The sequence below is a fragment of the Bufo bufo genome, chromosome 6 (assembly GCF_905171765.1).
Source record: "Bufo bufo chromosome 6, aBufBuf1.1, whole genome shotgun sequence".
NCBI lineage: Eukaryota > Metazoa > Chordata > Amphibia > Anura > Bufonidae > Bufo > Bufo bufo.
The window spans coordinates 201,635,502-201,779,680 of record NC_053394.1 but is presented as its reverse complement, the minus strand read 5'-3'; the positions used below and the strand labels follow the sequence as shown (position 1 = coordinate 201,779,680).

Genomic DNA, 144,179 nt, shown 5'->3' with positions numbered 1-144,179 from the left:
CCCTAACCAGGTTGTATGCCCCTCTTAGGTCTAATTTGGAAAAGACTTTAGCCCCAACAACCTGGTTAAACAGGTCCGTGATCAGAGGAAGCGGATAAGGATCACGAATAGTGATACTGTTCAGCTCCCTGAAATCCAGACAAGGTCTTAAAGAACCATCTTTTTTCTTAACAAAGAAAAAACCAGCGGCAACAGGTGACTTCGAGGGTCGTATGTGTCCTTTTCTCAGACTCTCAGAGATATAAGCACGCATAGCGACCCTCTCAGGTTGGGAAATATTGTATAAACGAGATTTAGGCAGCTTGGCGCCTGGGATGAGATTAATAGGGCAATCATACTCCCTGTGCGGAGGTAAACCCTGAACTCCACTCTCAGAGAAGACATCCAAAAATTCAGAGAGGAAAGGTGGTACAGTCTTAGTAGAAACCTCAGAAACAGATGTTATGAGGCAATTCTCTCTGCAAAAGTTACTCCAACCATTTATTTGCCTCGCTTGCCAATCAATGGTGGGGTTATGTTTAGTGAGCCAGGGTAGCCCCAACACTAGAGGAGTAGGCAAACCGCTAAGGACGAAACATGACACATCCTCAACATGAGCATCACTCACAATTAAACGGATATTGTGAACTATGCCCTTTAATGATTTCTGAGAAAGTGGAGCTGAATCAATAGCAAAAACAGGAATATCTTTTCCCAAAGTGCATACCTGGAAACCATGAGTTATTGCAAATTGATTATCAATGAGGTTGACAGCTGCTCCACTATCCACAAAAATCTCACAAAAAAATGCTCTTGCTCTCTAGCGCCACCCTAGCAGGCAGGACAAAACGGGAACTACAAGCAAAAGGGAAACCTTCAATTTCCGCCTCAACCCTGCCAATAGTAACAGACGGAACATTTTTAAAAGATTTTTTCCTTTTTGTCTCTTTATTACTCCCAGAAAACTGCCTGAATCTCCTAAAAGGGACAAACATTTGCCAGATGATTTATACCTCCACAACAAAAACAAACCCTCCCCTGCGGGCTGAATCTTCTATTGTCAGAGGCAATCAACCCCAGCTGCATGGGCTCCTGCTCAGAAGGGGCTGACAGCGACTGAGACCCCTGTGCACAGAATGAGACCGCTGCACTGTCCCGGGACTGAGTATGACAGGAAGGAGAGATCTCTCCTCTCTCTCTAAGACGCCTGTCAATACGAACAGCCTGAGACATAGCAGAATCCAAGGAGGTAGGTCTTTCATGAAAGGCAAATGCATCTCTCAATCCCTCTGAAAGACCATAGCAAAATTGACTTTGGAGTGCAGCATCATTCCAACCCGTATCTGCTGCCCATCTCCGAAATTCTGAGCAGTATATCTCTGCGGATTGTTTACCCTGGCATAACAGACGTAGTCTAGACTCAGCCAGAGCAATACGATCCGGATCATCATATATCTGACCCAGGGCTAAAAAGAATTCATCCACTGAACGGAGGGGCCGTGCCCCCTCCGGCAGCGAAAAGGCCCAGGACTGAGCATTACCCCTGAGCAGCGATATAATGATCCCCACCCTCCGTTCTTCATCACCAGAAGAATGGGGAAGAAGGCGAAAATGGAGTTTGCAAGCCTCTCTAAGGCTACTTTCACACTTGCGGCAGAGAGATCCGGCAAGCAGTTCCGTTGCCGGAACTGCCTGCCAGATCAGGCAAAATGTATGCTAACTGATGGCATTAGTAAGACTGATCAGGATCCTGATCAGTCTTAAAAATGCCTGATCAGTCGAAAAAATGCATTGAAATGCCGGATCCGTCTTTCCGGTGTCATCCGGCAAAAACGGATCCGGCATTTATTTTTTCACCTTTTTTTCAGTCTGCGCATGCGCATACCGGAAGGACGGATCCGGCATTCCGGTATTTTGAATGCCGGATCCAGCACTAATACATTCCTATGGGAAAAAATGCCTGATCCGGCATTCAGGCAAGTCTTCAGTTTTTTTAGCCGGAGATAAAACCGTAGCATGCTACGGTTTTCTCTTTTGCCTGATCAGTCAAAACGACTGAACTGAAGACATCCTGATGCAAACTGAACGGATTACTCTCCATTCAGAATGCATGGGGACATACCTGATCAGTTCTTTTCCGGTATAGAGCCCCTGTGACGGAACTCTATGCCGGAAAAGAACAACGCAAGTGTGAAAGTAGCCTAAAACGCACAAAATTCTCACTACCCCCGGAGAACGTATCAGGGAGTGAAATTTTAGGCTCAGCACAAACTCCATGAACGCAAGCTGAACCAGTCACTTGAAACTGAGAAAAAGTCTTACGGAGATCAGCTACCTCCAAAGCAAGACCCTGAAAGCGTTCAGCCAAAAGTGAAACCGGATCCATGCTTGAGACGGTTTTGGCGGCTGATAATGTCACGGATGGTGTACAGGAAACAAGACAATACCATATAACAATGTCTCTCTGGATCCACAACTAAGGAACAAAGGGAGACCCCTGCAATAGACCTGCCGCTCTCCCTCACTGCTCAGCCTATGCGAACATCCCAAAGGTGGATGGGCGCATATCCACGTTCCTCGGCTATCTATTACCTGAAGACCCTACAATAGTGAGGGGACACGACCACCGGCTCCCTACACTGACACGGAGGGAGTCAGGGTCACCTGGATCCAGAAAAGAGAAAATCATAAATACATAAACAGCACTTAACTTGCAGACGACTGACGACTGAGGACTGGGAACTGGGAACTGGGAACTGGGAACTGCATGCACACACACTCCAGGAAGTTGTATCAGCCGCACACTACTGCATTATGGGGAGGAATTTAAAGGGAAGCAATCAGTCCGACTGCATGACAGCTGAGATAGACTAACGAGATGAGAAACTAAACCAAAACAAAGAAATTCAAGGAGGAGGATCTGAGAAGCTCCTGTGAGCGCTTCTCAGCTGTCTGGCTGTGACACAAGCTCGGTGGGCATTGTTTTTCACCCGATTCAATTTTCGCCTCACGTATAAGCCAGGTTCTAAAAATGTGAAGGCAGATGCTCTGTCCCGCTGCTTCCCTGAGGCTGCTTCCTTCCTGAGCTCTGAGCCAAAGACTATTCTTCCCACTAAATGTTTTCTGGCCGCCCTAGGGACTGCAGAGTTAATGGAGACCGAGGGGCGATGGTTTGTACCAGTTAACCTTCGGTTAAAGGTTATCCAACAACTTCATGACTCCAAGCCTGCAGGGCATCTGGGTGTTAAGAAAACACTTGCCCTTGTTAAATGTCACGTTTGGTGGCCCAGTATGTGGGTTGATGTTAAGGCCTACATCCAGGCATGTAGTGTGTGTGCTTTATGTAAACCGTCTCGGTCCGCCCCTTCTGGTACTTTGCTCCCATTGCCCATTCCTCAGACTCCATGGACTCACATCTCCATGGACTTCGTCACAGATTTGCCAAGGTCCTCTAGAAGTATGGTAATCTGGGTAGTGGTGGACCGTTTTAGTAAAATGGCCCATTTTATCCCACTTCCCGGATTGCCCTCGGCCAGAGAATTGGCAGATCTGTTTTTGAATCATGTGTTTCGATTAAACGGAGTGGCGGATGATATTGTTTCAGATAGAGGTGTTCAATTCATCTCTCGGTTCTGGCGTTCTTTCTGCTCCAGGTTGGGTATAAATTTGTCTTTCTCTTCCGGTTTTCACCCAGAGACCAACGGTCAGACGGAAAGGACTAACCAGACCCTTGAGCAATATCTCCGGTGCTTTGTGTCAGACTGCCAGGAGGAATGGGCCGCGCATCTACCCTTCGCGGAGGTGGCTTATAACAACTCTGAGCATGCTTCCACTAAGATGTCTCTATTCAGGTGCGTGGGGGGCAGGGATACAAGGCTCTCTTCTCTGGCCGGGCCCTCCACTGATTCACCGGTGGTGGATCAATGGTTCAAGGATAGATGTCCCATTTGGTCGTTGGTTCAGCGGAATCTCCGCAGTGCGGTGGCGCAACAGAAGAAATTTGCTGTTCGTCATCGCACTGTAGAGCAAAAGTTTAAGGTGGGAGATCAAGTGTGGGTCTCCACCCGGAATATTCCGCTGCGTCAGCCATCTTCCAAGTTGGGTCCTCGATTCATTCATCCATACCCAGTGATGCAGAAGATCAACCGAGTTACATACAAGGTTGCTCTTCCACCGTCGATTCGAGGAGTGAACACCTTTCATGTATCACTTCTCAAATCAACATCTGACTCCGCCCCCTTTATTCAGACTCCACCCCCGTTGGAGGTCCAAGGGGTGTCAGAGTTCGAGGTGAACAGGATTTTGGACTCTCGTTTTTTCCAGAGGTCTCTCTCATACTTGGTAGACTGGAAGGGTTTTGGTCCAGAGGAGAGATGTTGGGTACCTGCTCGTCGGGTGCATGCGGATGAGTTGGTGGCAGCCTTCCACCGGGATAATCCGGGGAAAGCTTGCTTGGAGTCTTCTGAGCCGCCTCCACGAGGGGGGATAATGTAAGATCCTCACCTGTCTCGCACTCCGGTGTGACCAAAAAGGGTCCTCGTGGAGCTGCGGGACAGGTTACGCGTGTCTCCATTGATACACCAGCTCCGACCCCTTTGCGAACCGACGCAAGGATGCGTTCGCATGTGCGCCGGAGGGGAAGACCGCATGGCTTTCGGGGACAGCTTGGCCGGGCTAGTGGCAGTACGCTGCAGCCGAGCTTGTCTCCGGTGCCTGTTGCGGATTCCATTCCGGTGTCCATGTCAACGCGCTCGCGCACTCTCGCAGAGCCTGTCGTGCATCCGCATTTACATTCAAAAACGGGTTCGCAATAGGATACGCGGTCGCATGTACGCGCTTCTTATGCGCTATCGCCGACCAGCGAAGGGAATAGTACCTGGCTGCAAGTTCAAAGCAGATTAGGGGGCCGGCATTGGTCTAATTGACTAATGACCGACCAAAGCCTTGTACACAGGTGTAGGGCAGGATCATGACCTATCGGGAGTGGACACTTGGCGCCCTGGGATTTGTTAGCAGGCACATAAAAGATGGCCTCCCAGGTCGGTCAGTGCCCACTGTTATCCTTCCTTATCCAGTTGCAGGTCAGTACTGCTAGCTACTGACTGAAGTTTGCTGGGACTCCATCCATTCCAGTGGGACCCAGGACCCGGGACTTTTCGTGACGCATCCATTTACCTGGCAAGATGCACAGAGACTTATGTACGGATTGGGACTACTCCTGGCTTTCCTTTGTTTTTTGTTTGCCTGATGTTTGCCCAGTGAAGTTTACCTGAACTTTGTTTATTTTGTTAATAAACCCCTTTGAGTCACCCTCACTGGTCTGTTTCGTTGGTTCCACTGCTTTTGGGAAGTGGGAACTACTTTAAAAATAACAAAACAAAAAAATAACTAATATTCTAATTCGCGAAGTGCTGATATCCGAGATTAAGATTCTCTAATTTAATATTCGCGTTCAACACTACTTACGGATAGGAAACATTGTCTTGAACCTTTTGGTTAAAATTGGACCCTTCTCAGGCTTCTTTCATTCCGTTTTCATCATGGAGAGAAGGTTATCATCTGCTTTGAAGGCCCTAGGACCCCTAGAAAAAGAAGTTGAGGCTTCCCCCCTGTCCTGATCCTGGTCCACTTCAGCAAACGCTGAGTTTTTTCCAGCAGAAAAAAGTAAGAAAATGCGTCTTCTTCTTCTGATAAAGAGGATGTAGATTCCTCTCTGATGGCGTCAGGATTAGAGATGTCGCAAACATAAAATTTTCCATCCGCGAACGCCGAACGCGAATTTCCGCAAATGTTTGCGAACGGGCAAACCGGGCGAACCGCCATAGACTTCAATAGGCAGGCGAATTTTAAAACCCACAGGGACTCTTTCTGGCCACAATAGTGATGGAAAAGTTGTTTAAAGGGGACTAACACCTGGACTGTGGCATGCCGGAGGGGGATCCATGGCAAAACTCCCATGGAAAATTACGTAGTTGACGCAGAGTCGTGTTTAAATCCATAAAGGGCATAAATCACCTAACATTCCTAAATTGTTTGGAATGACGTGCTTTAAAACATCAGGTATGATGTTGTATCGATCAGGTAGTGTAAGGGTTACGCCCACTTCACAGTGACAGACCAAACTCTGACAAACCAAACTCCTCGTTTAACGCACCGCAAACAACTGCAAACAGTCCATTTGCACAACCGCAAACTCCCCATTTGCACAAGGTTGGATACCAAGCTAGCCATGTCCCGTTCCTTGTCCTCACTGACGTCATTGAAGGTCTCTTCCTCCACCCAGCCATGTATTACACCAAGGGTCCCCGAAAGGTGACAACAAGCCCCCTGGGACGCCTGCTGTGGTTGGTCTTCCACCTCCTCAAAGCCACCTTCCTCCTCTGACTCCTCTTCTTCAGACTCTTCTCTCTGCGTTGCCGCAGGTCCAGCAATCGACGATGACAAGGCTGCTTCTGGTGGTGATGGTGACCACAACTCTTCCTCTTCATTCTCATCTACGGCCTGATCCAGCACTCTTCGCAGGGCACGCTCCAGAAAAAAAGCATATGGGATGAGGTCGATTATGTTGCCTTGGGTTTGACTGACCAGGTTTGTCACCTCCGCAAAAGGACGCATGAGCCTACAGCCATTGTGCATGAGCGTTCAGTAACGCGGCCAAAAAATACCCAGCTCCGCAGAGGCTGTCCTCTTTTTTTTAAATTAAAAAAATCTGTTCTTACCAGTTTAATCTCTGTTTTGTCCCCTATCAGGGGCCGGTGTATGGAATAGATTTTAGGAACTGGGAGATGGAAAAAGATGGTTGGTCGGTCCTCTTACTTCCAATTTGGGGCACTGCGCGTGCGCATTGCAATGTACTGTGCCACCCTATATGAGTGGTGTGTTAAGTAGTACTATTCCTATCAGGTTAATCCCTGTTACGTGCTCTATCAGGGGCCGGTGTATGGAATAGATTTTAGGAATCGGGAGATGGAAAAAGATGGTTGATTGGTCCTCTTACTTCCAATTTGGGGCACTGCGCGTGCGCCGTGCAATGTTCTGTGCTACCCTATATGAGTGGTATGTTAAGTACTACTATTCCTATCAGTTTAATCCCTGTTACGTCCCCTATCAGGGGCCGGTTTATGGAATAGATTTTAGGAACCGGGAGATGGAAAAAGATGGTTGATCGGTCCTCTTACTTCCAATTTGGGGCACTGCACGTGCGCCGTGCAATGTACTGTGCCACCCTATATGAGTGGTGTGTTAAGTAGTACTATTCTTATCAGTTTAATCCCTGTTACGTCCCCTATCAGGAGACGTGTATCAAATAGATTTTAAACAACCACAAAGAGTTGTCAATAGTTGACACACTCATGACATAAATTTTATTCCTCTATGCGTCAATCTTGGTGTAGTGATGACTGTGCTCGTGCGCACGTTTGGGAGATTGCAGGCGATGGCGGTTTTTCAAGGCCTATGGTCGTGCTGAGGTAGTTCAGTGACAGTTAAGTGACCCAGAAAACAATGATTCTGCAGTGTGGGCCCATTGTTGGCCTAGTAGGCTTTTTAATGATCACCTTAGATGATCACAAAGAAAATTTATGTTTTTTCTATGCAAAATTATCCAGCCGATCGCTTTTGGTCTGTTCACAATGAAGCAACGACCTTATCATCTGGGGTGTGCCAACATTGCCAACACACTCATAGAGGTGATCGCTTCATTGTGATACGCAAGCCCCTTCACCACAACAAGGTAACGATCACGAAAGGGAATTGACACATGTATGTGCCTTTTTTTTGTTTTGTTTTTGCAGCCACAGTGCAGCACCAGAGGCCAGAAAAATTAGGCATGTACACATGCCTGAAAAATTTGGTATTGTTGCAGCCGCTGCTGGAAAATTTATGTTTCCCAGGCAGAAAGTGCCCTAAAACATTGCGTCTTGAACCCTAGTTGGTGGCGGAGATGTCACGCAAGTCATCCGGCATGCAGAGATTAAATACAGCAGCGTGTGGACCATTTTTAGCCCAAGGCATCTCATCAGGCCTTTTTTAGTCAAATGCATCCCCCACTGTCAGTCCCTTCGGGATCCATGCCTCATTCATCTTAATAAAGGTGAGGTAATCTAGACTTTTTTGACCTAGGCGACTTCTCTTCTAGTGACAATACCTCCTGCTGCGCTGAAGGTCCTTTCTGACAGGACACTTGAAGCGGGGCAGGCCAGAAGTTCTATAGCAAATTGAGATAGCTCAGGCCACAGGTCAAGCCTGCACACCCAGTAGTCAAGGAGTTCATCACTCCTCAGAGTGTCGATATCTGCAGTTAAGGCGAGGTAGTCTGCTATCTGTCGGTCGAGTCTTTCTCTGAGGGTGGACCCCGAAGGGCTGTGGCAATGCGTAGGACTTAAAAAGGTCTGCATGTCCTCCATCAACACATCTGTAAAGCGTCCTGTCCTTGCCGGCGTGGTCGTGGTAGGAGGAGGATTACTTCCACCTCTTCCCCTGTTAGATTCCCGTTGTGCTGTGACATTACCCTTATACGCTGTGTAAAGCATACTTTTTAACTTGTTTTGGAACTGCTGCATCCTTTCCCACTTCCGGTAATTCGGTAACATTTCAGCCACTTTCTGCTTATACCGGGGTTCTAGTGGCGTGGCCACCCAGTACAGGTCGTTCTCCTTCAGCCTTTTTATACGAGGGTCCCTCAACAGGCATTACAGCATGAAAGACCCCATTTGCACAAGGTTGGATGCCGAGCTACTCATGTCCCAATCCTCGTCCTCACTGATCTCATTGAAGGTCTGTTCTTCCCCCCAGCTACGTACAACACCACGGGTACCAGATTGGTGACAACAAGCACCCTGGGATGCCTGCTGTGGTTGGTCTTCCTCCTCCTCAAAGCCACATTCCTCCTCTGACTCCTCTTCCTCAGACTCCTCTTCCATCGTTGCCGCAGGTCCAGCAAGCGATGCTGATAAGGCTGTTTCTGGTGGTGATTGTGACCACAACTCTTCCTCTTCCTCTTCACGCTCATCTGCGGCCTGATCCAGCACTCTTCGCAGGGCACGCTCTGAAATGGCCACACACCTTCCTGGCCTGCTTGAGGATGTCCTGTAAGCCTGGGTACTTATGCACAAAGCGTTGTACGATCAGATTCAACACATGTGCCATGCACGGCACATGTGTCAACTTGCCCAAATTCAATGCCGCCAACAAATTGCTTCCATTGTCACACACCACTTTGCCGATCTCCAGTTGGTGCGGGGTCAGCCACTGATCCACCTGTGCGTTCAGGGCGGACAGGAGTGCCGGTCCGGTGTGACTCTCTGCTTTCAGGCAAGTCAACCCCAAGACGGCGTGACACTGTCGTATCCGGGATGTGGAATAGCCCTTGGGGAGCTGGGGGGGTGCAGTTGATGTGGAGCAAGATGCAGCAGCAGAAGAGGACTCAGCCGAGGAGGTTAGCAAAGAGGATGGAGTAGGAGGAGTAGAGGAGGTGGCAGCAGGCCTGCCTACAAGTCGTGGCGGTGTCACCAACTCCTCTGCAGAGCCACGCATTCCATGCTTGGCAGCCTTTAGCAGGTTTACCCAATGCGCAGTGTACGTGATATACTTGCCCTGATCGTGCTTTGCAGACCAGGTATCAGTGGTCAGATGGACCCTTGCTCCAACACTGTGTGCCAGACATGCCATGACTTCCTTTTGCACAATAGAGTACAGGTTATGGGATTGCCTTTTGTGAAAATAAATTTCGGCCGGGTACCTTCCACTGCGGTGTCCCAATAGCTAGAAATTTTTTGAAGGCCTCAGACTCCACCAGCTTGTATGGTAAAAGCTGGCAGGCTAATTGTTCAGACAAGCCAGCTGTCAGACGCCGGGCAAGGGGGTGACTCTGTGACATTGGCTTTTTGCGCTCAAAGATTTCCTTGACAGACACCTGACTGTGGGCAGATGAGCAGGAACTGCTGAGGGTGAGAGGCAGAGTGGCGGGTGGTTGAGAGGGGGCAAGGAGGACAGCAGTGGTTGACGTGGCTGAAGATGCTGGACCAGGAGGATGATGGTGGCTTTGAGTTTGTGTGCTGCTTGTACTCATCATGTGTTGATCCCATAGGCGTTTGTGATGTGAGATCACGTGCCTTCGCAAAGCAGTTGTATCTAGGTGGATGTTGGACTTCCCACGACTCAGTTTCTTTTGGCACAGGTTGCAAATGGCATCGCTGTTATCAGAGGCAGACACACAAAAAAAATGCCACACTGCTGAGCTTTGCAATGATGGCATTCTGGTGGTGGCAACAGCATGCGTTGATTGGCGTGCTGTCTGGCTGAACCCGGGTGCCGATACATGCTGTCTGACTGTGCCACTAGCTCCTTGCGACGACCTCCCCCTGCTTCCAACTCGTCTCCTCCTCCTCTCTGTCTCCCCTTCTGAACTTTCCCCCTGTTCTTCTTCTCTTCGAGCAGGCACCCATGTGACATCCACGGACACATCGTCATCATCAACCGCTTCACTTATATCTGACAACTCAGCAAAGGAAGCAGCAGCGGGTACAACATCATCATCATCATCACACCGTACGTCCATGTGTGTAATGCTGGCTAACTGAGACATATCCCTGTTATCTACATCCTTTGGCAATAATGGTTGTGCATCACTCATTTCTTCCAACTGATGTGTAAATAACTTCTCTGACAGATCAAGTGAAGCGGCTGTGGTGCTAGTGTTGGTGGTGGCGGCAGGCGGGTGAGTGGTAACTTAAGAGGTGCCCGAAGCTGAGCTGGAGGAGGATGGTGTGTCAAGGTTCCAAGCGGAAGCTGTAGAAGATTGGGTGTCCTGTGTAAGCCAGTCAACTATGTCATCAGAACTTTTCGAGTTCAGGGTACGTGGCCTCTGAACACTGGGCATTATTCTAGGGCCAAAAGAAATCACAGCACTACGAACACAGCAGCCCCTGCCGGGTTGCCTGCCTCTGCCTGTCATTTTTTTTAGATTAGTGGTACGATGCGTGCATGGTACTGTGCCACCAGATATGAGTGGTGGGCAGTGGGCACAGTACAGTCTGTGGGCCTGACACACACTGGCAGGCAACTGCAATTATATTACAGAGAAAAAATTGTATTACTTTTTATCTGCAAGGTACTGTGCCACCAGATATGAGTGGTGGGAAGTAGGCACAGTACAGTCTGTGGGCCTGACACACACTGGCAGGCAACTGCAATTATATTACAGAGAAAAAAATGTTATTACTTTTTTATCTGCAAGGTAATGTGCCACCAAATATGAGTGGTGGGAACAGTAGGCACAGTTCAGTCTGTGGGCCTGACACTCACTGGCAGGCAACTGCAATTATATTACAGAGAAAAAATTGTATTACTTTTTTATCTGCAAGGTACTGTGCCACCAGATATGAGTGGTGGGCAGTGGGCACAGTACAGTCTGTGGGCCTGACACACACTGGCAGGAAACTGCAATTATATTACAGAGAAAAATTGGTATTACTTTTTTATCTGCAAGGTACTGTGCCACCAGATATCAGTGGTGGGCAGTGGGCACAGTACAGTCTGTGGGCCTGACACACACTGGCAGGCAACTGCAATTATATTACAGAGAAGAAATTGTATTTACGTTTTTATCTGCAAGGTACTGTGCCACCAGATATGAGTGGTAGGCAGTTGGCACAGTACAGTCTGTGGGCCTGACACACAATGGCAGGCAACTGCAATTATATTACAGAGAAAAAAATATATAACTTTTTTATCTGCAAGGTACTGTGCCACCAGATATGAGTGGTGGGCACTGGCAGTGGGCACAGTACAGTCTGTGGGCCTGACAATCACTGGCAGGCAACTGCAATTATATTACAGAGAAAAAAATTGTATTACTTTTTTATCTGCAAGGTACTGTGCCACCAGATATGAGTGGTGGGCAGTGGGCACAGTACAGTCTGTGGGCCTAACACACTGGCAGGAAACTGCAATTATATTACAGAGAAAAATTGGTATTACTTTTTTATCTGCAAGGTACTGTACCACCAGATATCAGTGGTGGGCAGTGGGCACAGTACAGTCTGTGGGCCTGAGACACACTGGCAGGCAACTGCAATTATATTACATAGAAAAAATTGTATAACTTTTTTATCTGCAAGGTACTGTGCCACCAGATATGAATGGTGGGCAGTGGGCACAGTACAGTCTGTGGGCCTGACACACCCTGGCAGGCAGCTGCAATTATATTACAGAGAAAAATTGGTATTACTTTTTTATCTGCAAGGTCCTGTGCCACCAGATATCAGTGGTGGGCAGTGGGCACAGTACAGTCTGTGGGCCTGACACACACTGGCAGGCAACTGCAATTATATTACAGAGAAAAAAAATATTAGTTTTTTATCTGCAAGGTACTGTGCCACCAGATATGAGTGGTGGGCAGTGGGCACAGTGCAGTCTGTGGGCCTGAAACACACTGGCAGGCAACTGCAATTACATTACAGAGAAAAAAATTATTACTTTTTTATCTGCAAGGTACTGTGCCACCAGATATCAGTGGTGGGCAGTGGGCACAGTACAGTCTGTGGGCCTGAGACACACTGGCAGGCAACTGCAATTATATTACAGAGAAAAAAATGTTATTACTTTTTTATCTGCAAGGTACTGTGCCAGCAGATATGAGTGGTGGGCAGTGGGCACAGTACAGTCTGTGGGCCTGACACACACTGGCAGGCAACTGCAATTATATTACAGAGAAGAAATTGTATTTACGTTTTTATCTGCAAGGTACTGTGCCACCAGATATGAGTGGTAGGGAGTGGGCACAATATTGTCTGTGGGCCTGACACACAATGGCAGGCAACTGCAATTATATTAACAGAGAAAAAAATATATAACTTTTTTATCTGCAAGGTACTGTGCCACCAGATATGAGTGGTGGGCAGTGGGCACAGTACAGTCTGTGGGCCTAACACACTGGCAGGAAACTGCAATTATATTACAGAGAAAAATTGGTATTACTTTTTTATCTGCAAGGTACTGTGCCACCAGATATCAGTGGTGGGCAGTGGGCACAGTACAGTCTGTGGGCCTGAGACACACTGGCAGGCAACTGCAATTATATTACATAGAAAAAATTGTATAACTTTTTTATCTGCAAGGTACTGTGCCACCAGATATGAATGGTGGGCAGTGGGCACAGTACAGTCTGTGGGCCTGACACACCCTGGCAGGCAGCTGCAATTATATTACAGAGAAAAAAATTGTATTACTTTTTTATCTGCAAGGTACTGTGCCACCAGATATGAGTGGTGGGCAGTGGGCACAGTACAGTCTGTGGGCCTGACAATCACTGGCAGGCAACTGCAATTATATTACAGAGAAAAAAATTGTATTACTTTTTTATCTGCAAGATACTGTGCCACCAGATATGAGTGGTGGGCAGTGGGCAAAGTACAGTCTGTGGGCCTGAGACACACTGGCAGGCAACTGCAATTATATTACATAAAAAAAATTGTATAACTTTTTTATCTGCAAGGTACTATGCCACCAGATATGAGTGGTGGCAGTGGGCACAGTACAGTCTATGGGCCTGACACACCCTGGCAGGCAACTGCAATTATATTACAGAGAAAAAATGGTATTACTTTTTTTATCTGCAAGGTACTGTGCCACCAGATATGAGTGGTGGGCAGTGGGCACAGTACAGTCTGTGGGCCTGACACACACTGGCAGGCAACTGCAATTATATTACAGAGAAAAATTGGTATTACTTTTTTATCTGCAAGGTCCTGTGCCACCAGATATCAGTGGTGGGTAGTGGGCACAGTACAGTCTGTGGGCCTGACACACACTGGCAGGCAACTGCAATTATATTCCATAGAAAAACTGGTATTACTTTTCTATCTGCAAGGTACTGTGCCACCAGATATGAGTGGTAGGCAGTGGGCACAGTACAGTCTGTGGGCCTGACACACAATGGCAGGCAACTGCAATTATATTACAGAGAAAAAAAAATATTACTTTTTTATCTGCAAGGTACTGTGCCACCAGATATGAGTGGTGGGCACTGGCAGTGGGCACAGTACAGTCTGTGGGCCTGACAATCACTGGCAGGCAACTGCAATTATATTACAGAGAAAAAAAATGTATTACTTTTTTATCTGCAAGGTACTGTGCCACCAGATATGAGTGGTGGGCAGTGGGCACAGTACAGTCTGTGGGCCTGACACACCCTGGCAGGCAACTGCAATTATATTACAGAGAAAAAATGGTATTACTTTTTTTATCTGCAAGGTACTGTGCCACCAGATATGAGTGGTGGGCAGTGGGCACAGTACAGTCTGTGGGCCTGACACACACTGGCAGGCAACTGCAATTATATTACAGAGAAAAATTGGTATTACTTTTTTATCTGCAAGGTCCTGTGCCACCAGATATCAGTGGTGGGCAGTGGGCACAGTAAAGTCTGTGGGCCTGACACACACTGGCAGGCAACTGCAATTATATTCCATAGAAAAACTGGTATTACTTTTTTATCTGCAAGGTACTGTGCCACCAGATATGAGTGGTAGGCAGTGGGCACAGTACAGTCTGTGGGCCTGACACACAATGGCAGGCAACTGCAATTATATTACAGAGAAAAAAAATATTACTTTTTTATCTGCAAGGTACTGTGCCACCAGATATGAGTGGTGGGCAGTGGGCCCAGTGCAGTCTGTGGGCCTGACACACACTGGCAGGCAACTGCAATTATATTACAGAGAAAAAAATTATAACTTTTTTATCTGCAAGGTACTGTGCCACCAGATATGAGTGGTGGGCAGTGGGCACAGTACAGTCTGTGGGCCTGAGACACACTGGCAGGCAACTGCAATTATATTACATAGAAAAAAATTGTATAACTTTTTTATCTGCAAGGTACTGTGCCACCAGATATGACTGGTGGGCAGTGGGCACAGTACAGTCTGTGGGCCTGACACACCCTGGCAGGCAACTGCAATTATATTACAGAGAAAAAAATGTTATTACTTTTTTATCTGCAAGGTACTGTGCCACCAGATATAAGTGGTGGGCAGTGGGCACAGTACAGTCTGTGGGCCTGACACACACTGGCAGGCAACTGCAATTATATTACAGAGAAACATTTTTATTACTTTTTTATCTGTAAGGTACTGTGCCTCCAGATATGAGTGGTGGGCAGTGGGCACAGTACAGTCTGTGGGCCTGACACACACTGGCAGGCAACTGCAATTATATTACAGAGAAAAAAATTGTATTACTTTTTTATCTGCAAGGTACTGTGCCACCAGATATGAGTGGTGGGCAGTGGGCACAGTACAGTCTGTGGGCCTGACACACACTGGCAGGCAACTGCAATTATATTACAGAGAAAAAAATTGTATTACTTTTTTATCTGCAAGGTACTGTGCCACCAGATATGAGTGGTAGGCAGTGTGCACAGTACAGTCTGTGGGCCTGACACACACTGGCAGGCAACTGCAATTATATTACAGAGAAAAAATGGTATTACTTTTTTATCTGCAAGGTACTGTGCCACCAGATATGAGTGGTGGGCAGTGGACACAGTACAGTCTGTGAGCCTGACACACACTGGCAGGCAACTGCAATTATAATACAGAGAAAAAATTGTATTACTTTTTTATCTGCAAGGTACTGTGCCATCAGATATGAGTGGTGGGCAGTGGGCACAGTACAGTCTGTGGGCCTGACACACACTGGCAGGCAACTGCAATTATATTACAGAGAAAAAATTGTATTACTTTTTTATTTGCAATGTACTGTGCCACCCGTTATGAGTGGTGGGCAGTGGGCACTGTACAGTCTGTGGGCCTGACACACACTGGCAGGCAACTGCAATTATATTACAGTCACATAGTGTTGATTTAGCAGCAGCATGAGGAGACAAGAGTGGCAAGGTGGCATACTAGGGTGGTGGCAGCAGCAGCATGAGGAGGCCAAAAAGTGGCAAGGTGACATACTGTGGAGATGGCAGCAGCAGCATGAGGAGGCCAATGACTGTCCCAGTGACATAGTGTGGATTTAGCAGCAGCATGAGGAGGCCAACGACTGTCCCAGTGACATAGTGTTGATTTAGCAGCAGCATGAGGAGGCCACAGAGTGGCCCAGTGACATAGTGTTGAGTTAGCAGCAGCATGAGGAGACCACAGAGTGGCAAGGCGACATAGTGTGGAGGTGGCAGCAGCATGAGGAGGCCACAGAGTGGCAAGTTGACATTGTGTGGAGGTGGCAGCAGCAGAATGAAGAGACTTGAGTGGAGAGGTGGCAGAAGCATCAGGAGTCCACAGAGTGGCCCGGTTACAGAGTGGGGAGGTGGGTGGCAATACCAGTACTCTCTGACGATGGTGAGTGTAAAAAGAAGCACTTAGCATCAGATGGTTGGCATCAGGCGGGTGGCAGCCTCAGAATAGTAGCTGAGGCAGGTAGCCAGAAGAAACCGATCTTTTTTGTCAAGGTTTGGGTGAGGCAGAATGGATAATCTAATCTGATGCATCAGACATTGGTGGGTGGAAATCCTGGCTGATCCACGCCTGATTCATCTTGACAAAGGTCAGTCTCTCCACATTTTGGGTGGACAGTCGAGTTCTCCTTGGGGTAACTATGGCCCCCACCGCACTAAACACCCACTCGGATGCCACACTACTGGCCAGGCAGGACAGCTTTTCCAGGGCAAACTCGGCCAGTTGCGGCAACAAATCAAGTTTGGCTGCCCTTTAGTCCAGCGGATCTTCAATGTGAGGTGGCAGGGTGCTGTTCAAGTATGCCACCACCTGCTGTTTCAGGTTCTGCTCCACGCCTAGGTGAGTAGTTTCTTCACTAGGCGGGTTAATAAATCTGCTCATCATTGACTCTAGACTCAAGCTGCTGATGATGGAGCTGGTGCTGCTGCTATCCTCCCCCACTCTGCCACAGCAGCCATGGCAGTGGAACGAGAGTGCAGAGGGCCCGGGTCAGACCTGCGAGAGGATGGACGATGGTGCAGATAGGCAGCGGCCAACTGATTTCATAGGATTTCTCTAAAGTAGTTCAGTTTATCCTCCCTCTCAGCCCGATAGCGAGGGCCCAACAACATAGAAGGCAAAAAAAACTGTGAGGTAGAAGCCAATTTTCCCCACTTAAGGGGAAAAAAATTCCTTCCTGACTCAATCAGGCAATCAAAATAACTCCCTGGATCAACGACTCATCTCTAGTAGCTATAGCCTGTAATATTATTACACTCCAGAAATACATCCAGGCCCGTTTTGAACTCTTTTAGTGAACTCACCATCACCACCTCCTCAGGCAGAGAGTTCCAAAGTGTCACTGCTCTTACCGTAAAGAATCCTCTTCTATATTTGTGTACAAACCTTCTTTCCTCCAGACGCAGAGGATGTCCCATCGACACAATCACAGTCCTGGGGATGAATAGATGATGGGAGAGATCTCTGCACTGACCCCTGATATATTTATACATAGTTATAACCCCAATTTTGATCATCTTTCAGGGTACTGTAGACCAGCCATTCCAGTTATTTCTTTAGTTGCCCTCCACTGACCCCTCTCCAGCTCTGTGTCTTGTTCACAGGAGCCCAGAACTGTACACAGTACTCCATGTGTGGTCTGACTAATGCATGGGAGAGTGGTCTGACTAATGCATGGGAGAGAGTGGTAGGACTATGTTCTCATCACTGGCATCTATGCCCCTTTTGATGCAACTCATTATTTTATTAGTCTTGGAAGCAGCTGCCTGACACTGGTTTCTACAGCTAAGGGCTCATTCAGACGGCCGTATGCTCTCCACAAAAATGCGGATCCGTTTTTTTTCAGATTAGAGACTGTCCCATTCACTTCTATGGGGCCCTTTTCTTCCATTGCACGGCTCAGCAAAAAAATTAGACATGTCCTATACTTGTCAGTAAAAATCTGGACATGACCCTTTTGAAGTCTATGGATCAGCAAAAAAACGGAATGCAATCCGTTTTTTGCAGACATGCTGAACTTTCCGCAAAAAAACTGATCCGCATTTTTGCGGACAGCATACGGCCGTCTGAATGAGCCCTTCATTTTCTGTTCACCAAAATTACTAGGCCCTTTTCCATTTCAGGGTTACCCAGTGTTTTATGCACGCATTATTCCTTCCCATGTGCATAACCTTACATGTGTCAGTGTTAAAACTCATCTTCTACTTCTCTTCCCAAGCCTCCAATCTATCCAGATCCATCTGTAGCAGTATACTGTCCTCTTCCGTGTCAATTACTTTACACAGTTTAGTGTCATCTGCAAAAATTTATATTTTACTATGCAAGCCTTCTATAAGATCATTAATAAATATATTGGAGAGAATAGGGCCCAATACTGACCCGTGAGGTACTCCACTAGTGACAGTGACCCAATCTGAGTTTGTACCGTTAAAAACCACCCTCTGTTTTCTATCACTGAACCAGTCACTTACCCACATTCAGACATTTTCTCCCAGTTCAAGCATTCTCATTTTATATATTAATCTTTTATGATGTACAGTGTCAAATGCTTTGGAGAAGTCCAGATATACGACATCCATTGATTCGCTGCTGTCAAGTCTAGAACTTACCTCCTCATAGAAACTGATTAAATTAGTTTGACATGACCGATCCCTCATGAAGCCATGCTGATATGGTGTTATTTGATTATTTTCATTGAGGTACTCCAAGATAGCATCTCTTAGAAAACCTTCAAACTGTTTATCCACAACAGATGTTAAACTTACCGGCCTATAGTTTCCAGGCTCTGTTTTTAGACCTTTTCTGAATATTGACACCACATTTGCTATGCGTTCAGTGGCGTAACTACCGGGGAAGCAGGGGAAGCAGCTGCTTCGGGACCGGGCTGCCAAGGGGGCCCGGCAGCATGTGTGACAGTTTATTTTCAAGTTAGTTAAATATCGACTCTTTAATGTTCAGGGCCCCTTCACAGCAGCAGCGGCTGGCCAGGCCCCCTCGCTAATGTGATCTAATCTTACTGTCTCCTAAAGTCTCCTGATGTGTTTGGGATTCGAACCCACAACCTCCAATGTATCAGTGGCAAAGCATTTACCCTCACAGCCATAAAGGCTGCAATGCAACTGATTGAAAAAAAATACGAGACTTCTACTGTTATAGCTGGCTAAGTGTACATCTATACACATGACAACTGCCCCAACACACCCAGCACTGCTATATCTCTATATGACAGCTGTCCCAGCACACTCAGCTCTGCTATATCTCTATATAAAAGCAGCTGTCATGTGTATAGATGTACACTTAGCCAGCTATAACAGTAGAAGTCTCATATTTTTTCAGTCAGCAGCAAGGCAGCTCTTATGGTCTTGTGGTCTTTTGGTTATGGTCTTTGCCTCTGATACAGAAGGTCGTGGGTTCGAATCCCAGCAGAAACTTTTCTGAAATACAAGCACTGACTCCATATATGGACATACAGGGCGGGACACAGGAAGAGGCTGCATCGCATCGCTGACATGGAGGTAAGTAGAAGTGTTTATTATTTTTTTTAATACCCGACTGTTACTGCCATGGGGGGAGCGGGAGGCACTTGATACTGTCACATGGGGGAGGGGGGTTGGCACCTGATACTGGCACCTGATGGGGGGGAGAGAGGCACCTGATACTGGCACATGGGGGGGGAGAGGGGTTGGCACCTGATACTGGCACCTGGGGGGGAGGGGGGGGTGGCACCTGATACTGGCACATGGGGGGGGGGAGAGGCACCTTATACTGGCACATGGGGGGGAGAGGGGTTGGCTCCTGATACTGGCACCTGGGGGGAGGGGGGGGTTGGCACCTGATACTGGCACATGGGGGGGAGAGAGACACCTGATGCTGGCACATGGGGGGGAGGGAGAGAGGCACTTGATACTAGCACTTTTTTTGTGGGGGGGGAGATGGCACTATGATACTGGGACATGGGGGGGAGGAGAGAGGCACTTGATAATGACACCTGGGGGGAGGGGGGTTGGCACCTGATACTGGCACATGGGGGGGGGAGAGGCACCTGATACTGGCACCTGGGGGGGGAAGAGAGGCACTTGATACTGACACCTGGGGGGGAGGGGGGGTTGGCACCTGATACTGGCACATGGGGGGAGATGGCACTATGATACTGGGACATGGGGGGGAGGAGAGAGGCACTTGATACTGGCATGTGGGGGGGGGGTTGGCACTTGATACTGGCACATGGGTGGGTTTGGCACTATGATACTGGCACATGGGGGGGAGAGGCACTTGATACTGCCTCTTTTTTTGCGGGGAGATGGCACTATGATACTGAGACATGGGGGGGAAAGAGAGAGGAACTTGATACTGGCACATGGGGGGGGTTTGGCACTATGATACTGGCACATGGGGGGGGGAAGGAGAGAGGCACTTGATACTGGCACATTGGGGGGGAGAAGGCACTATGATACTGGGACATGTGGGGGGGGAGGAGAGAGGCACTTGATACTGGCACATGATGGGGGGCATCTATGGGGACACTTACTGGCACATTATTGGGGGGCATTATGGGGGACACTAGGCCGGCAGCCTATCAGAGGCCGGACACTGAGGGGCATCTACTGGGGCACTTTATATGGGGAATTTTATACTGGTACATTATGGGGGGCACTAGCAGGAAGGGGGGAGAGGAGCACTATGGGGGAATTTACTGGGGGCACTATATAGGGGTATTTTATACTGGGACATTATAGGGGCACTATGGGGACATTAGCTCAACTGGGGGCATTACAAGGGGGTATTTTTGCACTGTCACATTATAAGGAGAATTATTACTACTGGGGGGGCATTATAGTGGGCTTTATTACTCCCCCATGGTATGACCCCCTAGTAGCAGCACCAGCCTCTCCCTGCTCTGCTATCCCTCTGCCCCTTCTCCAAATCCTTATTATGAAATCTTTCTTATTAGGATAAAGCACAACATCAGCTCCGCCGAGCCCCCGGCCAAGTGTTGAAGTGGTGTCCGAGATCCCCAAGGGTTAAGTAACTGTAAGTTTTCATATGAAATATGTTTATGTTATACACATATAGCATCCACACAATATACAGTATACCTCTACACTGTGCCACACAATATACACTATACCGCTACACTGTGCCAAAGGAGTGGGTTTACACAGGAGGAGGGAGGTGCGAAGCACGCTGGAGGGGCCCTTACAAATATTTGCTGTGGGGCCCAGTCACTTCTAGTTACGCCTCTGTATGCGTTAATCCTGTGGAACACTCCCTGTCAGTATAGAGTCCTTAAATATCAGAAATAAGGGTCTGGCTGGGTAGCAAGCAGTCTAGTTGAGTATCTTTATCTATTTTTTGGATCGAGTCAGAGATGAGGCCCTCTGGGTACCCCTTATCTAAAAATGTTGATTTTTACACAGCCAGATAAGCAGCTTTTACCCTCACCTACTGTCTCCTTCCCCTTTCCCTTGTAGATTGTAAGACTTATTGTAAAAATAGTAAAGTCCTATAAATATCAAAAGTAGATATTATATCTCACATTTACTGGATCTAAAGCAAATTTAGATCCCCAAAGCATTGGCTGCAACTGTAATCACCATATTCTTTCTGTACATCAAAAATAGGGAATGAGCTTAGGTAACAGGAGAACAGATCCAAAAACACAATTCATGTCTAAGGCCCCTTTTACACGGGCGAGATTTCCGCACGGGTGCAATGCGTGAGGTGAACCCATTGCACCCACACTGAATCCCGACCCATTCATTTCTATGGGGCTGTGCACATGAACGGTGATTTTCACGCATCACTTGTGCGTTGCGTGAAAATCGCAGCATACTCTACTTTGTGCGTTTTTCACACAACGCAGGCCTCATAGCAAGCATCTGCAAGCAAGTGCGGATGCGGTGCGATTTTCACGCAGGGTTGCTAGGAGACGATCGGGATGGGGACCCGATCATTATTATTTTCCATTATAACATGGTTATAAGGGAAAATAATAGCATTCTTAATACAGAATGCTTAGTAAAATAGGGCTGGAGGGGTTGAAAAAAAAAATAATAATAATTTAACTCGCCTTAATCCACTTGTTCGCGCAGCCCGGCTTCTCTTCTATCTTCATCTTTGCTGTGCAGTAGGAAATGGACCTGTGGTGATGTCACTGCGCTCATAACATGGTCCATCACAAGATCCATCACCATGGTGACCTAAATCCAAACCCGAACTTCTGTGAAGAAGTTTGGGTACCAAACATGCCGATTTTTCTCACGCGCGTGCAAAACGCATTAAAATGTTTTGCACTCGTGCGGAAAAATCGCGCATTTTCCCGTGACGCACCCGCATCTTATCCGGCCCAAAACCATGACGCCCATGTGAAAGAGGCCTAAGAGTACTTTCACATTAGCTCAATACTGGAAAAAAACTGATCAGTTTTATCCTAATGCATTCTGAATGGAGAGCATTCCGTTCAGTATGCATCAGGATGCACCAGTTCAGTCCCTCTTACTTTTTTAAAATCCTGAACACGGATCCGGCATTAATTTCCATTTAAATGCATTAATGCTGGATCCGGCCCCAAGTGTTCTGGCAAAACAGATCCGGTTTTTCGGTCTGCGCATGCGCAGACCTTTTAAAATGAGAAAAAAATAAATACTGGATCCGTTTTTCCGAATGACAAACGGAAAGACGGATCTGGTATTGCAATCGTTTGTGAGACGGATCCGCATCCGGATCCGACTCACAAATGCATCCGTTTGCATCTGGATTGCCGGATCCAGCAGGTAGTTCTGGCGACGGAACTGCCTGCCGGAATCCTCTGCCGCACGTGTGAACGTACCTTAATATGTTACCGATGGAATGCGCAGCAATGCCACCAGTTCACTATCCTCCTTTGCAAATTAAAACAATCCATCGGACTATGGGACACATCATATCAAAATTACCAAGATTTGTGCAGCTGAAATAAATTGTTCTATTAGCAGATAACCTACCCATAGTGAAATAGAGCTTTGTTGATTTACATCCAACTATTTTAATAGAGGAAGGATGTAATAACATGCCAGAGGTGATAAATCACTCTGAGCTTCTCCCCACCCCCAGCCCTGCACTTCCAGGCATCCCCACACTGAGAGCAGCTCATTCTCAGATTTAATCTTGTACAGCAAACATCTCCCTACTACAAAAGAAGCAACAAGAGCATGGATATGAGGAACCTCGCTTTCCTTACCCTACTGCTGGGGCTTTTCTGTTTCTCTGAAGGTAGGTACTGTGATGGACCCTTCAACACCCTTCCTGATAGAGGATATCTTTTGGACTTTTGAGAAATGGTTTCCAATTCTATAGTTAGTTTTACATAAAAGACACATATTTGCTCATGGATTACTATATGATCCTAGTTGATATCTGCAATGCTTTGATAGTGTAAAATAGGACATGTTGCTGTTTGTGGTTACTGGCTGGCTGGCAGCATCTGGCATAGTTTGCTAATATGTGGCTTTTATCCAGGTGTGCCAACATTACATTGTATTGATATCTGAGTGTGTAGTAATGTCTGCATTACAGATGTTTGTTTTGTTGTTTTTTCTTCACATTTCATATTGTTAGATATATATGCTAGTAGCTTCTTTTGTTCTCAGTCTTGTAGTTTTTTTTTTTTTGAAGTTTCTTGTAAGCGTACTTGGCAAACTGCTAAAATCTTACATCTACATGTTCTAATCTTCTGACTACTGATCTGAACACATCAGTTAGGTAAAAAACTGCAATGTCTTACTAGAGGGGGCATCATTAAATAGATCAAAAAAAGTTGTATGTTTACTATGTATGCCACACAGGGGGGACCTAGCTGGGGACCTAATTGATGTGCATGCCTTCATAGCAAGCATTGCCCACCTTGTAGTTGAGTTCAGGCTATTGGTGACTGATTTCAATGTTTTCTCTCTAATTTTCTCAAAATAAGCCTTGATTGATTGGGGGGGGGGGGAGGCAAACCTAAAGCAGGGCATACATAGTCAATAGTTGTGGGCCGACTATTCTCTTTCCCAACTCCCTTTTTGCTTTCCCATACAAATAAAAATTTTGGCTTGGCTAAACTATGGGGAGAGCAGTGAAAGCCACTGCCAGACACTTTTGGCAGCAGGTTATCTTCTAGGAGAATAAAAAGATTGGACAAAAATATCCATTTCACCATATCCTTGTCTCCCCCAACATCATCTGTTGAGTGAGAGTTGGGAGCTCCCCCCACACACATTAGAGTGTGGGTTGAACCCGCCATTCTCGGAGGGTTCGACTAGAATAAGATTAATGTATGTATCCAGCCTAAGGTATTCACTTTCTTGTCAATGGTTCAGAGTTCTTAATTTCAGAGGTGCAGAAATATTTTGTCATATCTTGTTTTTAATTAGTCATTAAATAATTACAGAGTGCTGATAGTTTTAGACAAGTATATAATAACCCAAATCTGATTGCAGCAGTGTTATTGATAGGTGTTTTAAATATTTATAACCTTTGAACTGGATTATTTTCAAACACCAATGCTAAAACTGACTGTGTATTTTTTTTTTTTTTAAATATTGGTCTGTACTAATATGGAGTAATAAGACATATAATTATTGGTGCTATAACTTTTATCAACATTAACTTGGTCACACAATAATATAGGAACTATCATGAGGGGAATTTTTGAAGTCAGTTTTGCTTGAGTCTGCATTGCTATAATTTGCAGCAAAATCTCATTGATACATTATTTAATACATTTGTTGCTTCTTTAGGTGTAACACTTTTGTCTAGGAATGCTCCTCCTTTACACCACTCCCATACTGGATTAAGATGGTGCCATTTTTGCAAATTTTCAAAAAGTCAGTTGATAAACCAAACATACTTAACATAACTAATCACGCCCAGTTTTCCATCAACTTTTCAAAAATTGCAACAGTGGTGTAAAATCACAAAATTACACAAATTTTTACTCATAAGTGGCATGTGGTAGAATGTTCAACTTTGTTACACTAGAATTCTCTAACAAAGGGAATGATACATTATTTTTTATCTTATGTCTAACAATGACTTAAGTGTTTGACCTGTAATTGATAACATCTACTTCCAGTATGTCTGTGTTCTATTTTAAATTGCTAATACATCAGATATTTTCTGTGGTATGACAGAACCATGTAGACATAACATTAAACATATGCAATAACACTATGTATTGTAGATAGATCTAGTCTGATGGATAACTGGTTGCATCTTAAATGTTTTAATATAAGTGTACAGATATCCTAGGGACTCCTGATCTGCACCACGGGATAGCTATAATTTTCATGATCACATTGACATTTGTATCTTCAATCCTGCATTTAACTTCTCTATTAATCATGTACATTCAGGTGGGCAGTTCCCCCTTGTCTGTGAGACTCTTTTCATGTAAAAACACACAAGAGTTTGTTTGGGGTTTAGAAACAGTCCATCTAATTATTTTCCATGAAAAAGAAAACCAAAAACATTATTAGCATAGAAAGATAAAAGAAGCCCCAGTCCAAGAGGGTGTGTGACTGTCCATAGATTCTTTCCTCTGATGACCTGGAATAGATTACCCACCCTGTATCTGGTGGATGTGCTATCAGTGCAGAACATCTGGAAAGTATAAATGTATCTAAGCTAGCTAAACTTGTCAATAGGGCCATCCCCTAAAAGGTTACATTTTCCAGTGGCATTGTAACCTCCGGGATCTGGTAAACAAAATATATACATTCAGTCATAAATGTATCATGTTATGGCATGATATATATTCAGATACCATGAGTTTCAATTAGGTGTGCGCATAGGAACATCAGAGCATTGTTAAGATTTATATAACATCTATACTGTTACTTTGCTAGCAATTTGTTGGACCAGGGTGAGTAAATTGGTAAAACTGATTAATACGTTATAATGTTACAATTGTATTTTGACTAACAAATTATTCAAAAGAATTTAGTTTAAATGTAGTTTCCAAAAGATACTGGCTCTAGACTAATTCAAATAACGTCTGCTATGAATTATATTTTATTGTATCATATAGGCCATTGTCATTGAGTCCTCTGCTCAAATGTGGTCATTATGCTGCTTGAACACTGCAGGACTTCAATAGGACTTTGTTTCCGTCCTGTATAAGGGAAACCAGACGGATCTGTTATGCGTGCCCATAGACTTCTATTATGACGGATCAAAACGGAATGCCTCATAAAGGCTTCCGTTTTGATTTCCGTCTTATGGATTCCGTTATTTTCCGTTATAGCCATGTTATAACATAAACCAATAAAGGAATGCATAACAGTGATGTGAACCCAGCCTTATTGGTGTGCAGGATTTTATGGGTGGATGTATTTTCTATAATGAGTGCTGCTGGCCACCCCTGTTCCTTATCTCCCCCATGTTACTGCTATCTATACATATACATATTATAATCACAGACACTTACTGCAGTCAGACACATTCAATTGTATCCCTCTGTATATGTATGTGGGATTAGATAAACCCAGACACAGATCAGGAACATTCCCCAAACGTGTACTTGGTCCATATCCCGTTATCATTTACATCTGTTGTCCTTCCAGTATTTAATGTTTATAGAGACACAGCAGCTGTGAAATGTAGATGTGTATCAAGAAAACTATGACATACACTGTAGCAAATACATAAATTGCATACTGATTTCTTCTAGATTTTCTTCTGTCTTCTTGGATTGCACATTCACTAGACTCAACAATTTCTAATTGCATGTAAATAACTTGATATTTTATATGATAGCACTGTACATGGAATATTTAATTATTCAGAAGGGATCTAGATAATCATACAATTGCAGTCATGTGAAGAGGAGAGGTTTTGCAGTTCAAGTGTATATAAAATCTATTTTCTATTTTTGTAGAATAGGTGTGTGTGGCACACTAGTATTCTCTGTTTAGATAAACAGGAATTTTAACATTATTTTTATGATTGTTTTGGTTGATGACATTTTATCAACAATAGGTAACGTGCTAGAATATATCCATGCAAGAACCTATTCTTAAAATAGTATTAAATGGTAAACAGTCTTTCTGTAACAGTAATACTGTTATAAGCCCTAATATGTTGTATAAGATTACAGAATGATTTTTATTATCTGATTAGTAGCACTGTAGTAAGTGACCCCTCCCTTTGTGAAGATGCAAGCTATTGCAGTTACCCACTTTTATGGGACCTAAGCTGGCCAAACATTTGAGATAATGATTGGCCATGTTGCGGCCGATCAGTCGTCCATGGAATCATTCGTATGAACGCTCCCACCACCTAAACTGCCCGACCAGGGGGTCAGTTTGTTTTATAAAAACAGACTTCCTGGTGCTTAAGCACAATGGTAAGTTATCGGCTGAATTCAGCCTATCATGCCATCAACATGCAGTTTCAGCTGATAAACCACCAACGTTTTCCAGCACAGCTATCGCAAATGCTTGTTCACGATAGTTTTTGAAGCAACAGTCGGCTGAAATAGCAGAAATCTACCATTCCGGCCGACTTTAATCTTATGTGTATGGCCACTTTTATTTACTATTGTATTTATAATCTTTGCATGGCTAAGAAAAAACAGCAAAGGGAAAGTGGAGTGGAATGCAAAGATAATTGACCAGAGGAGATAAAAGGAACTAAGAAGAGGCAACTTTGTAGTGCAAACACCAAAGTACCTGTCCTTCAGTTTATTATTTCTAAAATTAATATTCACTTCCTTCAATGTTACTCTAGTTTAGTAAAAGGCATTGCTGCTACTAGGGTCAAATGTTTTAGAACTTCTGACTAGTGTTGAGTAAATCGAAGTGAAACATTGATTCGCCATGAAGCTCCTGGCGCTTTTTGGTAATGAACCAATTTTTCCTGAAATGGCGGTTAAAAAAATACATACTCACCTCATCCATTTGCTGGAGAGGCTGTCGCAGCCACGTGTGACATCACCACATTAGTGTGCTGGAAGGGCACGGTGAGGTCATCAGTGAACATGTCTCCACGCCCGGCCAGCATGATGATGTGGTGACATCATCACGTAACCGCACTGGAGATTTTGCATGGTTTCTTCAATCAAGATTGACTCTCTGTGAGCAAATAGAGTATGTATTTTTTTACCCTGTATTATTTTTTACTCCTGATTAACCCCTGAAAGGCCTCAATATTACTGTCAGATGCCGCAATTAGTGGTGAACGTGGCATCTGAGGGGTTCAAAGGTGGGGGGGACACAATCACCATTACAGTCAATTGAATACAATTCGTGAAAAAGTAATTTGTAACCAATAAAATTGCTTGGTGAAATTCAGCAAAACAACCAAATTGAATTTTTGATAACTTCACTCATCTCTACTTTTGACCTACCACTGACATTTAAAGGGCTTCTGTCACGCCCAAAACCCTTTTTTTTTTTTTTGGGCTTGTTAAAATCGTTATTTAACGACTATTCCCTATATAGGGATCTTACCTTTGTCTGTGTGTTCTTTTCATTAAAAAATGATCTTTTAAAATATGCTAATCGCTTCACTACCAGCAAGTAGGGCGTCTACTTGCTGGTAGCAGCCGCAAAAAACCACCCCCTCCTCCTGTTGATTGACAGGGCCAGCAGCGATCTCCTCCTCCGGCTGGCCCTGTCTGCATTTCAAAAATCGCGTGCCTGTCTTGATTCAGTGCAGGCGCTCTGAGAGAAGGAGGCTCGCCTCCTCAGCACTCCCTCAGTGCGCCTGCGCCGATAACGTCTTCTCTTTCGGTGAGGTCATCGGCGCAGGCGCACTGAGGGAGTGCTGAGGAGGCGAGCCTCCTTCTCTCAGAGCGCCTGAGCCGAATCAAGACAGGCGCGCGATTTTTGAAATACTGACAGGGCCAGCTGGAGGAGGAGATCGCTGCTGGCCCTGTCAATCAACAAGAGGAGGAGGCGGTTTTTTGCGGCGGCTACCAGCAAGTAGACGCCCTACTTGCTGGTAGTGAAGAGATTAGCATATTTTAAAAGATAGTTTTTTAACTGCCTCCCGACCATCTAACGCAGTTTTGCGTCCTGGCGGCGGTCGATTCATTCCTCCTGGACGCATATACGCGTCATCTCGCGAGACGCGAGATTTCCTGTGAACGCGCGCACACAGGCGCGCACGTTCACAGGAACTGCAGGTAAGCGAGTGGATCTACAGCCTGCCAGCGGCGATCGTTCGCTGGCAGGCTGTAGATGCGATTTTTTTTAACCCCTAACAGGTATATTAGACACTGTTTTGATAACAGCGTCTAATATACCTGCTACCTGGTCCTCTGGTGGTCCCTTTTGCTTGGATCGACCACCAGAGGACACAGGCAGCTCAGTAATAAGTAGCACCAAGCACCACACTACACTACACCCCACCTGTCACTTATTAACCCCTTATTAACCCCTGATCACCCCATATAGACTCCCTGATCATCCCCTGTCATTGATCACCCCCCTGTCATTGATCACTCCCCTGTAAGGCTCCATTCAGACGTCCGTATGTGTTTTACGGATCCACGGATCCATGGATCGGATCCGCAAAACACATACGGACGTCTGAATGGAGCCTTAGAGGGGGGTGATCAATGACAGGGGGGTGATCACCCCATATAGACTCCCTGATCCCCCCCCTGTCATTGATCACCCCCCTGTAAGGTTCCATTCAGACATTTTTTTGGCACAAGTTAGCGGAATTATTTTTTTTTGTTGTTTTTGTTTTTTTGTTTTTTCTTACAAAGTCTCATATTCCACTAACTTGTGACAAAAAATAAAATCTCACATGAACTCACCATACCCCTCACGGAATCCAAATGCGTAAATTTTTTTAGACATTTATATTCCAGACTTCTTCTCACGCTTTAGGGCCCCTCAAATGCCAGGGCAGTATAAATACCCCACATGTGACCCCATTTCGGAAATAAGACACCCCAAGGTATTCGCTGAGGGGCATATTGAGTCCAAGATTGAACTTTTTGTCCCAAGTTAGCTGAAAGGGAGACTTTGTGAGAGAAAAAAGAAAATCAATTTCCGCAAACTTTTGCCCAAAACAAAAAAATCTTCTATGAATTCGCCATGCCCCTCATTGAATACCTTGGGGTGTCTTCTTTCCAAAATGGGGTCACATGTGGGGTATTTATACTGCCCTGGCATTTTAGGGGCCCTAAAGCGTGAGAAGAAGTTAGGGATCCAAATGTCTAAAAATGCCCTCCTAAAAGGAATTTGGGCCCCTTTGCGCATCTACGCTGCAAAAAAGTGTCACACATGTGGTATCGCCGTACTCAGGAGAAGTTGGTCAATGTGTTTTGGGGTGTCATTTTACATATACCCATGCTGGGTGAGATAAATATCTCGGTCAAATGCCAACTTTGTATAAAAAAATGGGAAAAGTTGTCTTTTAGAGAGATATTTTTCTCACCCAGCATGGGTATATGTGAAAAGACACCCCAAAACACATTGCCCAACTTCTCCTGAGTACGGCGATACCACATGTGTGACACTTTTTTGCAGCCTAGGTGGGCAAAGGGGCCCACATTCCAAAGCGCACCTTTAGGATTTCACAGGGCATTTTTTACACATTTTGATTTCAAACTACTTCTCACACATTAGGTCCCCTAAAATGCCAGGGTAGTATAAATATCCCACAAGTGACCCCATTTTGGAAAGAAGACACCCAAAGGTATTCAATGAGGGGCATGGCGAGTTCCTAGAATTTTTTATTTTTTGTCACAAGTTAGCAGAAAATGATTTTTTTATTTTATTTATTTTTTTATTACAAAGTCTCATATTCCACTAACTTGTGACAAAAAATAAAAACTTCCATGAACTCACTATGCCCATCACGAAATACCTTGGGGTGTCTTCTTTCCAAAATGGGGTCATTTGTGGGGTAGTTATACTGCCCTGGCGTTTTAGGGGCCCTAATGCGTGAGAAGTAGTTTGAAATCAAAATGTGTAAAAAATGCCCTGTGAAATCCTAAAGGTGCTCTTTGGAATGTGGGCCCCTTTGCCCACCTAGGCTGCAAAAAAGTGTCACACATTTCGTGATGGGCATAGTGAGTTCATGGAAGTTTTTATTTTTTGTCACAAGTTGGTGGAATATGAGACTTTGTAAGGAAAAGAAAAAAATCATCATTTTCCGCTAACTTGTGACAAAAAATAAAAAGTTCTATGAACTCACTATGCCCATCAGCGAATACCTTAGGGTGTCTACTTTCCGAAATGGGGTCATTTGTGGGGTTTTTCTACTGTTTGGGCATGGTAGAACCTCAGGAAACATGACAGGTGCTCAGAAAGTCAGAGCTGCTTCAAAAAGCGGAAATTCACATTTTTGTACCATAGTTTGTAAACGCTATAATTTTTACCCAAACCATTTTTTTAATTAAATCCCTATTTATTAAATCTAATAAATAAGGTAGTTCATCTTTAAGAGGGAGTCATTTCTCAGCTTCTAAAAGCTATATTGTAGTATCAACTATTGGTTCTCTTTGTAGGACTAGTGCTAGAAGATTTGTTTGAGATATGATGCTCTGGAATTTCTATGAAAACATAGATTTTAAGGTTGGTTGCAGATGCCTCCATGATGGCAGAAAGTTAAACTCAATAGCCCATCCCCCTTCTATGCAGCATACATCTTTAGTTTTGGTGAGACAATATTTACAATAAGATTGAGCCTCAGTGACATATTAAAATGGGTAGAACTGCAGGGTGTCCAGAGGTAGAATGACATTTAAATTGGATAATTGTGCCTAATATGAGTCTGCAGGCAGCAGTGTTTACAATAAGTGAGTTTGTATTTAATTTCCAAATTCCAGTGGCTGTAATGTAATACAGAGCTCCTTAACATGGTATGTTCTTTACCACCTCCAAAAATACAATATAACCAGTACAATTTTCACTTTACTGTATGGTAAAACTACACAACCAATACATTACATTAATATGAAACAATAATAATATTTATAAATAAATGTTAGCACAAAACGGCAACATCTATAACATAGGTAAAATATTATATATAAGAGTGATCAATCCAAGTACATTAAACTGAGGAAGCTTGAACACTAGACTTAGCAAATAGACAATATAAAGATGTATTAAAAGGGTTGTATCAAGGTATGAAATAGTTTTTTTGTTGTTTTTTTTGTCTAAAAACAATGCTTCTCTTGTATACAGGCTGTTTACTGTACATAGGCTTTGTACTACTATCAAAAGGCCACATGGCCTGAAACATGAACACCACTCACTTAAAATAAGACTAATCTCCACATTTTCTGTTTATATCTTAATTTGGATGGATTTTTTTTAAACTTATTTAATGAGTATTATTTGCATATCAAGTAATTACCTCTACAGTCATGGCCAAAAGTTTTGAGAATTAGATAAATATTGGAAATTGGAAAAGTTGCTGCTTAAGTTTTTATAATAGCAATTTGCATATGCTCCAGAATGTTATGAAGAGTGATCAGATGAATTGCATAGTCCTTCTTTGCCATGAAAATTAACTTAATCCCAAAAAAAACTTTCCACTGCATTTCATTGCTGTCATTAAAGGACCTGCTGAGATCATTTCAGTAATCGTCTTGTTAACTCAGGTGAGAATGTTGACGAGCACAAGGCTGGAGATCATTATGTCAGGCTGATTGGGTTAAAATGGCAGACTTGACATGTTAAAAGGAGGGTGATGCTTGAAATCATTGTTCTTCCATTGTTAACCATGGTGGCCTGCAAAGAAATGCGTGCAGCCATCATTGCGTTGCATAAAAATGGCTTCACAGGCAAGGATATTGTGGCTACTAAGATTGCACCTCAATCAACAATTTATAGGATCATCAAGAACTTCAAGGAAAGAGGTTCAATTCTTGTTAAGAAGGCTTCAGGGCGTCCAAGAAAGTCCAGCAAGCGCCAGGATCGTCTCCTAAAGAGGATTCAGCTGCGGGATCGGAGTGCCACCAGTGCAGAGCTTGCTCAGGAATGGCAGCAGGCAGGTGTGAGCGCATCTGCACGCACAGTGAGGCAAAGACTTTTGGAAGATGGCCTGTGTCACGACCATGGTCATGGTCGTGACTCCTGGACCCGCATGCAGTTGCCCATGGTCTGGTCTTATGTTCAACCACATAGTGAGGGCTGCTGGTATGTTGCCTCACATGTGGTTGCCGCTGGCAACATGTTTGTATTCGCAGTATAGCAGCCTGAGCTGTTGCTAGGCAGCTTGCTGTGAAGGACATGCGGTAGCACCATGCAACCTCTCTTTGTATGTGTGCACTTTCCCTGTTTGTTGTGCACGAGGTTTATATATGTGTGCACTGTGAGACTTTCCTTCACTTGTGGTTATCCACGGCAACGTGTGGTGTTGTTGTGCATGCGGTAGCAGTGTCTCATCCTTCGGGCTGATTCCCACTACATGGTTGTCACGCATGCCTTTGCCGGCGGTAACAGGGGAAGTGTGATGTATATGTGTGCACTTTCCCTGTTTGGTGTGCACAGGGTTTATTGTGTGTGTATTCCCCTTTAAGTGGCTTCACTACCCTATCTGGTTTTGGAAGGGTTAATTCGCTTTCCACTGTGTGTCTGTGTGGGTGTGGCTACTTGGGCTATTTAGCCTCTGCTGAATGCCAGAAGTCTGAGGGGTACTTCAGCTATTTGTGGAGTCATCCTCCTGGTATTATACCATCTTCCAGTGAGGGCCACCCTTGCGGTCATAAAGAATGTCGGTGTGATGTTATGCTTTATGTTGGTGTTTATTATTACTGCAGCTATGGATCTGGGTTCCTGTGGGTTTAGGTGTGTGTGCTGTGTTCATTTATGTTTGGTGTGGACATCAGCTTTTGTACACGGGATCCAGTCAGTGTTTCTGTGGCAGGTAGGTGTGGAAGTGCTTTCACTCACCTGCCATATCCATAGGCTGTATATGTTTCCCCATTCCTTACAGCTTGGCCTGTGAGACTCCTGTTCGTCCGTATCTAGGAGGAACAGGTCGTCTTACCCAGTTCCTAGTTCAGGGATCCCGTGAGGGCCAGTAGGGATCCGAGGTTCCTGAGTATGAGCCTTCCCACCATCAGGGTTGGCTCATACAGCTAGGAGTTAGAGTCAGATTTAGGGACGCTGTAGGAGCTGACCTGCTCCCTAATTCTGTTGTTCTGGCCTAGCAGCTTCCCTTTCCTTTAACATCCCACGGCTGAGGGTTTCCCCCATTCTCAGCCTTGACAGCCTGGTGTCAATAAGGCCAGCAAAGAAGCCACTTCTCTCCAAAAAAAACATCAGGGACAGATTGATCTTCTGCAGAAAGTATGGTGAATGGACTGCTGAGGACTAGGGCAAAGTCATATTCTCTGATGAAGCCTCTTTCCGATTGTTTGGGGCATCTGGAAAAAGGCTTGTCTGGAGAAGAAAAGGTGAGCGTTACCATCAGTCCTGTGTCATGCCAACAGTAAAGCATCCTGAGACCATTCATGTGTGGGGTTGCTTCTCATCCAAGGGAGTGGGCTCACTCCCAATTTTTCCCAAAAACACAGCCATGAATAAAGAATGGTACCAGAACACCCTCCAACAGCAACTTCTTCCAACAATCCAACAACAGTTTGGTGAAGAACAATGCATTTTCCAGCACGATGGAGCATCGTGCCATAAGGCAAAAGTGATAACTAAGTGGCTCGGGGACCAAAACGTTGACATTTTGGGTCCATGGCCTGGAAGCTCCCCAGATCTTAATCCCATTGAGAACTTGTGGTCAATCCTCAAGAGGCGGGTGGACAAACAAAAACCCACTAATTCTGACAAACTCCAAGAAGTGATTATGAAAGAATGGGTTGCTATCAGTCAGGAATTCGCCAAGAAGTTGATTGAGAGCATGCCCAGTCGAATTGCAGAGGTCCTGAAAAAGAAGGGCCAACACTGCAAATACTGACTCTTTGCATAAATGTCATGTAATTGTCGATAAAAGCCTTTGAAACGTATGAAGTGCGTGTAATTATATTTCACTACATCACAGAAACAACTGAAACAAAGATCTAAAAGCAGTTTAGCAGCAAACTTTGTGAAAACTAATATTTGTGTCATTCTCAAAACTTTTGGCCACGACTGTAATTGTTGAAATAAAAATAGCTATAGATTTTTTTCTCAATCTAACCAGTATTACAATATTTTCCAGTACAAGAACACTATGAGAATATATCAGAATAGATGTAACTATACTGTATTTTCAGCAAGTGGAATGATTTTCCATGATGACAATTATAACTAAAGTTACAAATTCATAAGCGTCGCACTGCATTTTTCTTGTCTGCTGCAATTGCAGCATCTATCAGTAACAATTTGTTAAAGGGGTTGTCCGGGTTTTTACTATTGATGACCTATCCTCAGGATAGGTAATCAATATCATATCAGTGGGGGTCCAACTCCCAGCACCAACACAGCAGCTATACGAGAAGATGGCATGTGCTGTCTCCTTTTTCTCTTCCTTTCTGCTCCTGTGGTCTATCGTCTTTGCCATAGACAGCAGTGGTGAACAGGAAGTAATTCATTGGGTGCCTGGTTAAAAAATATAAATAAAATAAAAAAATATGAAAAATTTAAAATTCTTTATTATCTTTTCTTATGCTATGTTGTGTCATTCCTTTATCATTAGTACTAACAGTTTTTAAATACATTTCCAAATGGGTGTTACCATTTTGGGTTGTGTCAGTGCACAACTTGACACGTCCAATCAATGCTGCCAGCATCAGACTGTGCAGGAACACATCTCCAACTGAGTAAACAATTTATTCATACATTTCTACTAGAAATAAAGGAGGAATAACACAACATAGAGTCATAAGAATAGATGTTTCAGATCTGCCTTGAGAGGAGACAGTAGTATAAATATGCGGCACACAGGATATTCTTTGCAATTTGAAGGTAATTTTATTTAATGATTTTTAATAAGAGGTCCATGATCCAGCTTATAGGAAATTAAATGCTGCGCAACCACTATCTATATATGAGCCGGACGTTTCGGTCCCCTATTGACTTGCAATGGTGTTCATGATGATCTGTCATGGCTATATAAGACATAATACAACCGGATCCTTTCATGACGGATGCGTGCGGTTGTATTATTGTAAAGGAAGCGTTTTTGCAGATCAATGACGGCTCCACAAAAAACGCTAGTGTGAAAGTAGTCTAAGGCTGCATTCACAAGAAGGGAAAAAATGGCCAGGCGATGGCTGTTTTCAGAACCAATTGCAGTCTATGGGGTTATTCACATGGCTGTTTTTTAATGTCATGTCCTATTTTTGGTCATTTTTACAGCAAGATGGACCCTACTGAAATCAATGGGACTGTTTTTAATGACCGTTTTGACAGGGGTACACCCATCTAACAGCCATTAAAAATGGGTACACTGTGTTAAAAGAAATAACATTCAGGATAAAAAAAAAAAATCCTCTCATCCACTTGCATGCACAGGGACACTTTCTGCTCCCTGCAGGTTTTAGAACCCGATGCTGCCAGTGTGGTAATGTCACATGCTGGGAGTGCTGGTCCAGCTGCCTCCATCTCGAGCAAGTGGATGAGTATGTAAATATATATATATATAATTTACTTGAATGGATCTGTGAACAGTACTAGGGGTGAGGGCACATTATATATACTAGGGGCACAATGGGAAACAAAATAAATAAATAAAATATATATATATATATACAGTACAGACCAAAAGTTTGGACACACCTTCTCATTCAAAGAGTTTTCTTTATTTTCATGACTATGAAGGCATCAAAACTATGAATTAACACATGTGGAATTATATACATAACAAACAAGTGTGAAACAACTGAAAATATGTCATATTCTAGGTTCTTCAAAGTAGCCACCTTTTGCTTTGATTACTGCTTTGCACACTCTTGGCATTCTCTTGATGAGCTTCAAGAGGTAGTCCCCTGAAATGGTCTTCCAACAGTCTTGAAGGAGTTCCCAGAGATGCTTAGCACTTGTTGGACCTTTTGCCTTCACTCTGCGGTCCAGCTCACCCCAAACCATCTCGATTGGGTTCAGGTCCGGTGACTGTGGAGGCCAGGTCATCTGGCGCAGCACCCCATCACTCTCCTTCATGGTCAAATAGCCCTTACTTTCAAAGTTTTCCCAATTTTTCGGCTGACTGACTGACCTTCATTTCTTAAAGTAATGATGGCCACTCATTTTTCTTTACTTAGCTGCTTTTTTCCTGCCATAATACAAATTCTAACAGTCTATTCAGTAGGACTATCAGCTGTGTATCCACCTGACTTCTCCTCAACGCAACTGATGGTCCCAACCCCATTTATAAGACAAGAAATCCCACTTATTAAACCTGACAGGGCACACCTGTGAAGTGAAAACCATTTCAGGGGACTACCTCTTGAAGCTCATCAAGAGAATGCCAAGAGTGTGCAAAGCAGTAATCAAAGCAAAAGGTGGCTACTTTGAAGAACCTAGAATATGACATATTTTCAGTTGTTTTACACTTGTTTGTTATGTATATAATTCCACATGTGTTAATTCATAGTTTTGATGCCTTCAGTGTGAATCTACCATTTTCATAGTCATGAAAATAAAGAAAACTCTTTGAATGAGAAGGTGTGTCCAAAGTTTTGGTCTGTACTGTATATATATATATTATATACACTACTCACAGAAACATATTTGGCTTCTAGGTGAAATTTCAGGGTGATCCTAAAATGCATTCTAACTTTTATAGGTGAACTTAATAATTTAATAATCCAAGTATCCCTAACTTTTTGTGAGTAGTGTATATACTGAAGGGCACCAAGGGGGCATTATTGATACTGAGGAGGGGCACTATGGGTCCATTATTCATACTGGGGGCACTATGGTGCCATTATTCCTACTTAGGCACTATGAAGGCCATTTGATATCTAGGGGGGGGGGGCACTCTTGTGGCCTAAAAAATATCCCAAGGTCACTGCAAGGGTTGGGATGTAAAAAATAAATAAAAAAAGGCTACATTCACACACTTTTTTCACAGTTGTGTGAGTGTAGCAAAAGTCAATGAACTACATCAGTTTTTAATGCCCATTAACGGTTGTTAAAAAATGATGCAAAACTGTGATTAAAAATGGATACACAGACAGAAAATGGATGCACACACTTATGCAAAATATCCATGAAAAACTGACAGTGTGTCAGTGAGTTTTTCACTGTTGTGTGAATGTAGCCATAGGCTAGACAATCATTTTTCCTCTTGGATAACACTTTTAAAACATTTCTCTGCTTTGTTACAACCACTGATCTGTAGTATTCATTTCAAGAAGTTTGTATATTCAGTGGAACACATTTTTATTGATACAACTTCATTGTCATGCTTGCAAGCTCTGAAATATATCTGATAGTGATGAGCGAGCACCAAAGTGTTCGGGTGTTCGGTCCGAACACATCGCGATATTCGTGCGCTCGCCTGAGCACCCGAGTATAATGGAAGTCAATGGGAGGCGACCAGGCACCCACTGCTCGGATGAGGGGAGGGTGCCTGGTTCATAGAAAAAGGTCTGAAAGTTATGAAAACACCTCTGAAATCGATCAGTAACAGCAGGGGGACCATGTTTGGATGCATCTTGGACACCAATGTCGCTGCTGGGAACCATTTTGTCCGAGTTGTACACCACTTTTACAGACTGACAAAAAAAGCCCAAAACCCTGCCCTCACAAAAAAAATCCTTTTTAGAGGAAAAATTGTTAGGAAACATTCTTTCCTGTAGATTCAATTGTATATACAGTGTAAGTGCTGCCAAAAATTACAAGGAAAAAATAGATACAGCCTAAATCATATAAAGGAGGGCCTTATTCACATGGTGCTACAAATGTCCAGGTAGTGGGACTCCTACACTCATACAGCCTATGCACTAAAGTAAAAGACCTGCCAAAAATTTCAAGGAACAGGCACTCCAATGCACCTTTTATTACACATAAAGGAGGGCATCATACACACCCTTTAAAAATTATTAATAATAGCCTGCTGCTGACCATCAAAAAACATTAGGAGCAAGGGCCTGCGGGTTACCCTCTAAAACATTACGGGAGAGAGCCTGCTGCTCAGCTGACCCTCTTAAACATTATGGTTGAGGGCCTGCTGGTGAGCTGACCCTGGAAAACATTGGAGGTGAGGGCCTGAAGGTGAGCGAACCCCATAAAACATTGTAGTGAGGGCCTACAGGTGAGCAGACCGTATGAAACATTGGAGGTGAGGGCCTACAGCTAAGCAGACCGTATGAAACATTGGAGGTGAGGGCCTACAGGTGAGCGAACCCCATAAAACATTGTAGTGAGGGTCTTATGGTGAGCAAACCCCATAAAACATTGTAGTGAGGGCCTACAGCTGAGCAAACCATATGAAACATTGGAGGTGAGGGCCTACAGATGAGCAGACCGTATCTAACATTGGTGGTGAGGGCCTACAGGTGAGCGAACCCCATAAAATATTGTAGTGAGGGCCTTATGGTGAGCGAACCCCATAAAACATTGTAGTGAGGGCATACAGCTGAGCAGACCGTATGAAACATTGGAGGTGAGGGCCTGAAGGTAAGCAAACCCCATAAAACTTTGTAGTGAGGGCCTACAGCTGAGCAGACCGTATGAAACATTGGAGGTGAGGGCCTGAAGGTGAGCGAACCCCATAAAACATTGTAGTGAGGGCCTACAGCTGAGCAGACGTATTAATTATTGGAGGTAAGGGCCTACAGCTGAGCAGACCGCATTAAACATTGGAGGTGAAGGCCTAAAGCTGAGCAAACCCCATAAAACACTGAAGTGAGGGCCTACAGGTGAGCAGACCATATGAAACATTGTAGTGAGGGCCTGAGGGTGAGAAAACTACATAAAACATTGTAGTGAGGGCCTACAGGTGAGCGAACCCCATAAAACTTTGTAGTGAGGGCCTACAGATAAGCAGACCATATGAAACATTGGAGGTGAGGGCCTACAGATGAGCAGACCATATGAAACATTGGAGGTGAGGTCCTGAAGGTGAGCGAACCCCATAAAACATTGTAGTGAGGGCCTACAGGTGAGCAGACCGTCTTAAACATTGGAGGTGAGGGCCTACAGCTGAGCAAATCCCATAAAACACTGAAGTGAGGGCCTATAGCTGAGCAGACCGTATGAAACATTGGAGGTGAGGGCTTACAGCTAAGCAGACCGTATGAAACATTGGAGGTGAGGGCCTGAAGGTGAGCAAACCCCATAAAACATTGTAGTGAGGGCCTACAGCTGAGCCGACCGCATTAAACATTGGAGGTGAAGGCCTACAGGTGAGCGAACCCCATAAAACATTGTAGTGACGGCCTACAGCTGAGCAGACCGTATGAAACTTTGGAGGTGAGGGCCTACACGTGGGCAGACCGTATGAAACATTGGAGGTGAGGGCCTGAAGGTGAGCAAACTCCATAAAACATTGTAGTGAGGGCCTACAGCTGAGCAGACGTATGAAACATTGGAGTGAGGGCCTGCAGGTGAACAGACCGTATGAAACATTGGAGTGAGGGCTTACAGCTGAGCAGACCGTATGAAACTTTGGAGTGAGGGCCTACAGGTGACCAGACCATATGAAACATTGGAGGTGAGGGCCTACAGCTGAGCAGACCGTATGAAACTTTGGAATGAAGGCCTACAGGTGAACAGACCATATGAAACATTGGAGGTGAGGGCCTACAGCTGAGCAGACCGTATGAAACATTGGAGGTGAGGGCCTGAAGGTGAGCGAACCCCATAAAACATTGGAGGTGAGGGCCTACAGATGAGCAGACCGTCTGAAACATTGGAGGTGAGGGCCTACAGCTGAGAAAACCCAATAAAACATTGTAGTGAGGGCCTACAGCTGATCAGACCGTATGAAACATTGGAGGTGAGGGCTTACAGCTGAGCAGACCGTATGAAACATTGGAGGTGAGGGCCTAAAGGTGAGCAAACCCCATAAAACATTGTAGTGAGGGCCTACAGCTGAGCAGACGTATGAATCATTGGAGGTAAGGGCCTACAGCTGAGCAGACCGTATGAAACATTGGAGGTGAGGGCCTAAAGGTGAGCAAACCCCATAAAATATTGTAGTGAGGGCCTACAGCTGAGCAGACCGCATTAAACGTGAAGCCTACAGGTGAGCGAACCCCATAAAACATTTTAGTGAGGGCCTACAGCTGAGCAGACCGTATGAAACATTGGAGGTGAGGGCCTAAAGCTGAGCAGACCATATAAAACATTGGAGGTGAGGGCCTGAAGGTGAGCAAACCCCACAAAACTTTGTAGTGAGGGCCTACAGCTGAGCAGACGTATGAAACATTGGAGTGAGGGCCTACAGGTGAACAGACCGTATGAAACATTGGAGTGAGGGCTTACAGCTGAGCAGACCGCATGAAACTTTGGAGTGAGGGCCTACAGGTGAACAGATCATATGAAACATTGGAGGTGAGGGACTACAGCTGAGCAGACCGTATAAAACTTTGGAGTGAGGGCCTGCAAAACATTGGAGGTGAGGGCCTGAAGGTGAGCGAACCCCATAAATCATTGTAGTGAGGGCCTACAGATGAGCAGACCGTCTGAAACATTGGAGGTGAGGGCCTACAGATGAGAAAACCCAATAAAACATTGTAGTGAGGGCCTACAGCTGAGCAGACCGTATGAAACATTGGAGGTGAGGGCCTACAGCTGAGCAGACCGTATGAAACATTGGAGGGGAGGGCCTGAAGGTGAGCAAACTTCATAATACATTGTAGTGAGAGCCTACAGCTGAGCAGACGTATGAAACATTGGAGTGAGGGTCTACAGGTGAGCAGACCGTATAAAACATTGGAGTGAGGGCCTACAGATGAGCAGACCGTCTGAAACATTGGAGGTGAGGGCCTACAGATGAGAAAACCCAATAAAACATTGTAGTGAGGGCCTACAGCTGAGCAGACCGTATGAAACATTGGAGGTGAGGGCCTACAGCTGAGCAGACCGTATGAAACATTGGAGGTGAGGGCCTGAAGGTGAGCAAACTTCATAATACATTGTAGTGAGAGCCTACAGCTGAGCAGACGTATGAAACATTGGAGTGAGGGTCTACAGGTGAGCAGACCGTATAAAACATTGGAGTGAGGGCCTACAGGTGAGCAGATCGTATGAAACATTGTACTGAGGGCATATATACTGTATGGAACAGGAGGAGGAGAAGGATGAGTAAACAAGATTCAAACATATACCCTTTTTTGGTTGTTAAAAGGGTGCATCTGAATCTTGTGGATTGAGTATATTGTAAAGCATACATTAAAATTGCGTGTTTGTTCCTCATTAGCTCAGCGTTCCTCTGGTGGAGTTGAGAAGTCAGGGGCAATACAGGCCTTGTTCATTTTTTTCTGAATCAACCTGTCAGCATTGCAAGTGGACAAGCGGATAGGCTTATCTGTTATGATGCCACCAGCAGCACTAAATACACGCTCAGACAAAATGCTGGCAGCAGGGCAGGCCAACACCTCCAAGGTGTAGAGCGCATGTTCGTGCCACGTGTCCAGCTTGGACACCCAGTAGTTGTAAGGCACTGAGGGATCATTTAGGATGCTGACACGGTCTGCTATGTATTCCTTCACCATTTTCCAAAACTTTTCCCTCCTTGTACCACTAGGCCGTGCTTCAGGGTGAGGTTGCTGGCGGGGTGCCATGAAAGTGTCCCATGTCTTGGAGAGTGTTGCCCTACCTTTGTTGGATCTGCTGTGTGTTCGCATTGTCTCCCTTCCCCAGTTGCCTAAGGAAGTACGGACTCTGCCACCAGCGTTGTCAGATGGAAAATTCTGGAGCAATCTCTCAGAAGCACCTTCTGGTATTGACCAATTTTACTCGTCCTCTCCACTACAGGAATGAGAGATGAGAAGTTTTATTTGTAGCGGGGGTCGGGAAGGGTGAACAACCAGTAATCCGTGTTATCTAAAATGCGTATAACGCGAGGGTCGTGGGTAAGGCAGCCTAACATGAATTCCGCCATGTGTGCCAGAGTACCAACAGGCAAGATGTCGACACCAGGATGACTCTCCATCTCCTCTTCCTCCTCCTCCTCCTCTTTGGCCTATCCACGCTGAACAGATGGAATTAAAGTTCCATGGGTACTAGCCTCAGTAGCAGAGGCAACAGTCTCCATCTCCTCCTCCTCCTCTTCACGGTCCAATTCGTGCTGAGAAGACAAACTGTGGGTGGTTTGGGTATCACCCTGTGAGATGTCCTCCCCCAGTTCCTCGTCTGCCACATTCAGAGCATCGTCCTTAATTGTGAGCAGCGATCGTTTGAGTAGACACAGCAGTGGGATGGTTACGCTGATAATAGCATTATCGCCACTAACCATCTGTGTGAATTCTTCAAAGTTTTTTAAAACCTCACACAGGTCTGACATCAATGCCCACTCCTCACTTGTGAATAGTGGCAGTTGACTTGAAAGGCGACGACCATGTTGCAGCTGGTATTCCACAACTGCCCTCTGCTGCTCACAAAGCCTGGCCAACATATAGAACATAGAGTTCCAGCGTGTGCTCACGTTGCACAACAGTCGGTGAGCTGGAAGCTGCAAGCGCTGCTGAGGCGTTGACAGGTCGGCTGAAGCTGTGGACGACTTGCCGAAATGGGCACACACGCAGCGCGCCTTCAGTAGTAGCTCTGGCAAATTGGGGTATGTTTTGATAACCACTGAACCACTAAGTTTAAGACGTGGGCTAGGCATGGGATGTGTGTCAGGTTGCCGAGCTCTAAAGCCGCCACCAAGTTATGGCCATTGTCAGACACAACCATGCCTGGTTGTAGGTTGAGTGGAGAGAGCCACAGCTCGGTCTGGTCCCTTATACCCTCCCAAAGCTCTGCCGTGGTGTTGTAATGACCGGCGACACGCACAGGGAGGGAAAAGGGAAAGCCCTGCCCAAGGGAGAGGGAAAGGTGGTGACCCCTGACTCACCTTGCGGCTGGCACCTGACTGCCCTGACGTCCCTAGACGGGTTCCTCACCCGTGCGGCGATCACGTGCCTAAACCCTGGCTTTCCCTAAAATGAGCCCTAGATAGTGAACGGGCTAGTCCGCACCACTGACACTAAGAGGGAAACACCAGGGAGAGGACAGACAATACAGACAAACACATACACCCAGGTGGGCGACCACAGCAGACCACAAAGGTCCAACAGGGATCCGGAGGGTAGCGATCTGGACCAACAACCAGAGAACGCAACAACACAGCTCCAGAGGGTCAGAATAGATGTCCAGGCAGGAAGCTCTATATCTGGCAACCAGAGAAGTGTGAGAGGGGAATATAAGGAGGTTGGGAGTGCTGGACAAGGAACAGCTGAGGAGAAGGAGCTACGGATCCCTGAGTGAGCCAAAAGGGTTTGCAAAGCAAACCCAGAAAGCTACCATAAGGAAACAGCCCTATCTTACATAGAGCGCGCAGCCAACTGCTGCGACTTCCTGACCCCGGGTATAACGGAGTCAGGCGTGGTTCTAGATACCCTCGTGACAGGTGTGCTGTTTGTCCCCTAAGCAGATCAGCTTCAGCACGGCCTGTTGACGCTTACCCACATCAGTGCTACACTGCTTCCAGCTAGCGACTGATGGCAGATGGCTGCTGGAGGTGGAAGTGGAGGAGGAGGAGGAGAAGTGGGGGTTGGAGCCAGTAACATAGCTGCTTGCGGAGACCCTGATTGACGTAGGGCCCGCAATCCTGAGCGTGGGTAGCACCTGTGCCATCCCAGGGTACGACTCACTTCCGGCCACCACCACATTCACCCAGTGTGCGGTCAGGGAAATGTAGCATCCCTGGCCACCAGCACTAGTCCATGTGTCCGTGGTTAAGTGGACCTTCCCAGTAACTGCGTTGGTCAGGGCACGGGTGATGTTCTGGGACACATGCTGGTGTAAGGCGGGCACGGCACACCGTGAAAAATAGTGGTCGGCTGGGAACTGCGTACCGTGGAACCGCTGCCGACATCAGGCTGCAGAAGGCCTCAGTGTCCACAAGCGGTTTCTGCCGCAGACAAAAAAACTGGGTGCTGATTTAGTGAAATTTGTATATATATTGATTTTCACTTTTTCCCAATATATGGGATTGAAGCACTCAGATGGTATAGAAATGCAATGCGCTGCGATAAACGGTTTCTGCCGCAGACAAAAAAAACTAGGTGCTGATTTAGTGAAATTTGTATATATATTGATTTTCACTTTTTCCTAATATATGGGATTGAAGCACTCAGATGGTATAGAAATGCAATGCACTGCGATAAACAGTTTCTAGCGCAGACAACAAAACTGTGTGCAGATTAAGTGAAATTTGTATATATATTGATTTTTACTTTTTCCAATATATGGGATTGAACACTCAAATGGTATAGAAATGCAATGCGCTGTGATAAACGGTTTCTAGCGCAGACAATAAAACTTTTTGCAGAATCAGTGAAATTTGTATATATATTGATTTTTACTTTTTCCCAATATATGGGATTGAACACTCAGATGATAAAGAAATGCAATGCGCTGTGATAAACTGTTTCTGCCGCATACAAGAAAACTGTGTGCAGATTAAGTGAAACTTGTATATATATTGATTTTCACTTTTTCTAAGTATATGGGATTGAACACTCAGTTGGTATAGAAATGCAATGTGCTGTGATAAACAGTTTCTAGCGCAGACAAGAAAACTGTGTGCAGAATCAGTGAAATTTGTATATATATTGATTTTCACTTTTTCCCAATATATAGGATTGAAGCACTCAGATGGTATAGAAATGCAATGCGCTGAGATAAACGGTTTCAGCCGCAGACAAGAAAACTGGTTGCAAATTCAGTGAAATTTCTATATATATAGATTTTAACTTTTTCCCAATATATTGGACTGAAGCACTCAGACGGTATAGAAATGCAATGCAGTGCGATAAACGGTTTCTAGTGCTGACAAGAAAACTGTGTGCAGATTAAGGGGGTTGGCTCACTTCAGTAAGTGGGATTTATCATGTAGAGAAAGTTAATACAAACCACTTACTAATGTATTGTGATTGTCCATATTGCTTCCTTTGCTGGCTGGAATCATTTTTCCATCACATTATACACTGCTCGTTTCCATGGTTACCGACCACCATGCATTCCATCAGTGGTGGTCGTGCTTGCACACTATAGGCAAAAGCGTCAGCCTCTCTGGTGGCCGGGACCATGGGAGACACATAGGCTGGTGCTTTATCCTATATTGTGCAAGTATGGCCACCACTGATGGATTGCAAGGTGGTCGTAACCATGGAAACGAGCAGTGTGTAATGTGATGGAAAAATGAACCCAGCCAGCAAAGGAGGCAATATGGAGAATCACATTACATTAGTAAGTGCCTTGTATTAACTTCCTCTACACGATAAATGCCACTTACTGAAGTGAGACAACCCCTTTAAGTGAAATTTGTATATATTTTGATTTTTACTTTTTCCCAATATATGGGATTGAACACTCAGATAATATAGAAATGCAATGCGCTGTGCTAAACGGTTTCTAGCGCAGACAAGAAAACTGTATGCAGATTCAGAGAAATTTGTATACCGGTATACATTGATTTTCACTTTTTCCCAATATATGGGATTGAAGCACTCAGACAGTATAGAAATGCAATGTGCTGCAATAAACTGTTTCTGCTGCAGACAAAAAAACTGGGTGCTGACTTATCAAAATTTGTATATATATTGATTTTAACTTTTTCCCAATATATGTGACTGAAGCACTCAGACGGTATAGAAATGCAATGCTGTGCGATAAACGGTTTCTACGACAGACAAGAAAACTGTGTGCAGATTAAGTGAAATTTGTATATATATTGATTTTCACTTTTTCCCAATATATGGGATTGAACCCTCAGATGGTATAGAAATGCAATGCGCTTTGATAAACTGTTTCTGCCGCAGACAAAAAAACTGGGTGCTGATTCAATCAAATTTGCATATATATTGATTTTCACTTTTTCCCAATATATGGGATTGAACACTCAGACGGTATAGAAATGCAATGCGCTGTGATAAAACGGTTTCTAGCGCAGACAAGAAAACTGTATGCAGAATCAGTGAAATTTGTATATATATTGATTTTCACTTTATTCCAATATATGAGATTGAAGCACTCAGACGCTATAGAAATGCAATGCGCTGCGATAAATGGTTTCAGCCGCAGACAAGAAAACTGGGTGCAAATTCAGTGAAATTTCTATATATATTAATTTTAACTTTTTCCCAATATATTGGACTGAAGCACTCAGACGGTATAGAAATGCAATGCGGTGCGATAAACGGTTTCTAGTACTGACAAGAAAACTGTGTGCAGATTAAGTGAAATTTGTATATATATTGATTTTCACTTTTTCCCAATATATGTGTCACGGATGGTGTTGCAGAAAACAAGAAGTAACAAATAAAGATCCGACTGACTTGATCCCAAACTAAGGAACAAATGGGTGAGCCCTATAAAAGCCCTAGAGCTCTCCCTGACTGCTCAGCCCATGCAAAGATCTTTATGATAGAAAATTGCATGTCCACGTACCTAGACTGAGTGACACCTGCAAACCCTATAATAGTGAGGGGACACGACCACCAGGCTCCCTGCACTTAATACGGAGGGAGTCAGGGTCGCCTAGAATCAAGCCAACAGGAAAACACAAATACAGAAATAGACTTATCTGAGGAACCAGCAGTTGTAGCATCTAGCAGTGAACACAATCCAGGAAGTAGTATAAACAGCAAAGTGAAGCAGTATGGGAGGGGATATAAAGGGAGGCAAGCACTGCTAATAGATGACAGCTGGGAGAGGGAGAAGAGATGTCAAAGTGAAATTAAAACAAAAGAACATCATGCAGGAGGTACTGAAGAACGTCTGTCAGAACTTCTCAGAGATCTGGCGGTGACAGTACCCCTCCCTCTACGAGTGGACTCTGGACACTCAGAGCCCACCTTCTCAGGATGGGACCTATGGAACGCCCTGATAAGACAATTAGCCTTAATTTCTGACACTGGGACCCACATCCTCTCCTCAGGACCATAACCCTCCCAATGAACAAGGTACTGGAGAGAACCGCGGATAATACGAGAATCCACAATCCTAGAGACCTGAAATTCAAGATTACCATCAACCACAATCGGAGGAGGAGGCAAAGAGGAGGGTACAGTGGGTTAGACATAAGGTTAAAACCTTATGTCCAACCCACTGTACCCTCCTCTATTAAAATAGGGACTTGTGAAAAACATTATGGATCTTCCAAGTCTGAGGAAGATCAAGACGGAAGGCAATGGGATTGATGACGGACAAGATTTTGTAAGGCCCAATAAACTTAGGACCCAACTTCCAGGAGGGAACCTTCAACTTGATATTCTTAGTAGACAACCACACCAGATCACCAACATTCAGGTCCGGACCAGGCACACGTCTCTTATCCGCCACACGCTTATATCACTCACTCATGCTCTTTAGATTATCCTGAATCTTTTGCCAAATAGATGACAAGGACGAGGAGAATCTCTCCTCATCAGGTAAACCAGAAGACCCCTCTCCAGAGAATGTCCCAAACTGCGGATGAAACCCATATGCACCAAAAAATGGTGACTTATCAGAGGACTCCTGACGACGGTTATTTAAAGCAAACTCAGCAAGGGAGAGAAAAGAACACCAATCCTCCTGATTCTCTGCCACAAAACAGCACAGATATGTCTCCAGATTCTGATTGACGCGCTCTGTCTGGCCATTCGTCTGCGGGTGGAAAGCAGAAGAGAATGACAACCGAACCCCCAAACGAGAACAGAAAGCCTTCCAAAATCTGGAAACAAACTGAGACTATGTCTGAAGGAATGCCATGCAATTTGACAATGTGATCAACAAATGCTTGCGCCAGCGTTTTAGCATTGGGCAACCCAGGAAAAGGAATAAAATGCGCCATTTTGCTAAAACGGTCCACCACCACCAGAATCACAGTCTTACCCGAGGAACGAGGCAGGTCCGTAATGAAGTCCATGGAAAGATGTGTCCAAGGACGAGAAGGAATGGGTAATGGGAGGAGAGGACATGATGGCCGTGAATGAGGGACTTTGGCACGAGCGCAGATCTCGCAGGCTGCCACAAAACTCTTAACCGACTTACAAAGAGCCGGCCACCAGAATCTCCAAGCAATGAGATCCACTGTGGCTCTACCCCCCTGGTGCCCAGCAAGGACCGTATCGTGGTGCTCCTTAAAAACCTTGTGTCGTAAAGCAAGAGGCACAAACAACCTCCCAGGAGGACAAAGATCAGGAGCCTCTGCCTGGGCTGCCAGAACCTCTGCCTCCAATTCAGGATAAAGAGCAGACACAACCAGCCCTTCAGCCAAAATGGGACCCGGGTCTTCAAAGTTCCCCCCTCCCGGAAAACAACGTGACAGGGAATCCGCCTTCACATTCTTAACCCCAGGGCGGAACGTGACGACAAAATTAAACCTTGAAAAGAACAAAGACCATCTGGCCTGTCTCGGGTTCAGACGCTTGGCTGAATCCAAGTAGGCCAGATTCTTATGGTCGGTAAACACGGTAATAGGGTGTCTAGCTCCCTCTAGCCAATGGCGCCATTCCTCAAAAGCTAACTTGATGGCCAACAACTCCCTATCTCCCACATCTTAATTTCTCTCTGCGGACGAGAGTTTCTTCGAAAAAAGGCACACGGTCGCCATTTGGCAGGAGAGGGACCCTGAGACCGCACCCACACCCACCTCAGAAGCATCCACCTCAACAATGAAGGGCAGAGAGACATCAGGATGTACCAAGATGGGAGCGGAAGCAAAACTCTCTTTGATACTAGAAAAGGCCTTACGAACATCTACCGACCAGGAGGAAAAATCTACCTCTTTCTAGTCATATCAGTGAGTGGCTTAACAACAGAGGAATAATTCAAAATGAACTTCCTGTAATAATTGGCAAAACCCAAAAAACGCATCAGCACCTTCTGATTCTCAGGAAGCTCCCAATCAAGCACAGCGTGGACCTTCTCATGGTCCATGCGAAAACCAGAAGCGGAGAGAAGAAAACCCAGAAATTGAATTTCTGGAACCGCAAACACACTTTTCTCCAGTTTAGCGTACAATTTATTCTCCCGCAGAATGAGCAAAACCTGACGTAGGTGGTCCCTATGAGTCTTGAAATCAGGAGAAAAAAATCAAAATGTCATCTAGATACACTAGTACAAATTTCCCCATTAAATGATAAAAAATACTGTTCACAAAATGTTGGAAGACGGCTGGAGCATTCATCAAACCAAAAGGCATAACCAAATTCTCAAAATGGCCCTCAGGGGTATTGAAGGCCGTCTTCCATTCATCCCCTTCTCTGACCCTGACCAGGTTGTATGCCCCTCTTAAATCCAACTTGGAAAAAACTTTAGCCCCAACAATCTGGTTAAACAGGTCCGGGATCAGAGGAAGCGGATAAGGGTCACGAATTGTGATACTGTTCAGCTCCCTGAAATCCAGACATGGTCTTAAAGAACCATCTTTTTTCTTAACAAAAAAAAAAAAAGCGGCAACAGGTGACTTCGAGGGTCGCATGTGTCCCTTTCTCAGGCTCTCAGAGATATAAGTACGCATAGCGACCCTTTCAGGTTGGGAGAGATTGTATAAACGAGATTTAGGCAACTTGGCGCCTGGGATGAGATTAATAGGGCAATCATACTCCCGGTGAGGGGGCAGCTCCTGAACACCACTCTCAGAAAACACGTCAGAAAGAAAAGATGGTACAGTCTTAGTAGAAACCTCTGAAAGAGACGTTGAGAGGCAATTCTCTCTGCAAAAGTCACTCCAACCATTTATTTGCCTCGCTTGCCAATCAATGGTGGGGTTATGTTTAGTGAGCCAGGGTAGCCCCAACACTAGAGGAGTAGGTATCCCGCCTAGGACGAAACATGACACATCCTCAACATGAGCATCACCCACAGTCGGATATTGTGAACTATGCCCTTTAATGATTTTTGAGAAAGTGGAGCGGAATCAATAGCAAAAACAGGTATGTCCTTTCCCAAAGTGCATACCTGGAAACCATGTGTTATAGCAAATTGATTATCAATGAGATTGACAGCTGCTCCACTATCTACAAAAATCTCACAAACAATGTTCTTGCTCTCTAGCGCCACCCTGGCAGGTAGGACAAAACAGGAACTACAAGAAAACGGAAAACCTTCAATTTCCGCATCAACCTTGCCAATAGTATCAGATGGAACGTTTTTAGAGGACTTTTTTCTTTTTGTTTCTTTAATATTCTCTAAAAACTCCCTGATTCTCCTAGAGGGACAAACATTTGCCAAATGATTTATACCTCCACAACAGAAACAAACCCTCCTCTGAGAGGTAAATCCTCTGTTGTTAGAGGCAAGCAAACCCAGCTGCATGGGCTCCTGCTCAAAGGGGATTGAGAGAGACTGAGACCCCTGCGCACTGAAGGAGACCGCCCCACTGTCCTTGGAGTGAGTATGACAGGAAGGAGTGATCTCTCCTCTCTCTCTAAGACGCCTGTCAATACGAACAGCCCGAGACATGGCGGACTCCGAGGAGGTAGGTCTCACATGAAAGGCAAATGCATCCTTCAATCCCTCTGAAAGACCATGGCAAAATTGACTTTGAAGTGCAGCATCATTCTAACCAGTATCAGCTGCCCATCTCCGAAATTCTGAACAGTATAACTCTGCGGATTGTTTACCCTGGCATAAAAGACGCAGTTTAGATTCAGCCAGAGCAACACGATCCGGATCATTATATGTCTGACCCAGGGCTACAAAAAATTCATCCACTGATCGGAGGGGCTATGCCCACACCGACAGCAAAAAGGCCCAAGACTGAGCGTTATCCCTGAGCAGTGAGATGATGATCCCCACCCTCTGCTCCTCATCACCAGAGTAATGGGGAATTAGGCGAAAATTGAGTTTGCAAGCCTCTCTAAAACAAACAAAATTCTCACTACCCCCAGAGAAGGTATCTGGAAGCAAGATCTTAGGCTCAGAACAAACTCCATGAACGCAAGCAGAACCGGTCACCTGAAACTGAGATACGGTTTTATGGAGCTCTGCGACCTCCAGTGAAAGACCCCGCATGCGGTCCGTCAAGGCTAAAACCGGATCCATGCTTAAGACGGTTTTGGTGGTTTATAATGTCACGGATCGTGTTGCAGGAAACAATAAGTAACAAATAAAGGTCCGACTGACTTGATCCCAAACTAAGAAAAAAAAGGGTGAGCCCTATTAATGCCCTATTAATGCCCTCTCCCTCACTGCTCAGCCCATGCAAAGATCTCAATGATAGAAAGTTGCATGTCCATGTACCTTAGACTGAGTGACACCTGCAAACCCTATAATAGTGAGGGGACATGACCACCGGCTCCCTGCACTCAATACGGAGGGAGTCAGGGTCACCTAGAATCAAGCCAACAGGAAAACACAAATACAGAAATAGACTTATCTTGAGGAACCAGCAGTAGCAACTTCAAGCAGTGAACCCAATCCAGGAAGTAGTATAAACTGCAAAGTGAAGCAGTATGGGAGGAGATATATAGGGAGGCAATCACTGCTAATAGATGACAGCTGGGAGAGGGAGAAGAGATGTCAAAGCGAAAGCAAAACAAAAGAACATCATGCAGGAGGTACTGAAGAACGTCTATCAGAACTTCTCAGAGATCTGGCGGTGACAAGGAGCCCATGAAGAGCAGTCTTTGAGAGGGGGCAATGGGGAGCACTCTGTGACAGTGAGTGACAGTGGCCACAGGGAGCAGTCTGTGAATGAATCTAAGATAGTATAATATATTATAAAAATAACATGGAAAATAAACTCTAACTGAAAACTTCTCTACTTCTGATATAGCTGATTGCCTCAATTTTAGATACAGTTGGCTAAATACATTTTTAATAGTGATGATCGAGCACCAAAGTATTTGGGTGTTCGGGTGTTTGACCCGAACACATTTCTATATTCGTGTGCTCGGCCGAGCACCTGAGTATAATGGAAGTCAATGGGAGACAACCAGGCACCCCATGCTCTGAAGAGGGGGGGGTGCCTGGTCCATTGGAAAAGGTCAAAAAGTGACAGAAACACCACCGAAATGGATCGGAAACACCATGGGGGCGATGTCTGGATGCATCTTGGACTCCCAGGTCGCTGCTGGGAACCATGTTGTCCGAGTTGTACGCCACTTTTACAGACTGACAAAAATACGCACAAAACCCCCCCAAAAATCTATTTGACAGGAAAAATTGTTAGGAAACATTCTTTCCTGTATATTCAATTGTATTTAAAGTGCAAGTGCTGCAATAAAATTATAAGCAAGAGGCACTCCGAAACAGCTTGTACTGTATATCACATAAAGGAGGGCCTCATTCACATTGTGGTACAATTGTTCAGGTAGTGGGACTCCTACACTCATAAAGCCTATGCACTAAGTGAAAGGGCTGCCAAAAATTACAAGGAACCGGCACTCCAAAACACCCTTTGTTACACATGAAGGAGGGAATCATACACACCCTTGAAAAATTATGATTGATGGCCTGCTGGCGACCCTCAAAAACATTTGGAGCAAGGGCCTACTGATCTGACCATCTAAAACATTAGGGGCGAGGGCCTGCTGCCGCATTGGTGACTCTAGATAACCTCTGGGCGATTGCACGTCCCTGTGACGGCGACAATCCATTTGGATGTCTGCCCTATCAGCTTTCAATGTTCTTTTCTGCGCCTACCATGATGAATCAGGGGAATCAGGGTTCGATGCTGGAGAGAAAGCTTGAGAAAGGGATACCACATCCAAGGGAGGTCAATGGCTGAAATCTGATTGGCTGTTGCTGCCTTGCCACTATTTTCCCAAAGAGGGTGGATCAAGTTATTAAAGTTAAAGAATCCAAGGAAGGCAGCAGGCGCGGCAATTACCCACTCCCGACTCGGGGGGTAGTGATGATAAATAACAATACAGGACTCTTAAGATGCCCTTTTATTGGAATGAGTAATAAAAAATTACAGGGAATGTCACTGCAGTATTTAGGATGAGGAAACGTTATACAGGAGAGGCCCTGCCGCCGTTTTGTTGACTCTAGATAACTTCTGCCCGATCGCACGTCTCTGTGACGTCCACGATCCATTTTGATATCTTCCCTATCAACTTTTGATGTTCTTTTATGCGCCTAACATGGTGACCACCAGTAACGGGGAATCATTGTTCGATTTTGAAGAGGTGAGCTGACCCTGTAAAAGATTTGAGTTGCAGGCCTGCAGGTGAGCTGACCCAGTAAAAGATTTTAGGTGCAGGCCTGCTGGTGAGCTGACCCTGTAAAACATTATAGACGAGGGCCTGCTGGTGAGCTGACGCTCCAAAACATTATATGCGAGTGCCTGCTGCTGAGCTGACCCTCTAAAACATTAGGGGCGAGGGACTGCTGGTGAGCTGACCCTGTAAAACATTATATGCGAGGGCCTGCTGCTGAGCTGACACTCTAAAACATTAGGGGTGAGGGTTTGCTGCTGATCTGACCCTCTAAAACATTATGGGCAAGGGCCTGCTACTGAGCTGATGCTCTAAAACATTATATGCGAGTGCCTGCTGGTGAGCTGAAGCTTTAAAACATTATATGCGAGTGCCTCCTGGTGACCTGATGCTCTAAAACATTATATGCGAGTGCTTGCTGATGAGCTGAAGCTCTAAAACATTATATGCGAGTGCCTGCTGGTGACCTAACACTCTAAAACATTATATGCGAGTGCCTGCTGATGAGCTGAAGCTCTAAAACATTAAGAAATCATATTAAGAAATAACAAGCTGACACTTTTACTGTAGTTAAACACAGACGATATACGGATGTAGTAGGGTTAACACACATGCTTTATGAGACGTGTTATCTAAACTAAATGCATTAAGTAAACACCTTCAATTGCTTTTCAATGGCTTTTGTTTCAAGATAACACAATGAGTTAAGAAATTTGAGTTAAGAGTTTGTGTGTTAACCCTTCTACATCTGTATGCAGTAGACAGACACAAAGGAGAAAGAATGCAGTAAGCATGTGGCACAAAAATAAATACTATAGGTCTTCAAAGATAAACCATGGCTTTGTGTCATGAAATGCTGTGCTGAAGCAGACAGCTATTGGAAACACTTGAAATTGTGCGTGCAAATTCTAGATATATCATATATCACAATTAGAGCTGACCCTCTAAAACATTATATGCAAGGGCCTGCTGCTGAGCTGACCCTCTAAAACATTAGGGGTGAGGGCCTGCTGATGAGCTGACCCTGTAAAACATTATACGCGCGGGCCTGCTGCTGAGCTGACCCTCTAAAACATTAGGGACGAGGGCCTGCTGGTGAGCTGACTCTCTAAAACATTATATGACCCGATTAAAAAAAATTGAGAGAAGGGAATATATACAATCTGGATGAGGAGAAGGAGAAAACAAGTTTCAACCAAATACTCTTTTTTTGTGGTGGAAAAGGTGCATGGGAATACACTACAGTAGATTGAGTACATTATAAATGATAGATTGAAAATGCCTTTATGTTCACCATCAGTTCAGCTCTCCTCTGGTGCAATTGAGAAGTCAGGGGCAATACAGGCCTTGTTCATTTTTATCTGAGTCAACCTGTCAGCATTGCCAGTGGACAAGCGGATACATTTATCTGTTATAATGCCACCAGCAGCACTAAATACACACTCAAACAAAACGCTGCAGCAGGGCAGGCCAGCACCCCCAAGGCGTAGAGCGCAAGTGCCATGTGTCTAGCTTGGACACCCAGTAGTTGTAAGGCACTGAGGGATCATTTAGGAAGCTGACACAGTCTGCTATGTATTACTTCACCATCTTCCAAAACTTTTCCCTCCTTGTACCACTAGGCCACGCTTCAGGGTGAGGTTGCTGGCGGGGGTCATGAAAGTGCCCCATGCCTTGGAGAGTGTTGCCCTGCCTTTGTTGGAACTTCTGTGTGTTCTCCTTGTCTCTTCTTGTTGCCTAAGGAAGTACGGACTCTGCCGCCAGCGTTGTCAGATAGAAAATTTTGGAGCAATCTCTCAACAAGAACCTTGCACCGTTTTACTTGTCCTCTCCACCACAGGAATGAGAGATGAGAAGTTCTCTTTGTAGCGGGGGTCGAGAAGGGTGAACACCCAGTAATGCGTGTTATCTAAAATCCGTATAACGCAAGGGTCACAGGAAAGGCAGCCTAACATGAAGTCAGCCATGTGTGCCAGAGTACCAACAGGCAAGACGTCAATGTCGACATCAGGATGACTCTCCATCTCCTCATCATCTCCTCCTCTTCTGCCCATCCACGCTGAACAGATGGAGTTAAAGTTCCATGGGTACTACCCTCTGTAGTAGAGGCAACTGTCTCCAGCTCCTCCTCCTCTTCATGGTCCAATTTGCGCTGAGAAGACGAACTGAGGGTGGGCTGGCTATCACCCTGTGTAATATCCTCCCCCATTTCCTCATCTGCCACATTCAAAGCGTCATCCTTAATTGTGAGCAGCGATCGTTTGAATAGACACAGCAGTGGGATGGTTACGCTGCTAATAGCGCTATCACCACTAACCATCTGTGTGGATTCATCAAAGATTTTTAAAACCTCACACAGGTCTGACATCAATGCCCACTCCTCGCTTGTGAATAATGGCAGTTGGGTCGAAGTGACGACCATGTTGCAGCTGGTATTCGACAACTGCCCTCTGCTGCTCACAAAGCCTGGCCAACATGTGAAACATAGAGTTCCAGCGCATGCTCACGTCACACAAAAGTCGTGAGCTGGAGGCCGCAAGCGCTGCTGCAGCGCAGACAGGCCTGCTGAAGCTGTGGACGACTTGCGGAAATGGGCACACACTCGGCGCGCCTTCACTAGTAGCTCTGACAAATCTAGGTAGGTTTTGATAAACCGCTGAACCACTAAGTTTAAGACGTGGGCTAGGCATGGGATGTGTGTCAGGTTGCCGAGCTCCAAAGCCGCCACCAAGTTATGACCATTGTCAGACACAACCATACCTGGTTGTAGGTTGAGTGGCAGGAACCACAGCTCAGTTTGGTCCTTATACCCTGCCACAGCTCTGCGGCGGCGTGCTGTTTGTCCCCTAAACAGATCAAATTCAGCACGGCCTGTTGACGCTTACCCACAGCAGTGCTACACTGCTTCCAGCTAGCGACTGATGGCTTACTGCTGCTGGAAGTAGAAGTGGAGGAGGAGGTGGCGGAGGAGGAGAAGTGGGGATTGGAGCCAGTAACATATCTGCTGGCGCAGACCCTGATGGACATAGGGCCCGCAATCCTGGGCGTGGGTAGCATCTGGGCCATCCCAAGGTACGACTCATTCCCGGCCATCACAACATTCACCCAGTGTGCCGTCAGGGAAATGTAGCATCCCTGCCACCAGCACTTGTCCATGTGTCTGTGGTTAAGTGCACCTTCCCAGTAACTGCGTTGGTCAGGGCACGGGTGATGTTCTGGGACAAATGCTGGTGTAAGGCGGGCACGACACACCATGAAAAATAATGGAGGCTGGGGACTGCGTACCGTGGGACGGCTGCCGACATCAGGCTGCGAAAGGCCTCAGTGTCCACAAGCCTAAATGGCAACATTTCAAGGGCCAGTAATTTTGAAAGTTCCACATTTAGTTCTATGGCCTGTGGGTGGGTGGGTATTTGTGCTTCCGTTCAAATGACTGTGTTATGGACATTTGGATGCTGCGCTGGGACAGGGAAGTGGATGTTGTTGCTGATGGTTCATGCGAAGGTCCAGGTGCAGAGCGAGGGGCATCCGGGCCTACACCTTCGACAGGGGATTGGCCAGCAGTGTGTAACACAGGGGAAGAGGAAGCAGTGGTGTGACCCGCAGACCCAGATTGTGGACCCAGGCGTTCGGCCCACTTGTTATTGTGCTTGGATGCCATGTGGCAGATTATGCTGCTGGTGGTGAGGTTGCTAGTGTTCAAGCATTGGCTCATTTTGGTACGGCACAGGTTGCAAACTACCGCTCTTTTGTCGTATGCACTTTTATCAAAAAAGCGCCATACTGCGGATTTACGCATGGGGGTGCTCGGTGTAACTGTTGCAGGCCTGTTTGGTTTGGACTGACTTCTCCCTTTTGCAACCCCACTGCCTCTTCCAGCCTGTTGTGGTGCTGCGGATCCCTCCCCCTCTGTACTGCTTTTTACCTTACCATGTTGGGTCAGTGACCTCATTGTCAACCATCTCCTCTTCCACTTCCTCACTCTGCTCATCCTCCTGACTAGACCTAACCACAACCTCAGTGATTGGTAACTGTGTCTCATAATCATCCACCTCGTGAATGAATGATTGCCGTTCACCACCGCCATCTTCTTGAGACTGTGAAGGCTCAAGAGGTTGGGAATCAGGGCACAATATCTCAGGTCCCTCTTCAAGCGTTCTGGGCGCGAGAGACAAATGTAATAGTGGCGCTGGAAAGAGCTCCACAGAATATCCGAGTGTGGGATCACTCGTTTGGCAAGCCTCTCCATGGTGGGAGGAAGGATGATCATAGAGAGGATTCGGTTGACCAGACTCTTGGCTACAGAGACTGGACTTGGTGGAAGAGAGGGTGGTGCTTAACTGACTGAAAGCATTATCTTCAGCAATCCAACCAACCAACTGTTCCCACTGGTCCGACTTGGACAGTGTTGTCCTGTGCCACCCAGCTAAGTTGGACATGAAGCTGGGTACGGTGGATTATTTTATTTTTTTCTGGTGCACTGGCAGCATGCACAGTTTCATTGCACCCGGGCCACGGCCTCTACATGCACCATCAGCATCACGCCCACTTCCCCGTCTTTTAGTGCTTGCCTTCTTCATATACACTCACCTAAAGAATTATTAGGAACACCATACTAATACGGTGTTGGACCCCCTTTTGCCTTCAGAAGTGCCTTAATTCTACGTGGCATTGATTCAACAAGGTGCTGATAGCATTCTTTAGAAATGTTGGCCCATATTGATAGGATAGCATCTTGCAGTTGATGTAGATTTGAGGGATGCACATCCAGGGCACGAAGCTCCCGTTCCACCACATCCCAAAGATGCTCTATTGGGTTGAGATCTGGTGACTGTGGGGACCATTTTAGTACAGTGAACTCATTGTCATGTTCCAATTTGAAATGATTCGAGCTTTGTGACATGGTGCATTATCCTGCTGGAAGTAGCCATCAGAGGATGGATACATGTTCTCATTCTGTTTACGCCAAATTCGGACTCTACCATTTGAATGTCTCAACAGAAATCGAGACTCATCAGACCAGGCAACATTTTTCCAGTCTTCAACAGTCCAATTATGGTGAGCTCGTGCAAATTGTAGCCTCTTTTTCCTATTTGTAGTGGAGATGAGTGGTACTCGGTGGGGTCTTCTGCTGTTGTAGCCCATCCGCCTCAAGGTTGTGCGTGTTGTGGCTTCACAAATGCTTTGCTGCATACCTCGGTTGTAACGAGTGGTTATTTCAGTCAACGTTGCTCTTCCATCAGCTTGAATCAGTCGGCCCATTCTCCTCTGACCTCTAGCATCCACAAGGCATTTTCGCCCACAGGACTGCCGCATACTGGATGTTTTTCCCTTTTCACACCATTCTTTGTAAACCCTAGAAATGGTTGTGCGTGAAAATCCCAGTAACTGAGCAGATTGTGAAATACTCAGACCGGCCCGTCTGGCACCAACAACCATGCCACGCTCAAAATTGCTTAAATCACCTTTCTTTCCCATTCTGAGATTCAGTTTGGAGTTCAGGAGATTGTCTTGACCAGGATCACCCCCCTAAATGCATTGAAGCAACTGCCATGTGATTGGTTGACTAGATAATTGCATTAATGAGAAATAGAACAGGTGTTCCTAATATTTCTTTAGGTGAGTGTAAATGGTTTTGTCACTAGATGTGGAGCAGATTGTTTTCAGTTTTCAGATGCAGGACAGTATATGTCACAGAAACAAATAGAATATGAACACTATATTAGGCCCAGATTATTGGAATTTTCCCTAAAGAATCAGTTTTCAGGTGCAGGACAGTATATGACACAGAAACACACGGAATATGGACACTATATTAGGCCCAGATTATTGGAATTTGCTGTAAAGAAACAGTTTTCGGATGCAGGACAGTATATGTCACAGAAACACAAAGAATATGGACAATATATTAGGCCCAGATTATTGGAATTTGCCCTATAGAAACTGTTTCCAGATGGTGTACTATATATGTCACAGTTTATATATGGTCTGTGGGACCAACAATCCCTTCTCTAACTAATGATAAAATCTTATCTTTATTTAGTTCATTTTAAAACGTACACACAATAAGAAAACCCAATGTTAAAATTTTCAGAGTACAGTGAGATGTGAAGTAGGCTCATCTTTATTACTGGTTGCTAATGGCAACCCTGTATTCATTCATAAATGCCTGTCAGGTGCATTACTTGGGGCATGCTCCAGTCCAAATTATCGTGAGTGTATAATTGTGTCACTCTGAGGGGCAGTATTGATCGGCCAATATATTTGTCTTTTATTTGTGTATTGTTTTTGTTTTTTATTTGTTTTGTTATTATTCATCTGTGGTGGAGCCCTATCACTAAAGCACATCCACCATATGTATCAGCCTGCTCAAGTATTCACTGTATCTGCTTGTATCAATGCCTGGGGAATGTTCCAAATATGGCAACAATTCAATATCTCCTCAGGCACTTATGCTCTGCAGGCTGATAGATGGCACAGGTGGGTGCGTTAGTCTCCTACTAATTTCTGCTGTTGTTTCCCTTGGTACGGATTGGTATTTGATCGATATGAGATATGCCGATCGCTTTTCCCCTCACTAGGTGCAAGCTATGCCTGCTTCTGCCGCTCGTAATGCTCCTGAATTTTCTCACTGGCTCTGTCTAAAACTAAGAAGCGCTACACTAATACACCCCTCCCGACATGTTTCACCACATGCGTGGCTTCGTCAGGGGAAGTGGGGTATATGTCACAGAAAGCCACACACTATGTACCGTAGATTAGGCCCAGATTTTTGGAATTTGCAATACAAACTCAGTTTTCGGATGCAGGACAGTATACGTCACAGAAACATACAGAATATGGACACTATATTAGGCCCAGATTATTGGAATTTGCCCTAAAGAAACAGTTTTCGGATGCAGGACAGTATATGTCTCAGAAACACACAGAATATGGACACTATATTAGGCCCAGATTATTGGAATTTGCCCTAAAGAAACAGTTTTCAGATGCAGGACAGTATATTTCTCAGAAACACACAGAATAAGGACACTATATTAGGCCCAGATTATTGGAATTTGCCCTAACAAAACAGTTTACAGATGGCCTACTGTATATGTCACAAAAAGTCACACACTATGGATCATAGATTAGGCCCAGATTATTGGAATTTGCAATACAAACTCAGTTTTCGGAGGCAGGACAGTATATTACACAGAAACATACAGAATATGGACACTATATTAGGCCCAGATTATTGGAATTTGCCCTAAAGAAACAGTTTTTGGATGCAGGACAGTATATGTCTCAGAATCACACAGAATATGGACACTATATTAGGCTCATATTATTGGAATTTTCCCTAAAGAAACAGTTTTCGGATGCAGGACAGTATATGTCACAGAAACACACAGAATATGGACACTATATTAGGCCCAGATTATTGGAATTTACCCTAAAGGAACAGTTTTCAGATGGTGTACTGTATATGTCACAGAAAGCCACACACTATGGACCGTAGATTAGGCCCAGATTTTTGGAATTTGCAATACAAACTCAGTTTTCGGATGCAGGACAGTATATGTCAAATAAACACACAGAATATGGACACTATATTAGGCCCAGATTATTGGAATTTGCCCTAAAGAAGCAGTTTATGGATGCAGGACAGTATATGTCACAGAAAGCCACATACTATGGACCGTAGATTAGGCCCAAATTTTTGAAATTTGCAATACAAACTCAGTTTTCGGATGCAGGACAGTATATGTCAAAGAAACACACAGAATATGGACACTATATTAGGCCCAGATTATTGGAATTTGCCCTAAAGAAACAGTTTTCGGATGGCCTACTGTATTTGTTACAGAACACCACAGAATATGGAAACTATTTTAGGCCCAGATTATTGGAATCTGCAGTACAGTCACTGTTTTCTGATGTAGTTTATATTTATATTTTTCCCTATATCTGGGCCTGGCACAAGGTGTTCAAGCGCAGATCACACAATTCACGGATTACACCATTGACAGCAAAAATGTGGATTATGGGGAAAAAATTATTTTTTTCAATAATATTCTTCTTATCTCTGCCCCTGACACACAGAAGATATTGCTGCACAGATGTTTCAAGTCACTGCAGACACCTTCTATATAGCAAAAGAATCGCTATTTCCAAAGTATAAAAAATAATTTTAGTATTACTTTGCACAATTAAATTGCTGCCACCACACACAATAGTCCTTAAAAGGACTTTTGGGTCTTTGAAACGCTATTTACTGGAATATATTGCGATCACAATCTCCCTAGATGATCTGTCCCTTTCTAAGGGCAGCTCTCCCTGACTCACAGTGAGCAGAACCCGCTATATAGCATCCGATGATGCGTTCCGGCCAGCTAATCACTGTAATGTCAGCAGCCAACATGACTACTGGCATTACAGTGATGGCAATACTTACCTGCACGTTTATTGGCTGCTTAGCAGCCGCAAAATGTGCGGGGAAGAGACTCAAGCATGGCGCTCGAACATATGTGGTACTCGGCCGAGTACCGCCATGTGCCGAGCATATCGATGTTGCTAGCTACATCAAAAGTAAAGATAAGGTTAAAAGTAGAGATAAACAACACAATAGAAGCTCTAAACGTGTGTAGGCTTAGGCTACTTTCACACTAGCGTTCAGAGCGGGTCCGTCTGATGTCTGCTCAGACGGATCCGCTCCTATAATGCAGACGTTTGTATCCGTTCAGAACGGATCCGTCTGCATTATAGTTTAAAAAAATTTCTAAGTGTGAAAGTACCCTGAACGGATCCGTCCAGACTTTACATTGAAAGTCAATGGGGGACGGATCCGTTTGAAGATTGAGCCATATTGTGTCATCTTCAAGCGGATCCGTCCCTATTGACTTCCATTGTAAGTCTGGACGGATCCGCTTGCCTCCGCACGGCCAGGCGGACACCCGAACGCTGCAAGCAGCGTTCAGGTGTCCGCTTGCTGAGCGGAGCGGAGGCTGAACGCTGGCAGACTGATGCATTCTGAGCGGATCCGCGTCCACTCAGAATGCATTAGGGCTGGACGGATGCGTTCGGGGCCGCTTGTGAGCCCTTTCAAACGGAGCTCACGAGCGGACACCCGAACGCAGGTGTGAAAGTAGCCTTATACAGCACTCCAGTGTCAATAGGCGAATATTCCCTCTAGAGGGGGAGGAGTATCACTGTCTAAAATATAACTTTTAATTCAATGTGCAACTAAAACACACCACAATGATGCGATATCTAAAAAACATATGGGGTCCAAGCCTGGTACCCCAGTACTGGTAGCGAAATAATAAATCTGCTACACCTGGTGAAAGGTGCGAGCAGTCTTACCAGACCAATAGAAATACTGGGATCAGCGAGGGTGTCCAGGTAGATCTATCCAAGGACATCAGGTATATACCGGATACGAGGTCACACTGTGGGGTGGCGTCTGTAAAGTTGATGCAGAACTGTTCCCTAAAAGACCCTATGAGAGGGGAAGGGGACTGGTTTCATTCTGCCTATCTATACAGAGCACCCACCCTGATAGGGGCGACCCCGTCCGGATACCTGTCCCTACTTCGGGCCTGATCCCTAAATCTAAAGAGGGACGTGGCCAGTTAATAAATTCCTAGTCACCTCCTGACGTGGCACGTTTCTGTCCGTGTCGACTCTTCGGGGGAAAATTGCAAAAAGGAAAAAAGAACAAAAAAGCCACAGATATATACCCTGCAGTAGTAACTGGATCAAGTATATGAACTTGTATTTGCCACCCATGGGTGCTGGGATGCAAATCTGCAAAGGAGTTGGTGACCCGATGCTGGTCGGTCAGGAGGATATGATAATCCTCTATATGGCAGATCCCCTATGGTTGGGGGAATAAACAACACAATAATCTACCAGCTGCAATAAAACACCTAATCTGTGGGGTTTAAATAATACCTGCCCGCGCTTCTCCTGAAGGGAACGCCCCCCACCTTCGGCGTCGGTGTGTGACATCAGACGCGAGCGCCACTCATGACGTCAGACGCCAGCGCCGTGGTCACGTGGGATGGGCGGCCAGTACCGGATAGGGAGAGGCGGTGCAGGTGGTTGCTTGGAGACAGGTTAACAGGAAACCACATGGGGCGCATAGGTCTTGCGCGTCCATAATAGCGCTATGAATACAAACCACAGCATAATAATAATTTTGGCATTTATTGCAGGATTATCGACAATAGGAGCCTAGAGGGAAGTCTGAAACAATTTGATGATGCATAAAATGATAATACCGGACCTACAGTGCTGCCCATAATTATTCATACCCCTGCAAATTTTGACTTAAAGTTACTTTTATTCAACCAGCAAGTCATTTTTTGAGGGGAAATGACATAGGTGTCTCCCAAAAGATAATAAGACGATGTACAAGAGGCATTATTGTGGGGAAAAAAAACATTTCTCAGCTTTTATTTACATTTTAGCAAAAAATACAAGATGTTCCGCACTGTGGAAAATCTCAGAGGACGTGATCGGAAGCCAAAAGTGACACCTGTGCTGGCCAGGAGGATAGTTAGAGAGGTGAAAAAGAATCCAAGGATCACCACCAAGGCCATCCTGGTGAATCTGGGCTCTGCTGGTGGCAATGTCTCAAGGCGGACAATCCAACGGACACTGCACAATGCAGGAGGACGCCACTTCTCCAGATAAGGCACACAAAAGCTTGCTTGGCCTTTGCAAAAGCTCATCTGGACAAAGAAGAAGACTTCTGGTCTTCTGTGTTATGGTCAGATGAAACAAAAATTTAATTGTTTGGTCACAATGATGTTTCTTTCATTTGGTGTAAAAAAGGAGAAGCCTTCAACCCAAAGAACACCATCCCCACTGTCAAACATGGTGGTGGGAACCTAATGCTTTAGGGGTGTTTTTCAGCCAATGGACCAGGGAACCTAATCACAGTAAACGGCTCCATGAAAAAAGAGCAATACATGAGGATTCTCAATGACAACATCAGGCCATCTGCAGAGAAACTTGGCCTTGGGCAGCAGTGGACATTTCAGCATGACAATGACCCAAAACACACAGCAAAAGTGGTGAAGAAATGGTTAGCAGACAACATTAACGTTTTGGAGTGGCCCAGCCAGAGTCCAGACTTGAATCCAATTGAGAATCTGTGGAGGGAGCTAAAGATCAGGGTGATGGCAAGAAGACCCTCCAACCTGAAAGATTTGGAGCTCATTGCTAAAGATGAATGGGCAAAAATACCTGTGGAGGCATGCAAAAAGCTGGGCTGCAATTATAGGAAGCGTTTAATTGCTGTAATAGCCAATAAAGGCTTTTCTATTGATTATTGAGAAGGGTATGAAGGATTTTGGACTGGAGACTTTTCGCTCAAATGTAAATAAAAGCTGAGAAATGTTTTTTCTCCACAATAATGCCTCTTGTACATCGTCTTATTATCTTTTGGGAGACACCTATGTCATTTCCCGTCAAAAAATTACTTGCTGGTTGAATAAAAGTAACTTTAAGTTAAAATTTGCCAGGGGTATGAATAATTATGGGCAGCACTGCAGATAGTGAACCCAGATTATATACAAAAAGTTCCCAATTTATACACACTGAGAGAATTAAGATGGCAGATGTGTGCTTAGATGAAGCAACCATAATCAAGTCTCTCATTCAGACCCAGAGGGGCAGATGTTTTTAAGTAGAATATCCAGCGTGTTTCACACTGGAGGAGATTCCTATCCCAGTCACCTCCTCTGGGTGGAGGTTTGACCAGATCGATGCCCGTAAACACCAGTTGGGCTCTGCCATTATGTGTTATGTGTACATGTTTAGCCACCGGGGTGTCTCTTTTGTGTGAAATGTCCCACAGGTGCTCACCTACCCTCCTTCTGAACTCACGTATCGTTTTGCCGATATACTCCATCCCACATTCACAAAGAATGCGATAAATCACTCCCTTTGATTTACAATTGATGAACTGTGAGATGGAGTAATTTTTAACCGTAACAGAACTTGTGAAAGATTTGGTGGTCTGTATGTGTTTACATGCCACACAATTGCCGCATTTGTGGCAACCTATGATGTTAGACCGCAACCATGTTGGATGTATCACATTGGAAGAGAAATGGCTGTGGACCAACTTAGCACGTAAATTGCAGCGCCGTCTATATGTGATCTGTGGGTATTCGCCCAACACTTCCTCTAAATCGGGGTCCATTTTCAGGACTGCCCAATAAAGTTGGACAATTTGTTTCACCTGTTTCGATCCCCTTTCAAAGTTGGTAATAATACTTAACACCTTGGCATCTGGGTTACTAGGCTGGTTAGGGGTAAGAAGGGAAGGTGTATGTTGGGACAAAGCTGCCTTATATGCGGACCTGAGGACATGGTTGGGATATCCCCTTTGCTGAAATACCCTCACGCTGGATATTCTACTTAAAAACATCTGCCCCTCTGGGTCTGAATGAGAGACTTGATTATGGTTGCTTCATCTAAGCACACATCTGCCATCTTAATTCTCTGAGTGTGTATAAATTGGGAACTTTTTGTATATAATCTGGCTTCACTATCTAGGTCTTTTGCCTCCGGTATTATCATTTTATGGGTCATCTAATTGTTTCAGACTTCCTTCTAGGCTCCTATTGTCGATAATCCTGCAATAAATGCCAAAATTATTATTATGCTGTGGTTTGTATTCATAGCGCTATTATGGACGCGCAAGACCTTTGCACCCCATGTGATTTCCTGTTTACCTGTCTCCAAGCAACCACCTGCACTGCCTCTCCCTATCCGGTTACTGGCCGCCCGTCCCACGTGACCACGGCGCTGGCGTCGAACATCATGAGCGGCGCTCGCGTCTAACGTCACACGCCGACGCCGAAGGTTGGGGGCGTTCCCTTCAGGAGAAGCGCGTCAGGTATTATTTAAACCCCACAGATTAGGTTTTTTATTGTGGCTGGTAGATTACTGTGTTGTTTATTCCCCAACCATAGAAGATCTGCCATATAGAGGATTATCATATCCTCCTGATCGACCAGCATCGGATCACCAACTCCTTTGCAGATTTGAATCCCAGCACCAAGGGGTGGCAAAAACAAGTTCATATACTTGATCCAGTTACTACTGCAGGGTATATACCTGCAGATTTTTTGTTCTTTTTTCCTTTTTTGCAATTTTCCCCTGAAGAGTCGACATGGACAGAAACGTGCCACGTCTGGAGGTCACTAGGAATTTATTAACTGGCCACATTCTTCTTTAGATTTAGGGATCAGGCCCGAAGTAGGGACAGGTATCCGGACGGGGTCACCCCTATCGGGGCGGGTGCTCTGTATAGGTAGGCAGAATGAAACCAGTCCCCTTCCCCTCTCATAGGGTCTTTTAGGGAACAGTTCTGCATCAACTTTACAGACGCCACCCCACAGTGTGACCTCGTATCCGGTATATACCTGATGTCCTTGGATAGATCTACCTGGACACCCTCGCTGATCCCAGTATTTCTATTGGTCTGGTAAGACTGCTTGCACCTTTCACCAGGTGGAGCAGGTTTATTATTTTGCTACCTGTAACTGGACCCCATATGTTTTTTTTAGATATTGCATCATTGTGGTGTGTTTTAGTTGCATATTGAATTAAAAGTTACATTTTAGACAGTGATACTCCTCCTCTTCTAGGGGGCTTATTCGCCTAAAAGTAGAGATAAACAAATTTCTTGAAATTTGTTTTGTGTCCAACTCATCTGATTTTTGAAAACATTTGATTTGTGTCCAAATCGATTCTAAATTAAGCAAACTTGCTCCAATTGCCCTGAAAATTTGTATATATCATTATCTAGTCTCCTAGGGCTCTTACTTTTATAAAAATGCTATTCTTTTTGGTATTTTTTAAATTTGATGGTGTTAAGTTAACAGTGTGTTTAAAAATGCACTGCCCCGTCGTATGGCTTTTGCTTTTTCATATTACAAAGCTTACAAAACTGTCCCTAATCAGGGCAAGATGGTGTTTAAACACACAGTGTTAAGGGAAAAGAGCAGTGACTTGTTGGGACCAAACCAATCATCCAAAATGTATGCCTCAAATGGGCCTGTTTATACACACATATGTTAATGCCAGAAGAAAGAGCAGCTTGTTCTGCACAAGCGTCCAAAAATTATGCCTGCCATATTTATACACTCACAAGGGTTAATTGTAAGAACAAAGAATGGCTTGTTTCTGAACGAGGCTGGAAAAATTCTCCCTTTTAATTGGTAGCAGCAGTACATTGTGGAAGTGGAAAGGCAAGGGTAATGTGGCTGCAATAGTGATGGCAAAAGTGGCATGAAACAGAAAATGCAGTATATGTGTGTGCAGCTGCTTATAAGTATTAGTAGTAGTGGTGGTCTATATCGGCCTCAGCTGGATGAGTGCAAAAATCCTCATGGATCTATGTCTCATTCTCTTTGATGAATGTGATGTTTTGTACACTGGTGGAGAACAACTTTGTATGTTTGGGTGTCACAATGCCCCTGCGGCACTGAAAACCATCTCTGAAATGGTATTGGAGGCTGGGCAAGAAAGAACAGAGAGAGCATACTGGGCCAGTTCCGGCCATTGTTTCAATATGCCTGCCCAGAAGTCCATGGGGTCAGGGAACACAGTATGCACCAGAGAAAGGCCAGAGTCTAGGTAGGACTGAACAAGGGAGTTGAGGCGATACCTCTCTATTTGCTGATTTGCCTTATCCTGGCAGGGCACTTGAAAGAATGACTCATTATGTTGATGACTCTGAAATGTCTTCTGCTGCATGTGGGTGACTCTGTGTAGGTGGAGAGGGGCTTCAGACACAAGGGTGGTAGGCATCTGCTTGTTGAAAGTTGCAGCAAGTTGTGTACAAAATTGTTTCCTGGTAATAAAGTAATTTGGCTTTCCTTTCGGTAGGAGGAAAACATTTCCCCATTTTGCTTTGACAGCAAAGGTATAAAAGCATGGCTATCCAGTAATCATCTCAATGCTTCATGCTTCATCATCATCATCATCATTGTCTTCTTGCTCCGCCACCACCATCTCCTCTTCCTCCAGTAGCAGCTCCTCACCTTAAATCTCATCCTCCTCCTACATGGGACTTTCTCCTTGTTTGTCCCTAACATATGCAAGGCAGCCAGCAATATGTATAAGCTGTTCTTCCTCCATCCCTTGTTGCATTATTGTGAGTGTCTGTTGATAGTGATGGACGAACATCGGCTGGGAAGGTTCGCAAACACGATCAAATGTTTGCGAACCGCAAGTTCGCGGCGGGCCCCATTCACTTATCTGCAATGTAATTTTTGCCTATGCACATGCGCAATATAGGCGCGGCCTACTACAGCAACTGGGTTTCCACCAGGCTGAAGTTGGATGCGATCAGAAAAGAAGGTTGGCAACAATTTTTGCGACGTTGAGGAAGAATTTCTGATCACTGTAAGTAATTTGACATTAAAGCAGTGTATTTGATTACATTTCAGATGCATGTTATAACAAAATTTGCCAATAGGCATTAACCTGACAGCAAAGACCTTTGGATTCTGTGGCTTGAAGTACATTAGGTCATAGGATAAATATCTAACTGTCGGCCAGTACAGGCCCCAAAAATTAGCCAATAGGCATTCACCTGACAGCGCACAACTTTGCAGGATTCTGTGGCTGGAGGGACATTAGGCGGTCACAGGATAAAAATGTAACTGTCGGCCAGTACAGGCCCCAAAAATTAGCCAATAGGCATTACCTGACAGCAAAGAACTTTGGATTCTGTGGCTGGTGGTACATTAGGTGGTCACAGGATAAAAATGTAACTGTAGGCCAGTACAGGCCCCAGAAGTTAGCCAATAGGCGTTCACCTGACAGCAAAGAACTTTGGATTCTGTTGCCGGAGGTACATTACGCGGTCACAGGATAAAAATGTAACTGTAGGCCAGTACAGGCCCCAAAAATTAGCCAATAGGCATTCACCTGACAGCAAAGAACTTTAGATTCTGTGGCTTCAGGTACATTAGGCTGTCACAGGATAAATATCTAACTGTCGGCCAGTACAGGCCCCAAAAATTTGCCAATGGGCATTTACCTGACAGCACACAACTTTGTAGGATTCTGTGGCTGGAGGCACATTAGGCGATCACAGGATAAAAATTTAACTGTCGGCCAGTACAGGCCCCAAAAATTAGCCATTAGGCATTACCTGACAGCAAAGAACTTTGGATTCTGTGCCTGGAGCTACATTAGGCGGTCACAGGATAAATATGTAACTGTAGGCCAGTACAGGCCCCAAAAATTAGCCAATAGGCAATCACCTGACAGCAAAGAACTTTGGATTCTGTGGCTTGAGGCACAATAGGCGGTCACAGGATAAATATCTGTCGGCCAGTACAGGCCCCAAAAATTAGCCAATAGGCATTTACCTGACAGCACACAACTTTGTAGGATTCTGTGGCTGGAGGCACATTAGGCGGTCACAGGATAAAAATTTAACTGTCGGCCAGTACAGTCCCCAAAAATTAGCCAATAGGCATTCACCTGACAGCAAAGAATTTGGGATTTTGTGGCTGAAGGTACATTAGGCGGTCACAGGATAAATATGTAACTGTCAGTCAGTACAGGCCCCAAAAATTTGGCATTAAACTGACATAAAAGGCCTTTTATGCCACTGTATTTACCTAAGTCAGGGACCATGATTTGTTCTGGGTGGTGGTGGATATTTGTGGGCTGTCATGAGGAAATTCAATCAAACATGGTCGACTCGTCACATGTGTTGAATTCCTCAGAGATCCATGCCTCATTCATTTTTAGAAATGTGAGGTAGCCCACACTGTCGTGAGTTAGGCGAGTGCGCTTATCGGTCACAATCCCCCCTGCTGCGCTGAACGTCCTTTCAGACAGGACACTGGACGAGGGGCAAGCCAACAGTTCAATGGGAAATTCTGCCAGCTCTGGCCACAGGTCAAGCCTGCATACCCAGTAGTCCAGGGGTTCATTACTTCTCAGAGCGTCCTCATCGGCAGTTAACCCGATGTAGTCGGACACCTTTTGGTCTAGGCATTCCCTGAGGCTGGATCCGGAGGATGGCTGTCGATGGGTTGGCTGCAAGAATGATCTCATATCCAAAGGGACCAACACATCTTCAAACCGCCATTATCTTCCATGCGCTGTTGGATTGGTACCCACAAATGTTTCTCTGTGAGTGGAAATTCCTCTGCCAGCGCCCGCAAAAGCAGAATCCAGAATTTCTCAAAGCAAGGCCTGGAAGTGCTGCATTTTGACAGCCCTCTGTGATGGTGGTAACATTTCCGCTATTTTGTGTTGGTACCGGAGGTCTAAGTATGTTGCCACCCAGTACTGGTCCTTGCCATTTATGCTTTTTACATGGGGGACCCTCTTCAAACACTGGAGCATGAAGGCTCCCATTTGCACTAAACTGGAAGCGGTAGAGTGGCTTGGCTCCTGCTCATCATCCAGGATAATGTCGTCCTCGTTCTCCTCCCCCCATCCACGGACAACACCAGGGATCCCAGAAACGTTTAAAGCATGCTCTTCTTGCTCCTCCTCCGCCCCAGCACCATCCTCCTCTGACTCCTTTTCAGACTCCTGTTGTTGACTTGTCTCAGATGGAGTAGCCCCCCCTGGGAAATTCATCCAGCACTGCGATTTCCTCATCTTCCTGCTCCTGCTCCATAACGCTTGATCAATGACATAACGCAATGCACGCTCCAGAAAGAAGGCACAATGTCACTGATGGCGCCCTGGCTGCGACTGACCAGTTTGGTGATCTCATCAAATGGCCGCAGAATTCTGCATGCGTCGCGCATGAGCAGCCACTGGCGCGGTGAAAAAAAAAAACAAGCTGCCCAGAACCTGTCCTGCCGCAGAGTTCGTACAGGTAGTCATTAACTACACATTTCTGCTGGAGCAGCCTATCAAGCATATACAAGGTGGAGTTCCATCCCTTCGGGCAGTCAGAAATCAGATGTCTGACGGGCAGGTGGTGAATGTCAGCAAGGTGAGCCATGGCCATGTAAGATCTTCTAAAATGGCCAGAGATTTTCCTGGCCTGCCGCAAGTTGTCCTGGACCCCAGGGTATTTGGCAACGAATCGCTGCACGACTAAGTTCAGGACGTGTGCCATGCACGGCACGTGTGTCATTTTGCCCTGTTTCAGTGCTCTCAGCAGTTTGGCACTGTTGTCGCGCACCACTTTACCAACTGTCAAATTGAGCGGGATTAGCCACTGATCTGCCTGTGACCCCAAAGCTGAAAGGAGTGCAGGACCGGTGTGGCTCTTGGCTTCCAGGCACAACAGACGCAGCACAGCATGGCAACGTCTCACCTGGCATGTCGAATAGGTTCTGGGGATCTTGGGGGCCACAGCGAAAGAGACGGTAGCAGCAGAAAAGGAGGAGTCAGTCGAGGAGGAGAGGGAGGATTTAGTAGGAGGAGGAGAAGAAGAGGCAGGTCTGCATGCAATCTGTGCGGTAACACCAAATCTACATGGGTGCCACGGGCTTCATGCTTGACGGCCTTCAGAAGGTTCACTCAGTGGGCAGTAAAAGTTATGTACCTTCCCTGCCCGTGTTTGCTAGACCACGTGTCTGTGGTCAGATGTATCTTGGCACCAACACTGTGTGCCAGAGATACATTCACTTGCTGCTGAACGTGGCCATATAGCTCTGGGATACCCTTCTGGGAGAAATATTTCCTTCCGGGGACCTTACATTGCGGTGTTCCAATGGCTACAAATTTTCTAAAGGCCTCCGAGTCCACCAGTTTATATGGCAGTAGTTGGCGGGCTAGCAGTTCTGACAAGCCAGCGGTCAGCCGTTGGGCAAGAGGGTTGTCCGGCGTCATCATCTTTTTTCGCTCGAACATTTGGGGCAAGGAAGCCTGCCTTTTGTCAGATGTACGCGACGATGGCACGGTGGAAGGTGGAGTGGAGAATAAATGGGAGGAGAGAGGAGAAGGAGAAGAGTCAGGACGGTGAGCGCCGGGAGTGTGGCTTTGTGGGTTCTGACGGTGTTGCTCCCACTGAGCTCGGTGATGGGATGCCAGGTGCCTTCTTAAGGCGGTCATCCCTAGGTGAGTGTTGGGCTTACCGCGACTTATGCATAGACATCACAGGCTGCAGATGGCAACACTATTGTCAGCAGCAGACACATTAAAAAAAGCCCACACTACAGAGCCATGTGCCAGCGTCCTGGGAGTGCCAGATGTGACCGTGCATGCTTCGTTCCAGATACATTAGCAGTCTGCTTTTTGCCTCCTCTGCGCTGGAAGTTCTGCCTGCTTCTCCTCCCTATCTGCTGCTCCGTCTCTCCCTCTGAACTCTCCTCCTCTTCCTCTCTTGTGGGCATCCACGTGACGTCCATCGACACGTCATCATCGGATTTGACACCTTCACCACCACTGACTTTAGAGATCTCGGAGTAGGCAGCAACAGCTTGGACCACCCTCCATGGGCTGATCTGGGTACTGTCATCAGACTGCTGGGTGACGACCGTTGATACCGCCTCTTCCTGCTCAAATGCCAAGAATGGCTGCACATCGATAAGGTCTTGGAATGTATGGGAAAATAATTCCTCTGACTCGAGCGGAGGGGATATGGTGGTGGTGGTGTCTTTGGGGGTGGACACAGCAGAGAGTGAAGAGGGTGCAGATAGAGAGGATGAGGAGGGTGCAGAAGCGGAAGACTGAGTGAGCCACTCAACCAAGTCTGGTGCGTCCTTTGACGTAATCGCACGCACCTTCTGCAACTTCTCACTTAGGCTCCGGCCTTGTGCACCTGCCCGACCCCTACCACCCCTGCGGAATGGCCTACCTCTTCCTCTGCCTGTCATTTTCAAAATGACCCTGCGACAATAGTCACTATAGAAGAGCAGTATTTGTGAAAGAAGGTATATCTGCTTCAATCAGTTTTTTTTTTGGGGGGGGGGGGGGCAACTGGTTAATCACACCAGTAGAAATTATTTCTTCAAATAGTGTTTGTCACTCTGTGTAGATGCGGTAATGCAGCAAAACCGCAGACAAATGCTGCACTACCGAAATTAACTATATAGAAAGTATATTATTGCTATATAACATCCCTGCTTCAATCAGTTTTTTTGGGGGGGGCAACTGGTAAATCAGACCAGTAGAAATTATTTCTTCAAATAGTGTTTTTCACTCTGTGTAGATGCGGTAACGCAGCAAAACCACAAACAAATGCTGCACTACCTAAATGCACTATATGAAAAGTATATTATTGGTAAATAACCCCACTGCCTCAATCAGGTTTTTTGGGGGGCAACTGGTAAATCACACCAGTAGAAATTATTTGTTCCAATAGCGTTTGGCACTCTGAGTGGCTGCAGTATCACAGCAGAACCGCACACAACTGCTGCACAATACAATTGCACTATAATATACTTTCTATGTTAGAAAGTATATTATAAGTATATTACACCCCTCAGTATGTCACACCTATCGATAGCACACCTATACCAGTCCTTAAAGGGCCTTTTGTGGCCCTATTAGCTAGAGATTTGTGTCCCTAACAGTCTGTCCCTGCTCCACACAGCAGCCTCTCCCTTCACTGGCAAAAGACTGAATGTAAAATGGCGCCCAGATCAGGTTTATTTATAAGGTAGGGGGTATGTCCATGTGATGAAACGTCTCAATTGGCTGTCCTGTACCATCTGATCGATGTGTCATGGTTCAAAGTTCTTCACAATGTAAAAGAATAAGGTGAGCACGAATATCGCCATATGTTCGCATGCTCGGCGAATCGCGAACGCGCAAAGTTCGCCGTGAAACGACCGCCGGGCGAACCGCAAGGCCATTTCTATCTCTTGATATAAAAATAAAGGGGATGAGATAGTTTGTGCCACAGTTGTCCTTACTGACAACTTTTGTGGCCTCTCAAGTGCTTCAGTATGTGACAGATGTTTCTGATGAGCTGCCACTCCCTGACCTCAAAACCACTCTTGCTCCCCAGAAAAAACATTCACCACTTTATGTTGCTCGTACAGATGCTGTAGCATATGCAAGGTGGAATTCCAACTAGTTGGAACATTGCCAATTAGGAGGTGTAAATATTCTGTCTCTGCAAGTAAAGAAGGTTGTTCCTTGCCACATAAGGCCTCTTTCACACTTGCGTTGTCCGGATCCGTCGTGCACTCCATTTGCCGGAAGTGCCCGCCGGATCCGTAACACCGCAAGTAAACTGAAAGCATTTGAAGACGGATCCGTCTTCAAAATGCGTTCAGTGTTACTATGGCACCCAGGACGCTATTAAAGTCCTGGCTGCCATAGTAGTAGTGGGGAGCGGGGGAGCAGTATACTTACAGTCCGTGCGGCTCCCGGGGTGCTCCAGAATGACGTCAGTGCGCCCCATGCGCATGGATGACGTGATCCATGCGATCACGTCATCCATGCGCGTGGGGCGCCCTGATGTCACTCTGAAGCGCCCCGGGAGCCGCACGGACGGTAAGTATACTGCTCCCCCGCTCCCCACTACACTTTACCATGGCAAACAGGACTTTAGCGTCCCGGCAGCCATGGTAACCATTCAGAAAAAGCTAAACGTCGGATCCGGTAATGCGCCGAAACGACGTTTAGCTTAAGGCCGGATCCGGATTAATGCCTTTCAATGGGCATTAATTCCGGATCCGGCCTTGCGGCAAGTGTTCAGGATTTTTGACCGGAGCAAAAAGCGCAGCACGTCATTATCTTCAGCGGCTGATCAGGCGCACTAGAGACAACAAACACACGTTCCTTTCATATATTGTTCTCTTAACAAATGTATCCACGCCAAGCCAATAAATCCATGTCTTGCGCGGGGGCCATAGCCGGCGTCCATACATTCGCCAAGAAAACACTGCTCCGTTGAACACATCAGTCTCCCCCGGCCCACAGCCCAGCGCATAGCACATTGGACCATTCGCCGACAGAGACCTCTGCCCCCGGCAGCTGTGTCTCCACATACACAGGAAGATATCCACTCCAATGGTTTACCCTGACACTGAGAGACATGATGACAATACACAATATATTAAAAACACATAATAAAATTTCCACAACACTGAGCACCTTGATTTAGCTTCCAGGTCCTGTCCAGCACGCAATCATCACTAAAGTCCTCACGATCCCGTTTACATTTATCAGACTGTGTTATGTCTTTAGGGGCTCCTTGGCCATCCTCCCAAATTGTTGCCACCAGTGCCACTACCACGACCACCATGTCTAGAGGGGCTACTAATAGCACCACCACAATGAAAGGGGTCCTCTCCGCATAACAGTCTAAATGCTGACTGTTCTCACAAACTCATCAACAGGGAGACTCTCAACTATTTCCCTTAGTGTGTGGTGATGTTTTGTACTTAATAATAATGTTGCGCCTTTTAAAAGGCAGGGATAAACGCAAAATATTACTACTACTGGCCAGATGGCTGTGCTGCTACCCACATTCGACTCAGGAAGGACAAATCCTAGGTCTTTCATTTTGCTTGCTTTTGTTTTCCAGACATTTTAGTATGAGGCCTATAAATTAAATTTCATGGGTTTTTAAATAAAAAAGTCATGGATTTCCTATAAATGAAAACTAATAGGTTTCCAAAATGAAAAGTTACAGGTGTGGCACACTCAGATTATTGAACGGTACTAGCAAGATTGCAAGTGTGCTTTCTGTAACTTCTGACTTGGTTTTGTAATGTAGAACTTCTAGGCTGAATTGCAGCAGCAAACAGGAAGAAGCTTTAACCTTTTCTAGACCTCCGCTGTACATTTTTGGCAGAAGTCCAGTCTTTAAAAATGGCGTCTGCTAGAGAGCAGTGTGGATGCCTTAGCCACCAAATTTCTGCAGACACCTGGGGCGAATGTCTGTGATTGATGATAATGTTGATCTCTGGCATTTAACCCCTCAAGATGCTGTAGTCAAATGTGACTACGGTATCTGAGAGCGCAAAACACGGAAAAGCTGTGTTTATGGATCTAGAATTGCTCCACCAATTACTGCGTTTGGTCTGAAAGGCCGAAGTCTGCTGGAGGCTTCAATGTCTTTCACAGGGATATTGCAATATAGGCCTACAGGTGGTAGCACTACATTTGAATATAATGAATCTTCTATTTATCAATGGATCTAATTCTATTGCTGAATAGAAATGGCAATCTGATTGCATGTGATATATAGGGGCAGAGCCCTGTGGATGACACTGTTAATGGAGTGGATAGCTGTGGAAGTCACAGTTAAGGGGGCAGGCTGCTGTGGAAGTCACAGTTAAGAGGGCAGGGTGCTGTAGAGGTCACTGTTAAGGGGGCGGATTATTGTGAAAACACTGTTAAGGAGATGGGGTTATGGAGGTCACTAATAAAGGGGCTGCTGCTGTGGAGGACACTGTTAAATGGGCGGGCGCTGTGGAGGTCACTATTAAGGCAGTAGGGTACTGTGGAAGTCACTGTTAAAGGGGTGAGCACTGTGAAGGTTACTGTTAAGGGGCATGGTACTGTGAAGGTCTCTGTTAAGGCGGCTGTGGGGTCACTGTTAAGGCAATGGGGTACTGTGGAAGCCACTGTTAAAGGGGTGGGCGATGTGGAAGTTACTGTTATGGAGGCAGGGCACTGTGGAGGTCTCTGTTAAGGGGTTGACCATGCTGTGGAGGTTATTGTTAAGGGGGTGGGCCGCTGTGGAGGTCACTGATAAGGCATTGGGGTACTGTGGAAGTCACTGTTAAATGAGCGGGCACTGTGGAGGTTACTGTTAAGGGGGCAGTCCACTGTGGGGTCCACTGTTAAGGCAGCAGGGTACTGTGGAATTCACTGTTAAAGGGGCGGGCACTGTGGAGGTTACTGTTAAGGGGTTGGGGTACTGTGAAGGTAACTGTTAAAGGGGCCGCGCTTTGGAGGTCACAGTTAAGAGGGCAGGGTGTTGTGGAGGTCGCTGTTAAGGGGTAGATTGCTGTGGAAGGTCACTGTTAAGGGGGGCGGGCCGCTGTGGAGGTCTTTGTTAGGGGGGCAGGTGGGGTGTTCACGTTCCGTTATTTGTCTTGTCTGTCTTCCCAGCACGTATCCTAAGTTAGGGACTGCCGTCTAGTTGTCCCCTGTCATTAGGACTTACGAGGCAAGTAGGCAGGGCCAGGGGTGAGGGTGGAGCGCAGTGGTCACTATCCTCCACCCTGTGTGTAGTGTACGTTACTGTCACAGATTAACAGGCCGTAACCTAACCACTGTATCATGAATCCTCTGGTGACCCTGACTGACCATGTCTCTAACCTGACGCAGATGGTGCAGGAGCTAGGGGAGAAACTCTGTTCTTTTGAGCTAGGACAAGGTACTTCCATCCCTCAGGCCTCCAGTCCACATTTAGAGCCCCAGATTAAGGTTCCTGAGCCCTTTTCTGGAGATCGTAAGAAGTTTCTTTCCTTTAAAGAAAATTGTAAACTTTTTTTCCGTTTGCGCAACGTATCCTCTGGCCCCGAGAGTCAACGCGTGGGCATTGTCATTTCCCGATTACAGGATGATCCCCAGGACTGGGCATTTTCTTTACCTGCTGACGCCAGTTGTTTAACATCAGTGGAGTTTTTTTTTCAGGCCCTGGGTACCCTGTATGATGAACCAGACAGGACACTGGTAGCCGAGACTGCTCTAAAAGTTCTGGTTCAGGGCGATCTACCTGCGGAGGAGTATTGCACCCAATTCAGAAGGTGGTGTGTTCCCTCAGGATGGAATGAACCAGCACTTAAGAGTCAGTTCAGGTCAGATCTGTCTGATAACTTAAAGGATCTTCTAGTGAGTTATCAGCTTCCAGAGACTCTAGAGGAGATGATAACCCTTGTAGTCCGACTTGACCGACGGGTTAGAGAGAGACGACAGGAACGACAGTTCTCTTCTCAGATGGTGGTCCAGCCTGAGGTCTATCCCAGAAACAACGCTGAGGTCTCTACCGAAGAACCCATGCAGATCGGCATGACTCAAGGGAATCTGCGCCGCAGACGTGGAGTATGTTTTTACTGCGGAGATCCTGACCATTGGATCAACCAGTGTCCAAAGAAGGCCTTCTCCGTTAAGTCTCCCAAAGCAAGGCAACCTAAAGACCAGGTACACCCTGATATTACGAAATGTAAGCTTTTGGTACCTATAACAATATCTCTGGGGGTTAATAAATGGCCGGGTAAGGCCTTTATTGACTCTGGTTCAGCAGCCAGCTTTATTCACTCTGAGTACGCCATTAGACTGGGTATTCCAATTTTTTCTCTTCCTACACCCATCCATGTCATGGCTATTGACGCCACTCCCCTGGTAGGTGGTATGGTGAGGTCATGTACCTCAGAGATTTTTTTAACCGTGGGGGTGTGCCACTCTGAGAAATGTGCTGGGGTCTCAGTAGAATCTGATATATTACCCACGGTCATTAGGGAATATTCTGATGTGTTCTCATCACCTACCCCGGAGGTTCTACCACCCCATAGACCTTATGATTGCGCCATAGAGTTAGTAGAAGGTGCCAGGTTTCCTAAGGGCGTATTTATAATCTCTCTCAGCCCGAACGCAAGGCCATGGAGGATTATATTAAGGAAAGCCTCGGTAAGAGGCACATTAGACCTTCTGTCTCTCCTATGGGAGCAGGGTTTTTCTTCGTTAAGAAGAAGGATGGTGGTCTTAGGCCTTGTATCGATTACCGGAAATTGAATAAGATCACTATCCAGAATAGATACTCTCTCCCATTGATTCCGGATTTATTTAACCAGGTTCTTGGGGCAACTTGGTTTTCTAAGATTGACCTGAAAGGGGCATATAATCTAATCCGAATCAAGGAGGGAGACAAATGGAAGACGGCGTTCAATACTCCGGCAGGGCACTTTGAATATCAGGTTATGCCTTTTGGACTCAGCAATGCCCCAGCTGTGTTCCAAAACTTTATGAATGATATTCTTAGAGAGTTTTTAGGTAAATTTGTCATTGTCTATCTTGACGACATTTTGATATTTTCTCCTGATTTCAAATCTCATGTGTCTCATGTTAGACAAGTATTAGAGGTGTTGAGGGAGAATCAGTTGTCCGCTAAACAAGAGAAATGTGTCTTTGGTGTACAGGAGATACTGTTTCTAGGGCATGTCCTGACCCCTCATTCCTTCAAGATGGATCCTGGTAAGGTACTAGCTATTAAGGAATGGGTAAGGCCTTCATCCTTAAAGGCCTTACAACGGTTCTTAGGTTTTGCCAATTACTACCGTAAATTTATTAAGAATTTTTCAGTAATTGCTAAACCGTTGACCGACCTTACTAAGAAAGGGGCGGATTTGGAGAACTGGTCTACTGAGGCCATTACTTCATTTGATACACTAAAAAAGGCATTCAGTAGCGCTCCCATTCTGATCCAGCCAGATCAGGAGAGACCTTTTATTGTGGAGGTGGATGCGTCTGAGGACGGTGCAGGAGCAGTCCTTTCACAAGGTCCTGCTAGTCTAACTAACCTAAGACCGTGTGCATTCTTTTCCAGAAAATTTTCTTCAACCGAGAGAAACTACGACATAGGGAATCGGGAGTTGCTGGCCATTAAGTGGGCATTTGAGGAGTGGAGGCATTTTCTGGAGGGGGCAAGGCATTGTGTAACTGACCATAAGAACCTTATGTTTCTCGAATCTGTTAAGAGGTTGAATCCCCGTCAGGCTAGATGGGCACAGTTTTTTACTCGTTTTGAATTCTCCATTACTTTCAGGCCTGGAAGTAAAAACGTGAAGGCTGATGCATTATCTCGGAGCTTCCATGCTTTTCAGCCTACAGAGGCACCGCCTGAATCCATTCTACCAGCAAATATCTTCGTAGCAGCCTTAACCCAAGATATCTCGGCTCTAATTAAGGCTGAACAACATCTGTCACCGGCAACCACCCCAACAGATAAGTTGTTTGTTCCCATACAATTTTGTCTCCAGCTATTGGGTGTCATGATTCTGCCTTTTGTGGACATCCTGGTTTTGAGGGCACTAGAGAGCTGGTTTCTAGATCCTATTGGTGGCCCACTCTATTTAGGGATGTCAAGTCCTACGTGTCAGCCTGTGAGGTTTGTGCTAGGTCTAAGACACCTAGGACTCGCCCTGCTGGTAACCTAAAACCCCTACCCATTCCCTGTAGACCCTGGTCCCAGATCTCGATGGACTTTATTACTGACCTGCTGCCGGCGGGGGGTAAGACTGTGGTTTGGGTAGTGGTCGATAGGTTTAGCAAGATGGTTCATTTCATTCCTCTGTCTAAACTCCCGAATGCCAAGACCCTGGCATCTATTTTTGTGAAAGAAATTGTACGGTTACATGGTATCCCGGAAAATATTGTATCTGACAGGGGTGTGCAGTTTGTGTCCAAATTTTGGAGGGCTTTTTGTCAAAGATGTCAGATTTTGTTGTCTTTTTCCTCTGCCTACCACCCTGAGAGTAATGGGCAGACTGAACGCCTTAATCAGTCTGTGGAACAATTCCTGAGGTCGTATGTTGCTGATAACCAGCAATTATGGGTTAAATACCTTCCGTTGGCTGAATTTGCTTTGAATAACCGTGTTAATTCTTCTGATGGGGTCTCCCCTTTCTTTTGTAACCATTGTTTTCATCCCCGTTTTCATTCTGGGTCATCCGTCTCCTCCTCTAACCCTGAGGCGGATAGGCTCTCTTCTGAACTGTGCACAGTTTGGGCCCGGGTTTCAAATAAACCTAGAAAAGGCTCAAAGTTCTCAAAGACTCAAAGCCAATAGGAAACGTTCAAGGGGCGTGAATTTTCTGGTTGGGGATAAGGTGTGGTTATCCTCCAAGAATCTCTCTCTCAAGGTAGATTCTAAAAAATTTGCTCCCCGTTTTATTGGACCATATAAGATCATGGAGGTGATTAACCCAGTATCGTTTAGGTTGGAGCTGCCCAAGTCATTCCACATTCATAATGTGTTCCATAAATCTCTACTTAAGATATATGTTGAACCAGTAGTACCATTAAAAGGCTCGCCTCTGCCGGTTCTTGTTAATGATGCTGTTGAGTATGTGGTGTCTAAAATAGTGGATGTCAGGAAGGTGCGTAATTCCTTGCAGTACCTGATTCACTGGAAGGGGTATGGACCTGAAGAGAGATCTTGGGTACCTGCCAGGGAGGTTCATGCTCCTAAACTTGTTCTAAAATTTCATTTAGAACATCCTGAAAGGCCATCGCCTGAAGTCTTGGGTCCGGTGGCCCCTCGTAAAAGGGGGGGTACTGTAACGGGGTGCTGAAGGAGCTCTCAGTCTCCCATCAGCCGCAGACCTGCTGCTTAGCTTCGAGAGCGAGGATCTGTGTTTGACCTTGTTCCCAGGGCAGCTTTGCTAGCTGGGAGGCTCCCTGCTCCTAGGTCTGCCTTGAGCGCCGAGCTGATCACTCGGTGCTCGACTGGTCGGTCTGTTGGTCATATGATGCTGGCCACGTCACATGACCCTCACTCCCCACTATAAATACAGGCAACCTGCTGGCCACAGGTTGCCTGTTAATTTTAGGTATCTGGTGATTGTTTTGTTCCTGCATACTTACCTGATCCTGTGTTCCCTGACGATTCTCTGCCTGCTCCTCCTGTACTGTGCATCTCTCCTGGTATCCTGACCTCGGCTTTTCCTGACTATTCTCTGCTCATTCCTTAGTACTGCGTAGCTCTCTAAGTATTGACCCGGTCCGTTCACGTTCCGTTATTTGTCTTGTCTGTCTTCCAAGCACGTATCCTAACTTAGGGACTGCCGTCTAGTTGTCCCCTGTCATTAGGACTTGCGAGGCAAGTAGGCAGGGCCAGGGGTGAGCGTGGAGCGCAGTGGTCACTATCCTCCCCCTGTTTGTAGTGTACGTTACCGTCACAGTAATGGAAAAAAAAAAGTTACATTTTTGCAGACCTTGCTTAAGCCCCGAGTCTCAGTGATGCAAAAGATATATATGCCAAATTTCTTTTATGTTAATTACTTTTATTGGGAAAACTAGAAATCACAAACTTAAAATAAAATAATATTAAAACTAGACACTAAGATTAATAGGTAGTATGATATTTATTATTGATTTTACACACTTATTTAGCGCTACTATATTCTGCAGCGCTTTACAGACATTATCATCCAACTGTCCCCAATGGGGCTCACAATCTAAGGTCCATATCAGTATGTCTTTGAAGTGTGGCAGGAAACCAGAGTACCCGGAGGAAACACACGCAAACACGGGGGGAACATACAAACTCCATGCAGATGTTGTCCTTGGTCGGATTGAACCTAGGACCCTAGCACTGCAAGGCACCAGTGCTAACCACTGAGCCACCGTGCTGCCCATATGATAGGCAAAACATGTGTTATATTAATCAACTTTGAACGATGCAATCCCTTTTTATGTTAGCTTGGTGACGACTTTTCTGTGATGCTCGACTACTCTCAACAAGAATTGTTTTTGTTGTTCTTCCCTGACCGATTTGTTAAACTTTTTTTTTATCAGAGCAATTCCTCTTTCTGCAGTATCATTGACCACCTTAAGAGCGTTCACATGGCTTCTTAGAGAATCACTGCAGTATTCTGTCACGTCGTGGATCCCAAACAATTCAAAGAATGTCTTTGTTTTATTAGTAATGAAATGGCTCAGGTCTTTTCCTTCAAAGACTAGGTTTTTACCCTCTAATTGTTTCATTTCTTTTTTCTTTGCAGGTTTGGTTTCTAATTTTTTTGTCATATTTTCCTTAACAGCCTGAGTAATACGTTCGTCCAAAAAAGCCAATCCTACGTTTATTTCTGACAGATACCAAAGGTGTCTCTTAGAAACTGTGAGAGCACTTTTTTTGACGTCTGCATCTGGGTAAGTGCTCAGAAGCTGTAGCATATCCAAATCGTTCTTTGGAGCCCATCGACTTACAATTGCCTCAAGCAAAAAGCAAACATATATGAGGCTGACAAAATGTGCAACCCGTTTCATTCCTTTCAATTCTCATTTAGGAATATTCAACTATTTAGTGAAGAGGAGAATTTTAAGTGCATATATTGCCTTTGCCATCCACCTTGCGTGATGCAGAGCCCCTGGGATCCTGAATCTGAAGTCGTTTTTAGACCAATCTCCTAGGTACAGAAGTGAGAGTAGTAATAAAAGTGATAAATGTGTGCAACCCCTAAATATTATCCAATCTTCTTGATTTTGCCATATATATCTTTTACATCCCTGAGTCTCAGGGCGTAAACAAAGTCATATGAAAATCACATCTTTGGAAAAATGAAACACCCTAATATACAGTTGTGTTTAAAATAATAGCAGTCAGACATCACTAACCTGATCAATCACTGTTTTTGGTAGAAATGATATTTCTACATGGCAAATAATTTTCTAGCAGGTGTAGTAGAGTAACAGAAATCCAACAGACCCAACAGTCATGCCATGCATGCTGCTGATTCTCTGTAATTCAATCACTTATTGAAAGGGCATGTTCAAAATAATAGCAGTGTGGAGTTCAATTAGTGAGGTCATTCATTCTTTGAAAAACAGGTGGCAATTATTGCCCTTATTTATGGAAGGAAGGCAGCAAATGTTGTACATGCTGGTTACAGTGCATTTCTCTCTGAAATTCTGAGGAAAATGGGTAGTTCCAGACATTGTACAGAAGAACAGTGTACCTTGATTAAAAAGTTGATTGGAGAGGGGAAAACATATAAAGAAGCGCAGAAAATGATAGGCTGCTCAGCTAAAATGATCGCAAATGCTTTAAAATGGCAACCAAAACCTGAAAGACGTGGAAGAAAGTGAAAAACTACTATTTGAATAGATAGAAGAATAGCCAAAATGGCAAGGACTCCAACAATCAGCTCCAGGAAGATCAAAGAAGGTTTAAAGTTACCTGTGAGTACCATTACAATTAGAAGACATCTATGTGAAGCCAAGCTATCTGCAAGAAGCCCCCTCAAAGTCCCACTGTTGAAAAAAAGACATGTGCAGAAGAGGTTACAATTTGCCAAAGAGCACATTGACTGGTGTAAAGAGAAATGATGTAACATTTTGTGGACTGATGAAAGTAAGATTGTTCTTTTTGGGTCTAGTGGCCGGAGACAGTTTGTCAGACGACCCCCAAACACTGAATTCAAGCCACAGTACACCGTGAAGACAGTGAAGCATGGTGGCACCAGCATCATGATATGGGGATGTTTCTCATACTACGGTGTTGGGCCTATTTATCGCATACCAGGGATCATGATCAGTTTGAATACATCAGAATACTTGAAGAGGTCATGCTGCCTTATGCTGAAGAGAAAATGCCCTTGAAAGGAGTGTTCCAACAAGACAATGACCCCAAACACACCAGTAAATGTGCAACATTTTGGTTCCAGACCAACAAGATTGACGTTATGGAGTGGCCAGCCCAATCCCCGGATCTTAATCCAATAGAAAACTTGTGGGGTGACATGAAAAATGCAGTTTCCGAGGCAAAAACAAGAAATAGAGAAGAACTGTGGAATGTAGTCCAATCATCCTGGGCTGAAATACCTGTTCACAGGTCCCAGAAGTTGGTTAACTCCATGCAACACAGATGTAATGCAGTTCTTAGAAACAGTGGTTATACAACTAAATATTAGTTAACCACCTCAGCCCCCCTAGCTTAAACACCCTTAATGACCAGGCCACTTTTTACAATTCTGACCTACACTACTTTCATCATTTATTGCTCGGTCATGCAACTTACCACCCAAATGAATTTTACCTCCTTTTCTTCTCACTAATAGAGATTTCATTTGGTGGTATTTCATTGCTGCTGACATTTTTACTTTTTTTGTTATTAATCGAAATTTTACGATTTTTTTTCAAAAAAATTAAATTTTTCACTTTCAGTTGTAAAATTTTGCAAAAAAAAAGACATCCATATATAAATTTTTCTCTAAATTTATTGTTCTACATGTCTTTGATAAAAAAAAATGGTTTGGGTAAAAGTTATAGCGTTTACAAACTATGGTACAAAAATGTGAATTTCCGCTTTTTGAAGCAGCTCTCACTTTCTGAGCACCTGTCATGTTTCCTGAGGTTCTACAATGGCCAGACAGTACAAACACCCCACAAATGACCCCATTTCGGAAAGTAGACACCCTAAGGTATTCGCTGATGGGCATAGTGAGTTCATAGAACTTTTTATTTTTTGTCACAAGTTAGCGGAAAATTATGATTTTTTTTTATTTTATTTTTTTCTTACAAAGTCTCATATTCCACTAACTTGTGACAAAAAATAAAAACTTCTATGAACTCACTATGCCCATCAGCGAATACCTTAGGGTGTCTTCTTTCCAAAATGGGGTCACTTGTGGGGTAGTTATACTGCCTTGGCATTCTAGGGGCCCTAATGTGTGGTAAGTAGTTTGAAATCAAAATGTGTAAAAAATGGCCGGTGAAATCCGAAAGGTGCTCTTTGGAATGTGGGCCCCTTTGCCCACCTAGGCTGCAAAAAAGTGTCACACATGTGGTATCTCCGTACTCAGGAGAAGTTGGGCAATGTGTTTTGGGGTGTCATTTTACATATACCCATGCTGGGTGAGAGAAATATCTTGGTCAAATGCCAACTTTGTATAAAAAAAATGGGAAAAGTTGTCTTTTGCCAAGATATTTCTCTCACCCAGCATGGGTATATGTAAAATGACACCCCAAAACACATTGCCCAACTTCTCATGAGTACGGAGATACCACATGTGTGACACTTTTTTGCAGCCTAGGTGGGCAAAGGGGCCCACATTCCAAAGAGCACCTTTCGGATTTCACCGGCCATTTTTTACACATTTTGATTTCAAACTACTTACCACACATTAGGGCCCCTAGAATGCCAGGGCAGTATAACTACCCCACAAGTGACCCCATTTTGAAAAGAAGACACCCCAAGGTATTCGCTGATGGGCATAGTGAGTTCATGGAAGTTTTTATTTTTTGTCACAAGTTAGTGGAATATGAGACTTTGTAAGAAAATAAAAAAAGAAAAAAAAATCATCATTTTCCGCTAACTTGTGATAAAAAATTCTAGGAACTCGCCATGCCCATCACAAAATACCTTGGGGTGTCTTCTTTCCAAAATGGGGTCACTTGTGGGGTAGTTATACTGCCCTGGCATTTTAGGGGCCCAAATGTGTGCAAAGTAGTTTGAAATCAAAATCTGTAAACAATGGCCGGTGAAATCCGAAAGGTGCTCTTTGGAATGTGGGCCCCTTTGCCCACCTAGGCTGCAAAAAAGTGTCACACATGTGGTATCTCCGTACTCAGGAGAAGTTGGGCAATGTGTTTTGGGGTGTCATTTTACATATACCCATACTGGGTGAGAGAAATATCTTGGCAAAAGACAACTTTTCCCATTTTTTTATACAAAGTTGGCATTTGACCAAGATATTTATCTCACCCAGCATGGGTATATGTAAAATGACACCCCAAAACACATTGCCCAACTTCTCCTGAGTACGGAGATACCACATGTGTGACACTTTTTTGCAGCCTAGATGCGCAAAGGGGCCCACATTCCTTTTAGGAGGGCATTTTTAGACATTTGGATACCAGACTTCTTCTCACGCTTTGGGGCCCCTAAAATGCCAGGGCAGTATAAATACCCCACATGTGACCCCATTTTGGAAAGAAGACACCCCAAGGTATTCAATGAGGGGCATGGCGAGTTCATAAAATTTTTTATTTTTTAGCACAAGTTAGCGGAAATTGATATTTTTTTGTTTTTTCTCACAAAGTCTCAATTTCCGCTAACTTGGGACAAAAATTTCAATCTTTCATGGACTCAATATGCCCCTCAGTGAATACCTTGGGGTGTCTTCTTTCCAAAATGGGGTCATTTGTGGGGTGTTTGTACTGCCCTGGCATTTGAGGGTCTCCGCAATCATTACATGTATGGCCAGCATTAGGAGTTTCTGCTATTCTCCTTATATTGAGCATATGGGTAATGAGATTTTTTTTTTTCGTTCAGCCTCTGGGCTGAAAGAAAAAATGAACGGCACAGATTTCTTCATTCGCATCGATCAATGTGGATGAAAAAATCTCTGCCCAAAAAAAAAAAGGAGGGGAAAGGCGTCTGCCAGGACATAGGAGCTCCGCCCAACATCCATACCCACTTAGCTCGTATGCCCTGGCAAACCAGATTTCTCCATTCACATCAATCGATGTGGATGAATAAATCATTGCTGGGATTTTTAATTTTTTTTTATATATACAAAGTGTTTGCCAAAGTATATGAACACCGCCTCCTCCTCAGCTCATATGCCTCGGCAAACGTATCTTTTACTGCAGAGGAGAAATCTCGTCTTGCAGCGCCGCATACACCGACTTGTGTGTAATCTGACAGCAGCGCAATGCTTCTGTCAGAATGCACATCAGTGCTGCAGCTAGTCGATCGGTTGGTCCACCTGGAAGGTAAAAAAAAACAAAACAAAAAAGAAAAAACCAGGCCGCAACGCAATAAATTTTATTAACTTTATAATAACTTTTGAACAGAACATATAAACTTTTTTTTAACTTTTTGAACTGGAAGTTAACTTTTTTGCTTACCTTTTTTTTTTTTTTTTACCTTTATAGGACAAACCTCTCCTTCCCCATGGGACAATGTGCAAAGCGCAAATCGCCCAAAGATGTGGCGAAGTACATTATGCACTTTATCCCAGGTGAAAGGAGAGGTTTGCAGCAGCTGTGAGTAAAAGGGCCCTAATAGCCCTGTGTGCCTGTCCTGTGAGATGCAATCCCTATGCTAAGTGTACCTGTGTGTGGTACTTCCGGAAACACTCTCCAAAGCATAGGGCAGGGTGGTCAGGGCAGTCAGAACAGAAATAGTGGGTGTCACGCCTTATTCCACTCCTGCTACAGACACAACATTTTTTTCGGGGTGGCGTCGGTTTGAGGTATCAGCAACGACACTGGGGAAATGTCGCTCGTGTAGACGGCTCACTACACTGGTGGTTGGGGCCACGGAACCTCCTGGATACAGGAGGTTCGCGATGATCTCTTCCTGAAATTTGAGGAAGGATCCTGTTCTCCGAGCCTTACTGTAGAGAACAAAACTATTATATGCAGCCAATTGAATTAAATATACAGACACCTTCTTATACCAGCGTCTGGTGCGTCGGGAAACTTGGTCATTGAAGTCCACCCCTCCCATGAGCGCATTATAGTCGTGGACACAGAGGGGCTTTTCAATGACACTGGTTGCCCGTTCAATTTGGATTGTCGTGTCTGCGTGAATGGAGGAGAGCATGTAAACGTCACGCTTGTCTCTCCATTTCACCGCGAGCAGTTCTTCGTTACATAAGGCAGCCCTCTCCCCCCTTGCAAGACGGGTGGTAACGAGCCGTTGGGGGAAGCCCCGGCGACTAGGTCGCACGGTGCCACAGCAGCCAATTTGTTCTAGGAACAAATGCCTGAAGAGGGGCACACTTGTGTAGAAATTGTCCACATAAAGATGGTACCCCTTGCCAAATAAGGGTGACACCAAGTCCCAGACTGTCTTCCCACTGCTCCCCAGGTAGTCAGGGCAACCGAACGGCTCCAGGGCCTGATTTTCCCTCATAGATCCGAAATTTGTGGGTATAGCCTGTGGCCCTTTCACAGAGCTTATACAATTTGACCCCATACCGGGCACGCTTGCTTGGGATGTATTGTTTGAAGCCAAGGCGCCCGGTAAAATGTATTAGGGACTCGTCTACGCAGATGTTTTGCTCAGGGGTATACAAATCAGCAAATTTCTGGTTGAAGTGGTCTATGAGGGGCCGAATTTTGTGGAGCCGGTCAAAAACTGGGTGGCATCTGGGACGGGAGGTTGTGTTGTCGCTAAAGTGCAGGAAACGCAGGATGGTCTCAAAACGTGTCCTGGACATAGCAGCAGAGAACATGGGCATGTGATGAATCGGGTTCGTGGACCAATATGACCGCAATTCATGCTTTTTGGTTAGACCCATGTTGAGGAGAAGGCCCAGAAAAATTTAAATTTCGGAAACTTGGACTGGTTTCCACCGGAAAGACTGGGCATAAGAGCTTCCCGGGTAGGCGGATATAAATTGAGTGGCATACCGATTTGTTTCTGCCACGACTAAGTCCAAGAGCTCCGCAGTCAAGAACAGCTCAAAAAATCCCAGGGCCGAACCGATCTGAGCTGTCTCAACCCGAACTCCAGACTGGGCGGTGAAAGGGGGAACTAATGGTGCGGCTGAAGTTGGTGACTGCCAATCAGGGTTTGCCAGCACCTCAGGGATTCTAGGGGCTCTGCGGGTCTGTCTGTGCGGTGGCTGCGACGGGGTAACTACTGCACGTACCACCGTACCAGCTTCAACTGCCCTTCTGGTGCTCGCCACTTCACCATGTTGTACGGCAGTGCTGGTACTAGGTCCAGGATGGGCTGCGCTGCTGGTGTATGCCTCCCACTCTGCTGCCCTTGAAACTGATCCTGCGCAACCTGTGGTCTAGCAACAAGGGGCCGGGTACGCCTGCTGCTATCAGGAACCTCAACCTCCTCGTCCGAACTTTGGGTCAGACTGCCACTGCTTTCTACAGGTTCATATTCTGACCTGCTAGATTCGTCAGATGAGGGTTCCCATTCCTCCTCCGACTGGGTCAGAATCCTGTAGGCCTCTTCAGAAGACTACCCCCTGTTTGCCATTTGGACTACTAAATTTAGGGGTATTCCCTGAGACTACCCAAGAAAAAAAGCAAGCCTGTCTTACAAAGGGGAGGCTAGCGAAGTACCGGAGGCCGCTGCGATTGATAAAAAATATCAAAACTGATTTTTTTTATCGCCGCAGCGCTTGTAAAGTGATTGTGCAGTGATCAAAAAACAAAAAGTTTTTTGTCACAGCGGTGGGGCGGGCGTGGGTGAACGCACGTGTGGGCGACCGATCAGGCCTGATCGGGCAAACACTGCGTTTTGGGTGGAGGGCAAGCTAAGGTGACACTAATACAATTATAGATCTGACTGTGCTCAGTTTTGATCACTTACAGATACTATAAAAGTACAAAAGCTGATTAGCGATACGCTAATCAGCGAATAAGTGACTGCGGTGCGGTGGGCTGGGCGCTAACCGACGCTAACTACCTAACCAAGGGACCTAAACTATCCTAAAACTATAAATCAATACCAGTGAAAAAAAAAAAAGTGACAGTTTACACTGATCACTTTTTTCCCTTTCACTAGGTGATTGACAGGGGCGATCAAGGGGTTAATTGGGGTGATGGAGGGTGATGGAGGGTGATCTGGGGGCTAAGTGGGGTGTTGGTGGCTACTCACAGTGATGTGTGCTCCTCTGCTGGAACCAACCGACGAAAAGGACCAGCAGAGGAGCACAGAAGCCATTTGACACATTATATTTATAAATATAATGTGTTAGGTGGCTTCTGATTCGATTTTTTGAAAATCATCAACCTGCCAGCGACGATCATTGGCTGGCAGGTTGATGACGAACTTGTCTTTTAAATTTTGCCGGCCCGCGATGCGCATGCGCGGGCCGGCTTTGCCCGAAATCTCGCGTCTCGCGAGAGGACGCACCGGCGCGTCCACCCAGCGTAACAGGACTGCCGCAAAGACGCAATCCTGCGTACGGCGGTCCTGAGCAGGTTAAGTGATTCAAAGGAAAGCAAAATCTTCAAACATTTTTCAGTTTAGATAGTGAATGTATGAGTTTGTAAAGAAGAATACAAACACTGTTATTTTTTTGAACAGTCTAATATTCACTTTTCTTCAACACAAATTTAATGTATTTTTCTTCATGTTTTGATTTGTTCCAAATGCATTTGTGTGTATGGAAATAGAAGCTATTAGAAGGATTTTGAGCTTTATTCACTTTTTTAAACACAATGCTATTATTTTGAACACAACTGTGTATATACACTCACCTAAAGAATTATTAGGAACACCATACTAATACGGTGTTGGACCCCCTTTTGCCTTCAGAACTGACTTAATTCTACCTGGCATTGATTCAACAAGGTGCTGATAGCATTCTTTAGAAATGTTGGCCCATATTGATAGGATAGCATCTTGCAGTTGATGGAGATTTGAGGGATGCACATCCAGGGCACGAAGCTCCACCACATCCCAAAGATGCTCTATTGGGTTGAGATCTGGTGACTGTGGGGCCATTTTAGTACAGTGAACTCATTGTCATGTTCAAGAAACCAATTTGAAATGATTGGAGCTTTGTGACATGGTGCATTATCCTGCTGGAAGTAGCCATCAGAGGTCGGATACATGTTCTCATTCTATTTACGCCAAATTCGGACTCTACCATTTGAATGTTTCAACAGAAATCGAGACTCATCAGACCAGGCAACATTTTTCCAGTCTTCAACAGTCCAATTTTGGTGAGCTCGTGCAAATTGTAGCCTCTTTTTCCTATTTGTAGTGGAGATGAGTGGTACTCGGTGGGGTCTTCTGCTGTTGTAGCCCATCCGCCTCAAGGTTGTGCGTGTTGTGGCTTCACAAATGCTTTGCTGCATACCTCGGTTGTAACGAGTGGTTATTTCAGTCAACGTTGCTCTTCTATCAGCTTGAATCAGTCGGCCCATTCTCCTCTGACCTCTAGCATCCACAAGGCATTTTCGCCCACAGGACTGCCGCATACTGGATGTTTTTCCCTTTTCACACCATTCTTTGTAAACCCTAGAAATGGTTGTGCGTGAAAATCCCAGTAACTGAGCAGATTGTGAAATACTCAGACAGGCCGTCTGGCACCAACAACCATGCCACGCTCAAAATTGCTTAAATCACCTTTCTTTCCCATTCTGACATTCAGTTTGGAGTTAAGGAGATTGTCTTGACCAGGACCACCCCCCTAAATGCATTGAAGCAACTGCCATGTGATTGGTTGACTAGATAATTGCATTAATGAGAAATAGAACAGGTGTTCCTAATAATTCTTTAGGTGAGTGTATATATATATATATATATATATATATATACAGTTGCAAGAAAAATTATGTGAACCCTTTGGAATGATATGGATTTCTGCACGAATTGGTCATAAAATGTGATCTGATCTTCATCTAAGTCACAACAATAGACAATCACAGACTGCTTAAACTAATAACACACAACAAATTAAATGTTACTATGTTTTTATTGAACACACCATGTAAACATTCACAGTGCAAGTGGAAAAAGTATGTGAACCCCTAGACTAATGACATCTCCAAGGGCTAATTGGAGTGAGGTGTCAGCCAACTGGAGTCCAATCAATGAGATGAGATTGGAGGTGTTGGTTACAGCTGCCCTGCCCTATAAAAAACACACACCAGTTCTGTGTTTGCTTTTCACAAGGAGCATTGCCTGATGTGAATGATGCCTCCTGCAAAAGAGCTCTCAGAAGCCCTACAATTAAGAATTGCTGACTTGCATAAAGCTGGAAAGGGTTATAAAAGTATCTTCAAAAGCCTTGCTGTTCATCAGTCCACGGTAAGAAAAATTGTCTATAAATGGAGAAAGTTCAGCACTGCTGCTACTCTCCCTAGGAGTGGCCGTCCTGTAAAGATGACTGCAAGAGCACAGCGCAGACTGCTCAATGAGGTGAAGAAGAATCCTAGAGTGTCAACCAAAGACTTATAAAAGTCTCTGGCATATGCTAACATCCCTGTTAGTGAATCTACGATATGTAAAACACTAAACAAGAATGGATTTCATGGGAGGATACCATAGAGGAAGCCACTTCTGTCCAAAAAAAAAACATAGCTGCACGTTTACAGTTTGCACAAGAGCACCTGGATGTTCCACAGCAGTACTGGCAAAATATTCTGTGGACAGATGAAACCAAAGTTGAGTTGTTTGGAAGAAACACACAACACTATGTATGAAGAAAAAGAGGCACAGCACACCAATATCAAAACCTCATCCCAACTCTGAAGTATGGTGGTGGGGGCATCATGGTTTGGGGCTGCTTTGCTGCATCAGGGCCTGGAAGGATTGCTATTATCGAAGAAAAAATGAATTCCCAAGTTTATCAAGACATTTTACAGAAGAACTTAAAGCCATCTGTCCACCAGCTGAAGCTCAACAGAAGATTGGTGTTGCAACAGGACAACGAACCAAAGCATAGAAGTAAATCAACAACAGAATGGCTTAAACAGAAGAAAATACGCCTTCTGGAGTGGCCCAGTCAGAGTCCTGACCTCAACCCGATTGAGATGCTGTGGCATGACCTCAAGAAAGCGATTCACACCAGACATCCCAAGAATATTGCTGAACTGAAACACTTCTGTAAAGAGGAATGGTCAAGAATTATTCCTGAACGTTGTGCTCGTCTGATCTGCAACTACAGAAAACGTTTGGTTGAAGTTATTGCTGCCAAAGGAGATTCAACCAGTTATTAAATCCAAGGGTTCAAATACTTTTTCCACCTGCACTGTGAATGTTTACATGGTGTGTTCAATAAAAACATGGTAACATTTAATTCTTTGTGTGTTATTAGTTTAAGCAGACTGTGATTGTCTATTGTTGTGACTTAGATGAAGATCAGATCACATATTATGACCAATTTGTGCAGAAATCCATATCATTCCAAAGGGTTCACATACTTTTTCTTGCAACTGTATATATATTTCAAATCACTCCCCTTTTCACCTGAATAAAAATATAAAATAACTGAATAAAAAATAGGCATCACTAGTGATGTACGAACATCCGCCGGGACGTTTCGCAATCAAATGTTCGCAAACCGCGCGTTCATGGTGGGTACCATTTACTTTAATGGCAGGCGAACCAGAAAAACTTTCAGGTCATATTTTCAGCCACCAAATACTTACTAGAAGTGCACAAATAGTCCCACAACATGGAAAGTGACATACCAAAGGGGGACCAATGGCAAAAATTCCCACAAAAAACATGTTTTTTTAATCAGGGGCCATTTTTATGCGCTTTAAAGGGAAACTCTTAAAAATTTACCCTGCTGGAGCCTAGAAAATAGGCCACAGGAGTACAGGCCCCAAAAATTAGACACTCACCTGACAGAAAAGAACAAGTGATCATGCGGCTGGAGGTATATTAGACGGTCAGTGAATAATAATTTTACTGTAGGCCAGTAGAGGCCCCAAAAAATAGGCATTCACCTGACATGTCTATAAAGAATAAATCAAGGCAACTGGACTTACTGTACATTTCTTGAAAACGTTTCACTCGTTCTTCCAACGAGCTTTCTCAATTCTGAGTGACTGTACAAGAATTCTCTGGGAATAAATATGTAACTGAATCAACATCTGGTAATTATACCCAGCATGGGGTCAGAGGTCATTATACCCAGCATGGGGTCAAAGGTGTTGATTCCATTATCCTTATTGGAGTCAGTAGGTGATAATGACCTCCCAGAAAAAGGTGTCAAGACAGCATTGTATGTGGCAGACAATAGATGTCTAACCCCCCCCCCCCCCCGCCTCTATTCAAGCTTGGCTTCTCCATTTTTATGTAGATGGGCTCCTTACACCTCGTTTGTACTAATCGGCCTCCTTTTCCAAAACACGTACTTGACTGTCTTCAAAGGTGTGACCTGTTTCTTTTAGATGTAAGTACACGGCTGAATCTTGACCAGAGGTTTTGGCTCTTCTATGCTGAGCCATATGCTGATGTAGTTGTTTTGTTTCGCCGATATACAGTTCTGAGCATTCCTCATTGCACTGGACTGCGTACACAATGTTGTCCATCTTGTTCGTGTTTAGGCGTTGGATCTTTTTGGTGAACCGGTTGTTGCCTCAGTGTGTTGCTGGGTTTAAAGCAGACAGGGATGTGATGTTTATTAAAAATCCTTTTGAGTTTCTCAGACACCTCAGCTACATATGGGATAACCATATTCTTGCGTCTGTCATGCTTCTCGTCCTCACTGGTAGTCTTGGTGCTCTTTCTTCTCCTTCCTTCTGTTTTGACAAAGGCCCAATCTGGATACCCACAAGTTTTAAGTGCCCTCTGAGATGTTTGAATTCCTTCACCTTTGCCTCTGTGCTGGTGGGGATTTTCTCTGCCCGGTGGTGTAGAGTCTTGATGACTCCCAGTTTGTGGTCTAGAGGATGGTGGGAATCAAATAGCAGGTACTGGTCTGTGTGTGTTGGTTTTCGATAGACCTCTATTCCCAGCTTCCTTCCCTCTTCCACTGTCCAGAAACGCCAGTTTGTTATTCTGCATATCTTCCCGTGTGAAATTGATATTATGATCCACTGAGTTAGACATGGGGGTTAGACATCGATTGTCTGCCACATACAATGCTGTCTTGACACCTTTGTCTGGGAGGTCATTATCACCTACTGACTCCAATTAGGATAATGGAATCAACACCTTTGACCCCATGCTGGGTATAATTACCAGATGTTGATTCAGTTACATATTTATTCCCAGAGAATTCTTGTACAGTCACTCAGAATTGAGAAAGCTCGTTGGAAGAACGAGTGAAACGTTTTCAAGAAATCTACAGTAAGTCCAGTTGCCTTGATTTATTCTTTACAGATATACCATGACCTGGATAAATGAGAACCTTCACAGACACATTCACCTGGCAGAAAATAACAAGTGATTATGTGGCTGGAGGTACATTAGGCGGTCACTGAATAACAATTTTACTGTAGGCAGTGGAGTACAGGCATCAAAAATTAGGTATTCACCTGACAGAAAATAACAAGTGATTATGTGGCTGGAGGTATTTTAGACGGTCAGTGGATAACAATTTTACTGTAGGCCAGTACAAGCCCCAAAAATTAGGCATTCACCTGACAGAAAAGAACAAGTGATTATGTGGCTGGAGGTACATTAGGCAGTCACTGATTAACAATTTTACTGTACCAAAAATTAGGCATTCACCTGACAGAAAAGAACAAGTGATTATGTGGCTGGAGGTACATTAGGTGGTGTCACCGCCAGCTGTGTGAGAAGGTCTGTTAGACGTTCTTCGCTACCTCTTGCATGACTTTCTTTGTTTTGGTTTCACTTTGTCTCCCTTTATATTCCCTCCCATACTGCCTCACTTTGCGGTTTATACTTCTTCCTGGATGTTCACTGCTGTAGGCTGCTTCTCCTGATTCCTCAGATAAGTCTGTTTCCTTTATTTGTGTTTCCTTGCTGGCTTCATTGTAGGTGACCCTGACTCCTTCCATATTAAGTGCAGGGAGCCGGTGGTCGTGTCCCCTCACTATTATAGGGTTTTCAGGTGTCACATAGTATAAGGTACGTGGACATGAACTCGTCTACCATAAAGACCTTTGCATGGGCATAGCAGTCAGGGAGAGCTCTAGGGGAGAGCTCACCCATATGCTCCTTAGTTTGGGATCAAGCCAGTCGGATGTTTATTTATAAGTTCCAGCTTTCTGCAACACTATCCGTGACAGGTGGTCACTGAATAACAATTTTACTGTAGGCCAGTGTACAGGCCCCAAAAATTAGGCATTCACCTGACAGAAAAGAACAAGTGATTATGTGGCTGGAGGTACATTAGGCAGTCACTGATTAACAATTTTACTGTACCAAAAATTAGGCATTCACCTGACAGAAAAGAACAAGTGATTATGTGGCTGGAGGTACATTAGGTGGTGTCACCGCCAGCTGTGTGAGAAGGTCTGTTAGACGTTCTTCGCTACCTCTTGCATGACTTTCTTTGTTTTGGTTTCACTTTGTCTCCCTTTATATTCCCTCCCATACTGCCTCACTTTGCGGTTTATACTTCTTCCTGGATGTTCACTGCTGTAGGCTGCTTCTCCTGATTCCTCAGATAAGTCTGTTTCCTTTATTTGTGTTTCCTTGCTGGCTTCATTGTAGGTGACCCTGACTCCTTCCATATTAAGTGCAGGGAGCCGGTGGTCGTGTCCCCTCACTATTATAGGGTTTTCAGGTGTCACATAGTATAAGGTACGTGGACATGAACTCGTCTACCATAAAGACCTTTGCATGGGCATAGCAGTCAGGGAGAGCTCTAGGGGAGAGCTCACCCATATGCTCCTTAGTTTGGGATCAAGCCAGTCGGATGTTTATTTATAAGTTCCAGCTTTCTGCAACACTATCCGTGACAGGTGGTCACTGAATAACAATTTTACTGTAGGCCAGTGTACAGGCCCCAAAAATTAGGCATTCACCTGACAGAAAAGAACAGGTGATTATGTGGCTGGAGGTACATTAGGCAGTCACTGATTAACAATTTTATTGTAGGCCAGTGGAGTACAGGCCCCAAAAATTAGGCATTCACCTGACAGAAAAGAACAAGTGATTATGTGGCTGGAGGTACATTAGGCAGTCACTGATTAACAATTTTATTGTAGGCCAGTGAAGTACAGGCCCCAAAAATTAGGCATTCACCTGACAGAAAAGAACAAATGATTATGTGGCTGGAGGTACATTAGGTGGTCGCTGAATAACAATTTTACTGTAGGCCAGTTGAGTACAGGCCCCAAAAATTAGGCATTCACCTGACAGAAAATAACAAGTGATTATGTGGCTGGAGGTATATTAGACAGTTGTCACGGTCAGTGGATGTGAACCCACTGTGCTACGGACTGGCTGTACCTTGGACGGGCATGACTAGGCAGCTACCTGTTTTTTGCTAGAGCCTCTGATGGTGAGGATAGGCTTTGCCGTTAGGGTATTTGCCAGGTACCACTCCAGGGCAGTCCCAGAGTCAGTAGCAGCTGTTCCAGGTGAACCAGGAGGTACCTGCAAAGGTACTGACAGTACAGGCATGGTTAGACAGGCAGGGTCGATACCAGGAGCAACAAAGACAGAAACTGGAGGATGATGCAGAGATGTAGTCAAGACAAGCAATGGATCAGGGCAGGCGGCACAGGAACAAATTCAGACAATCTGGGTTGGCAACAGGAGGAGTAAGGCAAGCAGGCAGGGATCAGATGAAGAGTGTAGTCTAGGAATGAGGCACGTAGTCAGGAACACAAGTGGTAACAAGCTCAATTGCACAGGATAGGACCTTGACTCTGAGGCACTTGAGTAGAGGGATGAGCCACTTAAATACCTCCAGGAGAGTCCGTCAATGGAATCACCTGACACAACACAGCCCTGCCCAAGGAGTGATGCATACAGCAGCCGAGCACAAGCAGCGTTCAGGTAGACTGGAAGCTGTGTAGCGGAATCTCCAGAGTAGCAGCAGAGACAGGGAAGCACAGATTATGATCACAGGTAAGCACGGCGCCCGGAACCGTGGCGGCGAGCAGGGGGACAGCGTCGCACCGAGGACACTTTACAGTACCCCCTATTTATGCCCCCTCTTCTTGAGTCCACTGCGAGACAGAAAGCGCTTGATGAAATCCGGAGCCTGAATGTTCTTCTGCGGCTCCCAGGACCTTTCCTCTGGACCAAATCCCTTCCAGTCCACAAGATAATAGGTCCTTCTGCCCCGCTTCTTAACATCCAGGATGTCCTTGATTTCAAAGACCTCGTCAGCATTCTCAGCCACTGGAATAATTCTAGAGGGAGCCTTTGAAAAGCGGTTAAGGACCACTGGTTTAAGCAACGACACAAGGAAGGCATTGGGAATGCGTAGCGAGAGAGGCAGGTGTAACTTGTATGTCACCTCGTTGATCTTCTTCAAGACCTCAAAGGGTCCAAGGAATCTCGGAGCAAACTTAAAACTGGGTTATCTTAAGTGGATGTTTTTGGAGGAAAGCCATACCTTATCCTCAGAGGAGGTTTCCTTCTTCTCTTGTCTGCATTGGTCTTCATGCGGATCACCGCCTTGTCGATGCAGGTCTTGGTGTCACTCCAAATCTTCAAGAAATCTCTGAAGGAAGAGTCTGCAGCAGGAACCCCGGAAGATGCAGGAACAGGAAGAGGAGTACGGGAGTGTTGACCATAGACAACAAAGAATGGCGAGGATCCAGTAGACTCACTAGCGTGGTTGTTGTAGGAGAACTCGGCCCAAAGTACTAGTGATACCCAGTTGTCGTGTTGCGTTGAAACAAAATGTTGAAGGTGGTTCTCCAATATCTGATTAACCCGTTCTACTTGCCCGTTGGTTAGGTGGTGATAACCGGAAGAGAGGTCCAGATCTATTTCTAGGAGATGACAGAGGGCTCTCCAAAGCTTGGACGTAAACTGAACGCGATCGGAAACAATATGCCTAGGAAAGCCATGTAAACAAAATATATGTTTTATGAAAAGCTTGGCAATTCCGCAGCCGAGGGTAATCCAGTCAACGGAACGAAGTGCGCCATCTTGTAGAAGCGATCCACAACCATTAGCAACGGGATTTTTCTCAGCCTGGCTGAAGTGTAACTCAAAGTTAAAACAGGAGAAGAAAAGTGCCCACCTGGCTTGGCGAGGGTTCAGACACTGAGCTGTCTGCAGGTACGTGAGATTCTTGTAATCTGTGAAAATGATTACCGAATGCTGGGCTCCTTCCAATAGATAATGCCACTCCTCCAAGGCTAGTTTTATGTCTAAGAGCTCTCTGTCCCCAATACAGTATTTCCTCTCGGCGGGAGAGAAGAGCATGGAGGAAAATCCACAACATGAACATCTTGCCCTTGGAATTCTTTTGCAGTAAGACCGCATCGGCTTCACAAGTGGTAACATGCTCAATTGCACAGGAGAGGGCTGAGCTACTTAAATATCTCCAGGAGAGCCAGGGTAGGTCAATGGAATCACCTGACACAACACAGCCCCACCCGATGAGTGATGCGTACAGCAGCCGAGGTAGACTGAAAGCTGCGGAGCGGAATCTCCAGAGCAGCAGCAGAGACAGGGAAGCACAGATCATGATCACAGGTGAGCACGGCACCCAGAACCGTGGCGGCGAGCAGGGGGACAGCGTCGCACTGAGGACGCTGTTACAATGGTCAGTGGATAACAATTGTACTATAGGCCAGTACAGGCCACAAAAATTCATCATTCACCTGACAGAAAAGAACAAGTGATTATGTGGCTGGAGGTACATTAGGCGGTAACTAAATAACAATTTTACTGTAGGCCACAGGAGTACATGCCCCAAAAATTAGGCATTCACCTGACAGAAAAGAATAAGTGATTATGTGGCTGGAGGTATATTAGACGGTCAGTGGATAACAATTTTACTGTAGGACAGAACAGGCCCCAAAAATTAGGCATTCACCTGACAGAAAAGATCGAGTGATTATGTGGCTGGAGGTACATTAGGCGGTCACTGGATACAAATTTTACTGTAGGCCACTGGCGTAGAGGCCCCTGTCGTGAGCTAGGTGAGTGCGCTTATTGGTCACGATACCCCCTGCTGCGCTGAACGTCCTTTCGGACAGGAAACTCGACGAGGGGCAAGCCAAAAGTTCCATAACAAATTGTGCCAGGTCTGGCCACAGGTCAAGCCTGCACACCCAATAGTCAAGAGGTTCATTGCTTCTCAGAGCGTCCGCATCAGCCGTTAACCCGAAGTAGTCGGACACCTGCCGGTCTAGGCGTTCCCTGAGGCTGGATCCGGAGGGCTGCTCTCGATGGGTAGTGATGTCGCGAACATAAAATTTTTCGTTCGCGAACGCCGAACGCAAACTTCTGCAAATGTTTGCGAACGGGCGAACCGGGCGAACCGGCATAGACTTCAATAGGCAGGCGAATTTTAAAACCCACAGGGACTCTTTCTAGCCACAGTAGTGATGAAAAAGTTGTTTCAAGGGGACTAACACCTGGACTGTGGCATGCCGGAGGGGGATCCATGGCAAAACTCCCATGGAAAATTATGTAGTTGACGCAGAGTTGGATTTTAATACATAAAGGGCATAAATCACCTAACAATCCAATTTTTTTTTGAACAACGTGGTTTAAAACATCCAGTGTGTGTATACGATCAGGTATGATGTTGTATCGATCAGGTAGTGTAAGGGTTACGCCCGCTTCACAGACATTGACAGACCAAACTCCCATTTTAATGCACCGCAAACAACCGCAAACAGTCCATTTGCCCAACCGCAAACTCCCCATTTGTTCAAGGTTGGATACCAAGCTAGCCATGTCCCATTGATGTCATTGAAGGTTTCTTCCTCCACCCAGCCACGTACAACACCAAGGGTCCCGGAAAGGTGAATTGAATTGATTTTTCGAGCGGGGAGATGGTTAAAAAAATGCTGGCTCCCTCCCCTTTGTTTGAATCCACGGTCACTGCGTCTGCACCGTGCAATTTACTGCCCCACCGGATTTGAGTGGTATTTTCTGTAGTACTATTCTCATCAGTTTAATCCCTGTTACGTCCCCAATCTGGGGTCAAATTATTAAATAGATTTTTCGAACGGGTAGATGGTTAAAAAAAATGCTGGCTCCCTCCCCTTTGTTTGAATCCACGCCACGGTCACTGCGTCTGCACCGTGTAATTTACTGCCCCACCGGATATGAGTGGTATTTTCTGTAGTACTATTCTCATCAGTTTAATCCCTGTTACGTCCCCAATCTGGGGTCAAATTATTAAATAGATTTTTCGAACGGGGAGATGGTTAAAAAAATGCTGGCTCCCTCCCCTTTGTTTGAATCCACGCCACGGTCACTGCGTCTGCACCGTGCAATTTACTGCCCCACCGGATATGAGTGGTATTTTCTGTAGTACTATTCTCATCAGTTTAATCCCTGTTACGTCCCCAATCTGGGGTCAAATTATTAAATATATTTTTCAAACGGGGAGATGGTTAAAAAAATGCTGGCTCCCTCCCCTTTGTTTGAATCCACGCCACGGTTACTGCGTCTGCTCCGTGCAATTTACTGCCCCACCCGATATGAGTGGTATTTTCTGTAGTACTATTCTCATCAGTTTAATCCCTGTTACGTCCCATATCAGGGTGGGATTGACTTTTGTGAAAAAAAAATTTAGGCCGGGTACCTTCGACTGCCTTCACAGTGACAGACCAAACTCTGATACACCAAAATGAATTGATTTTAGGAACCGGGAGATGGAAAAAGCAGCTTGGTCGGTCCTCTTACTCAGTCCCAAGTTGGGGCACTGCGCGTGCATGGAGCAATGTGCTGTGACACCCTATATGAGTGGTGTCTTAACTAGTACTATTCCTATCAGTTTAATCCCTGTTACATCCCCTATCCGGGGACGTGTGTCGAATTGATTAACCATTGTCGAATTAACGAACCATTATGACATCCTGGAATAATTTAGTTCTGAGCTTTGTACTTGCTTTGTATTGGAATTGATGGGGATTTTTTAAATTGTCTGCATTATTTCTAATAAACTATTAAGAGACTTTATTATGATTTTTTTTATTTTATGTATTAAAAACCCACCATACAACTTAAAAAAAATATATAAAAAAATGTATGTTTTTTCTATGAAAAATTATCTAGCCGATCGCTTTTGGTCTGATCATAATGAAGCAACGGCCTTATCATCTGGAATGTGGCAACATTGCCAACACACTCATAGAGGTGATGATCGCTTCATTGTGATATGCAAGCCCCTTCACTACAACAAGGTAACGATCACGAAGGGGAATTGACACTTGTATGTGCCTTTTTTTTTTGTTTTGTTTTTGCAGCCACAGTGCAGCACCAGAGGCCAGAAAAATTAGGCATGTACACATGCCTGAAAAATAATGTTATTGTTGCAGTCGCTGTTGTAGCAGCGACCGGAAAAATTGATGTTTTCAAGGCAGAAAGGTGACTAAAACATTGCGGCTTGAACCCTAGTTGGTGGCGGAGAATTCACGAAAGTCATCCGGTATGCAGACATTAAATACAGCAGCGTGGGGACCATTTTGAGGCCAAGGCATGTCATCAGGCGCTTTGTTAGTCAAACGTATCCCCCACTGACAGTCCCTTCGGGATCCATGCCTCATTCATCTTAATGAAGGTGAGGTAATCAACACTTTTTTGACCGAGGCGACTTCTTTTGTCAGTGACAATGCCTCCTGCTGCACTGAAGGTCCTTTCTGACAGGACACTTGAAGCGGGGCAGGCCAGAAGTTCTATCGCAAACTGGGATAGCTCAGGCCACAGGTCAAGCCTGCACACCCAGTAGTCAAGGGGTTCATCGCTCCTCAGAGTGTCGATATCTGCAGTTAAGGCGAGGTAGTCTGCTACCTGTCGGTCGAGTCGTTCTCTAAGGCTGGATCCCGAAGGGCTGTGGCGATGTGTAGGACTGAAAAAGCTCTGCATGTCCTCCATCAACAACACATCTGTAAAGCGTCCTGTCCTTGCCACCGTGGTTGTGGTAGGAGGAGGATTACTTTCACCTCTTCCCCTGTTAGATTTCCGTTGTGCTGTGACATCCCCCTTATAAGCTGTGTAAAGCATATTTTTTAGTTTTGTTTTGAACTGCTGCATCCTTTCTGACTTTCGGTAAGTTGGTAACATTTCCGCCACTTTCTGCTTATACCGGGGGTCTAGTAGCGTGGCCACCCAGTACAAGTCGTTCTCCTTCATCCTTTTTATACGAGGGTCCCTCAACAGACATGACAGCATGAAAGACCCCATTTGCACAAGGTTGGATGCCGAGCTACTCATTTCCCGTTCCTCGTCCTCACTGATCTCATTGAAGGTCTGTATTTCACCCAAGCCACGTACAAAACCATGGGTCCCAGATAGGTGACAACAACGAGCACCCTGGGATGCCTGCTGTGGTTGGTCTTTCTTCTCCTCAAAGCCACATTCCTCCTCTGACTCCTCTTCCTCACACTCCTCTTCCAGCGTTGCTGCAGGTCCAGCAAGCGATGATGACAAGGCTGTTTCTTGTGGTGATGGTAACCACAACTCTTCCTCTTCACGCTCATCTACAGCCTGATCCAGCACTCTTCGCAGGGCACGCTCCAGGAAGAAAACAAATGGGATGAGGTCGCTGATGGTGCCTTCGGTGCGACTGACTAGGTTTGTCACCTCCTCAAAAGGACGCATGAGCCTACAGGCATTGCGCATGAGCGTCCAGTAACGTGGCAAAAAAAAAATCCCAGCTCCGCAGAGGCTGTCCTAGCACCCCGGTCATACAAATACTCGTTGACGGCTTTTTCTTGTTGGAGCAGGCGGTCGAACATTAGGAGTGTTGAATTCCAACGTGTCGGGCTGTCGCAAATCAAGCGCCTCACTGGCATGTTGTTTCGGCGCTGAATGTCTGAAAAGTGCGCCATGGCCGTGTAGGAACGCCTGAAATGGCCACACACCTTCCTGGCCTGCTTGAGGACGTCCTGTAAGCCTGGGTACTTAGACACAAAGCGTTGTACGATGAGATTCAACACATGTGCCATGCACGGCACATGTGACAACTTGCCCAAATTCAATGCTGCCAACAAATTGCTTTCATTGTCACACACCACTTTGCCGATCTCCAGTTGGTGCGGGGTCAGCCACTGATCCACCTGTACGTTCACGGCGGACAGGAGTGCTGGTCCGCTGTGGCTCTCTGCTTTCAGGCAAGTCAACCCCAAGACAGCGTGACACTGTCGTATCCGGGATGTGGAATAGCCCCTGGGGAGCTGGGGGGATTCAGTTGATGTGCAGCCAGACGCCGCAGCAGAAGAGGACTCAGCCGAGGAGGTTATGGAAGAGGATGGAGTAGGAGGAGTAGAGGAGGTGGCAGTAGGCCTGCCTGCAAGTCGTGGCGGTGTCACCAACTCTGCTGCAGAGCCACGCATTCCATGCTTGTCAGCTGTTAGCAGGTTGACCCAATGCGCAGTGTAGGTGATATACCTGCCCTGACCGTGCTTTGAAGACCAGGTATCAGTGGTCAGATGGACCCTTGCCCCAACACTGTATGCCAGAGATGCCATGACTTCCTTTTCAATCACTGAGTAGAGGTTTGGGATTGCCTTTTTTGAAAAAAAAATTTGTCCGGGTACCTTCCACTGTGGTGTCCAGGGATGGACTGGGACAATAAAGTGGCCCTGGACTTCAGCCAGACCGGCCCACTTTATTTTTCCCAAACACACTCAAAAAAAAACATAAGTAAAAACATTCCACTGTAAGTATAAACAGGTTTTTTATTTTTACTCTTAATTTAGAAAAAAAAATCCCCCTCCATAATGGTGCCATCCACAGATCCCCCCCATAAGTGTCATCCACAGACCCCCCCCCCCATAAGTGTCATCCACAGACCCCCCCCCATAACAGTGCCATCCACGGATCCCCCTCCCTATAACAGTGCCGTCATCCATAGATCCCCCTCCCCGCCACTCACAGTAGTATACATTAATAAATCGGTATCCTGCAGGCTGCAGACAGTAACTTTAATTTTAACACAGCGCTCATCTCTTTACTACCTTACATTCAGCTCCCTCCAGCCTCCAGTAACAAGTGCGGGCGGCAGCGCTCACTCTCTGACGTCACGCGCCTGCGCCGCCTAGTGGGAGGAGCAGGCGTGTGACGTCAGTGAGTGAGCGCCGCCCCCACACTGCCTGCTGTTACTGGAGCTGAGTCAGTGTAAGATAGTAAAGAGATGAGCGCTGATTTTAAAGTTAACACACTGACAGCAAAAAAATTAAAATGGCTCGGGACCGGCCGGGCCCCCCCGGGGTCCGGGCCCCTTACTGGGGTATCGGCTTTACCCCCCTGATGGCGGCCCTGGCCGGCCCATAATTCGATCGGCCCACCGGGATTCTCCCGGTACTCCCGATGGCCAGTCCATCGCTGGTGGTGTCCCAATAGCGACAAATTTTTTGAAGGCCTCAGACTCCACCAGCTGGTATGGTAAAAGCTGGCGGGCTAAGAGTTCCGTCAAGCCAGCTGTCAGACGCCGGGCAAGGGGGTGACTCTGGGACTTTGGCTTCCTACGCTCAAACATTTCCTTTACAGACACCTGACTGTGGGCAGATGAGATGGAACTGCTGAAGGTGAGAGGCGGAGTGGCGGGTGGTTGAGAGGGGGCAAGGAGGACAGCAGTGGTTGACGTGGCTGAAGATGCTGGACCAGGGGGAGGATGGTGGCTTTGAGGTTGTGTGCTGCTTCTACTCGTCTGTGTTGATCCCATAGGCATTTGTGATGTGCGATCATGTGCCTTCGCAAAGCAGTTGTACCTAGGTGGGTGTTGGAATTCCCACGACTCAGTTTCTTTTGGCACAGGTTGCAAATGGCATTGCTGTTATCAGAGGCAGACACACAAAAAAAATGCCACACTGCTGAGCTTTGCAATGACAGCATTCTGGTGGTGGCAGCAGCATGTGTTGATTGGCGTGCTGTCTGGCTGACCCCGGGTGCCGATACATGCTGTCTGACTGTGCCACTAGCTCCTTGCGACGACCTCCCCCTGCTTCCAACTCGTCTCCTCCTTCTCTCTGTCTCCCCTTCTGAACTTTCCCCCTCTTCTTCTTCTCTGCGAGCAGGCACCCACGTGGCATCCACGGACACATCGTCATCATCAGCCACTTCACTTGTATCTGACACCTCAGCAAAGGAAGCAGCAGCGGGTACAACATCATCATCATCATCACACTGTACGTCCATGTGTGTAATGCTGCCTGACTGAGACATATCCCTGTTATCTCCATCCTCTGGCAATAATGGTTGCACATCACTAATTTCATCCAAATGATGTGTAAATAACTCCTCTGAGGGATCAAGTGAAGCGGCTGTGGTGGTAGTGGTGGTGGTGGCGGCCGGCGGGAGAGTGGTAACTTGAGAGCAGGTGACCAAAGCTGAGCTGGAGGAGGATGGTGTGTCAAGGTTCTTAGCGGAAGCTGTTGAAGATTGGGTGTCCTGTGTAAGCCAGTCAACTATTTTCTCAGAATTTTTTGGGTTAAGGGTACGTGGCCTCTGAACACTGAGCATTATTCCAGGGCCAGTGGAAATCACAGCACCACGAACACGACAGCCCCTGTGGCGTGGCCTGCCTCTGCCTGTCATTTTTTATTAGATAAGTGTTACTATGCGTGCAAGGTACTGTGCCACCCTATATAAGTGGTGGGCAGTGGGCACAGTACAGTCTGTGTGGGCCTGACACACACTGGCTTGCAAATGGGATTAGATCACAGACAAAAATTTAATATAATTTTTTTTTATCTGCGAGGTATTTGTGAGTAAATGACACCCTGTAACGGTATAAGTGGAGGTCTAGCCACTAGCCAGCGGACACAATACAGTCTGTGTGGGCCTGACACACACGGGCTTGCAAATGGGATTAGATCACAGAAAAAAATTTAATTGAATTTTTTTTTATCTGCGAGGTATTTGTGAGTAAATGACACCCTGTAACGGTATAAGTGAAGGTCTAGCCACTAGCCAGTGGCCATAATACAGTCTGTGTGGGCCTGACACACACGGGATTGCAAATGGGATTAGATCACAGAAAAAAATTAAATATAATTTTTTTTTATCTGCAAGGTATTTGTGAGTAAATGACACCCTGTAATGGTATAAGTGGAAGTCTAGCCACTAGCCAGTGGCCACAATACAGTCTGTGTGGGCTTGACACACACGGGCTTGCAAATGGGATTAGTTCACAGAAAAATATTAAATAGAATTTTTTTTATCTGCAAGGTATTTTCTGTCACACCCTGTATGAATGGTGTGCACACAGTACTGTCTGTGACTGAGCCTGCAGCCTCTCACCCACGGCCAGGCAACTGCAATATATGTATATATTAAAAAAAAGCAGACTGATGTACCAGCCCTGAAAAGGGCTTTTTGGGATGCTGTCAGGACGCTGTCCTTACAGCAGATGAGTTTGTGGACACAGAACACTGCCCTAGCTAACGCTTTCCCTATTGAATCAGCAGCAGCAGCACTGTCCCTCCTCTCACACACGGGCAGGCAACTGCAATATATGTATATATAAAATTTTTTAAAAAAAGCAGACTGATGTACCAGCCCTGAAAAGGGCTTTTTGGGATGCTGTCAGGACGTTGTCCTTACAGCAGATGAGTCTGTGGACACAGAACAATGCCCTAGCTAACGCTTTCCCTTTTGAATCAGCAGCAGCAGCACTTTCCCTCCTCTCACTGAGAATGCAGATTCCGAATGAATCTAAAATGGATGCTGTCCGGGAGGTGGGAGGGTCTGGGAGGGAGGGTCTGCTGCTGATTGGCTGGAATGTGTCTGCTGACTGTGAGGTACAGGCTCAAAGTTTACTCAATGATGATGTATAGGGGGCGGACCGAACTTCGCATATGTTCGCCCGCCGCGGCGAACGCGAACAAGCTATGTTCGCCGGGAACTATTCGCCGGCGAAATATTCGGGCCATCTCTATCGATGGGTTGGCTGCAAGAATGATCTCATATATGAAGTGACCAACACACCTTCAAACCGCCCTCTTCTTGCAGGCACGGTAGGATTGGTGCCAGCACCTGTTTCGCTGTGTGTGGAAATTCCTCTGCCAGTGCCCGCAACACCATCTCTCGCAGCAAGACCTGGAAATGCTGCATTCTGAAAGCCCTCTGTGATGCTGGTAACATGTCCGCCATTTTGTGTTTTTAGCGGGGGTCTAAGTACGTTGCCACCCAGTACTGGTCCTTGCCCTTTATGCTTTTTATACGGGGGTCCCTCTTCAAACACTTTAGCATGAAGGCCCCCATTTGCACTAAATTGGAAACGGTGGAGCACCCTGGCTCCTGCTCATTGCCCAGGATAATGTCATCCTCGGTCTCCTTCCCCCAGCCACGGACAACACCAGGGATCCCCGAAAAGTTTAATGTCCCCCTTCAATCTTGCTCCTTCTCCTCCCCCCAGCCACCATCCTCCTCTGACTTCTCTTCAGACTCCTGTTCACTTGTCTCAGATGGAGTAGCCCCCCCAGTGAATTTATTCAGCATTGCGACTTCCTCATCTTCCAGCTCCTGCTCCTCGACGGCTTGATCATTGACACAATGCAATGCACGCTCCAGATAGAAGGCGTAAGGTACGAGGTCACTGATGGTGCCCTGGCTGCGACTGACCAGTTTGGTGATGTCATCAAATGGCCACAGAAGTCTGCATGCATTGCGCATGAGCAGCCACTGGCGCGGTAAAAAGAAACCAAGCTCCCCAGAAGCTGTCCTGCTCCAGAGTTCACACAGGTAGTCGTTAGTGGCACGTTGCTGCTGGAGCAGCCTATCAAGCATATACAAAGTGGAGTTCCAGCGCGTCGGGCTGTCACAAATCAGATGTCTGATGGGCAGGTGGTGTCGCCGCTGAACATTAGCAAGGAGAGCCATGGCCGTGTAAGATCTTCTCAAATGACCAGAGATTTTCCTGGCATGCCGCAAGACGTCCTGGACCCCGGGGTATTTGGCAACGAAACACTGCACGACTAAGTTCATGATGTGTGCTATGCATGGCACGTGTGTCATTTTGCCCTGTTTCAGTGAGCTCAACAGATTGGCACTGTTGTCGCACACCACTTTACCAACTGTCAAATTGAGCGGGGTTAACCACTGATCGGCCTGTGACTGCAGAGCTGAAAGGAGTGCAGGACCGGTGTGACTCTTGGCTTCCAGGCACAACAGCCACAGCACAGCATGGCAAAGTCTCACCTGGCACGTCAAATAGGTTCTGAGGAGCTTGGGGGTGAAGCGGAAGAGGCGGTAGCAGTGGAAAAGGAGGAGTCAGCCGAGGAGGAGACGGAGGATGGAGTAGGAGGCGGAGAAGAAGAGGCAGGCCTGCATGCAATCAGTGGCGGTAACACCAAATCCTCACGGGTGCCACGGGTTACATGCTTGAAGGCCATCAGAAGGTTCATCCAGTGGGCAGTAAAAGTTATGTACCTTCCCTGCCCGCGTTTGCTAGACCACGTGTCTGTGGTAAGATGTATTTTGGCACCGACACTGTGTGCCAGAGATATATTTTTAATTGCCGCTGAATGTGGCCATATAGCTCTGGGATGCCCTTCTGGGAGAAATATTTCCTTTTTTGCGGGATGAGGTGACAGTTAGATTGATACTATTTTGGGGGGCATATGCCTTTTTGATCACTTAGTGTTGCACTTTTAGTGATGTAAGGCGACAAAAATTTATTTTTTTGACACTGTGTTTTTTTATTTTTTTTTATGGTGTCTATCGGACGGGGTGGATCATGTGATATATTTATAGAGCCGGCTGTTACGGATGCAGCAATATCTAATATGTGTGTTTTTTTTGTTTTTTTTTAATTATAAAATTAGGGGAAAGGGGCGTTTTTTCTTTTTTAACTTGAACCATTTTTTTTATTGAAAACACTTTGTTTTACTTTTTTTTTTTTTTACTTTATTTCTATCCCACTCTGGGACTTCAACTTTTGGGGGTCTAATCCCCTCTGCAATGCATTACAATACATCAGTCAGAAACTAACAGGTTGCCTAGGAGACCCAGCCTTAGGCTGGATCTCCTCGGCTCCCGTAGAAGGCAGGTCCCGATGCCGTGCAAGGCATTGGGCAGCCTCTGCACCGCATCGGGCTGACTTGTCACGCATCGGGTCCCCGCCACAGCAGCACGGGGAATCGATGTGCTCACTCAGCCACAAACAACTTCTATGTCGCGGTCAGCGTGTACCGTGGCATAGAAGGGGTTAATCTGCAGCAATTGCCGATACGGGGGGGGGGGGGGTCACAGGACCCCCCTCGGCATTGTCAAAGGGTGCCTGCTGAATGATTTCAGCAGGCACCCCGTTTCGATCACTGCCAGCCGCGCGGTGGTGATCGGAAATACACAGGGTGTACAGGTGTCCGTAAGAGGTTAATGACCTCTTGTGGGACATTTTATGTGCGAAAATAAATTAGAATCTAAGTAAAAAACTGTTCACTTTAACCTATACATGTTATATATCAAAACGATAGTCGCAATATAGGGTACCCATTGCAGTAATTAATTTAATAAGAATTGGAGTTTGTCCCCAAATTAAATCTAAAAAAAGGGAAATAAATATCTAAAAAACATGCTAATCAAAAATCCTAAGTGTCAAGAATCATCACAAAAATTATTTTGGTAGTCAAACAAATAAAAAAAGTTAGGGTGACTAACCCACCACATGCATAAAATCACGCAAAATTGCTAGAACTTTCAGGCCTTTCTTAGGCCTGGTCATGAAAGGGTTAAAGACTTTCCCAGTTGCAAATAATTTACACTTAGATTATGTTCTACTACTGAGTGGCTTATATAAAAGCTATCTACAACTCAAAGAACTTTCCTGTGAAAGTTTGAGACAGTAAAGCTATGGACACACACAAACAGGAGTTTTCTCATGAAATAATTCACAGCCATATCACTGCAACATGTTGCAACATTTACTTTTATCCCTGCAATAAATTTTTTCAATGCAGACATAGCATAACAAAAGACTTATGACTTTGTCTGCTAACAGAAAACACAATCTACTCTTTTTTTTTTTTTTGTGGTTCCAGATGTTTTCAGTTTATTATCAGTTTGTGTTCCCATTTTATATGCAGCGAAAATATCTCCTTGAAAATATTCAAGATTTACAGAGTTAAAAGGGTTTTCCGAGATTTTTTTTTACTGATCACCTATCATCCGGATAGTCGTATCTGATTGGTAATTGCCGTCACCCAGGAACCCCGCCAATCAGCTGTTTGAGAAGGCATCAGCGCTCCTCTGAGTGCTGCTGCCTCCACACTGCTCACTAAGCACAGACATGAGTCCCGGGTCTTGTATCCCCACTGATCAGATATTGATGACCTATCCTGAGGATAGGTCATCAGTACAAAAATCTCAGAAAAATACGTTTTAATAGTCTCTAGAGCACTTGCTGCATGTGTGTGAAATCTGAGAAGAACATAGCAGTAATCTTTAGTACCAAGTACTACACAACTTTTTACCCCTTTTTGTTATATGTCTACTTAAACCATACTGCTGTTCATCTGCTGGATCCATTATGGAAATCAGTTCTGGAGTAGACTGATTAACTTCAATGTTGTCAGGTTTTGCCAATTAGAAAAGGAGGGCTTGGCATTTGTTTCCCCCTCTACACCCTTTGTATGACCCTTGGGTTATTTTCCCACCCTCTTGCTGGGTAACAATGCACTTTCTTTATAAAGGGGAGTCCTGCATCGGTTCATAACCATCCTGGTTTGTGCCTCCTTTCTGCAAGGGCAACAGCATATAGTCTATTACTATGGTACATATCATTATATAAACTGAGGTTTTTTACTTGTCTATAATTAAATAAAATTAATTTGTATTGTAAATTATGCATTTGTACATCGCTCTGTCTTACCAACCCCTCTGGAGGATTTATAGATGATTCATTAAGGTTTCTTTAGAATAATCCAACAAGTGGGTTTAAGGTGTAAAAAGTAGATCTTGATTTCGTGCTCTGTCTGATAATGTAGTATAAATTGGTTTTGACATTTTCTGGAAGAACAAGTTTAGGAATTAAATTTAATGTCAATCTAGCACAAACATGGTTAATCATTTTTGCTGCCAATAAACTTCAAATTCACTTGCTCAATTTAGCTCATTGTCTCCCAGGAAAGCTATCTTCATAGCTTGAGGTTGGAAAAACATTCTAATAACTAGAAAAACAAGGTAGCTAAGTGGCCTGTTATCTTATCTAATTACCAACACCCACCTCCAAAAACATTAGGTTGTTGCCAGCTGAAATCCTGCTGCCATTTATTCGAATTAACTGACCCAGATAGTTTTTTTTTCAACCCTCACTGTATTTGATTAATAAGTTAGCATTTGTTGTTTGTGGAAACATATGAACAGATGCTGTCAGTGTAAAATTAAAAGTGGGACAACATAGCAAAGTATTATTTTTAATGTATTTCATGGCAGCTATGATTAGAGCTGATAGAGCTCTGATATGTTTTGCTCTGTAAGCTTTGATGCAAAAAAAATGTATTCTTTATACTTCCACCTGTTTAAATTTCTGAGGCAACACCATTGAACACCTCCCATTATTCCTGTACATTAAGATTAGCATAAACAAACGTGTAATTGTTATCCTAAACATCATAGACCTCCTTTACCTGACCAATTATTCTCCCTCTTTCCATTTCATTTACTTTCCTAACCCAGCTTTTTTTGCCTTATCCCCTTAGTTTAATTAGTGAGCTAAGCCATTCTTAAAGGGGTTATCTGAGTTATTCAAAAAGCTATCCATTTTTGAAATGGAAGAGTGCCGTGGATTCTTTCTTTAATTTGATGCTATTTGGGACCCTCAAGACTGGATCCTCATCCACGTGCACCTCTTTTTGGACCATACCCTAGCTGTCCAGTGATATTTCTTCACCCAATAGGTGGGTTTGGAGTGCTGCTTATCCTATTCTACAATAGGCCGAAATCCATGTCAGTGCATCTCTAGAAAATTCAAAATTTTTTGTGGTAGTTTATGAAAATAGCATATATGTGTGTCTTATAATACAAAGAGTCGCAATCTGGGGTGGACTGGGAACTAATGTGGCCCCAGAAAAAATCCTAAAAGTGGCCCCATGTTGCAGCGGGTCCAAATTGACAGAAGGTAGGGCAACTCAAATAGGTGGGTCATCAATACCATAGCGTAAAATACAGTCCCATCAGCCTTAGCCTACCTAGATTCTGGCCTTTTTTCGGTGCATACCCTGTTCCCCGACCCCATTGATTTCTGGTCAGGCAGACTGGAACAGTGGCCCAAACTGGTACAGTATGCTCTCTTTCTTTCCCAGCCTCCAGTGTCATCTCAGAGAAGGTTTATAGTGCCACAGGGGTGTGATGACACCCAAACAGACCAAGTTGTCCTCTGCCAGTGTCTAAAACATCGCTTTCGTCAAAATTTACCAATGTTGGATTAGAGAGGATTTTTTTACACTACTGATGAATTGATCTTGCCTTGCTGACGGTGCCCCATTTTGCCAATGTTGCTGTCTGCCTGCTTGCCTTCATTCCTACCATCATATTGCCTGCCTAACATCATGTTCCCTACGGTTGCTGCTGCCTCCATTATGCCACTGCCTCTTTGATGCCGCTGCTGCCTGCCTACCATCATATTCTGTATGGCAACTTCTGCCTCCGTCATGCCACTGCTGCTGCCTTTCTACCATCATGATCCATAAGCCTGCTGCGGCTGCCTCCAATCTGCCACTGCTGCCTACCTACCAACATGTTCCATATTGCTGCTGCTGCTGCCTCCATCATGCCACTGGCACCTTCATGCCACTACTGCTGCCATCGTACAATAATGTTTCTTATGGCTGCTGCTGCCTCCATCGTGCTACCTCCTGCCTGCCAACATGTACCAGATGTCTGCTACTGCCACCACTGTTTCAGCTACTACTCCTTGCTAATAATCCCCTACTTCTATAACTATTAATGCTATACATCTGCCACTAATACCACCACTACCACTATTACTACTACCACTTATAGGCAGTCGACCTAATGCCTTGTATGTTCCATGCTATGCTGTTTCTGCTGCCACTACTATTGCGGTCATGTGCCTCTACTACCTTACCTTTTCCACATCCACACTGTACTGTTGTTTCTCCCAATTAAAAGGGAGAATTTTTGTAGGCTCATTTACAATGAGCCACTTTTTTTCTGAAAATTAATATTTGTGATTGTCATATGAACTGCCATTCTGACCCCATCAAAGCATAACTTTTGGATGCTTGGTCCCCCCATTTTTAAACAAAAATATTTATCCTATAACACCCTGTGTGTTTAAACACCATCTGCCCCTGATAAGAGACAATTTTTGGAAGCTTTGGAATATGAAAAAGCATAACACATGCCATGGCGCAGTGTGTTTTTAAACACGCTGTTAGTTAAAAAAAAAGGATGGTCACATGACACTGGGAGAAAGAGGGACGGCTTGTCCTGTTTGGCTCAGAGGCTGATAAACAGCCTGGATCAGTGAATCAGGGAGGCAGAAGGCAAGGAGGTTCCTGTGCAGAACAAACAGAATGCCATTCTGCATGGTACTTGCGACCTGGAACAATGTGCTATGACTGTCTGCTAAAAGAGACTGCAACAGACTTAACTCACTGATATACTGTGTTAGTGACAGTATAAAAAGATTATAGAGAGAGAGGTGATATACTTGCCCTGACCGTGCTTTGCAGACCTGGTATCAGTGGTCAGATGGACCCTTGCCCCAACACTGTGTGCCAGACATGCCATGACTTCCTTTTGCACAATTGAGTACAGGTTGGGGATTGCCTTTTGTGCAAAGAAATTTCGGCCAGGTACCTTCCACTGCGGTGTCCGAATAGCTACAAATTTTTTGAAGGCCTCAGACTCCACCAGCTTGTATGGTAAAATCTGGCGGGCTAAGAGTTCCGACAAGCCAGCTGTCAGATGCCGGGCAAGGGGGTGACTTTGTGACATTGGCTTCTTACGCTCAAACATGTCCTTGACAGACACCTGACTGTTGGCAGATGAGCAAGAACTGCTCAAGGCGAGAGACGGAGTGGCAGATGGTTAAGAGGGGGCAAGGAGGACAGCAGTGGTTGACGTGGCTGAAGATGCTGGACCAGGAGGAGGATTGCGGCTTTGAGTTTGTGTGCTGCTTGTGAGTACAAGCAGCACACAAACTCAAAGCTGTGTTGATGTGTTGATCCCATAGGCGTTTGTGATTTGAGATCATGTGCCTTCGCAAAGTAGTTGTACCTAGGTGTTGGACTTCCCACGACTCAGTTTCTTTTGGCACAGGTTGCAAATGGCATCGCTGTTATCAGAGGCAGACGCACAAAAAAAATGCCACACTGCTAAGCTTTGCAATGACGGCATTCTGGTGGTGGCAACAGCATGCGTTGATTGGCGTGCTGTCTGGCTCACCCCGGGTGCCGATGCATGCTGTCTGACTGTGCCACTAGCTCCTTGCGACGACCTCCCCCTGCTTCCAACTCGTCTCCTCCTCCTCTCTGTCTCCCCATCTGAACTATCCCCGTGTTCTTCTTCTCTTCGAGCGGGCACCCACGTGACATCCACGGACACATCGTCATCATCAACCGCTTCACTTGTATCTGACAACTCAGCAAAGGAAGCAGCAGCGGGTACAACATCATCATCATCATCACACTGTACGTCCATGTGTGTAATGCTGCCTGACTGAGACATATCCCTGTTATCTACATCCTCTGGCAATAATAGTTGCGCATCACTCATTTCTTCCAACTGATGTGTAAATAACTCCTCTGACAGATCAAGTGAAGCAGCTGTGGTGCTAGTGTTGGCGGCAGGCGGGCGAGTAGTAACTTGAGAGGTGCCCGAAGCTGAGCGGGAGGAGGATGGTGCGTCAATGTTCCGAGCGGAAGCTGTAGAAGATTGGGTGTCCTGTGTTAGCCAGTCAACTATGTCCTCAGAACTTTTCAAGTTCAGGGTACGTGGCCTCTGAACACTGGGCATTATTCTAGGGCCAAAGGGCACCACGACCACGACGGCCCCTGCGGGGTGGCCTGCCTCTGCCTGTCATTTTTTTTTTAGATTAGTTTAGTTGTACTATGCGTGCAAGCTACTGTGACAACAGATATGAGTGGCACTGTGCATTGGCAGAAGTTGGCAGAGTAGACGCTGTAGGCCTGACACACACGCTTGCAGACAACTAACTGCTATTCAATCTATTGCAGTCAAAATTGTTGTTTTTCTTTTTTTAAATGTAATCTACTGTGGCACCAGATATGAGTTGCACTGGGGTGACACTGTGCACTGGCAGGGCGTGAAACACACACGCTTGCAGGCAACTGACTGCTATTCTATCACAGTCAAAATTGTTGTTTTTCTTTTTTTAAATGTAATCTACTGTGACACCAGATATGAGTTGCACTGGTGTGACACTGTGCACTAGCAGGGCCTGAAACACACATGCTTGCAGGCAACTGACTGCTATTCTATCACAGTCAAAATTGTTGTTTTTCTTTTTTTAAATGTAATCTACTGTGACACCAGATATGAGTTGCACTGGTGTGACACTGTGCACTGGCAGGGCCTGAAACACACACGCTTGCAGGCAACTGACTGCTATTATATTACAGTCCAAAAAGTTTTTTTTTTTTTTAATGCAAGCTACTGTGACACCAGATATGAGTGGTGGCACTGAGCAAGTGGGCACAGTATACGCTGTGAGCCTGACACACACGCTGGCAGGCAACTGCAATTAGATTACAGAGGGGAAAAAAATATAGCAGTTCTAGCCCTAAAAAGGCTTTCCTTACAGCAGAGATAAGATGAGTCTTTCAGGACTGGAGTGGACACTGAATACACTGGCCTAACTATCGATTTCCCTATTAAATCAGCAGCAGCTACACTGTCCCTCCTCTCACTAAGACTGCAGCGTCCGAATGAATCTAAAATGGATGCTGTCCAGGAGGTGGGAGGGTCTGGGAGGGAGGGTATGCTGCTGATCGGCTGGAATGTGTCTGCTGACTGTGAGGTACAGGGTCAAAGCTTGCTCAATGATGATGAATAGGGGGCGGACCGAACATCGCATATGTTCGCCAGCCGCAGCGAACGAGAACAAGCTATGTTCGCCGGCGAATAGTTCGGGACATCTCTAACTATGAATGCAGGCTCAAAATGTGCCAAATTTAGGACAGGCTCTGCTGTCTCTAGCTCTGCGCGATCAACCACCAACTGAATCAGAACAAATCTATTCTCTTATTCGTAGTCTTCTTTGTGGCAGCCAGGCCAAATCCCTAAGTAGTACAGTGTCCTTATCATCATCAGCTGCTTCTTCTCCTGCTCAAACTCCTCACCCTCCTTGTCCTCTGCCCCATCATGAGACATCCATAACGGAACGTGTCGCCATGAGAAAACTATTCTTGACCAACAGTTAGCTTGTGTGCAAGCTGAACCTCCATCAGGCCCAGTTATTGACTGCAGGTACTTTTTTCCTTGATATCACTTAGTTGTAATGATAGCGCAGTTCTGCAGCTTCACCAAAATTTATGTACTGAAGCCTTTTGAAGAGACCACTAAATTTGTCAGTAGAGACACCTGAGGGTGCCCCACTCCTAACAAGTATATAGTGCCAGGAAACTTAGTTTGTTTTCCTGGCACTATAGTGCTCCTTTAACACCAGTAATGCACAGTGTCTTTTCTCAGCAGGAACAGGCTATAGACACCAGTACCACTACATTAATCTGTAGTGGTTCTGGGACTATAGTGTCCTTTTAGGGTCCATTCACACATCCACAATTCCATTCCGCATTTTGCGGAACGGAATTGCGGACCCATACATTTCTATGGGGCCGCACGATGTGCGGCCCCGATCCGGAATTGCGGACCCGATCATGAAAAAAATAGAACATGTCCTACTCTTGTCCGCAATAGCGGACAAGAATAGGCATATTCTCTTAGTGCCGGCAATCCGCGGATCCGCAAAACACACACGGATGTGTGAATGGACCCTAAATGTGAGGTAAATTAGTTTCCAATGTAGTATTAATAACTAAACAATTTAATAATAAACATATTGCATTGTCTACTTACCACCAGGACAATAAGATGATCTGGTCTCTGGCTGCAGTCTGGCTCTTGGTCTGGCTCTGGGGACTCCCTTGTCACTCTCTTCTCCCCCCCTCTCTTGTCGCTCTCTTCTCCCCCCCTCCCTTGTCGCTCTCTTCCCCCCCCTCCTTGTCACTCTCTTCTCCCCCCCTCCCTCCCTTGTCACTCTCTTCTCCCCCCCTCCCTAGTCACTCTCTTCCCCCCCCTCCCTTGTCACTCTCTTCCCCCCTCCCTCCCTTGTCAATAAGATGACAAGGACAATAAGATGATCTGGTCTCTGGCTGCAGTCTGGCTCTTGGTCTGGCTCTGGGAACTCCCTTGTCACTCTCTTCTCCCCCCCCCCTCCCTTGTCACTCTTCTCCCCCTCCTTGTCACTCTCTTCTCCCCCCCTCCCTCCCTTGTCGCTCTCTTCTCCCCCCTCCCTTGTCACTCTCTTCTCCCCCCCCTCCCTCCCTTGTCACTCTCTTCCCCCCCTCCCTCCCTTGTCCTCCCCTCCCTCGTTTGTCACTCTCTACCCCCTCCCTCCTTTGTCACTCTCTCCCCCACTCCCTCCCTTGTCACTCTCCCCCCCTCCCTTGTCACTCTCTTCTCCCCCCTCCCTTGTCACTCTCTTCTCCCCCCTCCCTCCCTTGTCACTCTTATCCCCCCTCCCTTGTCACTCTCTTTCTCACCCCGCCCCTTGTCACTCTCTCCCCCTCCCTTGTCACTTTCATTCCCCCCCTCCCTTGTCACTCTCATTCCCCCCACTCCCTTGTCACTCTCATTCCCCCCCTCCCTTGTCACTCTCATTCTCCCCCCACTCCCTTGTCACTCTCATTCCCCCCCTCGTCACTCTCATTCCCCCCTCCCTCGTCACTCTCATTCCCCCCTCCCTTGTCATTCTCATTCCCCCCCTCCTTTGTCACTCTCATTCCCCCCTTCCCTTGTCACTCTCATCCCCCCCCTCCCTTGTCACTCTCATTCCCCCCTCCCTTGTCACTCTCATTCCCCCCCTCCCTTGTCACTCTCATTCCCCCCTCCCTTGTCACTCTCATTCCCCCCTCCCTTGTCACTCTCATTCCCCCCTCCCTTGTCACTCTCATTTCCCCCTCCCTTGTGACTCTCATTCCCCCCCTCCCTTGTCACTCTCATTCCCCCCTCCCTTGTCACTCTCATTCCCCCCTCCCTTGTCACTCTCATTCCCCCCCTCCCTTGTCACTCTCATTCCCCCCTCCCTTGTCACTCTCATTCCCCCCTCCCTTGTCACTCTTATTTCCCCCTCCCTTGTGACTCTCATTCCCCCCCCTCCCTTGTCACTCTCATTCCCCCCTCCCTTGTCACTCTCATTCCCCCCCTCCTTTGTCACTCTCATTACCCCCCTCCCTTGTCACTCTCATTCCCCCCCTCCTTTGTCAATCTCATTTCCCCCCCTCCTTTGTCAATCTCATTTCCTCACCCTCCCTCCCTTGTCACTCTCATTTCCTCCCCTCCCTCCCTTGTCACTCTCATTTCCCCCCTCCCTTGTGACTCTCATTCCCCCCCTCCCTTGTCACTCTCATTCCCCTGCTCCTTTGTCACTCTCATTACCCCCCTCCCTTGTCACTCTCATTCCCCCCCCTCCGTTTGTCAATCTCATTTCCCCCCCTCTTTTGTCAATCTCATTTCCTCACCCTCCCTCCCTTGTCACTCTCATTTCCCCCCCCTCCTTTGTCAATCTCATTTCCTCACCCTCCCTCCCTTGTCACTCTCATTCCCCCCCTCCCATGTCACTCTCATTTCCTCCCCTCCCTCCCTTGTCACTCTCATTCCCCCCCTCCCTTCTCACTCTCATTCCCCCCCACCTCTAGTGTAGCGTGGCTGAGCTCTGTTCGGTCCGCTGTACAGGAGGATTTGTTTCCTGCACCCAGCCGGACTGAAAGGAAGTGCACACTAAATGAGCACTTCCTGTCAGTCCGGCCGGGTACAGGAAACAAAAGCTCCTGTACCGCGGACCGAACAGAGCTCAGCCACGCTACATTAGAGGCGCTTCCCTCCTGTCAGTCCCTCTCTTCAGGCTGCGCCCGGGCGGTGCATGCACAATTATAGACGTGCCACCCCGGGCTGTAAAAAACTTGCGGCAGGACCGGCCCAGCCGCCACTTAACCAACTATATATGTCAGTGTCACTCTGGAATTATTTGCAATTACTGTTATTGCGTTCAAGAGCTTAGGCAGTAGGGAGAGAAAGAGTGAAAATTTGTAAAAAATTGACAAATAGAACATCTTTTCATAAAAAATCTCATAAAATCTCAGATAAATCGCCCCTTTTACCATCAATGAGTGATATGTGTGTTGCTAGACTACACACCTTATATACACAACAAGCCAGCTGAAGAAAAGTGACTTCCTTTATGAGCTAAGTATTGCTGACTAGTGTTGAGCAAACCAGGACTGTCACGTTCAGGACCGCACTAGACATTTTGGTGTCCATCTTTTGAACTCGAACACGGATTTTGGCACCAAAGTCCGTGTCCAGGTTCGTTGTTCATAGTTTAAATAAAGCTGCGCAGCCAATTAACAATCGTTTAAGCTGTGGGCACTTGGAAGCCATCACAGTAATACCTAGTATTGGCATGGCTGTGATTGGCCGACAACCCATGTGACCTTGGAAGCATAAATGCTGGATCACAGGGTGCGCCGCCATTCTGCTCTAACTAGTATAGGGACAGGACACTGCTGCAAGAGAGTGTTAGGCCTTTATTATTTTTAAAAAGTGTGCTGGTGACCTATAGGCATTGTTGATCGGTGCTTGATCAGTGCAATATAGCTCCTTTGCACCAGGGACTCAGAAATACCATACTTAATTGTGCTGTTCAGTCTGAGGGTGACCTATTGGCATTTTTTTCCTGGTGCAATCCTACTCCTTTGCACCAGTGACAAAGAAATATAATAGTTAATCAGTCTGTAAATTGTTTGGGTGAGACATACCTTTTATTTTTGGAGAAAAACACTTTACTTGCCACTGTCACAGGGATATATAATAGTTAATCAGCCGGTTAATTGGGTCTGTAAGACCTACCTATTTTTTGTTTTAAAAAAAACTGTACTTGCAACTGTCACAGGGAAATATAATAGTTAATCAGCTGGGTAATTGGGTCGGTGAGACCTACCTATTTTTTTTCTGCTAAACACTTCTTTTGCATTTGTGACACGGATGTACAATTGTTCGTCGCAGACAATTTTGTGACTGTAACAAAATGAGGAGAGCATCAACTAGGGGACTTGGCTGTTGTTGTGGTGCTGCTGGCATTGGTGGTGGTAGAGCTCCTGCTGCAGGGAGAGGATGTTGTCGATCTGTGCCAGCTACGCGCCCAAATGAAACACCTTCCTCTGGTGCACTCAGGCAACAGGACATTCCGCATCATTTTGTAGTCCTGAATAAGAATGTTGAGGCCAGAACAAGTAGAGGTGGTAGTAGATTGGATGGTTGAGAGTGCTTCCAGTTCCTTCGCATTGTCTTCCACCTGGTCCACTGCTGAAAGTGCAGAGTTGGCACCAGCAGCCCATGGGCATCCATCTTCCACCTCAGCCCCTTGCACATCAGCCAAGCAGTCTGAGCCCTAAGTCATGCAGCAGTCACTTGCTTTTTGATGGCTCTGCTGGCGAGATTTTCGTGGGCCATCCACCAAGCCCTGTCCCAGAAGTGACAGAGAGTTTTAAAAATGTCATGACAGCAGCTGTCCCACAGTACATGATTCCCAGCCGCCACTAGTTTTCCAGGTTGCACCTCCATATATCTCCTCCCTCATCTCTACCTACCACCCTACTCGTGCTCTCCGTTCTGTTAGCAACCTAAGATTAATAACCTCCATAATTCGTACCTCTCATTCCCGTCTTCAAGACTTTTTTCGAGCTGCACCTACTCTCTGGAATACTCTGCAAGGTCACACACAGAATTGACACACACAGACACATTTAAAAAACAAAAACAGAGTGTTGGCTTCTTCCTTCACCTCCTACGCCTCTTCCATCTACACCGCCATGTCCACAGCCTCAACTTCCTACTCCATTTGGACCTCCGCCTCTTGGTTCAAGATTGTTATTTTTTTATTTTTATGTATTTTATGTTATGTTAAATCATTTCCTTATCCACATTAGTTTGCAGAGCAATTGTACTGCACTTGCGCCCACTTTGGAGCCTTTTTGCAGCCCTCTAGCCCTTTTTTATGACTTTTTTACAGACATTTTAGTGCCCCAAAGTTCGGGTCCCCATTTACTTCAATGGAGTTTGTTGTCCAGGGTCAAGTTCGGAACCCGAATCGAACTTTAAAACGAATTTCGGCCGAACCCTTCGAAACTGGACATCCAGCGGTCCACTGATCCCTAATGTCGAAAGTAGGAATGGTCATAATAATTAATGTGGCTGGACTGTGTGTGTGTCTTATTGGGTGAAAAATACTATATATATATATATATATATATATATATATACAGTACAGACCAAAAGTTTGGACACACCTTCTCATTTAAAGAGTTTTCTTTATTTTCATGACTATGAAAATTGTAGATTCACACTGAAGGCATCAAAACTATGAATTAACACATGTGGAATTATATACATAACAAACAAGTGTGAAACAACTGAAAATATGTCATATTCTAGGTTCTTCAAAGTAGCCACCTTTTGCTTTGATTACTGCTTTCCACACTCTTGGCATTCTCTTGATGAGCTTCAAGAGGTAGTCCCCTGAAATGGTTTTCACTTCACAGGTGTGCCCTGTCAGGTTTAATAAGTGGGATTTCTTGTCTTATAAATGGGGTTGGGACCATCAGTTGCGTTGAGGAGAAGTCAGGTGGATACACAGCTGATAGTCCTACTGAATAGACTGTTAGAATTTGTATTATGGTAAGAAAAAAGCAGCTAAGTAAAGAAAAACGAGTGGCCATCATTACTTTAAGAAATGAAGATCAGTCAGTCAGCCGAAAAATTGGGAAAACTTGGAAAGTAAGGGCTATTTGACCATGAAGGAGAGTGATGGGGTGCTGCGCCAGATGACCTGGCCTCCACAGTCACCGGACCTGAACCCAATCGAGATGGTTTGGGGTGAGCTGGACCACAGAGTGAAGGCAAAAGGGCCAACAAGTGCTAAGCATCTTTGGGAACTCCTTCAAGACAGTTGGAAGACCATTTCAGGTGACTACCTCTTGAAGCTTATCAAGAGAATGCCAAGAGTGTGCAAAGCAGTAATCAAAGCAAAAGGTGGCTACTTTGAAGAACCTAGAATATGACATATTTTCAGTTGTTTCACACTTGTTTGTCATGTATATAATTCCACATGTGTTAATTCATAGTTTTGATGCCTTCATAGTCATGAAAATAAAGAAAACTCTTTGAATGAGAAGGTGTGTCCAAACTTTTGGTATTCCTCAGAGTGCTGCCCGTTTTTACATTTTTTATTTATCTGGATTGGCTTATATCCACATTGGGCCGGTGCACCCTTCATCTGTTTTCACCAAAGATGGTGCTGCCATACTTTTTTTCTTTTCTATATATATATATATATATATATATACATACATATACATATATATACATACATACAGTATATATATATACACAATATATATATATATATATATATATATATATATACAGTATATATCCCTCAATTTGAAAAATAACTCAGATCAGACCCCAATTTCACTATGGCCCCTATTTAGACCTCAGATCAGACCCCTAAAATGTGAATATGATCCCCAATTAGACCTCAGATCACAGATCCAATGTGATTAGACCCCACAATTCAGACCTCAGATCAGATCGTAGTGCAGACAAAATAAAAATAAATCAACTTACCTCTTCTACTCCGGATTCAGCTGACATTCCTGACATCCACGCTTTTCCTGGTGTTCCTGCCGTACTGTAACCTGACGCTACACAGTGGGTCACAGCACAGCATGAGGAGCCTACAGGAGAAGACCAGGGGAGCTCTGGGGAATTCTGCTTTCACCACTTCCCGGTCCTCTTGTACTAATGATCACTTCCATAATGGAAGTGCTCATTAGTATTCGCTAAAGATAAGCGAATTACCGCTTATGAAATTCGTTCACACTTCATTTGTTGGTAAAAGTTGAATTGCGTTATGGATTCTGTTACCACGAACCATAACGCAATTCTATGACGGAATGCCTTTAGAGGCATTCCGTTATTTATTCCATCATAATAGAAGTCTATGGGCTGCAAAATGGATCCGTCCCATTTCCGTTATGCAGTAGAGTACTCCCCTGCATAACGGAGATGGGACGGAGGCATTCCGTTATGCATTCCGTCATAGAATTGCGTTATGGTCCGTGGTAACGGAATCCATAACGCAATTCACCTTTTACCAACAAGCATAAGCAAAAATTCGCTCATCTCTAGTATTCGCCTCATAAGACTCTGACATTTTCCCCCCACTTTGGGTGGGAAAAAGTGTGTCTTATAGAACAAAAAAAAAACGGTGTGTGTATATATATATATATATATATATATATATTCGACCTAGGCACTTTTACTAATTTTAATTAACATGAGCAGCTACAGAAGTTCCATCACTAAACCCAAAAAGTAGAACCACACATGTAGTATAGAAAATTATCTTTATTACACAAAATTGTTACACAAAAATCATACAATACGATATAAAACTTGCGGGTGAGGGCTACAGAGCAAGAATCCCCCCTCCCCCCACACAGGCATAATGGGTCTATTATACATGTACAGATGATACATACACATCAATAAATGGCACATAATAAAGTGCTTCTACAATAATAAAGTGTAATCATCTATAGCCGGTACAACAAACACTCCAGAAGTATGGTCCAAATCCAGCAGCAGTTAGAGTGATATGAATAATCACTGACCGACACAAACAGTATACGAACCCTAGTATCCGTGGGGAGGGAGGAAGGGGACGACTTCCTGACGTACATTTCACCTTAGCTTTTTCCAAGGGAATGAAATTACTAAATTGCTACCCACAATACCCGGTACCCAGCTGGGATCATTCAGCAGTAAGTTGTGCACTCCAATCAATAGCTGTCCAGGGAAGAAAAGAAGGGGGTGTGTACAAGTGGACTAAGCCTCCCATCGCTATCATCCCGCCCACTTAGCTCACCATGTGTATACCCCTGAATGCGGGAGGTGCACCAACAGAGCACACAGTGTCCACGAGTGGGCGCAGAGGACGTGGCACACAGCCTTAGAGAATGTAAACCCTTTTACATGAACATATAATGTTTGGAAGTGAATATGATGTAAAAATATAGACAGATATTGAAATACATATCTTTTTTTTTTTTATTTCTGAGGTAGTTTAGACATAAATAATGTCAGTAATGATTGCCTGCATCATTAGCTTCTGCTTTGGGCTGGCCACCAGACACTTGTGTCCATGCTGCACTGCTTGGATTAATTCCTCTTTTTGCTCTGTTTTCAGCTGTTTGACTAATGAGGTCATCAACCCTCCTATATATGCTGGACTGTTTGTTCCACCCCTTGCCCAAGCAATTCTTTAGATTCCTTTTCGCTTCACTTCCTTGCTAAGCCCTGCAAAAGAGCTGTAATCTTTTAATCTGTTTACTGATTTCTGCCTCTTTCTTGGATACTTACCCTCTGCTTGTGAAAAGAAAGGTTACCAGCACTGTGATACTTTTCAGTAGAAACGTCGTTTTTATTAATGTAACATATATCCATGTACAGACAAATCCTTACAAGATGCAGTATATGACGCGTTTCGGACCAGTGTCCTTAGTCGTAACTCAGATTGATGCTGGAATAAGAGAATTTAGAGATGCCCCAAACACTCCACTCCTACAGGAAGCGGGGGGTGGGGAGGTAAGAACAAAATCATCCCTCCAGCATCAAACCACCTGTTTTAAAATCACATGTGGGTTTAAAACTGGTGTGTATGCAGTAAGGTAACACAATAGGACATATGTTAACATTGGTTATCAAACCGCAATCATAACCCCCAGGGTCATTGTAAAATAATAATAAAAAACTTTAAAAAATGCACCCAAAACCCACATAATGTGAATAGAGACATAAAATGAATTTACAAAATAAAAGTGGGTTTAGTACTGGTGTATATGCAGTGAGGTAACACAATAGAACATGTATAACATTGGTTATCAAACCGCAATTATGACCCCCAGGTTCGTTGCAAAATAAAAGCAACATAAAAAATAAAAAAAAACACCACTAACACGCACAGACCGAAATGATGTGAATAAAGACGTAGAATAAATTTAAAAATACATGATCTAAAATAATATAAAATCTGAAGTCATTTCACAAAAATACAATGGCGTTAAAGAGGACCTTTCATTACAATAAAAAATCTAAACTAAGTATGCTGACATGGAGAGCGGCACCCAGGGATCTCCCTGCACTTACTATTATCCCTGGGCGCCGCTCCGTTCTCCCGGTATAGGCTCCGGTATCTTCAGATTTTCGGCTCAACTGGAAGCAGCCTGCTCTTGTTCTCCTGGGCGTCTCCTTCTCTCAGGCTATGAGCTGAGCGCTGCGATTGGCCAGCGCTACAGCCTGGGAGAAGGAGACGCCCAGTAGAACAAGCGCACGCTCCTCCCGGTTGAGCTGAAAATCGGAAGATACCGGAGCCTATACCGGGAGAACGGAGCGGCGCCCAGGGATAATAGTAAGTGCAGGGAGATCCCTGGTCGCCGCTCTCCATGTCTGTATACTTAGTTTAGATTTTTTATCGTAATGAAAGGTCCTCTTTAAATCTGGCTATAAATCTTGGTTGTCCACAGATTACAATTGAACCAGTTACTGACAGAAATACATAAGTTCCTTCCTCTGGTTCAAACCTGTGGGCATCCTAGTATTTAGTCTGAAGATCCAGTAAGCTTCCCTTAACAAAATCGCTTTTTTATGGTCACCTCCTCTAGGGGGAGAAAAAACTCTCTCAATAGCAAAAGCACGGAATGAGTTAACTCTGCGTTCACGTGTGTGAATGAAATGTCTAGCAGCATTGGATATATTCAATGCAGAAGGGTTTGAAATATAATTCAAATGCTCCAAAATCCTGTTCTTAAATTTACACGATGTACTTCCAACATACATCAAGTCGCAAGTAGTGCATTTAATGACATAAATTACACCTGCACTATTGCAATTAATGTAGGTTTTTATTGGAAAGGTGAATGAGTGGTCAGCATTTTGGAAGGTTTTAGTTACACACACAAAGGTTTTGCACGGATGGCTACCACATCTAGTGAAGCCATTATATTTAATCCAAGTATCCTGTGCGGCTTTTGTGAACAGATACATAGAGGGGGAAAGGAAGCTAGCAAAAGTGGGAGCTCTCCTGGAGACAATTCTACAGCCGTTTTTTAAAGTATTATATAAAATCTCATCATCATATAATATAGGCAAGCAATTCCTAATAATACCCTGTAGTCGTGTAAATTGCCGGCTGTACATCAATACTAAAGTCGGTAGATTCTCTCCCCTCCTGTTAGTATCCACACTCTTATGCCTCATGCACACGACCGTTGTTCGGGTCCGCATCCGAGCCGCAGTTTTTGCGGCTGGGGCGCGGACCCATTCACTTCAATGGGGCCGCAAAAGATGCGGATAGCACTCCGTGTGCTGCCCGCATCCGTTGCTCCGTTCCGTGCCCCGCAAAAAAAATATAACATGTCCTATTCTTGTCTGTTTTGCGGACAAGAATAGGCATTTCTCAATGGGCCGCCCATTCCGTTCTGCAAATTGCGGAAGGCACACAGGCGACTTCCGTTTTTTGCAGATCCGTGGACCGCAAAAAACTAAATGGTCGTGTGCATGAGGCCTTATTCTGTTTAATGTGCTGACCTTCATTTTTGTTATTTATTTTTTGCATTGTATTGTATTACTGAAGTGTCCCTATCTGTTTTTGATCTCACTTTAAACAGTAACTCAAACCTTGATTTACTTGATGCTATATTGATAGCTCTCTGTAATATCACCGCGGATAACTTCTTTTACTCAGTGCTGCAGGCTCAGTGCTGCAGTTTCTGCATGCACTCACAAATTCCCCAACAGGAATCCCTTTAATAGTATGAATGGGGTGGTGACTATTTGCCCGCAAAATGGTATTACCCGCGGTTTCTTTATGATACGTTTCCGTTACTATTGATTGATTGGGAAGGCCGGTTAGTCTGAGATCCAAAAAACATATATCATGCGTATTGACCGTACATGTAAAATGCAGATTGTACGCATTGTTGTTTAAATACTGAGAGAGTAGTGGATGCATGGAATAACCTTCCTGCAGAAGTGGTAGCTGCTAATACAGTGAAGGAGTTTAAGCATGCATGGGATAGGCATAAGGCCATCCTTCATATAAGATAGGGCCAGGGGCTATTCATAGTATTCAGTATATTGGGCAGACTAGATGGGCCAAATGGTTCTTATCTGCTGACACATTCTATGTTTCTATGTTTAAAGTTCGGTATGGCAGACACATCTCCGCTCCAAATAAAAAGCAGATCATCTAAGTATCTGCCATACCAAACAATGTGCTGTAAAAATGGATTATCCAGACTGTAAATATACCGCTCCTCCCAATATGCCAATATGGTGAGGTCTGCCAAGGAGGGCAAAAATTTCGCCCCCAGTGACACACCTCTGATCTGCAAATAAAATTGAGTATCAAAAGAGAAATAGTTATGTGTTAGTAGGAAAAAAGTAACCTCCAACACATAATCTATAAAACCAGAGGAATATTGGCTGTATTTATGTAGATGAAATTCTAAGGCCAATAACGCTATATTATGAGGGATGGAGGGATATAGAGAGACGGCATCCGTGGTCATCCATGTGTAACCAGGTTTCCATACTGTGTCGTACATGGATTTCAACACATCTGTCGTGTCCTTAATGTAACCTGGTACTCTCTTAACCATAGGTTAAAGCCAATGCCTGACACGATGGGGTGCAATGGTGGGGGATTAATACCCTTGTGGACTTTGGGCAGAGCGTGTATTATTGGCGTAATAGGAGCCTACACACATAAAAAACTGTATTGTTTGTGATCAAAGAAACCCAGAGCATAACCTTTGCATAAAAGCTCATTATATTTTCTCTATATATTTCACTAAAAAGGGTCTCAATCCAGCTGTTCATATGTGGAAGCATCTGATAAAATACCATGCATTTGTTTTTGATACACGCTTTTGTCCAAAACCACTACTGAACCACCTTTGTCAGCAATTTTTATCACTACCTGATCTAGATTTACCGATTTTCCTAGGGCTTTTATCTGGGTCTACCTTTTTTCATGTGGCAGTTTTGTGCATATAATGCAGAAAGTTCCTTTTCCAATATTTCTTGAAAACTATCCATACTGGGCGTGCGTGACACAATCGGATAGAATTGTGGATTAGGAGTTTTAAAACTACTGCCTAGATTAACCCATTCACTTACTCTTGATTCCAGCTGGAGATCAGCAAGACATAAAATGGACATTTGTTCTTTAAAAAGAATATTGCTATATACATTAGTATCAGACCCCTCTGCTTTGCCACAATTCTCAGCTGTACCAGGAACATCATGAAAATGCCTAGTGACCGTGAGATTTCTAATAAACTTATTTATAAGTATAGTCAAAAACAAGTCAAAATTAACAGAAGGTGCAAAATTTAATCCCAAAGACAAAACCTCAATCTGATCTATTTTTAACCTGGTTTCAGAGAGACTTAATACATCATATCTAACCCGAGAGGGCTCATTCACATTCTTTTCTTCTGAAGACGCGTAGACATCATATGAGATTTTTCTGTTTGGGTAGAAAAATCTTTTTTTTGTAGCTCCATTTGCACATGAGTTGTCCTTTTTTTTTTTTTTTTGTGCAATATGAGAGCTTAGATTGTCCTCCTTTATATCCCATTGTGAAAGCCCCCGGGTTTAGGGCAGAATCCTGTGAAACTTCAGGATCATATAGAAGGAGGAGGGGAAATAAACCCCCCAAAAAAGAGTGTTAGTCTCAGATTACCCTTGGATAATATCTCCAAAGGTGATCCAATAGACAACAACTGGGCGCCACTGGGGAGGAGAGAGAAAGATCAGTAGTGGGTAGGGAGGCGGATCGGTGGTAGGCTGCCAGAGGTGGCTAAATATACAGCAGGGATAGCTGTATATAGTAATAAAGTAGACGAACCAAAAAAAATAACCCAGCCACTAGGTCGGCGCCAATCACCTGTGTAAAATGGAGTATAATAGAATGATGTATAAGAATATAGTACTGTCTAGAGTGTATACGATCTGTATATAGGATCTGTATATAGAAGGATGGCCGTGCGTTATTAGGGTTCTATGGTTATAAGGGGGTTAAAAAACCTCAGTTACGTTTGCAAATATAGGTAAAGATCAATAAATAAAATAAAATAGGTATCAATAAAATGAATAAAATATACATAAGTAACTCACTTCACTGGGGGAGATAGCCTGAGGGATAAGCATAAAACACCCAAAGGCTAAACTCCCCCGGCCAGGATCGCTTGTAGAATCACAGGAACAAACTGCAGTCACCACGCAAAGGGCTTCTGGAAAATTCCTTTTATTGAATCAAGGCTCAATGAGTTTCGGGGGCTGTGTGAATACCCCCTTCCTCAGGAGCAATGTATAGATAAAAGCATATAGAGCAAACAATGGTAGGTATGGGCTATTTATACCCATCCTAGTATGTCTGGGCGCCGCTCCGTTCGCCCGGTATAGGCTCCGGTGTCTGCGCTCCCTCTTCTGTACTGGAGTGATTTCTTGTATGAGGCGTATCCCTTGCTGCAGCGCTGGCCAATCGCAGCGCACAGCTCATAGCCAGGCTATGAGCTGTGCGCTGCGATTGGCCAGCGCTGCAGCAAGGGACACGCCTCATACAAAAAATCACTCCAGTACAGCAGAGGGAGCGCAGACACCGGAGCCTATACCGGGAGAACGGAGCGGCGCCCAGATATACTAGTAAGTGCAGGGGGACCCCTGGGCACCGCTCTGCCCACTGATTTAGTTAGTTTTTAGTTTGTAGAGTAGGGAAAGGTCCTCTTTAAACCCCCTTAATGACCAGACCACTTTTTACAATTCTGCACTACACTACTTTCACGGTTTATTGCTCGGTCATACAACTTACCACCCAAATTAATTTTACCTCCTTTTCTTCTCACTAATACAGCTTTCATTTGGTGGTATTTCATTGCTGCTGACATTTTTACTTTTTTTGATATTAATCAAAATTGACCAAAATTTTTGCAAAAAAATGTCATTTTTCACTTTTTCTGGTAAAATTGTTCAAATATAATTACATTTCTATTCAAGTTTGTGTCAGAATTTATTGTGCTACATGTCTTTGATAAAAAAAAATTCAATAAGTGTATATTTATTGGTTTGCGCAAAAGTTATAGCGTTTACAAACTATGGTGAAAAAATGTGAATTTCCGCATTTTGAAGCAGCTCTGACTTTCTGAGCACCTGTCATGTTTGTTGAGGTGATAAAATGCCAGGATAGTATAAATACCCCCCAAATGACCCCATTTTAGAAAGAAGACACCCCAAAGTATTCGCGGAGAGGCATGGTGAGTTCATGTATGATTTAATTTTTTTTCACAAGTTTGCGGAAAATGACACTTTCTGAGGAAAAAAAATAAATAATAAAGTTTCCATTTTTGCAAACTTCTGGCAAAAAAAAAAAAATCTCCCACGGACTCACTATGCCCCTCAGTGAATACCTTGGGGTGTCTACTTTCCGAAATGGGGTCATTTGTGGGGTGTGTTTACTGTTCTGGCATTTTGGGCGGGGCTAAATTGTGAGCAACCCTGTAAAGCCTAAAGGTACTCGTTGGACTTTTGGCCCCTTTGCGCATCTTGGCTGCAAAAAAGTGTCACACATGTGGTATCGCCGTACTCAGGAGAAGTAGGGCAATGTGTTTTGGGGTGTATTTTTACATATACCCATGCTGGGTGAGATAAATATCTCTGTAAAAGACAACTTTTCCAATTTTTTTATACAAAGTTGTCATTTTACAGAGATATTTCTCTCACCCAGCATGGGTATATGTAAAAATACACCCCAAAAAACATTGCCCTACTTCTCCTGAGTACGGCGATACCACATGTGTGACATTTTTTTGCAGTCTAGGTGCACAAAGGGGCCCAAATTCCAATGAGTATCTTTAGGATTTCACAGGGCATTTTTACGCATTTGGATTCCAAACTACTTCTCACGCTTTAGGGCCCCTAAAATGCCAGGGCAGTATAAATACCCCACAAGTGACCCCATTTTGGAAAGAAGACACCCCAAGGTATTCCATGAGGGGCATGGCGAGTTCCTAGAATTTTTTTTTTTTTTTGGCACAAGTTAGCGGAAATTGATTTCTTTTTTCTTTTTTTTCTTACAAAGTCTCTATTCCACTAACTTGTGACAAAAAATTTAATTTTACATGAACTCACCATACCCCTCACGGAATACCTTGGGTGTCTTCTTTCTAAAATGGGGTCACTTGTGGGGTATTTATACTGCCCTGGCATTTTAGGGGCCCTAAAGTGTGAGAAGTAGTTTGGAATCCAAATGCGTAAAAATGCCCTGTGAAATCCTAAAAGTACTCATTGGAATTTGGGCCCCTTTGCACACCTAGGCTGCAAAAAAGTGTCACACATGTGGTGTCGCCATACTCAGAAGAAGTAGGGCAATGTGTTTTTTGTTGTTGTATTTTTACATATACCCATACTGTGTGTGAGAAATATCTCTGTAAATGACAACTTGTAAATTGACAACTTTGTATAAATTTTTTTTTAAAGTTGTGATTTACAGAGATATTTCTCACACACAGTATGGGTATATGTAAAAATACACCCCAAAACACATTGCCCTACTTCTCCTGAGTACGGCGATACCACATGTGTGACACATTTTTTTTCAGCCTAGGTGCGCAAAGGGGCCCAAATTCCAATGAGTACTTTTAGGATTTCACAGGGCATTTTTTACGCATTTGGATTCCAAACTACTTCTCACGCTTTAGGGCCCCTAAAATACCAGGGCAGTATAAATACCCCACAAGTGAGCCCATTTTGGAAAGAAGACACCCCAAGGTATTCCATGAGCGGCATGGCGAGTTCCTAGAATATTTATTTTTTGCCACAAGTTAGCGGAAAATGCAATTTTTTTTTTTCTCTTACAAAGTCTCATATTCCACTAACTTGTGAGAAATTTTTTTTTTTTACATGAACTCGCCATGCCCCTCACGAAATACCTTGGGGTGTCTTCTTTCCAAAATGGGGTCACATGTGGGGTATTTATACTGCCCTGGCATTTTAGGGGCCCTAAAGCGTGAGAAGAAGTCTGGAATATAAATGTAAAAAAAAAATTACGCATTTGGATTCCGTGAGGGGTATGGTGAGTTCATGTAACTTGTCACAAGTTAGTGGAATATGAGACTTTGTAAGAAAAAAAATAAAAGAAAAAAATTTCCGCTAACTTGTGCCCAAAAAAAAAAAATCTTCTATGAACTCGCAATGCCCCTCAAAAGTGATCTTTATAGCGCCGCAGCGATTTTACGGTGTTTTTGCAGTGATTAGAAAAAAAATTATTCTGTCACTGCGGTGGGGCGAACTGAACGCAAGTGTGCGCACAAGATCAGGCCTGATCGGGCGAACACAGCGTTTTTTGTAGAGCCTATAGAACATGTCCTTTTCTATATAGTTCTGGCAATGTGCGGATCCGCAAAATGCGGAAAGCACATTGCCGGTGTCCGTGTTTTGCGCATTCGCGGTGTCCGTGTTTTGCGGATCCGCGGATCCGCAAAACATATACGGACGTCTGAATGGAGCCTTACAGGGGGGTGATCAATGACAGAGGGGTGATCAGGGAGTCTATATGGGGTGATCAGGGGTTAATAAGTGACAGGGGGGGTGTAGTGTAGTGTGGTGATTGGTGCTACTTACAGAGCTGCCTGTGTCCTCTGGTGGTCGATCCAAGAAAAAGGGACCACCAGAGGACCAGGTAGCAGGTATATTAGACGCTGTTAACAAAACAGCGTCTAATATACCTTTAAGGGGTTAAAAAAAATCGCATCTACAGCCTGCCAGCTAATGATCGCCACTGGCAGGCTGTAGATCAACTCGTTTTCCTTGCGATCCTGTGAACGCGCGCTCCTGTGAGCGCGCGTTCACAGGAAATCTCGCGTCTCGCGAGATGACGCGCCGATGCGTCTACGAGGAACAAACCGACCGCCCGCAGGACGCATCCCTGCATTAGGCGGTCGGGAGGCGGTTAAAACCGTTCAATTGGAATCACGGCTTCATGTGGGTCACCCTCGACGTATCTGCTCTTTGCAGCAACATTAGACACGACCTAGGGCTTCTAGCTGTGAACCACTTCTTAGAAACAGATCCCTCTATGCCCTCGACCCAAAAAGACTTTATCATCCAAGAAATTAAATTTATCCTACGCCACAATTATTTTTTTTTTAATGACACCATCTACATCCAGGAGACTTCTTCATCGGTCTGTTTGAAGAGAAATTTGGCCTTATTTCCCATCCAAATATTCGTCTTTACCACAGATACATCGATGACATCATTTTCATCTGGGATGGGGAGGCTGAACAACTATTGAATCTTATAGAAACACTAAACACCAATGACTGGGGACTGACATTCACTTTAGAATACAGTCCATCTGACGCAATCTTCCTTGACACCCACCTGACTGCAACACAGGATAAGATCATCACAAAAAAACATTTAAAAAAGTAGACGCCAATAGCTACCTAGATTTTAAAAGCTGTCACCATCGAAAATGGCTTAAAAATATTCCCTATAGTCAAATGAAAAGAGTCAGGAGGAACTGCACCGAAGACCTCGCTTGTAAACAACTACTTAAAACACTTACTGACCGTTTCCGGGAAAAAGGATATCCAAAAAAACTTATAAAGGATTTTCTTAAAAGAACATTGATGAAGCCCTCAAACCAACTAAAACAGAGACTAAAAACAACACTAATACCCAACAATAACAGAACACTAGAGCAACCCACGGAACTAGTTTGATCACTAGATACAACTCTAGACACATTGATATCCAAAAAATATTGACAAAATATTGGGGGGTCCTACTAAAAGACCCAATACTAAAGAGAGATCTACCGCCCCTCCCTTTGATCACCTATCGACGTGCGCAAACACTCAAGAACATTATTGCACCTTTCTGCCCAAAATTATTACCAACTGCAAAAAAGGTCTTAACCCTGCCAATTAAAAAGGCTAATCCCGCTAAGATAGGTGTATATAGATGCAAAATAAAGAGGTGCATGTGCTGTCATACCATAACACATAATAGCAAGGAAGTCGCCAGTACCTCATCAAAAGAAAGATTTCTATTGAAACAAGAGATGAACTGTGGGTCCAGCAATATCGTCTATCTTCTCCAATGCCCATGTAACTTACAGTATGTAGGTAGGACCACCCAGACACTGCGCGAGAGAATGAATGAGCACTGCTCGAATATCAGATGTAAAATCGCAACACACAGTGTCTCACTGCACTTCTCCATCTGTCTTGACGGTTACCCTTCTGCCCTGAAAATGACCCCCCTTGAGTGGATCCCCAATTCCTACCAAACACTCTGCAGAAAAGAGATGTATTGGATCTACCAGCTCAATACTCTCTCTCCATTTGGACTCAATGAGTCTTTAGAATACATCAATTATTAGATACACATTTTGGACATCTACATAGAATCATTTAAGAAAGATCCTACTTCAGTGACCCTTTACAAGAATAGTTAGGATCACTATATTCAATCATCTCGTATTCTGTCTCATATACCTTCACCCCTACATACTCGTACTATATTCCCTATATATTCAGCATATTTATTTACTATTTATAATATACAGGTTTGGCCTTAACCTTAGGTTACCTCTCATTTTCTCGTAATCCATATACACACACATATATATATATATATATATATATATATATATATATGGATAAAAGCCAAAAAAAGCGGAGACATCTGCTTGTCTTCCCCAGATCCTTACCCCTAGTTCTCGGACACCCCTTGGCCATAACCCTTGGTCTTACTCAAGGGTACCACTCATTTTTTCATTACATATATATATATATATATATATATATATATATATATATATACACTGTGTGCAGAATTATTAGGCAAATGAGTATTTTGACCACATCATCCTCTTTATGCATGTTGTCTTACTCCAAGCTGTATAGGCTCGAAAGCCTACTACCAATTAAGCATATTAGGTGATGTGCATCTCTGTAATGAGAAGGGGTGTGGTCTAATGACATCAACACCCTATATTAGGTGTGCATAATTATTAGGCAACTTCCTTTCCTTTGGCAAAATGGGTCAAAAGAAGGACTTGACAGGCTCAGAAAAGTCAAAAATAGTGAGATATCTTGCAGAGGGATGCAGCACTCTTAAAATTGCAAAGCTTCTGAAGCGTGATCATTAAACAATCAAGCGTTTCATTCAAAATAGTCAACAGGGTCGCAAGAAGCGTGTGAAAAAACCAAGGCGCAAAATAACTGCCCATGAACTGAGAAAAGTCAAGCGTGCAGCTGCCAAGATGCCACTTGCCACCAGTTTGGCCATATTTCAGAGCTGCAACATCACTGGAGTGCCCAAAAGCACAAGGTGTGCAATACTCAGAGACATGGCCAAGGTAAGAAAGGCTGAAAGACGACCACCACTGAACAAGACACACAAGCTGAAACGTCAAGACTGGGCCAAGAAATATCTCAAGACTGATTTTTCTAAGGTTTTATGGACTGATGAAATGAGAGTGAGTCTTGATGGGCCAGATGGATGGGCCCGTGGCTAGATTGGTAAAGGGCAGAGAGCTCCAGTCCGACTCAGATGCCAGCAAGGTGGAGGTGGAGTACTGGTTTGGGCTGGTATCATCAAAGATGAGCTTGTGGGGCCTTTTCGGGTTGAGGATGGAGTCAAGCTCAACTCCCAGTCCTACTGCAAGTTTCTGGAAGACACCTTCTTCAAGCAGTGGTACAGGAAGAAGTCTGCATCCTTCAAGAAAAACATGATTTTCATGCAGGACAATGCTCCATCACACGCGTCCAAGTACTCCACAGCGTGGCTGGCAAGAAAGGGTATAAAAGAAGAAAATCTAATGACATGGCCTCCTTGTTCACCTGATCTGAACCCCATTGAGAACCTGTGGTCCATCATCAAATGTGAGATTTACAAGGAGGGAAAACAGTACACCTCTCTGAACAGTGTCTGGGAGGCTGTGGTTGCTGCTGCACGCAATGTTGATGGTGAACAGATCAAAACACTGACAGAATCCATGGATGGCAGGCTTTTGAGTGTCCTTGCAAAGAAAGGTGGCTATATTGGTCACTGATTTTTTTTTGTTTTGTTTTTGAATGTCAGAAATGTATATTTGTGAATGTTGAGATGTTATATTGGTTTCACTGGTAAAAATAAATAATTGAAATGGGTATATATTAGTTTTTTGTTAAGTTGCCTAATAATTATGGACAGTAATAGTCACCTGCACACACAGATATCCCCCTAAAATAGCTAAAACTAAAAACAAACTAAAAACTACTTCCAAAAATATTCAGCTTTGATATTAATGAGTTTTTTGGGTTCATTGAGAACATGGTTGTTGTTCAATAATAAAATTAATCCTCAAAAATACAACTTGCCTAATAATTCTGCACTCCCTGTATATATATCGTTATAAGCCGAGACATTTGCTTGCCATCGCCAGACCCTTACCCCTACTGCTCGAACACCCCTTAGAACATGATTTCCACTGGCCCCGCCTTGCCGTATGAGACAATACTACATACAGACGCTTCATCTCATTTTATACATATTTTTATACATATTCGTATTTTCATATATATGGGCTTGTATCACACTGTATGACACTACACTACATGCAGGTGCATTTACGTTTCTTCGCATCTTGTACTTATACATAAATATTTTTTATATTTCTTGTATTTTTATGTGTATTTTTATGGCACATTTTTACGTGTGCATATTTTATTTGTGCATATATGTATGTGTATATGTGTGTGTATGAGGGTATCCCTCTATACACATCCAGATGTTTATGTTTCATTATATGTGTACCTTCGGTATTATGGGACCCTCACCCACAGGTTTTGACCCCCAATATGCGTGCAGTCTTAAGAAATTCGACCAATGTTTGTTTTTAGCGTTATATATGGACTGTAACATGACACAATATACTGATGGTTATTTATATTTTCTATCCTTACTATACCAATATCGATATATTCGTGCCTTTCCCATTCTATTATTTTATTTTATCTATTTTCTGTATCTCCATCTCTGAGAATTGTGTCCAAAATCCATTATTTGATTTTCCCATATCCTTCTGAATGTGGGGCGGAGACTTTTCACCTTGCCTGCCAACTCTGGCTGCACTTTAATCGGTAAACCGGAAGTTGCATGGACCGCATGCGTTCCACAATGCGGTCCATGTGCCAGAAGTCTAGCCACTGTAACGTTACATTACCCTACTTCGTGAGATTTCTTTACCTCCTAACTTCCGGTCGCACCACTAATGACTTAAGGAGGCGTTCCTGAGTATTGACGATCTGCGCATGCGCAAACGGACAGTTTATGGAAAATCTCAGCGGAGTTCTTCTGCACACCGGGACACTGCGCATGCGCCAGAGAGCCTCAGTAGGGAAATATTACGGCCCAGTGCGCAAGCGCGGCTAACTCCAGAAGATCCATCCTATCTCCGCGCCTGCGCAGTGTGGGGGTAGGGAGATCTCATGGCAATATTTTCTGTTAAATAAATACTTATTTAACAGAAAATATGGCCATGAGATCTCCCTAGGCAATGTGTGGATAAATTATAGATAAATAATTATGGATTTATAAATATATATATATATATATATATAAACTGTCCGTTTGCGCATGCACAGATCGTCAAAACTCAGGAACGCCTCCTCACGTCATTAGCACTATAATTCATGAACTATAATTAATGACATAAGTTGTGCTGAACAATGTGAAAGAATGTCATTCCATTTGGTCACAAAAAGGTCGGAAAATATGGTAGTGGAATTTTTTGGGATTCTTAATCCCCTTGGGTCATGGATTTTTCAATATATTAGACAAGAATAGTGTGATCCCACCATAACCGGAACTCTTGCGACAGAAATTTTTCCAAGTACGACAATATTGCTGTTCATTTCCAAATCTCTTTGGGAGGTTTTATCATTAATAGAGAATACAGAATCTGCCTTAGATCTACGATCAGATAAAATAGAAAACGCCATTGAATAACAGGTCCACAGGTGAAAGGAATGTCTGAATTATCAAAGGATGTTACAAAGGAAGTTCCACTTTGCAGAAAAAGCGGAGAACAAACGGTAGAGCTCGGAGAAAAAACCTGCAGCAAATGTCCAAAACATTACATTTCCAGCTCACCTTTTTACAAATGCTCCGAGTGCACAGAATAAACAGGTAGTCCATATAGCATGTGAGAAGAAAGGTTTCCGGCACTGTGATACTTTTCAGTAGAAACTTCCTCTTTATTAATGTAATATAAATCCATGTACAGACAAATCCTTACAACATGTGGTAGTTGATGCGTTTCGGACCAGTGTCCTTAGTCGTGACTCATATTGATGCTGGAATGAGAGAATTTAAAGATCCCCCAAACACCCCACTCCTACAGGAAGTGGGGGGTGGGGAGGTAAGAACAAAATCATCCCTCCAGCATCAACCCACCTGTTCCAAAATCACATGTGGGTTTAAAACTGGTGTTTAGACAGTAAGGTAACACAAAAGGACATGACCCTCTCCTACCTGTCTTAACCATACTAACCCTAAGCCTCCTGCCCTGAACTCTACACTGTTTCAGGGATTCACACGTAATCTGCCTGCCTTGACCTCTGTCTGTTTCCTGACTGTGCATTGTCAGATTCTTTGGTGTCTGGCAACAATTTCTCTGGCCTCAGTGGGTCAGCATCCAACCACATCTGGACTTTTTCATGAGGGAATGGCCTGGTTTGTACCCAGCAGTAAAGGCCAGATTCCTGTATAGGGGTTAAATGTTGAAAACCAAGGGAACACCAGGATAATACCCTCAGGACTAGCCCAAAGTCCAGTTGTTTAGTTGGCACAGTGGGTCCACACTCACTGCCCATAACATCCATGAACAACAGTGGAGCCATTTTTGGAAAAATTTAGACTTCTTGTTTTATAAAATCCTGAGGCTTTATATGACTATAATACAATCATGGCTATTATTATTTGAGAATTAGAGCTACTTAATAAACCTGCATATTTCACTTGATTCAGTATATCTTCTAAGCAGACGAAAACACTTGCACGTCCTTAGTTTTTTCAACTTAGAGCCTTTATTTATAGAATTTCTCAATATCTGTGGCAGTTTTAACAAGAGATTGCTATATAACAGGAAGTAATCGCAAATTGTTTTGTAATGCCTGTTCTCAAGGCAGGGGTTTAACTCCTAATGTTTGCGTTTTGTCCCCACAGAGAAACCAGTCAGCTTGACTTACCGATGTCCTTGTAGATATTTTGAAAGTAATGTGGCCAAGAGCAACATCAAACACCTGAAGATTCTGTCCACCACCAACTGCTCTCTGCAGATTGTGTAAGTGCAAAGTAATAGAACATACATATTTTTAAAGAAATAAAGGAAAGGTCCATAGAAGAAGAAACATGGGAATTCATTCCAAGCTTTTCTAGTGAGAAGTGTGCCATTTTTACGTTAGCATATGCACAGTTCTTCCAGATAACGTCCTGTATTTCACTATGCTTCTTCGAGACTATGCTTCAAGCGGTCCAAAATGGATCAGTTTTGCCCTAATGCATTCTGAATGGATAAGGATCCGTTCAGAAAGCATCAGTTTGTCTCTGTTCCGCCTCCATTCCGCTCTGGAGGCGGACACCAAAACGCTGCTTGCTGCTGATGATGCGGAGGCAAACAGATCCAACGTTTTCACTGACACAATATAGCACAATAGAAAAAGGATCCGCCCACCCCCCCCCCCCATTGACTTTCAATGGTGTTCAAGACGGATCTGTTTTGGCAATGTTAAAGATAATACAAACGGATCCGTTCTGAACGGATGCATGCAGTTGTATTATCGGTGCGGATCCGTCTGTGTAGATCCATGACGGATCCGCACCAAACGCAAGTGTGAAAGTAGCCTTAGTAATAGTGCCCTAATACCACATATACCAGGATGTCATTGACATAGGATACATAAGTAATTGCTAGAAGCTATAATACAAGCATATACCTGGAGAAGGGTTTTCACGTCTGAGAACTCATGCAAAATAGTGATCACTGACTGGACAAGACTCTGCAAAGACCCCCAAAGAAATATATGCACATCATACAATCTTCTTAATGGCTCTTACTATACTGTTATTTATAAATATGACCCTATACATTATTCCTTATTCTTCAGGGAGCTCAAGTAGATGTTCCTTCAAAAAAATACATGTTATTTCAAAACAGATGCTGGGACTTGACTTGGGGTTCTAGATGACAGATTTACACTATACTTTATTTTATACTAATAGCATATGCACAAACATATTTTCTCCCTTATTTTTTCCCACCCTGTTTAACTTTCTTTCACATAATTATATCATAATCTTTTATAGGGCTCGTCTTAAGCACAATGGAAAACAGATTTGCTTGGACCCTAAGATTAAGTGGATCCAAGAGTACCTGGATAAAGCTTTGAACAAGTAAACAGATGACGCAGATGTTCAGCTCCCTCTACTGGCATGAATGTGTTATGACAAAATCTTCATGGGGACTCACACTCCTGTAACCTGGAATCTTGTAAAGTATCTGGTGCTGAGCCTTGTTAGAGATCCCATGCGGGCCCAAGACCAAATGGGTTTACTCTCCATTGCTGGGACATCCTAGTGAGCAGTATGTTACACAGTCATTGTTCTTTGGAGCATTTACAGCAAAAATATTTAAAGGGAACCTGTCACCTCCCAAAACCATCCCAAGCTGCCAGCAGTACCTGCGTGTAGCCATGCAGTGTGTTTCTGATGATGCCTTTCTTCCTGAAGGCAGATGCAGCAAAAGTACTGAAAACGTTGTTTTATCCCCTGCCCGGCGCGCTTCTCCACATATCCTTGAAGTCAAGGAGGCAGCGGCCTCCTTGCTTCAAGTCACGGTAACCATGACCCCTACCCTGCCCCTTTGGCTGGCTTTGCCGAACTCTTTGCATAAGCGCTGTCAGTCAGATCGAAGGGGCAGGGAAGGGGGCGTTGTTACCGTGACTTGAAGCAAGGAAGCCGCTGCCTCCTTCACTTCAAGCATGTGTGGAGAAGCACGCCGGGCAGGGGATAAAACAATGTTTTCAGTACTTTTGCTGCATCTGCCTTCAGGAAGAATGGCATCATCAGAAACATACTGCTGGCTACACGCAGGTACTGCTGGCAGCTTGGGATGGTTTTGGGAGGTGACAGGTTCACTTTAAGCATTACCTGTGCCAGGTTCAGACAGTAGAGCTGTTAAATATATTAAACTTATTTAATTAGAGAACTAGACAATCACATTATATTTGTCTATTCATTTCAGGAATTTTTATCAAGCAGACCAGTAATTTTGCTCAGTTAATCTATGCATCTAGCTATCTATTGAGATATATATACAGTATATATATATGTTACGTTGCAGCCTTGTGCTAAAATGTTTTTTAAAAATCTAGTTTTTCCTGATCATTCTGCACTCAATAACCCATAATGAGAAAGTGAAAACAGAATGCTCAAAATATTTGCTAATTTATTGAAAAGGAAAAAGGAAAATATTGATTTGACATAAGCATTCAGC

The 144,179-nt window shown here is 44.8% G+C and overlaps 1 protein-coding gene across 1 annotated transcript; it reads left to right on the top strand.

The window, feature by feature from the left end:
• The first annotated feature begins 23,070 nt into the window (after positions 1-23,070).
• CXCL12 (C-X-C motif chemokine ligand 12) lies at positions 23,071-143,428 on the top strand. The gene is made up of 3 exons (XM_040435257.1): positions 23,071-23,189; positions 141,851-141,968; positions 142,991-143,428. The coding sequence occupies exons 1-3, from the start codon at positions 23,129-23,131 to the stop codon at positions 143,079-143,081; spliced, it is 270 nt and encodes an 89-aa protein (XP_040291191.1). The 5' UTR covers positions 23,071-23,128; the 3' UTR covers positions 143,082-143,428.
• Positions 143,429-144,179: the final 751 nt, after the last annotated feature.

Coding starts and splice junctions, on each gene's coding strand:
- CXCL12 (XM_040435257.1), top strand. CDS start 23,129: ATGGATATGAGGAACCTCGCTTTCCTTACCCTACTGCTGGGGCTTTTC. Junction 23,190..141,850: donor GCTTTTCTGTTTCTCTGAAG/GTAGGTACTGTG, acceptor TTGTCCCCACAG/AGAAACCAGTCAGCTTGACT. Junction 141,969..142,990: donor AACTGCTCTCTGCAGATTGT/GTAAGTGCAAAG, acceptor AATCTTTTATAG/GGCTCGTCTTAAGCACAATG.